Below are 144,179 nucleotides of genomic sequence, written 5' to 3'. Positions count from 1 at the left end.
CTTGTTTGTCTTCCTTCGTAAAACTCTTAGTAAATAGAGACAAACAGCTGTTCGTGTGCTGAGCAAATGAATCCTCCCACGCTCTCTGAAACTCTTTCTTCCCGTGTCATTACTTGGAATTTCAACACTTTGGAAATGACTTGAACCCCATGTGATTTCTGATGGATAGACTTTGTCCCCATTCTACTTTCCTCACACATGTAAACCAACACACACGGATGCAACCTTGTCTCCTTTCCAAAGTAATTTCCAATTGGGATGGTCGCCATCTCTGAAATAGCTTCTCCGTTTGTTTGGAAGAGAAGCTGCGTACGTTGCTGCAGCCAGAAGGCTACTTGTCCGTCAGCGGAGAACAAAAGCAAACAAATAACCTCCATTAATCATTTACAACATATTCTCATCAATTATTTTCTTGGTTGGTCAAAAAACATGTACTGACATAAAGGTGCAGTGTCAATAATGTATCTTTGCACAGCCCTGATGCGTTTGACAGGCCATCCCTCTTGCCGTGAGCTAATCCAGCTAGAGGGTATATTTATGTCCCTTTTCTAAAACACATTTCTCTCTGCCTACAATCGTGCTGAATTGAAGCAGCTCTCCATCTACCCATCTTCTTTCTTCCAAAGGAATCACAAGCACGAATCCTGTTCTATCCACAGGGGGGGATTAAAAGGGGGTTTCGTGCAGAGGAGGAATGTCTAATGCATACCTTACTCTGTGTGTGTTTGTGTGACAATGCAGAACATCTCTCCAAATAACCTTGCACAGCTGTACTGTGACAATTTGTCAGTTAATGTACCTCGTCTTTGTGGCAGGGATGCCTCTGTGTGGACTCTGCTGTTTAACATCCTTTCATCTTAGCGTCAGGGGTCTCCGCAGCCCTTGTAGTCCCCGTCACAATGACTGTACCCCACCTTTAGAGCTTCTTTGGTGACAGAATCAGGACAGCTCTGCCGTCAGCAGCATCAAAGCGGAAGCGAGACGGAGATGGATTAATAAGTAAAGAAAAGCGTGACGGAACATTAAAGGCTCCCAGATCACACAAAGGCAGTGAAGTCACCTGGGGCCTGGAAAGGAGAAGAAGTTTTCAAACCTGTTTGTTTCCCGGCAGTCACTCAAAGAGTTTCTACGTGCATGAGCGTCTACCATTCCCAAACAGCAGGAGCAGGGGAGGGAGGAAGATGGACTGCCACTGCTGAGGCTGGCATACAGAAGTTTGAAGAGCAAGCGAAGGCAAACACGCATTCGCCCAGCATGCCGCTGCTCATTATTCCACCAATCTGTCAACTCCCTCTGCTGAATCATCACGGTGACACGGAAGGAGGCGCCCAGCGTCCCGATGCTGTAACAGTTTTGATGTTTGACGACATGAATGGCTCATCGACTGTAAAAGGGAATGTTACTTCAAGTGAGTAAGGATGAGGAGTTGTGCCTTGGAAGGATCAGGACCTCACAACCTTGCATTTGCATTTTTCTTATGTTTTGCCCTCTCTCTTTCTCCCTTCTTCTACTGTATGCACTTTCTATATTTTTCTCCTATCCAGTGCCTCTTTACAGCTTGTTCCCTTTAAAGCTGTCACCACATCTGTCATAACTGCATTGGGAATTCTTATCACAGAATTGAAAGCAACATTTTGTTGCTGCGGCACTGCTACTAGTTTCAGAGTAGTATACAGTACAGCCGCCGGCTCCAATACTCTCCACTGCGGAAAGTTCAACTCTATTATTTAAAAGAAGCACACCCTGATGATAAGGGATACGGTTTTAGCTCTTTTTTTCATATCAAAAATGATTTGCTCGCAGCAAGGTGGTTTTTATCAGATGCTTAGGAGGTTTATGAGGCATCACTGTTTATCAGTTGCTATCTGGTGTTTAAATATAATCTTTACGACACCTGAAAAACAGCTGTGAAATCCCACAGTTCCGGTAAGGTCACCCTGCTGATGGTCTGCTCCCGCAGTCAATCGCCTTGTCAACGTCTCGCTGGGTCCGACCAATCGTAGCCTCTCGTTTTACAACATCCTGACACCTTCAGCTTCACTGTTTATCACGAAATGACATAGTAAAAAAAGCACATACATGTACAATTGAAGGCCTTGAAGTGTAGGCATTCTTGTGTCGCTAAAGTTATGGGATTGTGTTGTAGCACTTTATGAAGTCGGTGCCCGAACACAACCACACTAAACTTTCCGTGATCTTGCTTGACCCAGTAACGGGGAGAGGCGTAATGAAGCTAGCTCTGCTCCCTTTCCTAATCTGGTCTGACAGGTCCCGACTCTGAGAGTAAGATTAATGGGAGCTGCAGCTGGAGCCGGACGCATTTAATGTCATCCGCAATATCACCCCGCTCCAACAAATGAGGGCCCAAATGTCATAAATTCATATGGCACGTTGTCCACATCCATTAGAAAACAATTTATTGCAGAGGTGAGAATTTTTGTTGTTATTTTGTCATGCGGTGCCACCATATCCATCAGTCAGTCAGCGCCTGGGCCCTGAAGTGCCACAGAGAGTCCAAGAGTGATCGTCTGTATCCTGCTGCCATGAATCACTGCTGTAGTATTCACTCATTAAGCAGGTGGTGCTTTGAATTAGGCTTTTCATGATGGGACCCTTGTGCTTTTCCCCTGAGGCCACCTGAGCATATGCTACGTCAAAAGTTTTGAGTGCAAGTTAACTTGTTAGCTTATGAGTAAAGCACCTGTGTATGATGGTGATTGGTCAGAAGTAACTTATAACGAGAGATGAAATGTCATTAGTCAGAGCAGATATTAACTCCAGGATGCAGAGATCAGAACAGCTGTACTAGTCCCAGGATTCATAAAAAATCATCTGGCATCATTTATACAAGTAAAAGGAGCAATTTGCACCGTGAGGAAGGAGATGAATATTCATTTTTGAAAGAAATACCCTCCTTTCTTTCTCGTAATCTTCCATTGTTTGCTTGTTCTTTGTGAAATCCCACCTTTTGGTCCCATTTGGATACATCTACACTCACTCGCCAGAAAGCCCACCTTGATGTGTTTTGCAGACCGTGAAACGCTGCTTTTCAATTCTACTTCTTGACATTTTGCGGTTGACTCAACAGAGCTCTGAAACTCAGTGTAAACAAAAGGCTTCAGATGGATAAAGTAGCACAAATTTCAACCGAATCACTGTTGATGTTTCACAGCGGTGCCCTCACAGAGATTTCCACCCCCCCCCCCCCACCCCCCCCCTGGCCGACTCAGCCTTAAAATATTTTCTATTCATTGCACGTTCAGCGACAGCACGCACCCTAATCTGAAGAGACGGTTCCATTTCAGCTCGCTCCCGATAACCTTCCCATTCATCGCTCCCCACGTACACCTTCAGTGAAAAGAGGGAAGCACCCAGAAATAGATATGAAAGAAGATGATTTCAGTGTCTGAATCATAGATTTAGTGGAAACAACTCGAGAGAAGTAGAAAAATGGGGGGGGGGGGGGAGAAATAAAGAGAAGGGATCAAGTTGAGATGAGAAAGAAAGGAAATGAGGAGACGCGCTGAGAGAAAATAGCTGCCGTGTTTTCGCTCTCTGGTGTATTAACTTCCCCCGGTTGTGAGTATTGGAGCTGAATCTTATTGGCGTCGCTGTCTGGCTGGTTAGAAACACTAGGAAGCAGTCTTTCAATATCTGCGGTGAGGTGAAAACAGTGTTGCGTCATGACAAATGGACTGGTTAAATACCCCGCTCCCTTTATATCATCTTGTTTAAAAAGCAATCAGACCAGTCAAAACCCCAGGAGAGCATCCGGATTGTGAGAGACAAATGAGGTTCAAATCGGAAATGAAACAGTCGAGAGGAAAGTAATGAGTGGACCCCAGTTTTTCTGTGATGAGCTTAATGCTGCTGACAAATTACAGGTAGACTTAATATAGAGTGCTGATCGACTGTATGCAGAACGAAGGCCTGCACACTCTTCAATTTCTCCATTGTCTCCTGGAATTAAAACATAAGTGAAACTAATAAACAGTGGCCTTGATTTAAATGTCATTGCACCATATCTTTTGTTGCCATGGAAACATTTCGATCACATTTTGTCGATATCCTGGCTGGCTGATTATGTTAAGCACACATAAATAGGCCTGAAAGAGAAGTGTTGCTGTTTCATTTGTCCTCTTGAAAGCCTCAGCATGGCTTTTAGTCAAACAAAACGGCAATGTGTTGGTGAAAGAGTTAAAAAGGGTGAAAAAGAATAACGACAACAGCAGTAAGGCTACTCACCTTTCTCCCAGCTAGTGGGGGGACAGAACAGCGAGATGTGTGGTTTTTGTCCTCGGGCTGCCAGAAGTGTCAGCAACACACACCGGTGGACACCAGCAGAGGCAGCGGGAGGGAGGAGGACAGAATGCTGATGAGGAAGCTGCAAACACTTACTGCACGTACACGCCTCCCAGAGCCACATGCGTAAAGAGCCGCCGACAGCTGAACACACACACATGGCCGAGAGCATGCAGTCACGGAGATAAAATACACATATATGTCCATGCACAAATTCATAGCTTCAGTGTGGCCTCTGGGGGTCCAGTAGCTGCGAACAGGCTGTCACTGAGCTGTTGCAGAGAGCAGCGTGAGTAGGAAGACCCTCTGAGGGGGACTGACCTTTGTGGCTGCACCTCCGACCTTCAGCAGATCACCTGTTCAGCTCAGCTTCCTCTCCAGGGAGTGGTTTCTCTCTTAAACCGCTCACGATCCCTTCGTAGCCCACACGCGCTGTATTGCAGGATGTATTGTAGACTGAATGGCGTTATGAAGAATACATAAACCTAAGCATAAACTCCAAGAACCACCAACTGCATCTCAAAGTCCCATCACACCAGCAGACTGAATAAGTGCTTCAGGATATTCACATATTCAACCATTTTTACTTTTAACACCCACTGACATGGCAATCATTACAAAATCATGCTGTGGGGCAAAACATTGTTCAGGCACAAAACACGACTTTTCCTGAACAATGCACCAAGTTTCCAAAGATGCCAAGGACAGTGTATAAGAAATAAACAATATAAGAAACTGAGTTCTCCAGCAACACTGCTGTTAATGGATTTTTACGTGGGGTAGGTCTCATGCTGTATTTGCAAGAATTTGTTTAGAAATAAAGTAAGAAGTGAGATAACCCTTCTTTGATTTCAGTCCAATTTGGTTCAGTCTAGCTTCAATACAGAGTTGAACAAGCAGATACCGAATACAGACACTGACAGTATGTATAAAGTGTTTTTTTTCCAACTTTTACTCAAGAAAAAATAAAAACAAAGGATCAGGAGGTTCAAAAGTTTTATGATGTATTGTCCCAAATGTTTCGTAAAAACGATTGGTGGTAAGTCAAGTACATTAATGTTGTCTAATTAGTCATAAAGGGTTGTAATTTTGGGGCTTAACCTCATTTTATCTTTATGTTTACAACCCTCATTAGTGAACTTACAAGGCGGGTAGACAAGAGCCAGTTTCCAGTTGAAAAATCCCATAACAATTAGAGCTTATTGTTTTTTTCAACTTTCTTTAAGCCCCATTTTCGTTTTGGCTACACCTCCAGGGAAATCTCAAACAGTCATCAAATTCACGCTAACAAATCCGTTAATTGCAAATATGCTAGACTTCTGTTTCCAAGTGTCATAAAACACATTGACACTCGTTACGTGAAAATGATTCTCATCACGATCTCACCTCAGAGTTGTTACTAGCGTACTTTGTGCAAAGGTAAGAGGGTTTGTGAAATCAATGTTCTCCCTGATGAGCTTCACCTCTGCTCAAGGCCTCTCTAATACAACTATACTTTAAACTTGCAGGGTGAATAGATGGAAGCCCATTCTCCAGTGACTTCACACTACATCCCTGTGCATCACACAGTACATGTGTTCATTATGAGCCTAACCCCCCCCCCCTGCCTCCATCCTGCATTCTGGCCAGTCTCATTGCCTGGGCTGTATCCCCATCACCTGTCCCCTCGCCTCACTCCATCTCCTTTCCTGTAATAGATGCTGAGACCTATCGATTTTTATCCTTCCTGCTTTTCACTGAGCATCTGGCTGTCTCTTTTGCTTATGCTGTGAGCAGCGCAAAAAAAAAAAAGATCCAGGTCAGTGAAGGAAGATCAATTACAGTGCCTATTGGATTTTAATTTTGCACATGTTAATTCAGGAGGTGACATTGAAGCTGTTGTGCAGGGTTTTTTGTAAGGTTGTTTTGTGAGGTGTAATATTAGCACCCCTGCTGAGGTACTTCAAGGACTAGCTACCCACTCAGCGATAGGACTGTTAGAACATAACAGACCATGTTGTCCCTAAAGCACCTCATAAAACGCCCCTAATGTTGTTTTTCCCCCATTAGTCCAAAAGTAGTTTTAAATCACCACAAATTGACACCCTTGAGCAGAAAGGTCCTAGTTGCTCTTTAGTAGACGACGCCTTGCCTGCTTTACTCGCTGCATGTGGTAATGAGTGGAAATTGGGTGAAATGTGTTTTTAATTAGAAACAATAAAGCAGCCATATTGTATAGCTAAAATGCACTCTGAGATCAGACAAAGACGTAATGGAGAGTGGGCAAGTCAACAAAGTCATAGATAAAGCAGGAAACAAAGAAAGTGGTGTGCCCAGACATTAATCAGGCTGTCGAACGGCCGTCCAGATAACAATCGGAGACGACACGCATCACGCCAGCGGGGAAGTATCTAATTACTCGACAATCTTTCAAGTCTTGGACCCTGAGAGGCAAAGTGGATGAGCACCATGCTACAGCCTCCCCGCTGTCTCACGCCTCTGGGCTCTACGTTTGAACAGTATAATCTTTGTGATGCGCTGCAGCTCAGTGATCATTACTCAGAATGGGAACAGATAGCCTGGCCAGGGACTATTGACAAGAGTTATTTTTACCGTGCAGTCCGGATGGAGGGAAATGATAATGATTCAAATGCATGTATAATTCTAAAAGGCCTTTCTTGCTGTCCTCTGCCCTGCACACACAGTGGATCAGAGGCGGTTTTATGGCCTGCTAATTGACCATGTTACTCAGAGAAACATTTGCACTGCAAAAGCCAATTAGTTTAACTGCTAACAACAGCTTACTGATTGAGTATCCACAACTTGAACATTGGATTTATATTGTGATAAAGATTACAAAACAATTAAAACAATTTGTTTCTGTTTATATTTTTCATGCAGAAAAACATATTAACTAAAATGATTTGGTCATTATACAATTATAGATATACATGTAAGAGCGTGCATGTCCCTCTAAGTCATGTCACTTTAATGTAAAATTGACAATCTGTGCACTTTCTAAAAACAGGAAGTGATGTTCTTAAAGCAAAGCATACCCATTCATTTTGTAAAAAAACATGTCTACTGTTGTTCTTCTCTCTCAGACATCCCCATAACCTGAGTCAAAGTGTGTTGTCAAACAGAGTGGAATTCAATTTCAGGATATGAAGGAAGAGCACTAATATACTCCCTGCTTTCCTCATTTCTTCTTCCTTCCAGCTATACTATAAACTGGATGATTACAGTATGGAATCCGTCCAATGATTTACTGCTATCCGAAGTTGCGGAAATTGGGAGCTGTGTCCTCTGGCAAAACACTTTGCATATAAGTGATGATCCTCACATTTATAATTCCAAAATATAAGTGAAGGTCAGTAACTCGTTGGAGAAGGGCCAACTTTACAATTTGAATTTCTTGGGCATTTAAAAGGAGGAAAGTATCAAAGAAATACAAATATGGAAGAGTTATATCCACCCTATGGAGCTTTATAAACAATAGTTATGTTTACCACCAGTTTTTCTCAACAAAAGGCAGTGTGATTCCTTTAGGGCTAACAGATGTGTTGAATGGATACCGTTATTGTTTTGATAAACTAACATTGCTTACTTTTAAAGGTGACCTATCATGCAAAATGCACTTTTGTACGTCTTGTATACATGAATATGTGTCCCCGGTGTTCCAGGGAACTCACCAAGTGTCAGAAAACACAACCCTCTCTATTTTCCTCCATACCCAAATCTCTTAAAAAGGGTCTGCAACGGATCTGATACACACTGATCCAGATTTGAACACTTCTATGACGTCACAGAAGTGGCGCTACGGCTATTGGGCCAATCAGGAGGAGACAGCCACGGACATTGCCGTTCCAAAGCGCTGGAGACGCTGTAGTACATATGCCAGGCCTGTAGATGGTGCTGTTCTCACAGAATCAGCCCATGCAAAGACAGTGTTACATTGAGCGAAATGAGGAATGGCTAAAATGCATGATCTGTTTGGTATTTTGAAAAATAAAAAGTATAAATATGCCTTATATAGGTATGGTCCTACACTATATTATTCAAATATAGCATGATAGGTCCACTTCAAGTTTACATGAATTGGCTAGTGATATTTGTCTTCCTCATCTATTGTTGTTAAATGACTGTTTCTTGGCATCTAATCACCATTCAAAGTCTTCAACCTGTAAACCGCCAAGTGTTTATAGCCAGTCCGAATGGCCAAATAGTGAAAAGCTGGCAGTTATAGAGGGAGTAGAGACACAATAATCACGTAAATATGGGCATAAAGGCACACATTCTCAGAATAAAATCTCACAAAGTAATCATAACAGCTTGAAAGGCAACCACGACTCTTTTCTTGCAACTACAGCTAAACACTTGTTGTTATAACAACAGCAGAAACTTCAATAACCCACATCTTTAAGCAACCAGTGTTTAGGGTTGAGAGGGTTTTATTGGCAATTATAAAATATAATGGTGTTTATTGTATTTTCAGGAGTGTATGGTCACCTAAAACTATATTACACCGCAATGTTTCTAGTGACAAAGGGAGGGCTTTTCTTTTTGTTGATACCTGTTGGCCAGTGTAATTCTCCGATATCTTTGGAAAGGGAGGGGTATCCAGCTGGATGCAATCTGCAACCTCAACAGTAGATGGCCATAAATCCCACACGCTGCTCATCTGAACTACGCGTATCATCAATCTTTTCCAGTCAAACTTTTTTACACCAGTGGACGCGCTCAAGACCAAAGTCATAAAGCATATCCCTGTCGGCTCTCTGTTGATATTTTGTGAGGATACACAAGGACACAAGCACACACACATACCCTTGTTGTTATCAAGATATACTACAGCTGTAGAATGAGTGATGTGTGTGTGTGTTTGTGTGTGTGTATGTGTGCTTTTTAGCTCGGTGTCTCTTGCTCAGGCAGTTGGCCAGAGCAATTTTGCAGGAGTGAACAGTGACCTTTGACTCCATTACAGCTGATTGGATTGGTTCCCCCCCACCCACCGCTGGCTGGCTGCCCGGCTCTACACCCTGCAGCCAGGGCCACACAGCGCTTTCAGTCCCTTCTACTTACCACCTCCCTCCCCCCCTCCTCCATCACTGTATCCATCTACCTTACCTGTCCTACTGTAGCTCCTTCCTGCTCCAATTCATCCATCTCTACCTGTGTCCTTTTTCTCCCCAGCTACTCCCTCATACCCTCTTACAAATCATACTTGACGGCTCTAACATTTACTCTTTGTCTCTCCATCCATCTATCTCTATCTTAACCCACCGTCATTACGCTCTGTTCCTGCCTTTCACTGCCTAAACTATGCAGACACCCAAATACAACATCCATATGTGTTTGTTAAACATCTCATTCCAAAGCAGCCCGCTGTGAAGTTTTTCCACAATACATTTGTCACTTGGATGCAGAGCCTTGTCCACAATACCATTAGGGAGGTTGAACACTGATGTTGGGTGATAACACCTGGCTGTCCTTTTTCCAATTCATTCCAGAGGGCTGTGATGGGGTTGAGATCAGGGCTCTGTGCAGGGTATACATCAGTCATTGGAGACAGTGGGCATTTAATCAGAAGGATTTGTAGTTTGATCTCTGGCTCCACTTGTTGGATGTCTTCAAGAAAGTGAGTTAATGTTAATGCACTATTCCACTTCTTTTTTTTACTCACTTTTTGTAGAACTGTTTTTCTTTTGCATTACTTTTAATATAATATACTTTAATATTGTCTGCTTATCTGTATTATTGTGTTGCATTGTTGGAGAAGCCTGTGACCTAAGATTTTCAACGACATAATTACTCTGTAGTTAGTTTGACCATAAAGAACCTTGAACCTTGAACCTTAAATTGCTACAAGTGTGTATTTGTAATATAAAAAAACATAATCAGACGGATGTGGATATACACACGTGAAACTCTTGTCGTATTTTTTTATTTTTTTGTATTCTTTATTTATTTGGGGTCACATTATGGTACAAGTACAGTTTTTCAAATCATATATTTTTAGAGACCCGAAAGTGACAAATGAAATAGCAAACAAAATTAGTCAAAGTAAAATACAAACGAAAAAGTACACAGGGGTTGTTTGAAATAGCAAATGTCTACACATGTACATATGCATACATAGCAACATACATATATATATATATATATATATTCAATACACATACACACATACATGTGACCATACATATACATTTATACATATACATTCAATCGGTGTATAGAAACAGTCAAACAAGGGATGGTCGTCTTTGGGATATGTAAAATCTCCACTTTTTCCATATTTCTTAAATCTTGTCGTATTTTCACACATCTTCGCTCCTTCAGATTACTTTTGCTTAAGTTGAACAGCCAATCAGAGTGATTTCTCACACTGATGCGGAGTGACATCACAGAAACATGCTCACTGACGGTCCGACGTTGGCCCAAAGCCGACCGTTGGCTGTGTGTCAGGGCGTTTAATGGGAACTGTTGAAACCCAATCGTGAAAAAACAGATGTGTCCAAACGTTCAGCCGATTACCCTCTTGCCTTTCTTGTTTCATAGTCCTGTTACTATCATCCCATCCTTTTCCTCTTTCCTGCCACTCTTTCTCTTTATCTTTCCCCACTTCCTGTCCTTCGCCTTCCATCTCTCTTTATCTCTCTGTTCCTGCTTGTAGCCCAGAGCTTTGCTTCATGGTTAAGGTCACTGTCAGCTTACATTAGCCGCGGTTCAGTAAATCAATCACTCGAGCCATCTCCACGTATTTCATGTCCATGTGCTCTCATCAGGTGTGTTGTGTAACAAGTCTGTGTCCAAAATGCCAAGATTTCAGGTTATCAGATACAAATCATCTTGGAGGCCAATTTCCTCTTTTTCTCTCTCTTCAATACATCTCTCCTCTTCACCCATCCATCTTTATCTGTTTCTAATCTTGTCAAACAGAAATAGGACAACATGAATGTCATGTCAGAATGAATGAATGAATGGAGTGAAGTATACAAACTGGCACGGTGAAAGACAAGACCACATGGGCCAAACAACCACAACAATATGATGTTAATGCTGCAATAGAGACATACAGGTTATTCAATTTAGTTTTAACCTGTGACAAAACGTTTTAAAGAAACTCAGAAAGCTTATCCTAGCAAAAGGTTAATTACCCCTCTTCTTAATTTACAAACACAGGAAATATAACAATTTAAATCAGACTTAGATCATGTATTACCAACATTTGTTTATTAACTTGCCTCTCTGGGCTACCGTAGCAACACCCTCCAAAGGAAGGAAAGTTAAAAAGTTATTATTCGCCAGATGCTTCTCAGAAAATGTGGAGTTAACCTGTTTGTCAAAGCACTTATTTTACTTCAAATTCCACACCCACATTTCCTTCATTTAATTACTGAAGCCTATAAAAACATTTATTAGTTTAGCTTGTGTGGACCCATGCATAAATGTAAGGGTTGAGTTCACTTCACATTTAATAACGTCAGTTTGAGTATTTTCTCCAATGTAAGCATAAAAAGAAATGGAAATCTTTCTTAAGAAATTGTGTTTTAACAGTCTCTAAATAAATTACAGAGAAGGCTCTGTGATTATTGTGTGGAATGCATTTTAGATTTGATTGACCCTGACGATATTAAAAAATAAAAACAAACACACACAGAGACATAAACACACTCAAATCAAATGTGCCGATGAATTCAACCCTGCACACACCGCCCGGTTTGCGTTGTTTGTGGTGGTTTAAGAAATGTGATTGAAAGCTTACAGCATAATAAACTGTAGTCCTTTCTTCTAGGCTTTGCTTTGTGTTCAGTGTGTGCAGTGTGCAGTGTACAGTAAACACAAGGCTGTATAGAATGTAATATATGTTTATTTTAACAGAGCGACAGGCATTGAGGCTTTGTGCTTCGTTATGACCTTAAACCATGTTTTCGATGTTTTATTCTACTGGGAATTCAAGGAAAGCATTTTAAAACTGTGTGGGCGCCTCTACATGTGTGTGTGTGTGAATTCTGATGAAGCTTTCAGAATATGTATACGCATGCTTGTGTGTCCTTGCATGAATATGTGCGTGAGTGTTGTTATTTCATCAATCGTCGGCCCCTGTTCTTGAAAAAAGAACTTTGCAGCTATTACTGAAATTAAAAACTTGGTGCGATTTACGTTAGAATGAAACTGTTAGCTGGTCTTTGAAATAGCTACACTTGTACAGAAAGCAAATATCATCAAGGCACTTTTAATCTTCTGATTTATTTTATATTCTGTGTAGGGAGGGAAGAGGCTTTTTTCCACCTCGACCTTACAAACATTTTTGTGGGAGTAAATTGCAATTATTACAAAGCACTAATACACAGGAGTGCATTTTGCAGATAGCTGTCTAATAAATGTGTTTTTTTTACTGAGGGCATGCACTGGTGGTCAGGGTTCAAAAAACATAAGAAGCCCTCCAAGTGAAGAAAATGTAAAGAAGTATTCTCTAGGGTCCTCTTAAATGAAGAAAACATGGCACTCCGTCCTTCTTATGGAGAAAGCAGAATGAAGTGCCCTCTAGGGTTGTCTGTATACATTTGAAATAAGCACGATGCAGTGCCATATAGGCTACCCTATAGCCAATGAGACTGGTTATTATATATAATTATTTTCCGCCCTGCCTAAGTCTTCCACTGACACTGAGTGGGTTTTCAAGCACTTATAAGAAGCACCATACCAATTTCGCATTGCACTGCTACCACATTGAACTCAACCGGAGATATAACCTTTTTTACTCAAAGCTTTCTTCTTCCCTGACAAAACCTGTCACAGTCTGCCCCATCCTTCACCAGTAGTTTTCCGTTCACCTGTCTCACCTGTTAACCACACCCACGTTTTTGCTCACTCTCTTTCTCTTCTGCACTTATTAGCTTTACTGCCAGTATTTAAACCCTCACCAGACACACACCAGATCGTACTTTGCCTTCATGCTAGTCTTTCACGCGTTTGTTACATTGCCTACCCTGCCTGTCCCTGCTCTCCCTGATCCTGCCTGTCCTTGGACTATCCTGCCTTGCCTGCTGTCTGACCCTGCCTGTACCTACGTTGACCGCCTGACCTGCTGTCTGACCCTCTGCCCGGCCCTGACTCACCTTCTGCCCGCTGTCCTCTGGTTCGTTTGCCTGTACATCATCCGGCTGATACTGCTGTGCTGATATCCCTCTGCGCTGATATTATTACCAATAAAGTACATTATCAATACTCCGTGGTTTCTCGAACGCTGCATTTGGGTCCTTCAAAAGATTGTGACAAAAACCGCTTCCTCCTTCTAACTCAACGCCCTTAGATTTGTTCATTTTCAAAACTTACAGTCTTCAGCCCCAACAGATGTGAGCTTATCAGATGTTTGAGCAGCTCTCTCTGGGATCACAAAAGGCTTGATAAAACACGTTTTTTCAAATATGCAGTAACACTCCTCATGACCTATAAACAGACTTTGATTTGTAAAGTTGAGTTCACCTTTAATTAACCAGACTACTCAGAAACAAGGTTGCTGGAGACTGGGTTGACATGCACTGTATAACCTGGTTACTGTTCAATTAAATCAGGTTAACAAGCAGAGAATTTTCATTTCTCATTCTTATTGGTATGTGAGGCTCTGTGGTTCAATTATTGGCAGTCCCTTTTTCACAACAGAATGCACTTCAGACTATTCTCTCTGCATTATCTTCACAATCCTCTGCTCACTCAGTCTTCACCTGTGTAGATGTGTGATTACAAAAAGCAGGATTCTTCATTCCTTCATTGGCATTATGTTCAATAAATCGGATTTCTCAAGGAAGCTGCTGGTTCCTTAGGTGCTTCTAAGCACACTGTGAGACTAGATAGCAACTCAATCTGAATCATGACGGTAAAAGAAAGTGGTCTTCAGAGTATATAAGAGTTTAAAAGCAACATCTAATGGAAGTAGTCACGAGGCTTCGATTAGCCTTCAATGTGTGGGGGTTGTCCGATTGTTTTTAGTTTGCTAGAACAGACACAAACCCAGTGAACCTGTAAGCCCACTCTTTCCTTTAAAAGCCTTTGTTTGTGTTTTTACACAGTGTGGGCTCTCTGTCGAGTGCAGAGTGTTTGTGGAGTTTACCTCCAGCTTCCTTTGAGTTTGCCCTACAGTCTTTGACAATACCCTGACTGCGCTTTGATCACTTTCCTCTCTCTCTCTCCCCTCTGTACACCCTGCTCTCTGCCATCCGCTCTGTCTTTCTCCTTTTCCTGCCTCCATCTACACCCTGCCTCCCCCCTCTCCCTCCCCTTGCTTCATGTCTATCAACCCCTCCTGAACCTTTTCCATTCCTCGCTCTCCTTTGACTCTCTTTTTGAAACGTATTCTCCCCGGTGGATGAGCGAGACGGGGAGAGCAAGAGAGAGAGACATCTGTCTAGAAATCAAAAGGGCAGGGCGTTGCGTCTCCACATGAATTCCTCCACACCTTGTAATTGCAGTCAGCGAGTCCTCAGACATCTCACTTAATTGCCTGCCATCCAATTTATGGCGAGATTGGGAAGGCGATGGGAGTCTCTCAGCTAAAGAAAAGAAGAAAAAGGGAGATGAGAGAAGAAGAAAAAGAGGGCAGGGACGGTGGGAACCAAGTCCAAAAAGACATGGTTACTAAGCACTGGAAGAAAGAGGTGTGGGTCCGTTGTGTTCCTGTGTAGATGAATAGAAAGATTGCATCGTATTTAATAGAAATTTAGTTTTTTAGGTCATGGTGCTCAGTTATTGGATTCCCCGCAGCACTCAGAAAGTCTCAGTAAGGAACTGAAATTAGACCCATTAGTGACTTGAGGTAATGATTCGGTGTGGGAGGATTGCACAGAAGTTGTCATTGTTTCACACAGACGCTCTGCTTCACTGTACGCCTAATTGGTTTAAGTGCTGCCTTTAATGCTACATTATTGAGCTGAATACATATACCGTGGCTTTATGCAAGAGTGTTTCCTGGACCTTTTTTCCGCAACACTTACAGATGATACTATACCAGAATAACATAAGAATGTCTCTGTATTCGGCACTGACATTTGACTGCCTGGTCTTGTATTGCATCGCTGGTAACTCTAACTACATGGCTTGAAATACCACACGCCAGATTAAAGGGAGGAAGAGAGGGAGACCTTTGTACTGGTGTTGTGCCAGTTCGAATGGAAGATAAATAAACCCAAGCAGTGATCAAAAGCTGGAGCCGAACTCACGTATTAAAACACCTATTAGTATCAAGCCTCACAGATTCACAGTGCAAATAAGAGAAATGCTTAAAAAAATATATATATATTTTCACAGTTCAATGAATGCTCCGACTTAACCCTGCATTATTTCTGGACAAAAAATGTATTAATTTTCTTTGGTTATTTGGGCCTGTCGAAGCAGAGTTAACCTTGACATATTTTCGTCTCATGTCAATAGTCTAGAGAAGTGAAAACCTTGCAATGCTAAGAGGCATGAAGCCAGACTGCTGGCAGCAACAGTGAGAAGAAAACATCAAAAGTGATCCAGATGCAGCCATGAGGATAGAATCTGTGAAGAAACTGGTAGTGGGTCATTATTCTCTCAAAGCTCTTTTTCCGCCTGATCACTTAAATATTGCGCCTATACAAAGAGTGCAATTTAAATATTTTCCACCCACAGAAACTAAAACAATATATACAGTAACTGTATTACCCCGTAGGTACAAAGAGTGAAATAATATAATATTCTCTGTTATACTCCCATATTATCCCATGCTGTTTTTTGTTTGTGTTTACTACCATCCGTGGTGTGCTGGGGTGGAAACACAAACACAAGGGACACAGCCAGGCTGAACAAGCTGGTGAGGAAGGCTAGCTCTGTAGTTGGAGTACAACAGGACAATCTGGAGGAGGTGGCAGAGGGGAGGACGAGGAGGAAGCTCGACAGTATCCTAGAGAACCCCACCCCCTCCATGCAGAGCCAGTGATGATGAGGAGTACGTTCAGCCACAGACTCATCCCTCCTCGACACAGCACCAAGCGCCTCGGACAGTCCTTTGTGCGTGTAGCCATCAGGCTGCACAACAAGGGGTCAGCAATGTGACACAATTACTGGACCTAAATACACACTGTTTCCACACATTCATGTAAATATATCTAATATGTATCTATGACCCAATATGTATATATGCTCAATTTAACTAATTTCTTATTTCTTATTTTTTCATCATTTTTATTTTTTTATTTGATTTTATCTTTAATTGTATTAACCTGTGTGAATCTGTGCTGTCCTGTCTTTCATCCTTACCCTGTTGCTGTTTGAACTACTGAATTTCCCCACTGGGATTAGTAAAGGTCCATCTTATCTTATCTTATCTTATCACAAGAAAGTCAGAGCGTAAGACGGGATAGTGGATAGGAGAATTCAAAAGGACTTAGGAGAAGAGACTGCGGTACTTTAGAGAATCCGAATGCACTTTCACTATCTGACGTGTTTATGATGCGCCAGCGGACGTCATTGTGTGCGTCTGCTGCTGTGGGGAAACTATGGAAACTACAGTGTTCTATACAACGCACTACATGGATGTTTAATAAGAACGAGGGACTCATCTAGAGACTCTGCACCGTGCTCTGATGCTGTTGTTTTATGCTTTATGAACGTGGACAACAGAGAAACATATTCTTCATGACCAAAGTTGTTATTGAAATAAAAAAGGAAAGTGAAATTTATGCTCGTCACCCTCTCCCTCCGGTCCACATTAATACAAATGATCCCAATAAGTATGATTGTATGAAAAGATCTTAAAATAAATACAAATGTATTTATTATAAACGTTAGTCTTTAACACCTATCACTGTGTATATCACCATTCAAACATCTTTTAAAAGTTGAACAAACACCACACAGCTCAGTGAAATGTTGACTTTATTTGATCATTTCAGTAAAAAGTAACGTTCATATTTCTCTTTTTGTTTATAATACTGATGAACGTTCAAAACAAAGCACTTTGGCAAGTTACCACATACATTTTAAAAAGCTTAATGAGCACCGTAACTTTCATGATATAATTTCTCCGTCATAATCGTTTGTTTCCGTGAACGGCCGACTGTTGTGTGACGGCAAATGCTGCGGCTGCAAGGCATTGTGGGGCAGCATTTTCTCCTCTCCTTTCGGTAAGGGAGGTCCAGTGGTTCCTAAGCTAAAGAAGGTTATAAAGGAAGTTTGAAACCTCCTTTCCTATCATCTAGAGAATTCGAACGGCACTTATCATGGCTGCCACTGACGTACTTCCGGGTCATTTCACTTGGTTAGGAAGGTTCCTTAGCTAAATGGACTATTGGAACGCAACCACAGTTTCGTGAATATTGTTGTTTTTTGCCCCCACGAGCGGGGGCATGGGGTTTAACAGGTTTTAAAGTATCCCATGTGTTAGCGAATTTTTATATATTTTCTACGCTCTGTTCCCTCAAAGATATATTTTGTATATCGATAGACTTGAACATCTGGCAGCGTTCCTCCTCTGGTCGTTAGACTCCTTATTAAAACTGCTATGAAGTCATATTTTAGGAGGTTGGCAGCTAATCAGGGTGAAAAATAATACTGTTTATCAGTGCAATAAACTCTGCTCCTTGATTTAGTTGAATAGTCAACGGAGTAATGTGTTTATATGCACACCAACAAATAGCAGGGGTTTTTTTTGCCCTACAAAAATATGTGTGGAAATCTAACACACTGAAATATTAAACATCTACTGTAACATTTATAACTCTAAGATGTAATCATGTTATGTTGTTACCAATGGGCCTATGCAGAGCTGCCATGCTGTTACACCTCATGTTGCTCATACTTTGAGTTTTTTAAATAACATGATAGTGTCATCAGACTGCACTGTGTAATCTTTCTCTGTTGCTTTTGCAGCATTTTGCCTTTGTATGTGCTCGTACAGTTTGTTTAGCACTGCACTGCCGCATCTCTGAGAGAGTGACAGCTGCGTTTAACACATGGCTTTACTGTAAACAGATATGTAACCACAATGGACCTGCAGGCAACAACATTGGATCAGAAACTGCAGCGCCTGAATAAACATATGTACATTTACAGTTTATTCCTATGCACACATTCAGAACGTATAAACAAATACATCCTGACTGACAACAAACATGCACACCCACACACTGCAGTGAATCTTTCTTTTAATGCAAGTTTATCACCAGAGGGGGGAAAAACAAACCTAAACAAACCAAGTGTGGTTGCTGAAGACGAAGTGGCCAAGACGAAGTGTCCACAAAATGAGCCTCCCCTCTGGGCTGCATGTTTGATGAATATTCACGACTATATCCCCAGTTTGAGGGTCAGGGTGGGGGTTGGGGGGGGATGTTTACTTCGGCAAGGAGTGGGCTCTACTGTATCAGATGCTGCAGGTTGTAGAGGTGGTTGCTGTAATGTGTGTTTGCCTTTCTACCTGTGGACAGAGTGAAAGGAGAGACTGATGACGGGTTATGAGGGCAGGTGGCATATGGATCTAAAGCCCAGGAGTCAGAGATCCCAGATATAGCGTGTAAACATGTGGGCGGGTGTTTAGGTGTTTGTGTGTGATCTAGCCAATTTGGCATGATATAGCTTGTAATACTCCTCAGGCTAACATCAATACCCGTCCAGGGGGGAAAGCAGGAGAGGAAAACAGGCATCAATGTCACGCTGGTATATATTAAGGAGCAGATGTTGAAAGCTGCACAAGGTGAGATAATCTTTATGGTGTAGTTCGACGTGTAACTAGTGAGGGACAAGGAATACATCAAAAGGGTAAAGACACTATTGAGGCTCTTTGATGGACTTCAATACAGGACTGATGGTTTGTATCTGAAAGGCATCGCACTATGGGAGTGCTATGATGTGTGTAAACAACACCCCCACCTTTATTTTCTGTGTAGGACCGAAAAAAAGCATGGACAAGAACATCATTTTTCTTTACAAAATTGTGTACTTCTTAAATGGCCTCACATTACACAACACAAGACATATATCTGCAGAGACACCACAACACTAAAGGAAGGGAAGCTTCTGAAACAATACTAACATCAATCACCTTTAAAACTGACACATCCAAAGATTCATAGTACTTTGTGTTGGGCCTTATCAGCAGGGCGTGGTTGTGAGTTTGTGAGTGGAGTCCTTTCAAATGTGATGGTCAATCAGGTTTTCAAACTGAAGACATGTCTTGGCGAGTGAAAACTTCAGTAATGTAAATTCTAGACACGTGTGGAAGTGGCATTTCTAACCTTTCGTAGCCGACTGAAGAGCTTGAACTTGTGTTATGTCTACCAAGAATAACAAACCATGAGAATGAAAAGCCAAATGGTCCGTCTCAAATTGTGCACTTCCTTTCTTGCACTTGCTGCTTTGAGTGCACAAGTGCTTTCAAATACAAATAATGGAGCACTGGACCCTTCTCACTCTTAACGATCGCCATCTTGGCAAGGTAACGGTAAGTAAGTCGTAGCATTGCAGTTGCTCTAGCAAACAAAGCACTATACAAATAAAAGCTATACATGTGTTCTTTTCTATTATTTCATGAACAAACCACTATTATTTGTATTGAAGAAGCCCCCAATAATTATAGGTTTGAGAAGTATGTCATCGTTTGGTACCACGAACAATAACATTGCTAGCTAGCTATCAAAAGCAGCAGTTGTCACTCCCAATGAGGGCACATTTGTTCAAAGTATACACCATAGCAGTGTTCTAAGGAAAGCATCCAAATGGGGAAACAGCATGCCAAGATTGAAATGTATGCTATGTTAAAGATTTATCATTGACTGTTCCTGAATATTTTTAGTGGTTGCCTCAATATAATAACAAAGTTTAGTTTAATGTAAACCCAACTTTGCTTTTAAGTTATTCTATACTGGGAGGAAGGGAGAGCATGGAGGCAGCTATAGGGATATAAAGCAAGGAATGTGGGGTAGAGAGAAAGGTGGTGGAGGGATCAATGGAGGAGGTAGAGTTTGAACAGCAAAGATTACGGTGGATCAAAGAATACTGTTCTAGGCAAAAACAAAGAACCCCACCGGTGGGACAAAAACAGAGACTCAGAAAGACCTTCAAAACCTCAACACCGGGGAAACCAGTTTCAATGATTTATTCAGCAGAACATTTATTAAATCACAGCAGGTGAAAGGCATTGTAAAAATAAACTTTATTGCTAATAGTTAAAGTGTGTGTGGGTTTTTGCAGGGGAACAGGCGGGATGTTACTACAGAGGTGTGTATGCAGATGCTACCAGCTGCAGTGCAGGGATACAAGCCTCTATCCCCAGAAAGCACCAGAGAGAAAAGAAGCTTTAACGGATGGAGGGTAAAAATAGTAATGGCACTGTAACAGAGACCCGTCCACGCTGCCAATATCAGCATGTAGTCCTGCGGAGGGAAACTGAAAACCAAACTGATCTCTGCCAGCACTGCCTCGCACCCCGTGAGTCAACATTACCGTAGCTCCACAATCAAGAGGGAAAGGTTATTCAATTTGTTTAGTCAATGCTTTAATTAAGTGTGCTGTTCAGAAGTGTGCCAGTGTTTCCCGAGCTGTTTATCTATCGATCCACCACTTAAGTCCAAATTGAAGAATATCTATCTCTAAATATTCTTGGGTTTTACATTAAATTGTTGAATAGATTTATATGAAATTCTGTACAGACATTCACAAAGCCTGGGGACTTTGGTTATGCTCTGACTTTTCCTTGAGGGGTTATTTTTGTTTTTAACTCAAATATCTCAGCTGTCTCATTATCTCGAATGCCTGCCTCATTCTGCCTCACTGACTTTCCTTTAAGCCACATTGCCACTGCATTGTTTTCCTCTACCTGTCCACCAGATGCTCTCAGACATGTTGAACTCTACCCTGACTCTCTTTTCTACCTGCTCACCTGTTCCAACCACTCACACTCTCACATCAACCGGTACCCAATCTGTTGCTTTTATTCTTTGTTACCTGTTCATGACCTGCTCACCTGTTTGTTCTGTCCTGTGTGGCGAGAATTCTTTAGGATCTAATTGGACAAATATTGGAAGAGTTGTCGTGACATCTGTATTCATTATCCATCAGGTCAGAAATGTATCTCTCCTATACTTTGGTGATGTTCGAATACTTGTCAAATTAATGACATTGCCGTCTACAACGCTCCATGGATTTTGAGGATGCTCACTGTTTTTGCTTGGGTTGGTGGGGGTGCAACAGTGATGCATTTCTTTGAAAAGTTCACACTTAGCTGACAGCCAATTAGAGAGTGTCGAGCCTACGCCGATTTGAATCTGATCTGCCAGTGGAACATAGGGCTAAAGTTGTGTGTTATGAACTAGACATAAAACCATTTTCTTATCTCTGAACCACTTTTAGTTTTTCAAACTGCAATCTCAAGCTTTGATGATGATGATGAGAGCACTAGCATACATGCTGGACTCTTTGAAGTGAATAAGTAATTATCCTCTCTTGCATGACTCATACATCAGTTCAGTTATTCAGGTTTAATCCACGATAAGAAAGATACAGAAAAACAGAAATACATGGCAAAAAATGCCTTTTATTAATATTTTAGAGACCCCCCAAAATGTACCAGGCTCCCCTGTAGTTTGCACCCCGCCGTTAGCCTCAGCAGTAGTTTAATTATGCTTTACAACAATTTACTCTGTTTATCATGCTAGTACGCTAAACTAAGATGCTAACAGTGGGAAATATTCATTACAAAACTGAAATGTATTTAATTTTCACACTGAACCCTACTTATGTGATTAAAAGTCTCTTCACGTATTGACCGTTATGTCAACACCATATTCAGAAAAATACTGCAGTACTTTCACATTATAACACGGTGTTCAAAAACGAAATCACTTATGATTACGTGATACAATCATGTAAAATATAGTTAAACAGAGGCAATATGCTTCTTGAACTTGTGAAACATTATAATTCAGATATGACATTTCAGATGTTGCATTATTTAACATATTTTAACATTTTCACAGGGAAAACCGTGTTGCAACAGCTTACGGGTAATAAGGAAAACATTTTTAATGGATTCTGTATCTTTACATGCTGCTGGTGAAACGTCTCAAGACAGACCTCAGCTTGAATGGAAATGCTTGACCTCCAAAGGACCCACCTGAATAAATAAAGGTTACAGTGGTGGAATCAGAACTAACAGGATTAAAGACTCCCACTGGAAATCCCTCTTTTTTGTTGTAGTCTGATGTAAAACACAAAAGAGCCTGTCTTACATATTTCCTTCTTCTTTTTTCAGGAAGAGACAGCCAAGATTTCAAGGCTGTACACACGGAGGTGCATGCAAGTGTGAATGTTCTGCCTCTGGCTGAGAGAGCTGAGGTCAGGGGGGCGCTGTTGTCATAGCTCTGACTTCTTAGTTTGATTACCATTGGCCTGAATGACTGGAGAGTGTATTGACTGAGAATGTGAATGGGCTATCTTGGATATTTATGACCACTCTTCACTCATGCATCTCGGATGGTGTGAGAAAGGCCAGAGACTGTTCAGTGAATTGTCTGGACTGTATGTGAAAAATGATTCTGGATGTGAATTACATTTTGAATGTGAAGGCAAGAGTGTTACTGTATGTGTGGGCGGTTTATTTCTGTATGGATGGACGTAATTGCTGCCTAGATTTGACTGTTTACAGATAATCCTTTTACCAATCCAGGAGGTTCAATTTTGGTTAGTGGAAGTGAAAATGTTGGGGTTTTACACCAGAAACGTGGCCTTAAATTCTGCATTATTTATATATGTTCTGCTATAGATCAGCAGCACAGGCTTTTCCAAAATCGTACAAAACCCACAAGCTTTGCCTTTTACACCACGTACCTTGATTTGCCTAAATATGACCTTACAACCCTGAATCCTGCATGTTGCCATGAGCATCTAAAAGTAAATAATGGTGTGTGCGATAGTAAGAGTAATCCTAATATTTCTAATTATAATAATAATCTCAGGAAACCACACTTTATAAGATACTGGGCAGGGGAGTTAATTTGAATTGAGGAAGCATTGATGATCAGTGTGAGTTTTAGCAAAATAAATTGGTGTATAAGCATGTCGTCGCTATAAATATCATGAGAAAAAAAAAACAGAATTACTACTATAAAAATATTTGCTATTGCTTATATATGACAGTCATTTTCACGAGACAGTGTTTTTCAGGCGTTGTGCTTATAATCATTAGTCATGTGTATGTAGGGGTAAGTGGTTTGTCCTGGGGCATCATTCTTGTGTTAATGTGTGTGTGTGTGTTTGCCTGGTTTGTGAATAATGTGTGTGTGTTTGAACAAGGAACCCCAGTTCATGCTGCATTCACTTTACCAGCCACTGCCATTCATAACTCAAAGTCATGTAGCGTGCCTTTGAAAATAGCTTTAGAAAACAGAGGGTGGAAACGCGTACCCCTGTTATTTAGTCACTGTCAGTTGTTTGGTGCGGTGACAAGGGATAGGTTGGGTGAGTTGAGGGGGAGGAGGCGGCGGGGGGGGGGGGGGGTAGGTAGTTAGACCTTGAATTGGAGCAAGCAAGAGACCGGACCCAGCCGAGCATCGTGCTGGCGAGGAAGGCGAAAATAAACAGTGGGTCTGAAGAATCAATTCAGTGTGCCTGTCAGAGGACTGTCAAACTCCCCTCCATGATGGACAGTCTGGATGTTCACAGTCTATTTGCCGCCGGGCTGTGGAGCGGTGAGTAAGTGAACCGTGCCGGGCCGAGCACAGACAATATGAAGAGGGAGTGCAGAGCAATATCTGCTGTTGCCATGCTAGATCAGCATAAACGTCAAGGCCACTGTGGCGTGGCCTCAGGGGTCTTCTGGGGAGAACTACATGTGTGTTTGCCTGTAGGTGTATGTCTGTGTGTGTTTAGGGTGTCAATGTGTGTTTGTTCTTGTGAGTGTAAACTGTTAACATAAATCAAGCTTGAAATCGTAATTAACGCATTCCTTTTACCTGTGGTTGAAGTGTGCATTTACGTACGTGAGCATCTGCGATTCGCTCAGTGCACATGGTGACACTGAAGTAAGTAATTAACAGCCGGTTTCTGTTTCTGTCTCTACGCAGAACAACCCAAAAACAAACAGTATAATCTCTAATTATTCCTACTTATCACCCATGTGGTAGCCTCGCTGTGCCACACAACAACACCTTTTTAAAACTGTCTGCAGATTCATGATGGACTTCATCCAAGAGCTGGTGCCAGACGGATCATATCATACCTCAAGTTCTGCGTTACTGTTTATCCATCAAGCTTGCCATCACTGCTCAGTGGTGATTGGATTTCAATTTAAACTTATTATTAGAAAACTGGTCGAAGATGAAACCTACGTGTGTTTTTCTTGGCTTCGTTCACTTCGTTTCCAAAATAAAAGGCTTTACAACTGCAAATGTATGCCAGCAACCTGCCAATGTTTAATCTTCATCCATTATCAATAATTACTGCGGGATTTGTTAAACGATAATACCTGTTTCTATCTATAATTATGTAAATTGGTAGATAATGAAAGCAGTTGTTCTCAATGGAAAGAAATGTGCATGCAAGCAAAAACTTTGATTACAATTCCCTTGCTACCGGATCTGCATCACTAACAACAGCTTCTCTTCAAATATGCATACTGAAAAAAGACTCAATGCTGTATCACTAGAAATCTTTACATTATGAATCTGTAAATCACTTCTCCTATGGGACATACAGTAGAGACAACACATCCCTTCCCAAAGATTGATTCATCTTTAAACTTAAATCCTTACACAACCTTTTTCCTTGAGTGTAAATTTGTCATTTTAAGGGTAAACAAACAATACTGTGCACACAAAAAATATGCATATATGCATTAAATAGCGGTAAATAATTGCAGAAAGTTTGTATTTAATCATTTAAGCTCTGAACTACTTCTCACAGCGTTCGGTGTTGCCCTTTTTGCTTTAGCTATACTCAAGTTTTTGCCTTCAGGCAAGAGGTACCATACTGTGACAAACATTAAACTGAATGATGCTTCAACTGTTTGGCAGTCAGATCACTGATCTGATCACACATAACCCACACTGTAGCTCCCCAGCGCTGCTACAGTAATATATTCCACTTAGATTTACTTGGCTTGTACAAATACTTCTACGTCCATCAGTCAACATATGCCGTATTATAGTATAGTAGTATAGCATTTTACAGTATATATTTTGAGCAACATTTTCCATCAAAAGTAGTTTCAGGTTAAAGGTGTCCTGTAAAGATTCATTTAAAAAAAAAAATGTAAACAATGTTCTGTTTTCATTCAGCATGAGATCCTAATAATACTATTGAAGTCAATGCTGAGTAGCTACTAATAATCAAAAACAGCATATACCTTTAAGTTTTGATTAAATAATGAAGTTAAATAATATTAGCATGTGTGTAACTTGCCTTATGCATCATTTACAAATGCGGTCTAAAATGTTATTGTATAATAACACAAACATTGAATTTTGTTCAGAAGTAGGCTACTACCTCACTATATGAGTCGTGATGTTGATCGTATAGGTTGGCTCGGTGACAACAAGTAGTTTGCATTCAGGTCAGTTTCTATAAAATGAAGGACAGTGGTTGCCATTCTAAAAACATTTTTGCTGTATTCAGCATGACAATACTATCTGGGTGTAGCATTAGAATAAAAAAATAGGTTTATTGTCCTAGCTGTTCCCTGTAGACCCTGCTCCATATTTGCTCTACAGTGGCCTCTCTGTGCCGGAGCGTTCATGCTCCATTGCTCTGGTCTGAGCGCTGGCTTGCTTTGGGGGTGTCTGGGTCCTGCAGCACAAGGCAGTAAATCCTCCGAGTCATGATGGCTATTGATTAGGTATTCAGATCCTGCCTCCTGCCCAGGAGAAGAAGCCCAGGCCCCCCCCTCCCTCCCTCCCCCTCATAAACCCCCTCTCCATATTCACAGTTGCACTCCTACCAGCGGGCCCTCGCACAGATATGACAGCATATAACGAAGGGAACAGGCACAGCTTCTCACTTTTTACCCAGCATCCCCTCACCTCAACAAATACCTCGCCTCCGCCTTTGTTTATCCGGCAGTATGACTCCCCTCCCTCCTCTCTCTCTGACACCGCGTCTCTTTCACTTCTTCTCGTCTGTCATTTTCTCTTTGTGTCCCTGCCTCATTTCATCCCTCTCTCATTCTCTAAGCTGTCACTCCTGTCCGGTCTCTCGGGACGCAACAAGCGCGGTGGCCGTAATTACCCCCCGCTGAGGGAGTGTGGAAGCACGCTGTGGTTGTGTGTCATCCATGATCATGATAATGTATGCAGATGAGCCTGCAAATACAATTCATGTGTTTCCCCTCGGTGGAAAGCCTAAACTTAGCTGGCCAGGCGTTCACCTCAAACGCTCAGTGACACAAGTTGCAAAGTGCTGAGTGAGCAGCGCGGGCGTTAAACACAAACAAACAGGTTACCCTCTATGGAATCCGAGTAGGTGTGTAACACATAAACACACTGAATACTTCAAACACAGACAACAAAGGATCAGCTCGACATGATTAGTGCTTTCATGAAAAAACTGCTGCTCATTCTGCCCAGAATCTCACTTCCTCAAACACTTGAGCATTGTCAAAGGGTGGCAGTAAAGGTAATTTAGGGGGGAGACATCGCAGCTTAGCTATTTATAACTTTGATGTGGGTAAACAGTACACAAGTGCAAGTTACAATCCAAACTTGAATAAATCATTTTTATTTGCTCAGTCAATCTCCATGCTGCAGTTTATTGCGTATTTACAACCCCTCCCCCATGTCGTATTTCAGCACGCAGCTTTTACCTCAAAATGCGAGCGTGATATAATATAGTTTCCAGGCTAAAGTACTTTTTTTTTTTTTGCTGCAGTGACTCAATCTCAGCAGGGTGTGTGTTTGAAGCGGAATTGGAAAGGTGTGTGTGTGTGTGTGTGTGTGTGTGTGTGTGTGTGTGTGTGTGTGTGTGTGTGTGTGTGTGTGTGTGTGTGTGTGTGTGTGTGTGTGTGTGTGAGTGTGTGTGTGTGTGTGTGTGTGTGTGTGTGTGTGTGTGTGTGTGTGTGTGTGTGTGAGACAATAAAAAGTTGTGCATTCATGAGTGTGGTTGAGTATGCGACTTTCTGCCTGACTGTGAGTGAAAGTAAGCAGAACTGTGCATGTGATTGCTTGCGTCCTCTGTGTGTGTGTGTGTGTGTGTGTGTGTGTGTGTGTGTGTGTGTGTGTGTGTGTGTGTGTGTGTGTGTGTGTGTGTGTGTGTGTGTGTGTGTGTGTGTGTGTGTGTGTGTGTGTGTGTGTGTGTTTGTGTTTGTTTGTTTGTTTCACAGGGGATGCAGAGAGAGTTGTTTATTTGTGATTTTCCATGTTGAAGTTGGGTTGAGAGCGTCTTGGTGTCAACCTGTGACTCTGGGTGTGTTTTTGCATGTGTGTGTGTGTGTGTGTGTGTGTGTGTGTGTGTGTGTGTGTGTGTGTGTGTGTGTGTGTGTGTGTGTGTGTGTGTGTGTGTGTGTGTGTGTGTGTGTGTGTGTGTGTGTGTGTGTGTGTGTGTGTGTGTGTGTGTGATAGAGACGTGCTTTCAAGATTTTGTTCAGGGATTGTTGCCACTGCGGATGTCAGGGTGTGTGCATGTGTGACATAAAGGGGGATTACTGTATGTGTGTGGGTGTACGCTTCTCTCTATGTGTGTGGTTGTAAGTGAGGGAGAAGAATAGGTATGCATTTCTAGTTTTTTATGTGGGTGTGTGTTTACTTGAGAGACACGGGAAGGTATGTTTTCAAGATTGGTCCTTTTTGGTGTGTGTGTGCAATGGAGGATCCATAAACTGCTAGGCCCTGAGCTGGAGGGCTGCCCAGGAGTCTCTGCTTCACCCTCTCTTAGGTGATTTAGGAAGCTATCGATTTCATAGTCCTGTTTTGTTTTTCCGCTTTCTCATAAATAGCAGATCAAACTCGCCTATGTTTGTTTTGTTCTCTTTCTCCTGCGGGCTATTTACTCTGACATTTCCACCACTATCCTTGTTACATGGTGCAGGAAATCATTTCATTTTTCTGCGCCTCTGCAGAGGCAATCCCGATGATAATGGTGCTGATGATGGAGAGCCCCGAGGACACAATGAACAGCTTGTGATGAGCACAAAGTGATGATAATGATCAAGTTAATGGAAATAGGAACAATGTTGCTGACAACCTTAATGGAGGGTGATTTCATATTATGTTATTTTACTTGATAAAGGGTCAATTTTCCCTATGAATAATATGCTGTCACTTACCTCTCGCCGTGCAGATAATACTGGTTTTATTTCCCCCTATTCTGACATATTGACTTCTTAGATTCTTTACTCTCAATGGAAGTGAATAAAATGTGTTTTGGTACTCACTGTATTGAAATATGTCCACTTGTCATGTTTGAAAAACAGTGTCACTGTCACTCAAAAGCAACCTAAGAGTGAAACTTCTTAAAACCTGGACAAATAACAGCAAAACTATCTGCATGGCAACACCAACACAGTTACCACAAAACATAGGTGTAAACAATTTATTTTTCAGTATTCAGGAGAATAAATGTATTATAGATCTACTTTGATGATTAGGATTTTAACAAAGTACTGGTTAACTGTATGTAAGTAATTGTGACATGGGGCAAATTGGGCTCCTGCATTAGCTGATTGTTTCATTCATGCTTTACAATCCCTGCCTCATTCATCACCTGATTAGCTACCAGCTGACCATCCACGTCCAATCACATTCATGCATGTGTACAGCGCTGCCATTTTTTACATGACACTTCTCACGATTACTCATACGCTTATGCCAGCAAGCCTCAGCGTCCCTCCATCACCACCCAGTTATGATGATGAGGATAATGATAATGGTGATGATCATTATGAGATCGATGAAGATGATGATGACATGCTGTCTGTGGTAATGATGACAGAAAAGTTGAAGGAGACAGAGGAAGGAGGTAGGTAAGGTTTTTAAAAATAACAGTTCTTATAAAAGTTATTTTGAGAGGTCAAATATTTGTCTTGGTCATACAGATTAATTTTTCACCTGCACTCTTACGATATGTTGGGTTCTTGACTGCAGTGAAGTGAAAATGGGTGGCGTGTATTTTTATATTTCTAATGCTTTTAGTCAAAGCAATAATAATAATATAAGATTGCTCTATGAGGCAATGTATGGGCCCAATATCCTGACATAGCTTGTTGGTCTTTTTCCAGTCATATGACAAACAACGCAGCATGATACCGTTTTTTTGCCCTCCAGTATAAGATTTTTACATTGAGTGAATGAAAAGGCAAATATCTCCGCTTGTTTGGACATACTGTACTCCAATCTCCTGGCAGAGTTTTGTGAAAGAGCCTCTGGTGCCGCCGACATTACAGCACACTGAACATAATTTAACACGCACAGATGCTTGGCTTAATCACAGTTGGCAGTCCCCCTCGCTGTCAGATCCAGGAAACCAACTGTGTGTGGACGTGGACGTAGTTCACTCATAAATAATACATGAGTCCAAAGTCGTTTTTTGCTGTAGGGGAAAAAATATCTATCTGCCACTTTTGTCTAACTGTTACAGGAGGATTGTTCTAGTGCTGTCCAGTAACTAAGACCTAGCCAGCATTACACAGAAACACATTGTTTCATAAAAAACAACTTACATATTATTTAAAATGTTCTAGTTCTCCACCTCTCATCTGTGGTTAATGTAAGACGGGTTAGTTCTGTAGAACTGATTTTATAATATCTAGTAACAAAGAAACTGTGAAATAAATGGAATAGTTTTAATATTAAAAAACAAAAAGTTATTGATGTAAAATGTGTTAACTAACTCAAAAGTTTTTTTTGACAACTTTTGTGCCTTTGTAATATATATATATATATATATATATATATATATATGTATGCACATCAATAATTACACAGAGGAATTACAAAAATTCAAGTGCAGTATTTGAGGGATTAAGAGTGGGGCGAGGATGATCTGATATGGTTACATTTCTCATAATCATTCTGTGTGCCCTTAAGGGATAATTAAATGCATTCTTTCCAGGTTTCACTATTCAAGAGTAACCCTTGAAATGCAGCAGAGTCGGTTTACAAGTTACAGTAGTGGAGGAAATATTCAGATGTTTTACTTAGCAAAGCACTTCCTTGAGAATGGTACAATTATTAAAGTGTAAAAAGAATGTACTTAAGTTATTAGGAGTAAAATGTTCTCAACCCACTGATCGTTTGACGAAGACATACAGTAAATATAAGGTTGGATGGTCTGACCTATGAAAAAGAAATTCCTATTTTAAAACATTTTCAGTATTACAGTATGTGTGTTCCAATCTGAAAAACTAGTAACCAAAGCTGAAGTAAAAAGTACAATATTTTACAAAAGTAGTAGACTGTATAAGTATAAAGAGGCACAGAAAGAAAATACTTAATTAAAAAACTGCATACCACTGCAATAATGTTGGCGGTCTCTGTCAGCCTATGCTTAACCAAGGGGTTTGCTTTTAATATGGCCCCATTTTGGTTCTGTACTGTTTTAAAATCGTTACCCCTTAGTTTGGACAGAAGGGCGGGACAGTCTCATTTACAGATAAGTCCTCCATTTCAGCAGTCAGACAGCCCCATGGATTTATCACAGCCCAGCTGAGTTAAGTTACTGATTTTAGAGCCCTAGTTGGGCCATAGATTCTAACTTGCACACTTCAGTCAGATACAGGATTAATGAGCCAGAAAGACTAAAATATTCAATTGAACAAACCCCTCTGCTCCTGCACTACCCTGCTACTGGGGGAGTCTATAAAAAACACACTACTTAGGACTGTTTCTCAACATTTTCTATAAATACATCTTCTGAAATAACCCCATTACCTAATGAATTGGGATATTTGGCCCAAAATATTGTGATGCTTGTTTGTGACATCGTTACCCATACATACTTTTCTGTATGATAATGAGGATGAATGCGTTTCTGCTTACTGGCTGATGTAAAGGATAATAAGATGATGATTAATTTGAAAACGACATAATGAATGAAACAATGAAGAGTACAAATACTGACACTAATTGTGTGTAAATCAAAGGGAACAGAGAATACATGCTAAGACTAATGGAGGCCATTTTGTGTCTAAGTAATCCTCGCAAGACAGCAGCTCATTTCCATGTCAGAGCAACATAAAGCCTCACGAGGAAACAAACAATATGGAAAGCTGAAAAGCAACCATAGCAACCATTTATCTCAGTATATTATAACTGATGGTCCAAATTAGTTGCAAAGCTTCAATTCACGCTTGTGTTTAGCTAATTTCCCAGTTAATTACCATTCCAATTCACTCTACAAACGCATTCCAATTTGTCTCTCCTTTTAGGGGATTCATTTGGGATTTTTTTGAAGCCCTACTCGTTGCGGATATGCATCTCGAAGAACACAGATGCCGCGTTGTTTGCCGAGAGCCTCAGACCCCCCCCCCCCCAGATGAGCTCTTCTCCCTAAGCAAGAGGAAATGCCATGCCTCTGTGCAGAATATGGACATTTCCCCCACTAATGATATAGAAACACACCACTAAGCAATTCTGCTGGGGACGGATTAGGTCTCATTTGGCAAGAATTTGTTTATACTGTATGTATGCAGCTCTATGAATCCAACAGTGTTCGTATGTGACTTTAAAGTTCCAGTGATAATGAGGCTGGAATCAGAGAAAAGCCCCCAATGCTGTGTGATGTCTCAGGGGGGGGGGGGGGGGGGGTTAATGAATGTGCAAATGTCTACACATGGCCTCATAAAAAGCATAAGTGAGTCAAATTTAAAGAATAACTGAGTCTAATGCACCTCATCTGCCTTTGATTGTGGTTTCTCCGTTTGTCCAATGTAATTATTTTTTGTTGAAGCACCGTAGAGAGCCGGCTGACCACAACCTTGCCTTGGGGACACGCCGGCAGAATAATAATAAAGAACAGGAGGACATTTTAGGCCAGCCTCCCCTGTCTCAGGGCTTTCATTCAACAAGAGGCAGACGGCAGAATGCATGTGTATCCTTCAGTGAAACCTAAATTAAATGTAAGTAGATGAGAGCAGACCCGCGATACTCTAAGGACTTTGTTTCAGTGCGAACGCAGGAAGGAGGAGAATTTAATATGGCTGAAAGTAGCGTTTGTGTTGGCACTGTTGCATGTCTCTATGAGGGAAGCTAGGCCAATCTGAAGCAGTGGAGTGAGCTCTGGGGATAAAATGAAGGATTAAGGGGAATGGGAGAGAAGTTTCAAAAAAGGGAGAGAGAGTCTTCACCGCATAGAGAAGGAGGTGAGCGGGAAATGAAGATGAAGTGAGGCAGAGAGGAAAAGGGAAACTGTCTCGTTTGTGTTGAGATGGAGGATGAATGTTTGAGGCTATAGCTTTTAAAAACTCACGTAAAGCCAGCTGGCTCGTGGCTGCAATGGAAAATGGAAAAGGGGGCTTTGAGTGGCGAGTCCAGTGGCCAGTGGAGCGAGGCGGGGCCCGGCGAGGCCAGGCAGCGGGGCAGCCTGCCTTTGTGAGCGAGAACTCATTTACAATGGTTAAGGCAGGGTGAGCTGCACTTAGCCAGGCCAATACTGAACTGCAGCTTTTATCTGCAGCCTTAAAGTGGACTCCAATCCATCATATGCCTGTATTGAAACGCTGGGTATACACAATGCGCAATTATTCATCATTTTCCTATAGTCACGATTTTTAGCAACCTTTACTTTTCACCAGCTCAATGCATGCCTTATATATACAGAATAACACTTTGCCTTAGCAGCAGGGGGTGAAGATGCAGAGGAGATGAGCCTGCTGGGCGATGAGATGAGTAAGCAGATGCTGCGCTCACAGTAAACAACAATCCTGTGTGCAATAATGTCTGAAGAGTCCTGCTGTGGCCTTCATGCCCACTCCTCTCCACCTTTAATGTTAACATCTTTTATCAAAGTCAGGCAGAGGCAGGAGATGCATCTGCTTGTGAGTCAAATATTAATCTGTTGACTCTAAGCCAGTGCTCAACAACTTTTTTGGCATGTGATCCCTTGAATAATTAGATCAGCTTTTTTAAAAACACTTATTGTTTTTTCTGAGAGTGACGTTAGCATAGCTTAGCATAAAGACTGGAGGTAGGGGGAAAACAACTAAAGTGGTTCTGTCTAAAGTCTTGTCATTACAGTGACATTCCCGTCTTTGGTGCCACTGTTCCTGTGCGCAGACAAAAATCTAATCATATCTGGAAACTTAGCCTTAGATGACGGACAGAATCATTGGGAAGATCAATGAAAAGTTTCCTCTTAGAAAATAGAGGACGTTTCGAACTGAATTGATTGTAAAGTGACCATGAAAAAAAGTTTGGACTTCCGTGTCTGATATCTCCACCGCACTAGACAGATGATTCATAAGTGACCAAGCCGTATCATAAAACTTCGATTATATTCCGTACACTAAATGTGTTCGCTTATTTTTATTAACTTGAAATAAAGAGTGATGTGAACAACATGCTCATGTGCCGTCATTCAGAAGTTCTTTCACTCACTGTGAGCCGAAAGCTTGCACTGGAAAAGGCATTACTATATATAGCTACCTGAAAAGGAAAAGACATATGAACCTATACTTCACCTTTCTTACCGTTGTCTTCACTCTGAACAATCCCTCCCAGCATCAGAAACTTGTAAGGGAGAACCCAAGCAGCATTTCACAGCTCTTAAAGCCTCCACATGGTACAATACAGTTTTTCAGGAGGTGAGAGTCGCTGTAGCCTACAGCTGTAACCACTTAGCGACAATCCATCACTTTAAGAACTCTAAAACTAAAAAAACTGAGCACATTCTCGAAATCCTGGAACTATTCCCTTAAAATATAGCAATTTCTACTTGTGACCCAATGACAGACTGTGTGTTATCCAAAAGATTTTCCACTTAGTTTTTTTATCTTTTAGAGACATGTGAAGGTAAAGTTATCAAGTGCTATAGAGAAGAAAATAATCAAAAGATGCACATTTAATAGTTTTTGTGTAGCTTAAGCATTCTTCAAGATTCCTGTGCTATTAATCATGTCACTATACCTCTCAGTTTTATACCGCGGTTCCTTGGGGCATCCCGACCACCTGGCAGGGAAACACTGCTTCACAGCATAAACCTGTCAGGTATCTGCTCTTAAAAAATTGTTTTGCCATAATGAGAAATCACTCCCTTAGGAGGGAAAACGGTTTATTCTTGGGGCACGAACACAGCATAATCCACGCCAAAAACACCTCCTCGGGGTACAATCAATGTTTGAATATATTTGGCAAGTGTGTATTCTAACTATCCCACTTCCCTGATAGCTGAGAAGAAAAGTTGGCAAGTTGAAACAGAAGCGAGGCATTGCTCTGTCATAGCCGTCCAAATGTTTCTTACACGTTTTTTTGTTGTCTTCTTGGCAACTCTTCTCACTGTGGCAGTGGCGGTTCTAGACCAATTTGACTGGGGGGGCCACAGGGGGGCCAGTTATTTTCTGAGGGGGGCACAATAAATGCAGAACGAAAAAGAGAACTAGACAGTATGAAGTAATTGTGCATAAGAAAACAATGCAATACAGTTATTGGTATTTCTTTCAGTACACTTATTTATTGCAGATATATCTTACAGTTATTACTGTTAGCTTCAGCTTAAGTTATAGTACCATTTTTGCACTAACACCATTTCCTATTTATATAAAAATAAAGGCAATGAACAGTTACATCTCTACTTTACATCTACAATTACACGGATACAATAGTTTAATTCACCTTCAACTATCGTGGTAGTCTCTCGAAACGTAGGTTTCAATCAGTCTTTCTTGGATGCAACAGCCTCTGATGATCCGAGATGAAAAGTGTTTGTTTTTCGCGCACTTCAGCCGGACAGTGAAATTGAGTGCACCGCTCTAATGGGTCCTGAGTACACCGCTTTAATGGGTCCGACTAGAATGACGAATAGCATTAGTTCCGCCTATTCCGTCATTCAATAAATCGTGTAATAAATCATACATTTGTCATTTTTTTCACTTTTTTCACTTTTCATTTTTAGGGGGGCCACAGGGGGTCAGAGGTCAGTGTTAGGGGGGCACTGGTCCCCCCCTGCCCCCCCTAGAACCGCCCCTGCACTGTGGTCTGCAAATATAGAGCAGGGCAGGCTTCATGGGATGAACGGGTGCTGAGCAGAGTCACAGGAGCTGTATATGAACGTGAACATCCACAGAGAGGGCGGGAATCAGTGGGTTTGGCTGGAATTAAGAGCCTGTTCAGGCTCACCTCACCGTTACCCATAAATCCCAAAAGCTCTCATTATTAAGTGAATTCATCTTGTCAGAGACCGGGACGTGACTCAATTTACGCTCCAGATTTCCATCCAGTTTTATTGAGTGTTCTCCCTCCTCAGTCTGAGCGAGGAGACGCCCTTGCCAAAAAAGAGGCTGGCGCGATGACGGCCGCCATTGACATCTTTACAGCTTCATCCTCCACTGACTTTGCATACGCTTACACCACACAAACTCTCACTTTGTGCTGAGTCACGGTGATCACCACTAGGGATTCCTTTTGTTATGGGGGAGAGGATGTGTCAAATATGTGAGTTTATCATCTTAAGTCATGGTTCCTTTACGTTTGGTATTAAAAAAAAACACAACGAGATGACAGACAGCAAGTTGCTTTGATCATTTAAATGTCACGCTGGTGTTAGCTTTCCTTGCTTACACACTGAAAGGAAAGTCCAGACACACAATCGCCTGTGTATCTCCGTGTTGCTGTGGGGGGGGGGCTTGTCATTATTCTGCTTCGAGGCCGCTTTAACATAACAGTGGGAGAGGAGTCCTGTCTTCAATCTCGCTAGTTAGGAGACTGCACGGCCACCGTTGCATCCATGCCTGTCACTCTGGGTGTGTTGTCATTAACGGAAGGCAGATAGCAGGGAGGAACTAAACAGGAAGTCACTCAGCCGCCCATTTGGCATCTTGCTCTCTCTTTCTCCCCTCCCTCTCCTCTGAAACCATTAGGCGTGTTTGTCTTTGATGGTGTGGACTTTGTGTGTGTTAAGGTTGCTGAATGGTCCGTGTGATAAGCTGGGGGAGGGTTTATTCATGAGTTGGTTTATTCTTGGGCGTGTGTACTGCGCTAGAAGAAAATCGAATGCAGTTTAGTTGATTTTCTATTCAGACCCAGCTGGCCATTGGGCTAACTCATTTGGTGTGATGAATTATGTGGCCAGGTTAAAGGAATGTTTTTTTCTTCTAGCGATAATGTGAGTAAACGTAATGGAGTTTTAACATCTCTTTATTCAACCTCACCAACTACTGATTACTAGAAAAGTGTGAGAGCGAGGATATTGATTTCTATTGTTTATTAATTGGCCATACACCAGTGGTGGAAGAAGTATCAGGTGTGAAAAAAAGTGGACCTATCATGCTATATTTGAATAATATAGTGTAGGACCATACCTATATAAGGCATATTTATACTTTTTATTTTTCAAAATACCAAACAGATCATGCATTTTAGCCGTTCCTCATTTCGCTCAATTTAACACTGTCTTTGCATGGGCTGATTCTGTTCGAACAGCACCATCTACAGGCCTGGCATATGTACTACAGCGTCTCCAGCGCTTTCCAATGGCAATGTCCGTGGCTGTCTCCTCCTGATCGGTGGAGTTGGCCCAATAGCCGTAGCCTCACTTCTGTGACGTCATAGAAGTGTTCAAATCTGGATCAGTCTGTATCAGATCCGTTGCAGCCCCTTTTTAAGAGATTTGGGTGTGGAGGAAAATAGAGAGGGTTGTGTTTTCTGACACTTGGTGAGTTCCCTGGAACACCGGGGACACATATTCATGTATAAAAGACGTACAAAAGTGCATTTTGCATGATAGGTCCCCTTTAACTTAAAGTAACAATATCACAGTATGAAAATATTCTGTTACAAGCAAACATCCTGTATTCAAAATTGTACTTAGTAACAAAAGTATTAACATCACAAAGTACTTAAGTACCAAATCTGGCTGTTTTTGGAATCATGCATATTATATCACTGGTTTATAATTATTGTTGCATTAACGTATCCATCTTTTTAATGTTGCTGCTGGTGAAGGATGAGATAACATCAATAGCGTTTTATTCTGCCAAGTATATCCACCCATAATAGACAATCATCATTTATAAGTTGATACAATGTTTGTATTATATATAAACCTGCAAAAGTAACTATTTACTAAGGTCAGATAAATGTAGGCAGTAAAAAGTACACACTATTTGCTGCCAAAACATACTGGAGTTAAAGTATAAAGAAGCATGACACGGGAATACTGGTAAGTAAGTACATGTACCTCAAAAATGTACTAAAGTAGAATCCACGAGTACATTTATTTAGTTACTTTCCACCACTGCCATACACCAATCACTATCTTTTTTACAAAGAGAAAAATATATATATTGTTGCCTTTTAATCCTGGTCCAGGTCATGTTCACTCTGATGTTTTACAACCCTAACACATAAGTATGAAGTAATGCAACCTGACAGGAAACTCAGTTGTGATGACGTCACCCTGCGTCATGAGCTCATCAAAAGGACTAAAGTGGGAAATCAGTTTCTGGTGACTAACAGCAGGTCAGGTGATGTTAGGAGTATTGACTCACAGATAGAGACAGGACCATGCGTCTTGTATGTAGGTTTCTTTCTGAGTGCTTTGTCAGACACTTTGTGTTGGACTTTTTGAACACAGAGAAGGAAAACACTCACAACAGATTACTGCCTTGACCGTGTGACTGATCAGGGGAAATCCCAAATGATTTACACAAATACACGACGTAGCTTATACAGAACAATTATTATTAGATTGCCTCTTTAACAGTTCGTGGTCAACGGATGAATTTATTGCAATTCTGGCTTTTGAAATCATGCAAAACAATTACACAGACTAGCGTTTGATCTATTTTCTTTCACAGCACAAACAAACACACCAAAGTCTTGGAAACGATCCAAAACCTTTCTTTTCAAGTGGTACTAGTCCAGTTGTTTGGTTGATATCAGGTTTACATCAACAGCTTTCGCACCATCCCAAACTAACCTCACTAACCTAGAGCTAGTTCCGTTTTGAAGTGTCTTATTTTAATTCCTCTGGCTCTTCAGTTCCTCAAAGTAGTTGCTTGAAACATGTTACGGGCTTGTCTTTCTGCACTACAAACAGCTTTTGTGTTGTCATAGTGATGAAGATATGTCCTTCGGTTGCTAGTGGTTTTTGTTTATTTTTGTATCGTACATATGGGTTTGGAAATACTCTTATTTTTGGGGGGATGTTTGCTTCTCTTTATGTTTCCACTGAATTTTTAAATACTTTGCAGGACATTAAAAGTCCTATCCTTCCTCCACACCTTCTTTATTGAACACAGGGCATTTTAAAGTTATTGAAAACATAATCATACTTTGCTTTGTAATTTGCTCACACAGTGTACATCCTGCACAGTCATGCAGTAAAAGCTGATACCTGCCACACACACAGTGCACACAATATAAACGATATCTCTCCAAACATTCACTGCCGCTGCACCTCCCATTTACAGCAAGAGATTTCCCAGATAACCCACTATCTCACAAATTAGAATAGTCACTCAGCCGGCTCCTCTTCAGCACATTTTTTAACAGCCGCAGATTTGTGACAGTCGCAACCACCAGGATTTAATTTAAATCTCTGCTTGACATGCTGAGAGTGAGATGGTGCTTTAGTACAATCTTTTTGTACAGAGGTGACAAGGATTTTTACACTACGGCAAGTGTTTAGTACAGTAGCTGAGTGCCCCTATATACACAGCTTGACCTTGTGTGCTTGTTTTATAAGGCAGTAAAATAGGTGGCATTTTAAAACTGAGTGTAGCTACTGATGAGTTTCGTAGTTTCACATCTTTAAATTCTTACTTAGTCTAAATGTCAGACACTGCCACAGATGGAAGAGTTTCTGACAGTAAACACAGGTACTGCCATCAACCATGAAGTGGTACAGGTATATCGATTGTGAAGCAGTTGCCTGTTTTACTGCCGGTGGAGAGCTCTTGGAATCATTGGTATCATAAACCTTGAAATCTCCCGACTTAGTTCAAAATAATGAACATTGTTTACCTTGAGGTGTGATGCAGTGTGCAACACAATCATACACTGTATTTACTCTGCAGTACAGAAACAGCCATGTGACTCAGTGGCTTTTATGAGAAATAGAGGTGCGAATGACACACCAAATGAAATTGGAAAAGCTGGAAGTGTGGATTGAAAATGAACAAATGGGAACTGGGCACCCGCCACAAGTCAGTAAATTAAATGAACCCTCATAAATGTTTGACAGACTTTTCACTTACTAAACCATTGAAGGGGGGAGGCATTTGTGTGATTGAGACATTTTTAAAGGGGCCCTATTATGATTTTTAAGGTGTTCCCTTTCCTGTAGTGTGTTATATAGGTTGGATAAGCTTGAAACGCCTCCACTGGACTCCTTTGTTTACTTCCGTTACATATTGACATCACTATAGCACTAGCACTTCAATTGGCTAGTACGTCATAAACTAAAGGTCATAAAGGGGTGGGACATCTTCTAAGCGGTGCACCAATCACAACAGAGCCAGCTAGCAAACCAATCAGAGCAGACTGGATTCTGTTTTCAGACAGAGGGTGAAAACAGATGCAGCAGAACAGGCAGTATGCGAGAAAAATAAAGTAGAGACACAAAATACAGTTATGAAGCATATTAGGGCCCCTTTAACTGACACATGGTATATTGTTAATTATCCTTAATCAAACTGTCTGAAATCCTTTTAAAAATAATCATCCAAATCTAGGACAAAATTGTCTCTCATAATTGCTTGATTTTTCTCAACCAAACTGCCAAAAGCTTTTGCTCAAATGAATGTGTTATCTTCTCAATGTGAAAATGTGCTGCTTTTCTTTAATAAATATGAGAATAAACCAAATGTGTTTTGCTTTGGAATGTGTTATCCGAACAAATCCAGAAATGTGAAGGTGTCATCTTGGCCTTTGGAAACAATAATGGGTATTTTTCAATATAAACCTTACATTGAATGTCAAAATAGTCGTTGGTTGAATAGTTTAGTCAGGTGTATTCATGGTGACATTTGTGACAAATTCCTAGATGATTTGAAGGATGATGGTAAAAAGGACAATAATGAGAGTGGACTCAGATAAAGGCATGGACACAGAGAGACTGCAGTGAGATCTATGTTGATGCTTTAGTGACACCTCCTGGAGGAACAGGGCCTCCTGTCACTGGAACATCAATCTAATTTTGACCAAAAGTAGGATGTCACTCAATTTAAACACAAGGCCATTTTCATATGCCAGCAGCAGTGATGGGAACATTACATAAAAACAACAAGGTTAACAGGGGTCACAGAGTGCACATAATAAAACAACAAAGTGTATTCCACGCACAAAGTATGGCAACACACGCAATATTAATATAAAGACCTACACATTTAGATTGTGCTGTGGCCTGCTGGATTTTAGCGATACAGAGCTGTGAGAAGCCTGACTGCAGACATGGCGTAACACTGCCATCTACTGTTGGAGTAATAAAGGTAAATGTAACGGAGTACTTACTTTTATAGAGTTTGCTTACACATATAAAAGTATTTGGTTGTACTTAAGGTGAACATGATTCTTATATATTTTGATTGTGATTTAACAGCTGTAATATGAATGGATGGATAATGTGTGATGTAATGTAATTTCGTTGATATCCTTTGAGGAGGCTGTGGGCACATTACGTGATTTAAAAAGACTGGTTCAGACGGCCCTGCAACCCTTATGTTAGAAGTTCACATTGTTGTTTTATAACGTCAAGATTAATTAGATTGGCTTGCAGATGTTAAAGGTAACCAAAGACCTGCCTTCACATGTCGCATCAACATTGTAACAAAATCTGATTTATTGTACAAATAAACAATTTTATTACCAAGAAGTGTTTGCGAATACAAGTTTGTGATATAAAATGCAGAGTAAAAGCCAAGATACGCACTTTTAAAAAAAAAAGGAAAAAGCGTAAAGAGTGACAGTGAAGATTATAAGTAATACATAAGAAATTGGATTTTAGGTTGGGACTTAGAAAATGTCATAGTCAAACCATACTCATTGCAACAAGGAATATCTGATCGAGAAAGGCTCCAGACCCAGATCAGAAGACAGATGACGGATAAATAGATCATGACCTCCTCAGGTTAGGATTCAGCAGCGTAAAGGCAGGAGATTCTCCTTTGAGACAAAAGGTTTCTGATTCAATCTCAACCAACCATCCCTGAACAGAATGACAAACTGTGACACCAATTACCAGCTACTTACAGGGCTATCCTAACATAATCTTCACGGGCAATTCACAGTTTAATGCATTGGACCCCAATGACTCTCAAATTACTTCCGAATGACTATCATGTGACGCTAATGAGATGCGCACCGACCCCAGAGGGGGAAATCCCCGGGACTCCCATTGTGAAAAAAAGTATAAAGGAAAAAATTCTCACCTGCAGAAGCATTGAATTGAAATGTATTTAATACATATAATATTTTCACATGTGTCCTTCAACTCTACTTTATCTTATATATAATAATATAATAATACACTAATACACTCATGTGCTTCGTCCATTTATTAGTATTTTTATCTTAGTCTCAAGCACTTTGTCCTTTATTTATAATCAAACACAGAATTTGGTGATATAAAAGCAGCAAAACCAAGAATTAGACAATATTTTTCTTAATTAAAACCAATGACATGGCATCATAAAATTAGCTGCTAAACAAGTGCCAAATTGGTGGGTGATGATTACATATTTTCTTTCTATCATATTTAATCAGGGTTAGGATTTATCACATTTTATTTAGCAGATAATCATGTTGTGTTTTTTTTTTTAAATAGTGCTTTAAAGAAATGATTTAAGACGCTCTAACAAGCAAGTTGTCCTACTAAACTGTTTCCTCCCCAAGGATCACATGCTACATTTAAATGACCATGAAATGTGGCATGAAATTCTTAACTTACACAAAACGTTACTGAACCCAAATACCATGGAAGAATTTAACAAGATAATTGCCATATCAATAATAGAGTAATCGTAATGCCTGGGGAAATGCCCTTTTTAGATACTAAAGGGAATATTTTGTGTATTATTGCAATCCCCAATTAATGGCACGACATCCGTGATCACAGTGTATGTAATTTACAGTTGTGATACTGCTAGATCAATAGAAATAAATGCACGTCAAAAACAAACACAGTTGGGTACATGATGTGCAATGAACTGTGCTCCACTATTGTAAGCTTTGCATCAAACAATCATATTAGACAAATAAAAAAACAAATGTTTCATATACTTACATTTAAACCAACTCATCAATGATTGGGCTGCAGGGTTGTGTATGAAAAGCAATGTAATCATATCATCCTAATCCAAAGTTAATGTAAAGTAACAGTGAGTTATTTGCCATGCCCTAGATGGCTGATTTTACGCAGGCAAAGCTTTAATAAGCCTCTGAATGTCAATACAGGATTTAATCAGCTGCAATGAAACATCAAAGTGGAAACAGCCTCATGCAATGCACACCAGTGAATCAATCACCATACATCTGCCTCTGATCAATCATAACAAATGCTCAATTTTCCATCCAAATCAGCTTCACACTTTAATAAAAGCTGAATTATACAACATGGCAGCTGCAATTATTCACACACTGAAACTAAATAAAAACCACTGCTTACAAACTGATCGGCAAAGCGTTGATGACACACAATCACCAACTGTTGCACTGGTCATTAAACCAGCAATGAACTTTAAATATGTAATTACAAAACAAGCAAGCTGTGTTACCTTGAAGCAGCTGTTCAGATGAATTGAGTACATTTATTATAGTATTAGTTCACTCTCGAGGCAAAATGTCCCAACTTTCCCCTAAGCCTCCTTACAAATGTGTTTTCCTCATCTTCCTCAGTATTTGTGTTCATTTGTTTTTTCAAGTCAGTCAACATCGCTTTGGGTTATTCTGTAATTCAATTGCGCTGCTTGCCTTCCATCTAAAATGTGTCAGACAAATGAAACAACCTCCATGCTCATTATCTGTCTCTGTGTGTGCAGCAGTGCTACCCTGTGGCACTAATAGGAAACGCACAGTTGTGTTCAAAAAGCATTCATCCCCTTCTAAATGCTGCTACTTTATAACATACAGAGATTTAGCCACTCTTGCTCACACTTCACATTCCTTATCGAGAACTCATGTCCTCAAACCCAGAGTTAAACCATTAACAGCAGGCATTACTTTTTTATGCACATAATTAATCAAATCATATTATAAATCCTATATAGCCTAAACATATAATAGGTACTCCCCGATCCGTCAATATTGCATGTTAAATTGGTTGTATTTGTTCTAAGCTCATGCCAAAGTTCATTAAAAACTTTTAATAACAAACTTCCGTGAACAGATCCTTATATTATATTTTCAATTCAAGACTTTTGGATTGTGTATTCCAGTTGCTTTTCTTATTACATTTTTCACCAGTATTTTTATTCAAATAAACTCAGTTTGGCTGTTATCATTTATTTACGGTGTTGCTACTGAGGCCAGACCAGTCAGACTTCCACTGCTGAGATTGTTCTCTAAATAATGCAGGCAAGGCTGAATCAACTATCATTACAACAGCAATATGGTGTATAGTATCCATCATGTCATCCTGTAATTCTCTATTAAATAATGCAATGAGATAAGTCAATGACACCATCAATCTTTACTGTGTAATACTATTTACAGAAAACAATATACTGAAAAACAACAGATGATTGTCTGAAAATGTAAAAATAGATTGTGTCATATCTCAATAAAAATCTATTGAAGCCAGGAAGTTGTCCTAATTTTGATAAGCTTCAAAAGTAATGTAGACATTAAAAGTACATCCTTACTGATGTTATAGTTCACCTCAGTGCAGGTGAGCCACTAACAGTCAATCTTACAATATTAACATTCATCCTTAATATTCTAATCTTCACGGTATTCAACCTTGGAGTAATTCCCCAACTCCATGAGCAGTTGTTTTTTCAAGAATTGAAGCTAACAACAGCCTGGGTCGCTAACCATGTTACTTGAATTAATACGATTTTCCTATCCCCAAAATGCTCCACCACAAAGCTCCCATTCCAGAATTGAAATAGGGATGTTGCAGTCATGAATGTAAGATCTTACACTGCATTAAAAAGTCTATTTCTTCATTAAAACGTTTTAAATGTCTCACATTTCATGATATTTTGGAGCACAGAATACATTGTAACAAGTGCCATGATGATACATTTCTTCTCAAGTGTTACAAATTAATATGGTAATGATATTCTAATGATACTCTAATGAGATTTTAATCATCATGTTCCATTTTGTTTCTGTCATCATAGCATGAGATGCATTTCATGAAGCATGAAAAGTGACTCTTGCCCCTGAAATGCATTTGTGCGAGCCTGCTTACAGTCTCTGATTTTTTTAATTCTAAAACAGATTTACAATTTAATCAGATTAGTAGGCCACATTTGCATACATAAAGCAGCATCAGTGACTCGGTGCTGCATATCCTCCATGCTGCTTCTGTTTCGTTCCTCTCCAGCTCTCCTTCAGGTGAATACAGTTCACAGGTTCTTCTTTTGGAAACTCTTCCTCAGTGTCTCAATCTAAAAAGGTCAGCAAAGAGAAGAAGGTCAGCAGACATCGACCTACCTCCCTCCACACAGCGCTGATGAGACTATCACAGCTGAGTGATAAAATTATTTCGTGTGTGCTTGTGAGGGTTGTGAACTTGTAACGTGTTTCTCTGTAGCAGTGCACGTACAGTTGGTGTTCTGCATACATGTGTTCCAGCGACAAATATAAATGAAGTCTTGAACCATGAGTCATTTATGTAAGGGGTTAAGCCTGCTTGATTAAACCAAACTGAAAGGTCTTCCGACTCACATTTCCTCTTTTAACTGACTCTTACCAAGAAAATGATTCACGCTGATTCATCCCATCCGCTCCCCTCTCAGAGACACTGCACTGTGGCCCCTGCACCACATGAAGGCGCTACTGCATCAGCCGTAAGAGACTAGACTGCTACGTGAGACGTAAAATATGTGTGTACCAAATGTGGGTTGTTATTGTGATTCAGCTCCTCGCCACCGGAGTGAGACCTCTCAGAGGCATGCTGGATATTTTTTTTCAAATATGGATGGGGAAACAACAACAAATGAAAAGCCTTTGGGTATTATGAATTTAATTTAGTGGTTTCATTCTCAAGTGAGTCTGAAAAAGGAGATGGAAAAACATCCACATGCAGTAGTTCACAGAGAGTGATAGTAGATTGCATGTTCAAGGGCAACAAATTACTACCTGAAAGCCTGTTTACGGTTTCACAGCACACATCCACACACTCAAACACACCGTCCTTGGCTTCTCTTTTTGTTGTGCTTGAAAACATACTTGGCCCTAACTGGTGTTGATGTATGATGTTTAAAAAGGTGTTTAGTCAAATTAAAAGAAAGCTACTTCAACAAAATGTCTTAAACTAGAGTGAAAAGAAACCAAAAAGCAATTGGTGAACATCTTTGTTGAGTCGTTTTCAAGTTAATGAACATTTCTGCTGTATCAAGTTGAGTACATAACATGAATGCCATGCAGTCTGAACCATAACTGTGTATTACTGAATAAGCAGTTCTCCAGGAAGACTGCTGAGCTTGATTACGTCCGGCGTTTACCGCAGTGATTTATCGCTGTGTATCTGATGACTCCTCCAGAAGCCCTGTCCACTCAGGTATGTTATTTACAAACATAAATAGGATGAGCTTTGCAACAAAATCTTTTACAGAAAATTAATAAATAATACAAAAAGCTGACATTTGCAGAGCAGTAAATTGCCTTTTGTAAACATAAAAGAAAATCTGGTATTCATCCCATAAGTTATATTTTAATTCTGCTGGAAACAGCAATTCACTGCTGTAATTACAAACACAGTGTAGTTGACATCCGATATTTTTCTGCCATATGTTTTTCAAGTCTTGTAACGCTGTAATTCATCTTACAGCAAGTATCTAATGTGGCAAGAAAGTTTTATTTTTACTTTTCAATGTTCTGTGAATAGTGGTTCTGAGTTTTCTTTTATCTTTGGCGCCCACAGTTCAATAAATGACAGGCTTTCTTTGAAATGAGACACACTCATTATGAAAGCACTTTCAGTTTCAGTCCGATTTTACCTCTCACATAATTTCCACTTGAGAAAACGTTGCAATGATCTGCGTTCCCTGGTCACTTGCTCTGACTGTTGTATCCCCAAGTCCACATAATGTGAATGTATGAGAACATTTTCGCCAAACAATTGGATTACACCAAGATAGATGTTGAAACCTTTCTGGCTGACAGCTCAATGTAAAATGTTGACATAATAATTTGGAAAATCTGTCTAATCTGAGCATCTGAGCGATGACACAGCCTATTGTAAATCCCCAGTCTCATCGACAGGGTAAAAAAAAAACTGCTTCATCCGTATCACTATATTCCCGACTGCCCGAGTTTACAAAAAAACGATTAAAAAACATTGGATATCAAAGATATTTGGTTTCCCTTATCACTCAAGTGAGAAATAATCAATGTATGATTAATATGTTGGGAAAAAGTGGATTAACAGCCAGAAAACTTGAGTGTTGGAGCTGAGTGCTGCTCTTGGGAAATGAAAAGTAACATATTCAGTCTCGATATGAGTGAGTACTCAAGGCACTTTGGTACATAAGATCCAAGAGATTCAGCCATGCGATGCTGTGCCAGTGAAGGTCAAGCAGGGTGTCACCCTTCAGGGGGGGTGGGTGAGGGGGGGGCTATACCCACCATCACCCTGGTGGCACAGGGTTCGTCTGTCTTTCAGCCCGACTGCAGTACAGCAACCTGACACTGGTGTGCGCACTGCAGCTTCCACTCCATCCCACTCCCACCAGGAGTCAAGGCAGCCAGTAACAGACAGGAAATCAGACCACCGTGCCTTCAAAATAAATTACCCAATGGTTACATTTATTTGAAATATGGATGGAAGTTTATTTGTATATCCATATAACACAAAATGTTTCATATTTTAGATGTTTAATGGGAATTCATTTGAATGTATGTAGAAATTTCACCAAATAATTGTCTAAAAAGTTGCATAAATGACCTATTATTTATTATTTTGTAGCTATTAAATAACTCAAACACAAAGGTTGAAGTCGTCAAATATACCTCACAACCATTCATAAAAAAGCTCACTACTTAAATTAAGCTCAACCAAACCAAACAAAAACATTTAATATTAAGTTTAAATTCAGAGGATTTGATAAAAAGACAATATGAAATCAAAAATATAATTATACCACAATCAACTGTGGCAAAAACACAAACCAAATTAGTTGTTGACAACAGAAACATTGTTGCGAGTTGCACACATCGTATTAATTTGAAAAGGTGTGACCGGATATGAAGTTTCCCCCCTCTCTGGTTTGCGTTGACACCGGCCGTCCAGCAGATCCCCACAGAGCAGCCTGCCGTATTCAAAGATCCCAGCTCTCCCAGTTCCTGTTTCCGCCGCAGCCTTTTACCCAATTTTCTGGAGCAACACATCTGTGCTGCCGCTGCGTCAGACCCGGTGTCCGCAGCCCCGGTCGGATGCCGCTGGAAGCCGGTGTATCATGTCAAGGTAGGTGATGATAACCCTGCTGCATGGTGGAAATGTAGGAGCTACGGAGGCTCAGATTCCCCCACTACATCCCGGCCTGTTGACTGCGTCGCTGCTGAGATGACGGTGACCAAATAGCGGTCACGGTAGGAAGGAATTTCTGGTCCCGTTATGTTAGCGCCGTTACTCGGATGTTATTGCTGTGCATCAGTTGCTTCTTCGATACAATATATCCACTTAAACCACCCCGCAATTATCCTTTGTTGCTTTATTCGCGGTGTGAACAAGCAAGTGTGTATGTTCAAAACAATTTACAATGTATCCGCGGAAAGACAACGGTAGTCAGCCGGAAACGTCTTCTAAGAACCGCAGCATTACCTGAACCTTGCAGTGTGAATGCATTTAATGTTGGTTTAACTTGGCGGCCGTTATTTAAAGGCTAAATGCATCAACAGTGCTAGAGGCGTGTAGCCTATAAGCTAACTGTCTGACTGTGCGTTTGTTTGTCGTGGGCACATATATTAGTTACTCACCGTTAAATGAAAAGCTAATGCATTTGTCCTCCACTACTGCACACCACGTATAAATAAAGACACTTGACATAGGGAGGTGTCCATGACAAGTGTATGTATCCTTTAATGTGTTTTTAGGTATGGCGAGTAGACAAAGCAGTTGCCTGTGTTTTCAGCCTCGGTGCTCTGCTAGGATCAGAAATGCTTTGTAATAATCACCACAACCAGGCGTGTGTTTGTATTTAGTATCTGGAGGTGTGGTTAATGTGTAATAATAATAAAGGCCCTTGATGTGTGATTATGTTGGTAAAACGGTGGTCCAAGCTTCACCTTCATCTCATGAGGGCAGTCAGAGGGAGCAGGGAGTTGGGTCTCTGCTTTCCATCCCCTTGTAGCACACACACTTTACAAAGCTTATGAGAAAATACATGGCAGCATAACAGGGTGTGTGTGCTCCTGTGTTCAGTGTAGCTCAACTGATGAAGTCTGGCGTCAGTGCTGGTAAGGCTAGAGGTTCAACTCCCAGCAGGAGTCCCATTAGATTAAAGATGTATGCCTTCGTGATGTACAAGTGTATAAACTCACATTGTGAACTCTCAGTATATGGGGGGGTGCAAGCAATGTTGTCATGAGCTCAGACTTGCAGCATGTGTGTTGCTTATATGATGGATTAAAGGGAAATTAAATTGCTTTCACATGCAATCGATTTGTGATGACGAATGGCTTTTTCAGTCTTTTAGCTGTAGTATTTAATATCACTTAATGTCTGCAGGTGATATTACAGGTCATATTTCAACTTTTATTTTCTTGACAGCATATTGTCCGACGATAAATTATTAGCTCATAGGGTTGCAATTATCTTTTGAGTTTCGATTCCATTTACAGCCAATATGCATTGTGTTCTCATTTGAATTGTAGTCGCTGACAAGGGAGAAACCCAACACCCATGGACAACCAATGCATCATTAATGTTATCTAATAAAGCCAGCCTGGGTAACTGGAAGCAGATTGATTGACTTACTAGCCCTTATGTAACCGGCTGTGTCTGACTCTGCGTTGTGTTGTGTAGAAAGACGACGACCCAGACGTGTAGCTTCATTCAGGATGTACATTTATTTTCACTCCTGACGAAACAGCGACAGAAAGAAAACATTTCTCCAGTCAGTACTCTCTTTAACGTGCCCCTCTCCCACAGAGATCAGTATCAAAAGGGCATAACGTAAAAAGTAACACAACATACCTGACGAAACAGCGACAGAAAGAAAACATTTCTCCAGTCAGTACTCTCTTTAACGTGCCCCTATACAAATTAAACAACACAGAAATACATTGTGAACACCCGTGAGACACTACAACAAAAATAAGTAATAAAAAGTAACTTAAAGTGCATAAAGTCGACACTAAAACACGGAAATTGCTTCTGGCTGAAGAGCCGCCTACCTCTCCCACAGAGATCAGTATCAAAAGGGGAGAACGATGCATGAACCCCGCGAAAAAAAGGGGAACAGTGTCACATACATAAGGAACGTAGGGGTACACGCTAAAATTATAGTTCCACATACTGATGTGAGTCCTACTGCGTCAGGTATTAACACTAGATGAAACAAGAATAAACACAGATTTTGTGTAATTATATAGACATATTTACATAATATATTATATACAAATGAGACATAACTGTCCCTGTTACACTCACCCCGCTAGAATTATGCAAAATTCTGGGTCGCAAAACAATCCACATATAAACACACTGGCCATTACAACAAGCAACAAAACCATATGAAACAGCAATAAGAGCTTCCTACCTAAAGGATAAGAGAATGAGGGACTCGCTTGGGCCCAGCAAGAACCCACAGTACTCTACAGACAAGGTGAGGTGCAGTTTACACCCCACACCCTGGCCAAACGATGTGGATGAGCGAAAAATAAAATAAAAAAAAGGCTCAATACAGCAGTATATCACCAGAGCACAAATAATGGCTAACACGCCACATTTCACACATTAATAACAGCACGCGGCCTTATCTCAACCCTCAAGAAGGGACTCAAGTTGTGCCATGGACTCAATGAAGCGGCGCACAGGTCTAATGACTCTGCCGAATCGTGAGGTAACCTGGCCATCTACATGTGATGCTTTACGCTTATTGGCAGGGGGCCGTTGTGGCAGAGGAGCTGGGAAAGCCATTGGGGTCTCTACAGCAGTTGCAGGGTCACTAGAAACGGGGGTGACCAACACAGAAGGAGGTGGTGGGTGGTCTGGATGAACAGAGTCATCAAAAGGGGACTGCTCAAGGACCCATGAGGCGGTGCGGCCATCCTCCCCGTCAACATCCGAGAGGGAACCAGCTAGGGATGGCCCAGCTGTTGCAGCTGCTGTGTCTAACTCGGACACCTCTGTCCCATGCCAATCAGATGCCGGAGCGGTATCGGTCATGCTAGGGGTAGGTGCGGGCACAGGAGCATCATCTTCACCATCCGAGGCCTCCTCCAGCGGAAGGAAGTTGACTTGAAGCAGCAGGTTTCGGTGAACAACACGCTCATGTCCCTCTGGATCCCTGATCCGGTAGATATGGAGGGCTGGTTTTGAGGCCACCACAGTGTGCACAACAGGCATCCACTTGTCAGAAAGCTTGCATTTTCCCTTGGCGCCTTTGTTCGCCAGCAGCACCTGGTCACCGACAGACAGAGGTTGGCCCCTGACCCGTTTGTTATACTGGTCACTCTGATGTCTCTGCTCCGCTGTGCAGTTTTTCTGGGCCAGTGCCATGGCACAGTGCAGGTCTTCCAAGAGGGATTTCACGTAGGCATTGTAGTCACACACAGTCACATCATGAAGTACATTCCTGAACAGAAGGTCCACTGGCAGCCTTGGGATTCTCCCGAACATCAAATAGAAGGGCGCGAACCCAGTGGTCTCATGGACAGTGCAATTGTACACGAAAGTCATTGTCTGTATTATCTGCGGCCACTTCTGTTTGGAGCGAAGTGGTAGAGACCTCAACATGTTGCCCAGGGTGCGGTTGAACCTCTCTGTGCCGCCGTTCCCCATAGGGTGGTAAGGTGTGGTGTGGGACTTGTCAACCCCTGACAACTGCAAGAGCTCAGCAATCAGCTCACTTTCAAAGTTTGCTCCCTGGTCAGAATGAAGGCGCTGAGGGAAGCCATAAACACAGAAAAAGTTGTCCCACAGCTTCTTGGCTACTCTCTTAGCTGTCTGATCCTGGCAGGGGAAAGCATGTGCCAACTTTGTATAGTGATCGGTGATCACAAGAACATCCACAGACTTGTTGTGACGGTCTTCAGCTGACCAGAAGTCGATGCACACAAGCTCCAGAGGGGCAGAGGTCTTAATGCTCTCCAGTGGGGCTCTTGCGGAAGGTTCAGGAGTCTTGCTGAGAACACATCTGTGGCAGTGCTTCACATGATTGCGGACATCCTTCTCCATGTCGTACCAGAAGAAACGCTGGCGGGCCAGAGACAGTGTGCGGGGCTGACCTTGATGGCCAGCATGGTCGTGAACACCAGATAATGCATCTGCCTTTAGCGACTCCGGCACCACGAACTGGGACCTCTTCTGTCTAGTCAAGGGATCTTTCGTGACCCTGTAGAGGACGCCATTCAGAAGAGTCAGTTTATCCCACTGCTTCAAGACTCTCAGAGTCGGCTGACTCTCATTGTAGCGTTCCCGTCTGGAAGGCCTGCGCTTCCTGTCGACATAGAGAGCGACCCTGGAAATTACTGGGTCCTGTTGCTGGTGTGACTGCAGCTCAGAAAGAGATAGGGAATGCAACGTGTCCTGGCCAGGTGGTTCAAAGGTGGTGAGGTGATCAACCAGGGAGGCTGCACGCTCCCTAGGAGCAGAGTCCCACTCGTCCAAGGAGGAAAGAAGAGAAGAGACCTCATCCTCAGACATTGAACCTTCAATGGCGTCAGAGTGAGATGGACCCTCCAGTGACTGTGGTTGGCAGGTGAGGCGGAAGGCATCTTGCACAGACCCATCACTGACGTCACAGACCTGGTCCAGTAGCTCCAAGTAGGGTTCACGCAGCAACCGTTCCCTCAAAGGTTTCACGAAAGGGTCTCTGCTGAGGACATCCGCCACCACGTTCAACCTGCCGGGAATATGTTTGATTTCGAAGGAATACGGAGCCAACTTAGCAACCCACCGCTGCTCACAGGCGTCAAGTTTCGGCTTGGTCATGATATATGTGAGAGGATTGTTATCTGACCAGACGGTGAATCTGTGACCCTTGAGCCAGTGGCTAAACTTCTCACAAACCGCCCACTTTAGAGCCAAGAACTCCAGTCTGTGTGCAGGATAATTGAGCTGGCTGCGACTGAGAGTTTTGCTTGCAAAGGCGATGGGTCTTGCCTTCTCCTCACCAGCAGAAATTTGGGACAGTACAGCACCCAGACCATCAAGGGAAGCATCGGTGGAGAGGATGAAAGGCCTATCAAAGTCTGGGTGTGCCAGCACCACGCTGTTGAGGAGTGCGTGTCTCAGATCATCAAATGCCTTCTCACAGGCAGGGGTCCAATCCTGAGGAGTCAGTTCTCGAAAGGTGCCAGCTCTTCTCCGACCGAAAGAGCCCTTGGCTTTCCTCTTCTGCCCTGCAGTTAAGGCGTAGAGTGGCTTTGCGATGGAAGAACAGCCAGGAATGAAGTGTTGATAATACAGCACCATCCCGAGGAAAGACCTGACCTTCCGCTGAGATGGGGTGCAACCGTCGTCGTTCATGAGATCCTCCTTCCCGAAAGCTGAGATGACCCTCACCTTCTCTTGGTCGACTGAGACGCCACTGCTGTCTATCACGTGACCCAGAAACCCCACAGTCCTGCGAAGGAAGTAGCACTTCTTCTGAGACAGCTTCAGATTGTTGGCTCTGAGCCGCGAGAAGACAGTCTCCAGCCGTTTCAGGGCTTCCTCCTCGGATGGAGCAAAGACAAGCAGGTCGTCCAAATAACAGAGGAGGCTGGAGAAGTTCAAATCACCAAACACACTCATCATCATCCGCATAAAGGACGCGGGACTGTTGCAAAGACCTTGGGGAAGTCTGTTGTACTCATACAGGCCTAAGGGTGTTGTGAATGCCGAGTACTTCCTGTCAGACTCATGGAGGGGGATGTTGTAGAACCCCGATGTGAGATCCATGGTGCTGAAAAAGGCGTTTCCACCAAGGGCAGCAAGACAGTCGGCCTGGTGAGGCAGCGGGTGGGCGTCCTTGACGGTCTTGGCATTAAGCCAGCGAAAGTCAGTGCAGATCCTTAACTCTCCTGACTTCTTCCAGACAAGGACCAGCGGCGATGCATACTCACTGACTGATTTACTGATGATGCCTTTCAACTCCATCTCAGACAGCACCTCTCTCAGTTTGTGATAGTGTGCTGGAGGGACACGGCGATAGGGTAGCCTGAAGGGGTGATCATCAGTGAGATGAATCCGGTGGACGAACTCTTTCGCTTCCCCACAGTCCAGCTTGTCTTTGGAGAAGACATCCTGGTAAGTGAGCAACAGTTCAGAGAGTCTCTTTTTCCATTCATCTGACACCGCACAGCCTTCGAGGTCGATGTCTGCCAATCCACAGTCTTTAAGCTGCTGAGTGTGGGTAGAGCTGGTATCTGAGTTGGGAGGAGGGTCAGCTGCCTGACTGGTCTGTGGCCTATTCACACCCTGAGAGAGGGGAAGGTCTTCCATCGCGACACAAGTAAACACATCGGCCACTTTAGCATTGCGGCGTAGTGTCACGGGACTCTTGGTTGGGTTAAGGACCTTCATAGGGACCCAACGATCTCCCCACATGGGTGCCACAACCCGTCCCACAATAATGTCTTTGGGGGCTGAACGGGAGGAGGTGGGCTCCACAATGACAGTGCTCCCAGGGGACACAGGAACACTGCCAGGTAGCTTTCCCCACACCAGATACTCCTTCTGTGGTGCTAGAGTGATAGCTTGCCGTAGCTTGACCGTGCCAACCTTGTCAGGCAGTTCAGGACCAGACCAACGAGTGATGCAGCTGAGCAACTGAAGAAACTGCTCACAGTCGGGGTCCGAGGTGTTGGACTGGATGAGCTCCCAGTACTTCTCATCAGACTTCATCCTCTGTAATATGGGCCTGATGACGTTGCTACCAATAATGAGTTCGTCTCTCTGCCCTGGGACAAGGAAAGTTGGCACAATGAATTTAGAACCGTAAACCTCAATCTCCAGGTCATAGATACATCTGGGTTGTGTCATAAGGCCACCACAGCCAACTAGGACCACCTTCTCTGGCACAGGCTGAGGACAAGGGAGGACACCAGCAGCTCTAAGATTGGACTCTGCCTCTTCGCTGAGTGTGCATGACATGCTCCCTGAATCAAGCATCCCCCTTAAAGTTGACTGACCCCCTATTAACACTGGGGTATAAAACAAGTCATTGGCTCCTTCAACTCTATGTGAACCCACAGCAATCACAGTTTTGTCATCAGGAAGATTACTACAGCAGTTCACATATGTTGATCTTAAGTCATTTTCCTCACTGAGGGTGTCACTAGTGCCGCCCATGCTATCCCTCTCACTGCACGGGCGGGCTAGTTTAAACCAGCATTGGAGGGAGAAGGTGGCATGGCTGAGGAAGGAGAGGCCTGTGGGCACTGATTTCTTATGTGACCAGGACTGAAGCAGTTAAGGCATAATCTGTAAAGCCTGCAGTGTGCATGGGTTGAATGGTCCCTGGAGCCACAAACCTTGCATGGAAAGGACTCAGATGCCTGCTGGTAACGGGGTCGACCATTCTGACGGTGGACTTGTTGGTGGTTGCCTGGCTGACCATTCTGACGGTGGGCTTGTTGGTGGTTACCTGGCTGATGGTAGTCTGGCCTTTGACTGGTTGTAAGGGAAGCGTTGCACATAGCCAGAACTCTGTCAAACATTGCAACTACCTGTTGAACACCAGCGTCGGTAGTAGGTGGGTTGACGGTGGTAGGGGCTGGGTCAGAGACAGCAGAGAGAGGCAGGGATAAGGGGGACACTTGGGGACTCACCCTAGCATGGTCTGGCTGAGGCTGACTGTAAGCAAGGGCAGTGGCCGGTAGAGAGTTGGGAGGGGGGTCTGGTTGGTGCGCTAATGAGGCCTGAGACATCCCCAGATTGACAGGGCGAAAAGAATCAGTCACAGGGCTCTGACTATAAACTGACAGACCCACCACATTATGAGACTGCGCTGCTGTTTTTCTCACATTTCTCATATGGGCGTCCAGACGCTCCTGAACCTCAGCCGTGGTCCACCGCTCAGGTGCCTTCAGTTGGAATGATATGGCGAGACTGGGGTCAGGACAGTGATTAATGAACATCAAGACCACTTCTGCACTGGGGTCATCTACACATTTACCTCGCCTCCGGAGGCACTCGTCCGCAGCATCTATTGACTTGTTAAGGCGTATCCAATAGTCCATAGCACTTTCACCAGCACGTGGAACAGTGCCGTAAAAATCTTTCATGGGCAAGTTAGAGTATGACAGCTCACTAAAGTTACCCTTTAATATGTCAAACACAGCTGTGGGCAGGTCGGTCGCACTCAAGTCAGGTCGGCTGCGGATTGACACTTTCACCACATCCCTGGCTTTACCTGTTAGTCTTGACATAATCAGATCAAACTTTTCTACGTGAGTGTCACATTTCACTCTATTCAGGTAACATCTCATCATGTCCTCCCATTCATGAATAGAAAATACATCAGCACGATCACCCCTGAAGTAAGGCGGAGCCTTGGTGTCTGACTGCACCACAACCTTCAATTGAGACAAATCAGCCTGGTGGGACGGGTGTGGATTGGTGGGAGACTGAGGCTGGGCAGCACTGGGCTGGTGCATGGTGCTTGATATGTTCTCACCTATCTGTTTAGCCAAACTTGTTATCATTTCCCCAAAAGCTTCAACAGATACTACTTGTGTAAGTTTACGGTCTGGCTGCATAATAGGTGTGGAGCTTGCAGCAGGTGTTAATGTCGGGTTGAAATCACTAGTGAACCCAAATCTTTCACTACCTTTAAGTCGCTGGCCCCTCCCCAACCCAAATGTGACATCATGCCCACTAACATCCATATTGTTAATGACAACAACAAAAAAATCCCACAAAGCAATCAAAACACAGTTTAAAGCCACCCACAAGAGATAAAACACTAAAATAAAATAAAATGATAAAACACAGATAGACAGATATACTCAGTGATAAGTGTCCTCTCAGACTCAGTGCATCTCTCAATTTGAATATGTACACTGTCCCTTTAACGCACCTGCCGTCGCAGCAAGAGAGGGGGGGAAAAAAAAAAGAGGAAAAAAAACACACACTCCAGTCTTTCCTTCTTCCCGCCGGTGGGCAGCAGCTTTACCCCGGGGACCAGACGGCGCTGGTCGCGGATACAACGGGTCGTCACGGCACCAAGTGTAACCGGCTGTGTCTGACTCTGCGTTGTGTTGTGTAGAAAGACGACGACCCAGACGTGTAGCTTCATTCAGGATGTACATTTATTTTCACTCCTGACGAAACAGCGACAGAAAGAAAACATTTCTCCAGTCAGTACTCTCTTTAACGTGCCCCTCTCCCACAGAGATCAGTATCAAAAGGGCATAACGTAAAAAGTAACACAACATACCTGACGAAACAGCGACAGAAAGAAAACATTTCTCCAGTCAGTACTCTCTTTAACGTGCCCCTATACAAATTAAACAACACAGAAATACATTGTGAACACCCGTGAGACACTACAACAAAAATAAGTAATAAAAAGTAACTTAAAGTGCATAAAGTCGACACTAAAACACGGAAATTGCTTCTGGCTGAAGAGCCGCCTACCTCTCCCACAGAGATCAGTATCAAAAGGGGAGAACGATGCATGAACCCCGCGAAAAAAAGGGGAACAGTGTCACATACATAAGGAACGTAGGGGTACACGCTAAAATTATAGTTCCACATACTGATGTGAGTCCTACTGCGTCAGGTATTAACACTAGATGAAACAAGAATAAACACAGATTTTGTGTAATTATATAGACATATTTACATAATATATTATATACAAATGAGACATAACTGTCCCTGTTACACTTACCCATTCATGAATAAGTAAACAGCCATATATATTACGGTGATATCGGTCCATGCCATGGCGGGGGAATCTTGGATTTGAGAGGAATGTACTGCTTTAGATACACTTATGTTTGAATACGTACTGCTTCAAACTGTCAGAGCCTAATCATTCTACATAAAGCAGAGTGACTCAAGCTTTGGCAACAATTTGCTTTCATCTGGGCTCTGCCATTTTGGGAATGAATAGGCAAAGCCATGGGTGGACCCATTTATATCAGCCAAGTGCAAAAAATGACATTAGAGCAGTTCTTTTCAGGCTGTGCAATTTTGATGAAGCACTTAAATGAAATAGTAGTGATAACACCCAAACTCACCCTAGAAATGTACTTGGCAGGTTTGAAGCTTTTCTTGCAGAAGGACCAGATTGTGTTGTTTCTGCTTGGTGAGTTGATTACATTGGACACATGTTGTATTTGCTACCATGTGGCTAGTGAAACACATGATACTGCATCTATAATAAAGGAGATGTGCTTTCTACTCGGTAGACCCCCACTTTCTCACTTGAGCTGCTTTCTCATTTACCTCCCTCTCTCTGCCCTTTGTGCTCCCACCTTCCATGCCTCATGCCACTGTCTGTCTTCATTTTTGACTAATGAGTTCATTAAACATATTAGTGTTGCTCTGCCAAAGAGGTTATACGCGGTGCAGTGAGCAAAAATGGGCGGTGACTCATTTCATAGTTTTATCTGTATTTAACACCGTGCACATTTGTCACATGGCAAGCTCCATTCCTCTGTTTGGTTTAGCGCAGCAAGCCACTGCCAAGAGGAGTTTTATTTGAAATAGCTTGGATTTGTTTTTCATTTCAATTCCGTCTGCAATACCAGCCTGTCACCTGCACAGCAAGTGCCTCTGTTTGCATGAAAAGCCATTCTAATTTCAAGCATCACAGTGTTTTGGCTCACTGTAAAGTGTGTGTATAATGCTTGATATTGGCTTCACTGTGCTGTTCATACAGCCCCTTTTTGCACCCTGTTGTCCCAGATATATCAATTTTTTTCAGAAAACGTCAAAGGAATAAGAAAAGAAGGCTGAATAGAGCTATGAAGGAAACAAACAACATATTTTGAAGACATGTTCTCAGACTGGGGGCCCCAAACACAAAGAGCATTGAAGTGAAGAGGCTATGCAAGACATGGCAATGCTTGTAGCAAGTTGCAGTAACAATGCTAAGAAAAAGAGGGGCTCATCTGGCAGCATTGTTTTGTTAGTATTGTTAATCTCTGTGCAGCGTGTTTCTGCATCCCTATTCAGGACATTGTGGTGTAAATAGAGCAGAATCTGTTGAATAGAAGCCTTAGCAATCTGCTTTGAGGAAGATTGAAATGATTATATATGGATAGACGCACCCCCAACCAAGACAAGAAATATAAACAGTGGCATTTGGATTGCATTTTTCATGTGAGAATGACATAACCTCTAGGCTTTGAAGCCACTATTAAAGAGAAGATAACATAATCATTAACCTCTTAAGATGATAATGCCCTTTGGGAGAATCTTAGTGACTTTGTGCATCAGAGTAGGTACTTTAGAGCTAACCTGCTGCGTGCAATGAGCGTGAACATACCTGTAGTGTGGTCTCTCATAGGCTTGCAGAATGCTGTCTCTAAAGGGCACAATGTGTAGGAAAAAGGCCTTTCTGCCATCACTCTTCTCCTGCTCTCATCCTTCCGCAGGGCCATTATTATCTGTATTGTAAGACAGAGTGTCTGTCTAGTCATCGTAGGAGCCAATCACAGGGCGAGTGTGGGGCAGGTTTCCATGGAGCTGGGCTGTGAGGCTGCTGAAGCTCAGCTTGAGCTGCATAGCCTGATCCAGGTTGATAGCGTTCTCCGGCAGCAGAAAAAGAAAAGGCCCCAGCAGGCCTTCCCTGCCGTATGTCAGTCCAAATGTCTCGCTGCTTGTCTACCTGTCTCTGGATGTAGATACTCTGCTGAATGTTTAAAGGCAGTTTGGAAGAAGGGGAGTTCTGAGAAGGAATTCAGTCAGGCAGCCACAATAGGAGCTTGGCCCGATAGCCATGTGACATCAGATTGGATTTGTGTAGAGACAGGATCTAGATCACATAATGCCTTAGTCTCAGCTTTCTGGGTGGTTGGAGGATTTGTGAGAATAAATTGGGTTTGGGTTGCGGGGTAGACCAGTCAAAGATCCTGACCTGGACTCCCACTCAAAGAGCTCTGTCTGGCCTTGCAGGGAGGCTGCCCAGCCGGCAATGCACTCACAGAGAGGATGTGTAGCTGTGCGTGTGTGCGCACGTTTGTGTGCTTGCTTTTGCTGTATCTCGGGGAGTTATTGCTGCTGCAGCCTGAGTTGGGAAGTGGGTCTTACGACATTTCTTTTCGGCTCATTGGAGCCGTCCAGAAATAGGCATGTACCCATCCACATGTAGCGCTTACATTTTCCTTCCCCTTTTTTCCTCATTTCAACTCAACTTAACTGTCCCTTGTTGCAAAACCGCCTGTGTTTCTTTGCATTAATTTGTGTCTTTATATGTATGTATATCTTTGTGTCTTTATACTATGCTATTTTTTGTCTGTATCTCTGGGAATGCTCAGCCCAAGAACAAGGAGAATGAAGTACAGTTTGTGGTGCCTCCTCTGTGTGAGGAACTTTATTCACATGGGTATGACACACACTGAGAATCAGAAGCTGTTGAGGAACTCACTGTGGGACACAAACAAACCCCCTCTTCCTTTTACCACCCTCCCACAATCCCCTGGTGCTGAGTGCCCATGGCCCATCAAACAGCCTTGTCAGCCCCTCTGAGTCTCCGGGCTCAGGCCAGGATCAGAGCGGGCATGGAGGGATTCAGGGATGCTGCTAAGAATGCTCAGCCACATGACAAGATCCCACACTGTCGAGGTCTTACACACCCCACAGCATCAAACTTAAAACAGGATCTTAACCTACTTCAGTCTCTTAAGGGCTCTTTCTAGCATTGGAGCCTGGTGGAAGTACAAACTGTCATAGTTGCGACTACGGATAGAAGGGACAGAGAGTTGGAGGGTAGAAGAGGCAGATGGGTATGGAAGGGGAAATTAGGAGAGAAGAGAGAGGTAGTAATTGGGACAGCTGCGCAGCTTGAGGCGTAAGCAGTCAGATCACCCACCTCACTCCGAGCCCCTCCAGCCCCCCACACACACTCTAGACATTCCAAAAAATTAGAAAAAGTGAGCCAAAGAACCAGATGCTGGCCATTAAGTTCACAGTGACAATAGCCCAAATTCATTCTGCATCCAGAAAACAGAATACACACGCACGCACGCACACACACACACACACACACACACACACACACACACACACACACACACACACACACACACACACACACACACACACACACACACACACACACACACACACACACACACACACACACACACACCCCCACACCCCCACACACAAACAGAGAGAGGAATAGAAAAAGGAAAAGACTATGAGCTCATCTGACAGAATGGGTGCATTTCCCACACTCTGGCAGAAAGGTTGTGTGACAGGTTTGACTCTGCATTGTGGATATTATTCCATTTTCACTGGAAGCCCAAATTCCCACTCCACCTCTTCCCACACACAAGGCCTATTGAAAGGCCTCCATTTAGCCTTTGATTTTCCAATCCATCAGTACCAGCCAGTATTGGGTGGCCTGTGTGTGACCTCCCCACAGGTCCAGAGAGGGTTCAGGCCCTTGGAAAGTGGGACCTGGACCACGATGAAAGGCGTGCATTATCTTTCTCACAGGCAGGGGGCTATTCAGTGCCAGTCCTGCTTCCTGGAGGGTTTGTTTATATAATGGCGGGGGGTTGATGACTTTGGCGTTACACCTTTGATCCCTAAGGGACACATTTATCTCTTTGAACTCCATTGCGAGGTCAGCATGTGAGGTCAGCTCCGGATTTATTTAGCTTAGCACTAAGTTCCCCTATATCTCTGCCAAGTTCAGAGGAGGTGAGATGGTTAATGTGCATGTGTCCATCTCCGTAGCTATCAAAGAGTTCATTGTATGTGTATGTGTGGAATGTGCAGTGTGTGTTACCGATTGTCGGCGGTGTACTGAGAGGATTGTGAGAGATCGCGGAGGATTGGCCTGATTGGATTTCCGTTGCAGGAGTCCTGTCACCTGGCTCAGCATGGCCCTCTGCAATCCAGCAGGGGAGCAATCAGACACTGTGAATTTACAGAACAATCTGCATGTAAGCACTGCCGGCACAAACACGTCAAGTCAATTTTGTTCTTATAAGCCTAGCCCAACATCACCAATATATATTCCCAAGTTTTCTAAGAGTTGTTGAAAAGCATTCTGGGAAATATAGGAAATCACTAACCAAAGTCAAATTAGAGGAGGAAGGTTGAAAGAAAGTGGGTACAACAAAACCGTAATTATAACAATCGCAAAAATATCTCCTGGAGTGCATTGTTCATCCCATATTGATGCTTTTCAAAATGTATCTGAGGGTGGATTATTCTTTTGAGTGTGTTTCTCACAACTCATTTTCAGGCCGAGGTGGATTTAATTGAGCACATCAGCAAAGGATCAGGGGCGTATTATAACCAGATAACTGTGAATGGTGTGTTCATTAGTAATCATGTAACATGTGAGCTTAATATATCCGGTCATTATTACATGTAGACATTTATCCATATCGCTGCAATTTGCTTACTCTACGACAGAAGAGGGGACCACAGAAAGCTAGATCTGCAAAATGTGGACAAAGCATCACATCAGCATTATTTTGGCAGTGCATTTGAAATATAGATTTAAGGATGGATTAACTTAATAGATGTGACTTGAAACAATTCCAGGAGCCTCCCATTAAGACAATTGTGGGAATATCTCCCATTGGACCACTTAGTGATGTTCAATCTCGTGTTGCTTAATGCCATGTCTCAGTATTGAGCAGTCCCCTGTGACAGAGAAGTCTCAATCCCGATGTTTCAGTTATTGATTGAGTTATAAAACAAATGTATGATTCTAACGCTGCAGGCTTTGCATTATAGATATTGCGTACTGCAGTGTCAATACACATTTTCTTGTACAATGCAGACGGAAGGTGTTTGTAGATACAACGAACGCACATACATTATATGCTTCTCTTGTGAAATGTGATATATCTTTTGCTTTCAAAACAACACACACCTCATTGGCTGCCGGGGGCTTCCATCACAAATGGGCTGATGGATTTTTCAGTTCCATATCACAAAATGAGTAATAGCAGAAGTGGAAATGTCTGGTGCACTCTTTTGTAAACAGTTACTATTGGGTAAATTGAACTGTACATTTTCTAGAGATCTGTGTGTAACAGTGTGTTGTTGCAGAACAATTGTTTGCCAAATAATGTCTGAGAAACTGACGTCTTCCTGTGTTTTATCTGCTTTTGGGGCACTGAACAACAACCTCAACCATCTGTCGACAGGATTACAATCTCTCTGAGCACAGAGCTAGTGACTGATACAGGAGAGGGTTAAGAGTTCTCTAGTGTCTCTGAAGTATCAGTCAGAAAAAGCCTATCTATAGTTTAGCTGGTTGCATGTGGGGAGGTGTGTGATTGTACCAGCATGAGCCTGAGCCTCAAGATTTTTGAAGAATCAGTCTGAGGGGAAGGAGGATAGTGTTGTCTTTTATCAGTTTGGGATTTGGGAGTTTGTTTTTGGAGACAGTTGCGGCTTCTCTTTGATGCTTCTTGAGGCTTCGTGGTCCACAGAATGGGGATATAAACAAAATGCTCTTTAATACCTATACAAGGCAAGACGGGCCTTTTGTCCAAGACCAAAACCTGCGCTTAGCTCTCAGAAGGGATGTAAACGAAAATGAGACTGTTCAATAACAAATTGTTAGTTTTTGACTCTTGGGATTTAAAACATGCATAAAACGTTCCAAAGATTTTTGAATTTTTTTAATTAATTTCCATCAAACAAACACTAGAATAATGGAAACCATACAAATGAACAACTTGTAACTAACAGGAGGACACATATTGCAGCACTATGCTGTTCATCTCAGCCAAGAACAGAGACATTTCTGGCTGAGTCCTCCTCACAACTTGTCATGGAGACAAGCCAGAGCCCAGCCAGAGCCCAGCCATAGCTCCCAGTAAGAGTAATAAACAAGCTTCATCAGCACAAAGGTTTGAATTCATTAGCATTTTATCGAATCAAGATTTAGTATCCAATCCACTTATCAAATCTGAACTCTTCCAAATCCCCCATCATGTAACAATAAAGGGTTCATTTGAGATCTTTTAGCATCGGAGTGCCAGAACAAACTTTCAAGATTGTAACTTCCTGGTCGAATGCACTTATTGTAAGTCGCTTTGGATAAAAGCGTCAGCTAAATGTAATGTAATGGAGTGAACTGGCAACCGGATCCAAAATGCAACCAGCTATAGGAGCACAAACCTAATCAACATGTTTTCTATGTTGCATCCTGCTGCCTCTACAAGCACTCTGAAGCCTCTCAATCCCCCTATAGTACGTATCAGAGTGACAGCACTGGCATTCACCAATGGCAAAGCCTTTGGCAAACCAGCATGAGACCATTTGCATCTGACATGCCTGTCATGTAGCCCCTGGGGTGTTCCATCACACGATGTCACCACCCCTCATTCCTCTCTTTTCACGTTGTCTTTGTACCAGCCTCCACCACAAGCCCCATGCTCCTCATTGCCAGTGCCATCAATGCAGAGGGGACTTTAATGGGCCTGCTTGGCAGATCCATTCCTCAGTTTTAGCTGTGGTCTGGGAAAGCAATAACAACATGCCAGTCAGATATAAGAGCCCCTAATAGGACTCATTGAGATGACACAGCAGTCCAAGGCCTATTATGCTGTTGGAGATGCGCACAGAAGGGAAGAGGAAGAGAGCAAGTGGCTGACCACATGCCAAAAAAAAATCATGAAACATTCCTGAAGGAAACAGCAGGGAAGTGTGCCCGAAAAACTGGATTGACAGGATGTTGGTAGTCTGAACCATGAAGGCATGTATACTTTCTGTCTGTCTGTGACCCCGAGCTAGTTTTGAAGAAGATGAAGGAGACACTCGTGTGATGCCAGCCGCACTACCAGCTTTTCAAAGCTGCTTCTGTAAAATAGCTGTGTGACAAGCCGCTCCAGAAACAGAAAGCAGCCTCCCATAGCCTGGTTTGTTCTTTTCTTTGATCTTCTGACAACAGCAAGGAATTGAAGTTGGCACATCAACTCATCGAAGAGCTTTAAACACTCGTCGAGGGCTCTGGCTTCCTACTTTGATTTATGAAGTAAATGAAGGATTATTATGGATGAATGTAATGTTACGGTTGTCCTTCAACTCTTGATGCTTGAACAAAACTAAAAGTGCAACCACCTGAACTGCCGTGCTGTCACATTAGAGGATGAATGAGGCAAACACCAACTCGGCATACTTACTCATCATTGTATTCACAGCATGTTGATAGAGTCATAATTGTACCCTATATGTTCTGTAGGAAACATAACAAAACTAGCTCGCATTTGACAGTTTATTACATTTTCTAGTACTTGTACTTTTGCCATAACGTGGGGAAGTCTTTAGTGCGTGGAGTTGGACAAGCTAAGGTCAAGTTGTGAGGGTCACGCTTCATCTGTAAGCTTACCCTTCTTTTTGAAATTGACCCATCCACTTTGTTGAAATAACAAAAAGCCTTCTGCACAGTTTTTCTCCTTTTCCTTCACAGCAGCCTCATCGCCCTCTTTGCTCCCCTCTGGCAATTGGCGCCCTAATTGACACTCTTTAGCCATGTTTATCACCGTGGCAACGTTGCCCTGCAGATAATCATTGTCTTGTGGATTAGCATAACAACAGAGGCTTTGCTTTAATTCCACTAACACTGGACCAAGCTCCTTTGTGGCGGCTGGCCTGCCGGGCTTGTCTTAACTGGGATTAGAAGCCCTGGCTGCTAGCGATGTGCATCTCCGCCACTGAGGCCGATACGATGCGCATCTCGATATAGGGTTGATCGATTATGGCAAAAATCATAATCTCGATTATTTGGGTCAATAATTGATATCACGATTATGAGAAACGATTATGCATTTACTTTGAAAACATCAATTTCTTGAAAAAATGAATTTGAACAGTATGTTTTTAACAGTTGATTAGCCTGAGCTTTAAGTATAATTCAACTGAAAAACCCCTAAAATAAATAATAATAATAATCGTTTTATTTCGATTACGCTGTTTTTGTAATCGTTGCAAGCCAAAATTGTAATTGCGATTAAAATACAATTAATTGAGCAGCCCTATCTCGATACGCTGCCAACACGATACATTAAAGATACCTTTGAAACACCAGGCGAAGCGATACGATAAGATTCACCCCTGTTGCGATACAGTTCGATACGATTTGATTCAATATGATGCGATTCTACACGATGCAAAAATAATGATACAATTCAATATGGTACGATAGAGCAGGGGTTCCCAAAGTTTGAGGCGCGCCTCCCCTGGGGGGCGCCAGAGAGCTTCAAGGGAGGCGCAGCCGCCAAAATAATAATAAAGAGAAACAGTGAAATCTAGCTAGTTCACTTCAGCTAACTTTATGCGAGCGGCAAAATATGGATCGATTTTGAGTGAAGTTACCTAAAGTGAGAGAGGAGACAGCGTCTGTCAGAAAACGGAGGAAGTATGACAAGGATTATTTGAAGCTAGGATTTTCATGGACCGGTCCTGATGACACTCCACTGCCACAGTGTGTTATCTGCAACGTGGTGCTAGCTAAGGACAGTATGAGACCATGTAAACTCCAGCGTCATATTGAGACGAAACACCCATGTTTGGAGACCAAGCCACAGGAGTTTTTTGACCGGAAGCTCAAGGAATTGCAGTCACAGAAAAATGTCATTGACACATTTAGCACTGTGAATACAAAGACAACCAAAGCATCATACCGAGAGGCGTTACGGATAGCTAAGGCAGGTAAACCTCACAACATTGGTGAAATGTTACTCCTTCCTGCTGCTAAAGACATCTCCGTCTCAACTATTTCTCTCAGAGTGCATTGTATGAGGAAGCTGCCATCCTTAACCTAAACATGTTTAAAACATAAAGATAAAGAGGTTTAAAAAGCTATTGTTTAATGTTTTAAGGAGGTGACGCTCAGCCAATCAAAAAATAGAAAGGTAGGGAAAACAGAGCATTTTATGACATGTTCTCTTACTGGACCTCTCTGAAATGCAATTGAATACCCCTGCATTATAGCAACAACAACAACAATAATAATAATAGCAATAAGAATTGGGAGGGGGGGCGCGGCTGTGATTATGTTCTCTGAGGGGAGGCTCACCTTCCCACACTTTGGGAACCCCTGCGATAGAGGATTTTTGTGTTATTCCTGATATGCAGCAAATCATACATTTAACAAAAAAGTGCTTTACATATTTGGTTCTCTCTACTAGTACTGCACATCCCATCATGCTGTTTCTTTTTTAACTTAAACAAACACTTCTTGGACCTTTCACAAACTGGACTTTTCACAAGTGCAGTAGTGTGCTCTGTCTCCAGAGTACAGTTCAATGTTCAAACACCTCACAGTTAAACAATTTAAGGATGCATTGCCCAGGATTAACAATGTGCAAATAACAGCTACCATAGTGCAATGCCCATACAGCTGCCAGCCTGATGTGCTTAACACTCATCCATAGGCTAACTCACCAGTGAGCAGACAGCAGCAGTGGTTTCTATATATAAAGAATACACATAACCTTTCACAAACAGGTTTAACTGCTTACAATTATAAGGAAGACATTTAAACTGTTATTGGCAGTCGCAATTTGTTGTATACTAAACACCTCTCTCTGACAGAACACCTCACGGAGTGATTTAACTCATATGTCTAACTTTCAGGTTTTTCTTTTCAGCCGCAGACCCCATGTCGCCTCTTTATGTGCGGCGCTAAGTTCCTCGTACTACTCGTGTACTTGATAGCGGCACGGCATCGTTAAAAATTTGCAATCGATTTTTTAACTTGTCCGTCTTTCTTGAAAAATCCGAAGTGTTGCCAAACGTTTGATTTGTAGGTATTTTTCGGTGCGCTGTGTTTTTCTTTGTCCTCGACTTCCATGTGTGTTGATAGCTGAGACTCTCGGCCTCCGTAGTGCGAAGCAAAGATCAAAGATCGTCTCTGCTGAGTGCTGACAGGATGAGAGGATATTATATGAATGAATCCTTTTTTTACCGATGCGAAGACACTACAATCGATGCATTGCGAGTTCAACCCAAACTGTAGGCCCCCACCAGGCCCCCACATCGCGCTCCCAGTGCCCCCGCTCTGTGTACTTGACTGAACCCTCTTCGTGTCATTGGATGTTCCTTACAAGCAAAGCAAGAAAATCACTGTTTCACCTCACCATTTCATTTTGAACCCCTTCCTTAATGTTAACCTTCAGCACTTAACTTTAAACCGTAGTTTATGAACTGCTTATGTCAGCCAGCACAAAAGGATTCACCCTCTAGGTGCCATCTTGGCCTGCTGTCAAGGAAAGACAATAACAAGGCCTTTTAATAGCTAAAACATCTGCCAACTTTGTCCAAGCAGCATGTATATCATTCTTGCACCAAATCGTTTTCCTATTCTACATTTTCAAGTTCATTATCCACCTGATTGCTTTCTTTACCAGAAAGTGACATTCTCCTTGAATGTGTGCAGAAATCCTGGATACTTTCCCAGCTTCCCACACCTGACCAATCACAGCTTGAAGAGGGCATGTTATTTGGATTGTCAGATTCAGTTCCATCTCATTCAGACTTTGGGAAGTTATAGGGGAGGGGATTTTGGAAGCTGTTTAATGATCCTGCAAGCTATTTATTCAAGCATTTTGACACCGTCGTCCTTATTAGAAATCATAAAGTATTAGACCCACAACTGTTACCCTAGGAAGGGAACTTGGTTAAGGGCAAGGGCACGAAAAGCCTTTAGCAGGAGCCTGCCATGCTGTGCTGTGCTGTCCTGATCTGTGGGTGCAGGAGGGGCTCCACAGGAGGCCGGATGCCACCACTTGTCTCTTTCTGCTGGAGAGAGGCAGAGTGGTGAAGGGGGGGGGGGGGGAAGTGATGGTGGAATGGGGACGGCCGCTGACCCTGTAAACATATGAGATGAAGAGGAATAATAAAAAGGGGTCACGGCAGTGCCACCATAATATGCGTGGTAATTTTGTGTGTGTGTGTGTGTGTGTGTGTGTGTGTGAACAAGTGGTGAGGCATGCAAAAGGAATTTCAGACCCTCTCCAAAAGATGACCACACAAATGAAAGGGGGCTCCTTTGAAAGATTAGCAGACGCTATGCTCCGACACAGACACCAACAAGACACACACACACACAAGCAACTCTTTGTGTTTTTTATTTTATTTTGTGGGATGGTGGTTTCACACTTTTACTGTGGCTGACATTATCTATAAGTATGTTTTTTTTTTGCCGGGCTTCTTTCCAGGCTAATGTGCCGTGTTTAAGGCCACCAACCCCAGCAGCCAGCAGTGTTTAATTCAGTTTAACTTTGCAGTGTCAGTTCTTGGCAAAGGTCATTTCAGCGTAACATAGCCAGTAGCTGTGGATAACATTTCTCCTGTTTCATTGAGGACGCTTGTGATTATTCTTCGACCCACAGTTCAACCAGAAAACAATGTGATACAATCCAAACGGCTAACAACACGGTGGGCTGCTTGTATCCCCCTCCAGTGTAGTGTTGTTTACAAGTGGTGCGGGAGGACGAGGGGTGCAGGGCAGGCTGCTGGAGCAGGTGACATCTGTGACCCAACACAACAGCGGTGGATGCCGGACACATGCTCCTTTACTCAAAGGCTACTGGCACCCTTTCTGCCTCATTGGGCTCATGCCCGCACACACACGCCCTCAAACACACACACTTTTTAAGTACTGCATCTAAATGAATACACTGTACATAAGGTTATCTTGAAACTGCCATGACTCACCATACCTGGAGGTTATACAGGCTGTACAATGGTTTCCTTACTGTATCCCTCAGTCTATCACAGTGAATGGGGAGATTCATTTTATACACTTGACCTACACTCTGCTTTCTAGCTGCTACCTTGTGAACATGTCAGACTCCCACACATCATAATCCTTGTCTTACAGAAAACAAAGCTCCAGATATTTACAGCTAAGAGCTGATAATAGGTCAGTTTTATGCTTTACATAATGTCTAATAAATAACTCATTTTGGTCAGGGCCTCTTCTCTGTATTTTTGCACACACACATAATGTACTGTATATACACATGCTTTTGTTTCCAGTTCAGCCAAATGTCATTCAGATGATTGATCTTGCTTGCTTAGTTGTTATTTACCAATGCAGTAGCTGCCTTCATTGAACTGTTCACTCAAACAGAGGCCTCACCATCCCCCATTCAATTCAGAATTCATTCAGATCATTAGATATAGTGAAAAGCAGAATTATACACTGTGAATTTTACCTCATCCATTTTTACACCTTTTCCAATAACTGCATTTTTTGATATTCAACATTTCTTCACAAGTATTCAAATATTGCAATAAGTAAAATGTGTTTATTGTTTAATTTTCTTTTTAGTGGATCTCTACATAATTCATACCACAGTTTCACATCAGCTCTCCCTCTCCATATTGCCCATCCTGTCTCCCCCGTCTCCCTGGAGGGAGTGCGTTTCTGATCCTGGTTTCTCGTTGCATTCTGTTAAAGCAGACTCTCCATCTGATGTCTTTCACCTCTGCTCGTCTCCTGCAGTAAAAAGGGCCTATGTCTTCCTTGTGCTTCCTGCCAGTTTTTTCCACTTTCCATTCTTTCTTAGGTGACGCCCAGTGCCTTGTCCCAGTACTGGGTGCAATGGATCAAAAATGTCAAAATGACTTAATGGTGTGCTGACCTACCTACTGACCCTCGCTGTTTATCAAATTCGATCATATATTGTAGCTAGATACCACCTTGCACACTCTCCCATTGTGTGAAAGCTATAGATTTGTTGCTCCATATCTCTGGCAGTGCAGTAGTCGTGCTCGGTTACTGCCGTTGACAGAGTGTGTGTCCAGGCAGGCTACGCTTGGCTGCATCAGGGTAATGCTGTTGGTCTGCTCAGATCCAGCAAACAAACAACATATATTATATTGGAGGCAAAGAGAGTGGTTATATAGCCATGGGGCCTCATTGTGTATTTGTTTGTGTGTATGCTTGTGTGTTTTTGTGTGATCGTGTTAGTGTGCGCATTGACCTATAGACAACACGGGAAGAAGCTATAGACCCAGTCTTGGAAGGACCTGCTCTAAACGGGCTTAAGGCAATGTAATCACACAGCAAAGAGGAACTCGCCAGAAGTAGAAACTGTCAAACACAGCACAAGGCATACATGTGGGTACACCCACCACAGCTTGGCATTGTGGGTTGTTGTGTACTCCATGGCAGTACTGGTGCAGGAATAAAGCGGTAACCACAATACATTGAAACCAGGGAATAAGCTGAATTCTTTTTTGATTGGTTGATGAACCAAAATCAATTGTTTAATCTCTGTGAAGTTGCTTTTCTATGTGTGTATGTGACAGCACATGAACTGACTCAATAAGCATCTGTTTTGAGTAATGAAAATAATTGCTAGTTGAAGCCCTGTCTTTAATTTCTTTGTGTTTTTAGAATGTGGCTGAGATGAGGATAAGCCATTTGAATATGTCACCTTGGGCTCTGAGATATGGTAGTTCATTATACTTTCTTGTGGCGTTTCATAGACTAAACAATCAATTCATAAATTGAAAGAACAGCTGATAAGTGTACTAATCTTCAGCTCCATTGGAAAGAGCTCAAACCTCTTTACAGCCAAACAATTACACAAATACCTTATTAAAAACACCGGCTTTGGTGAAATTGCACACGGGCAGTTTAGGGAATAAAGGTGAGGGTATCATTTTAATAAGCCAAGCAAATAATGCTTCAAAATGACTATTATAAAAAAGCTGACTTCAGCATGTTGGCAAAGAAAAAGGGAAACGTAGTGAACCTGGCAAAGGAAAAACAAAGTGTCTCTGCAAAGCAAACACATTTTTTAAAAGAGGTGCATACAAACTACAAACAACTGAATTATTCCTGTAAATGGATAAACAAATTGAATCAAATAAATGAATACACTAGTAAGTTAAGTCAGCATTAACTCTTATATTTAGATGATTATTGCACACCATAATAATATAATACAACTGTGTAGGTTTTGGAGACATATCAAAGGACAAAAAATTAGGATTATCAGTCATGATAGCTGAAACCCAATGATTCATTCTCTGATGTAGACAGTCAGTTTAAGGTGCCTTATCAGCAGCAGTACTGATGTTACTGATACTCTCTGTGATGTTTCACTCCAGTTCCACTCTGGTACGCGGGGAGAAGCTGGCCTCTCTGCGTATCTACACTGTAGAGTCTAACGCCAACACAACGCTTAGTTTTCCTTCTCTAGTCCTAAACCAAATGCCTCCTTCTGGCCAATGAAATTACAGCAAGTTTACCATTGGCTTTGGTAGGACTCAACTCCGTCAGAAGGACCCATGCTCTAAAATAAAGATGCTAAAGGATTATAACTAGCTTTTCTCCTCAATTATTCCCTTTCCTTATAGGCTTTCTGTGCCATATGCACACAAATGGCTCTTGACCCTGTGATTAATATCAAAGGAATAGCACTATTGTTTGGAGACACCCCTGTCAATATGATCTGACACACGTCTGATGTCTCATTTTCTCTCCATCTGTCACCGTTCCTCATGCGTTCTTTATTTCAACCCATTTTCCAGACGGCTGTCAGATATGTGTTTTTTAAATGGCCACACACACACCCATAATCCGTATCCGTAATATGACTAGTACTCAATCCCTATTTGTCTCTCAGTGTACACACACTTTCGCGCAGACAGACCTTGGCCTGAGTGTGTGTGTGTGTGTGTGTGTGTGTGTGTGTGTGTGTGTGTGTGTGTGTGTGTGTGTGTGTGTGTGTGTGTGTGTGTGTGTGTGTGTGTGTGTGTGTGTGTGTGTGTGTGTGTGTGTGTGTGTGTGTGTGTGTGTGTGTGTGTGTGTGTGTGTGTGTGTGTGTGTGTGTGTGTGTGTGTGTGTGTGTGTGTGTGTGTCGGCAGCAGCAGTCTGCTCTCACTGCTAGGTCCTCGGCTCCCTACAGGTCTTCCAGATGGCCATGGTGTCAGCGCCACACCTTACCCACATGACGTTCCCTTCAGTACATCCTCCCGACCCCCGCCCACACTGCTCCACGTTAGAAAGAAATATAGATGGCCATTTGGAGGATTTCCTTATTTTAGTATTCTTATTGAATTATTAAAGAGTCTTAGCAAAAATAAATACATGTAAGAACAGTAACACTAACTTTCTCTGACAGCGTTTTCAGATCCCTGTTCTGAATGAAATCGTGTGTGACTTTGGTCGGACAGTGGTCTTCAAAAAGGGGAAGTATCCTGTGAAACACCTGCAGACACTGAATTGTATCACAAGAGAAGATGAAGGAGCTTTCACACACTGCTTAAGGCTTGAAATGCCATGGCACAGAAAAACGAAAAAACAACTTTGATTTCTTAAAACACAGATCATTAAATTATTCAGAGAAAGTTTGCAGAGGATATGCGCTCTTGTTCAGCAATGCCCTGTTTCGCATTCATGCAGCAACTCACGATTGCTTGGGGAGTTCTGCAGGAGAACCTCACATTTGTTTTCTTCCTGGGCTACCGAGCAGCTAGCGCTACACCGGAGCAGCCGGACAGCGTGTGCTTTGCTTGTGGCGACATGTGGGTGTTATAGGAGGCATTTATATCCTCTTCTGGTCACAAAATGATCTCCTTGACTTGTTGTTGATTTCCCTTTCACAACTTTGATTCAGTCAACCTGTTCCTCTTTTCATTCTGCTCCCGTCGTCATGCCTTTTAGTCATTATTTGCTGCAAGTTTCAGCTCTTCAAAAGCTGTACTTCCCATTCGCTCAGCAGCACCCCTTTTCATTAACGTGCTCCATTCACTCCATGCTGTTCTCTATTAATACACTCACCCCATCTTTAGTGTATTTTAGAGTACCCATTTGTTGTCCCTATCATGATCCTCCCTCCCGCTGCCCTATCTCTTTCTATATCCTCTCCTTTTAGTCTTCTCTTCGCCATGTGCTCTCTGTATCCTCCCCCCCTCTTGTCTCTCTCTCTCTCCCTCCCTCCCTCCTCGGGTGGTTGAATCATCCCCGTTTCTGCTTGCCTTGTCACGTTTGCCCCCTCTGCGCGTCTGTCCAGGCCTCATCACACGGCAATGGCGCGAGCCGGGCTGACATTTCACCACAGGCTTCTGATGTCGCTAGCGCTGACCTGTCCCTCACTCCTCAAAGCACTGACATCATCAATGTGGGACACATTCCCGCCCCAAGGCTATTAATCGCCATGTATGGCTTGAGCCGCATTTCCATGCAAGCCATTTCCAGATTAGAAGTGGAAAGAGAAGAAGGAGATATTCATCTTTTATCTTTTCTTTTGTCTGTCATCTAAGATAGATTCTCGCTGGCTGCAGGTTTTCTTTTTAGGCCTTTTCATTTAGTTGGTATCCTGCTGTGGTATCCCTTGGTGCTATCCGGCTGCTTTCACAGAGAGGGACCGCATCAGCACTATTCTCCTCACAGCTTTCCCTCACAGGGGAGCCACTTCTTCCCCACGCACCCAGCTTCAAACGACACACCTCAGATCACACGGGTGCATATGCTCACATGCGCGCATATGCTCACATGCGCGCATACACTTCCAAAAAGCAGAACCGCCGTCCTCGATGAAAAAAAGTGCACACAAATGGAAAGCTCCAGCATCCTCCTCGGTGGAAAATTGAGTCATGGTCCTTCTGCCCGCGTAAACTGACGGACAAGCCAAGCGAAAAATTGAATCAAAGTGTCCCTATATTGGGGGGTGTGTGGGTAATGTGTGGTTCTATAACAAGCACATGCAAATCAAGTTAAACCAACCCCAGGCTCATTAAATAAAACATGGGCGTGAAGACAAAAGGCTGCTCCTACTGCAACCTTGCATATTCATAATGAGCGCGCTTTCTGAATGTGGGGTGGAAGGATGTCACGCAGGCTGACACTATATGGCTTGGTGTGTGTGTGTGTGTGTGTGTGTGTGTGTGTGTGTGTGTGTGTGTGTGTGTGTGTGTGTGTGTGTGTGTGTGTGTGTGTGTGTGTGTGTGTGTGTGTGTGTGTGTGTGTGTGTGTGTGTGTGTGTGTGTGTGTGTGTGTGTGTGTGTGTGTGTGTGTGTGTGTGTGTGTGTGTGTGTGTGTGTGTGTGTGTGTGTGTGTGTGTGTGTGTGTGTGTGTGTGTGTGTGTGTGTGTGTGTGTGTGTGGAGCAGACTCAGAGCAGGGCTGTATACAAAGGTGTGATTTCTCTCCATTTCTGAGAAGGAAGGAAGACTTGTCTCACTAATTGTTATCGTGAGTCGAGTTTGCAGAGTGTTGATCGTTTGATCTGAAACGACAAGGACCTTGACAATGCAGGAATGACGCTTCCTTTAACTTCTTGTGTTTATAACATCTGGTTGGACCGAAAAACGTTCTCCGTTGTGAAACAAATTTTTTTTTACAGTTACTGGTCAGTCAGAACAGATGAATTTAAATGGAATGAGGAAGTTGAGTTACACTTTTTAAATGCACTTATAGTAGAAGTCAGTTTGTGTTTGGGCATTCAAGATTGTACTCAAACAAAACTGACAACTTAATTGTATTTGCATGCAACAGGCATCTCCATAGTACTTTTTAGAGAGGAAAGATTTCATAAAGAAAAAATGTATTTATATAATTTTGTGTTTTTATAATATTCCTTTGAAAATGTTAAGAAATAGATCAAGTACATACATAGCCTCTCCGAATGTGAGATCTGTATATTGTTGCTAACAGGATTTAACACAGGACCATTACTATCTTAACTTAACAGATTTTCCCCCATCTATATTCGTTGGCTTGTGCATATCTCAAAAACAATGTGGGACCTTTAAATCTTGAATAGGATGCCCACTGTAGCACAATGAAGGTAACCAATAGCCGACATATTACATGTTGTACTGGAACTTACAAAGAAAGTGTACATGGATAAGTTACAACTAATGCGCTAAATCAGGTCAGTATCCGTGCTGATAGCAATCTGGTTTATTGTACTCCTTGTTTCCTTTTATTAATAATATTGCCTAGAGAAATGTGTTATAATGAAATGTTCTTAGTCCCTTCACTGGCCTTCTAAAGAATGCAAATGATATCAGTAGAGGATTAAGATCAAGTATATGTCTTCAGATTTCAAGAGCCACTGTCATTTTCAGAACTTGTACAACTTAAAAACTGTGGTATATCTTTCCCAGAAGTTTTGTCAAAATCTCCCAGAATGATCCAAGTTACCGCCTCAGTTGTTTTTTGGTCCTGATTTTGGCTTTAACACTACTATTTGAACACACACACTTGAGGGACGTTTGCAGAAAGCGGCCCGGATTAGAGGCCTCCACTGATCTCTGCGATCTCCAGCCAGCAGAGCAGGCAGCGGGGAGGAGAGCAAAAGCAAAAAGAGAGCCCATTTAGATCCGGCTACGCTGATCCATCGCCCAGAATGATGGGTGAGAGATCAGCAGAGAGGACTGTGACTGTGACAGGCAGTGTTCATTAATGTCCCAGCCTCTGCTGTAGAGTCCAATCAAGGGGCTCCACACACAAGCACCCTCAAACGCAAAAGCTCTCACACAGACACACACACACACACATCCAGGCTATCCAAGCAATGAGACAGGCGGGCTAAGCGTGGGCGCTGATGGCTTCACTGCCTCAATTGATGGGTGCTTAGAGGGGAGTGAGAAAAGAGAGCTGGAGATATGGGGCCAGAGACGGAGCCGGAGAGAGATGGAGTGGCGGGTCTGCTCCGTCGATGACTCTCTGATAGCTGAGCGCCACTTCTGCTCAACATGCAAAGCCATTACATTAACCCACATGCTGCCCAGCTGTTTCCATTAAACGCCGCTGTGCTGAAAATCTCTTCAGCTGTCACCAGACACACTACAACCCCAATAAAGCTTCCCCACTTCCAGGTGCTGAGTAAAAAACATATTTTACAGATATTAGGCTTTCATCCAATGCTTTTATTCCAGTAAGTCACAGGGAGGGCAACAATGGAATTAGTGTATAATCGTAAATTGCCCACATTAAAGGGAAGCAATACTGCATAAATAGGAGTCTTTACAAGGAACTGGCATAGCTGCGCGGCGGTTGTGAATGTGTGAATCTACAGATGCTGTTGTGTGACACTTGGCAAGGTACAGAGTGGTGTCTGTCACAGTACTCTGTCTGTTTGTACTGTCATTCAAATGTTTACCTCCCAAATACCCATCTGAAATGTAATCAGCAATGTGTGCATTGATTGTGAGCCTGTTTGGGGGTGTGATTGACTCAAACGCAGGACAAACAGGCCGAGTGCCTGCGAGCGTTTTCCTTAGATAAAAGGGACGAATGCTGACTGGTAGTGTGTCGCACCCTGATCTGTCCTTGACCCAGCCGGTAGAGAAGACAAATGAGGAAAAACAAGACTAAAAAGCAGAATACAAATTGGTTGGGTGCTTTGAGAGCAGTTTACTTGATTCAAGAGTCAGGGCTTTAGAGTCATGTGCACATTAGCTACAGTGTATATGGCAATGCTTCAGGTAATAACAAGACACTATACACTTTTTGTGTGGTTCAGTAGATGTGTTCAAAAGTGAAATGTGTAAGATATGGCTCTGAGGTTCACAATCAGAATACCTTTATTAGTCCCACAGAGGGAACATTTGCAGCGTTACAGCAGGAAAGAGCCACAGACAGCTTAGTGTTGCATATCTTACATGAGTTATAATATAATAAACAATATACTAAAAAAGTACTAAGTTATAATATAATAAACAATATGTAAAAAAAAAAAGATAAAAAGTTACAGAATTTTCAAAAATACAGATCAAAAACAAATCAAATCTACAAATTAAATCCTGTAGCAGTTCTTAGGATTTAGCAGCCCGGTATATATTACAGTTATTAAAGAAGGCATATGTATATAAAGTATATATTGCACATAAAGCACATATTGCACATAGTTTGACGGTATTTAACAGCAGCAAGTTACACAATTTACAAAATACAAGATACATACCTTGTAACAGTAAAAAGGGTTTAGCAGCCAGGTATAAATGACACAGTTATTAATGGCATATATATATTGCACATAAAGCACAAAGTTGGTTTGTATTCAGCAGCAAGGGGTGTTATAGTCTGTGTTGTGGTGTGTGTGTAGGAGGGTCTACTAGGGGCAGTGCTGGTTGTAAAGTCTGACCGCTGCAGGAAGGAAGGACCTGCGGTATCTCTCCGTGAGACAGTGGGGGGTGCAGCATCCTGTCGCTGAAGGTGCTGCACAGTGAGGACAGGGTGTCCTGGAGGGGGTGGGACACATTGTCCAGCAGGGAGGACAGCTTGGCTGCCATTCTCCTGTCTCCCACCACCTCCACAGTGTCCAGAGGACTCCCCAGGACAGAGCTGGCCTTCCTTACCAATCTGTTCAGTCTCTTCCTGTCAGCGGACGAGATGCTCAAGTTTATATAATTAGAATAATGAACATTAACAACAGAATGTGAATAGGTTAGAGTGTAAACATGATCTATTGATTATATTGCAAACATATCTACTGAAATTAGCATGCTAACTGACTAGCCTCAGCCCGTCATGTCTCCTAATAGAACTTGATCCCTGAGATGCAAAAGTGAGTCACCATAGCACCCATGTTAGCTTACTCTTGCCTTGATGTTATAACAATATTATTTCTTGAATAATTAATGACTTACTTTAGATTTGATGGAGCCAGTAGGTGAGCTCGAATGCTGCCTCCTATTTCATTGGAGCAGGTTGCCTGGTATTACCAAGCCCCCAGGAAGTGCGCCCGACTCTGATGAAAATATTAGTTGTGTCTGTCACTACCCGATCTGCAGCTCTAGACAGCCATATGCCATACATTTTTGCATACATTCACAGTAAATATTTATTCAGTATGATAGCTGTCTAACAGAAGTTAAATCCATTTCTCACTTATTCTGACAATGTACTTAACCCCAAATAAAAGAACCCAATAAAAAGAGTTGTTAAATAATAGTGAAGGCACGTTGTAATAACAATAACTCATCTCTCGAGTTTTATTTTTGAGCTTTGCCAAAAGCCACTGTGCCAAGTTACCTACTTGGGTTGCAGTCCAGAGTTGTCCAATATGGCGGACCATCTCGCACATGCTCAGTACATATCGGGCAGGGGGACAGATCGGGTAGTGACAGTGTCCAAACGGCGGTACTACAATTTCCGTATCAGTCCATGGCGTCACTGGGCCCAGAAATACTTTTCCCCATTGACTAACATTGGGAAAGAGACGTCTGTAAATCGGTGGATATTTTTTTTTAAACTAAATAAACTACCCAGTATGAACTATTTATAGCCCTTATTAGAATCATTCGGTCCTTAAAGTTGTAAAATGCACAAAAAGCCGAATCTAGATTTATTTTCTGTCTCCGAAAGTGGGAGCTTGGGGGGCGGGGCTTAAGGGGCGCGCGCATGCTCTGTGAGCGCACATACGGGTTCTTCTGCTCTGACAGCTAGGCATGATGGGTAATCTGTGACGCTTCGCTCTCTCAAAAGTTGGGCCATTTTGTCCTCATGCACCAATGAGCAGCTCCCATAGGAAATAACGAGACCCCGCCTCCGACTCTGTATCCAGTTCTTATTATACATCCATGGGAATTACACATCGCTCCATTTCTTGCATATTTTGTCATATGGATTTGTTAAAGATGTTTTTTTGTCTGTCAATAGGTATCATCAAATGCTGTATAAATATCCCCCCCCTCCCCCCCCCCCCCCATTGTAGAGCCACTGTGGCTGGCTATTTTTAAGTCTGAATTATGTAAATTCAGTTTAAAAACTAGTGTGAAAGCACAACTCTTCTGTTTGTCTGTTGGCCTTAACAGGAGGTGGATTCATAACCACAAGAACATCTGTTTATAAAAAGAGCAGAAAGAGGAAGAAAGACACTTCTTCCCGTCTCATATCAACTCCGTATTCTCAAATGTGAGACAGATCTTAAACTTGAGACAGGTCTTAAAATCTTTATAGCCTTATGTGATTTTACAATATGGATTACTGAAATTCAAAGTCTTCAGTGTCTTCAGTCTTTATTTTTTTTTTATGAGATTTGGTTATGTTGATTTGAAAATCCATCCATAAGCTGGAAGTTTCCTTTGGAGAGCTTTTAACTGTTTGAAAATAGTTCCCCTACTAGTGACATTGCTATCTTCCCTCCATTTAAGAAAAAGAAAGGATTTGATGTCGTCTAGTGACATAACATGATATGTACAGTTGGTTTGAAACTGCCACACACTCACATTCTTTCAAAGGGCTGAGTAAAAAGCACCAGTTATGATTTTCCTGCACCGCCTTCCTCCGATTTGCACGGATCATGCTTTTCTACATGTGCGATCACATCAGACAGTAGGAAGCGGAGACAGGACCGATCAGCGTCATTAGATGAGCTTTTACATGTGTGACTCTACTGTACATCTGAGTACTTGCTGGACATGTCACAACCAATATGGCTGTTTGATTCAGAGTGTGTCCCAGTTGAGCAGTTGGGAAGACAGATCAGGGTTTGCTCCATCATGAGAGCGGGGTAATGAATTCCAGGAGGCTGAGCATGCTAACGAGTTCATTATTCCAGCACGGTTTAGGAATAATTACCATTTTGCATCCAAAGCCATTCAAGACTGACTTGCTCTTGTCAAATTTAAGCCAAGTGTGAATTCAGATAAATATTTGCATTAGTGCAAATGCACAAGGTGTGACACTGTGTCAGCCCGAGATTGGTGTGGCCATTTTGGATAGCTTTCACGCCCTCAGCGGTTGTGCTTTGCTGATATTCACATCTAGTTGGGAGCTGAGGAGCGTTGAGATAATGTCTCCGATGGGACAATGACTTTAGGATCTGATGAGAAAATGTTTCACTAAGAGGCGCTACATGAACTTTTGACTCCATTAGTTTGCTCTCTAGCTCCAAACCTGCTCTATAGTAAGTCATTTTCATATTTTTGCATGAGATTGATACGCCATGATTCTAGTAAGCGGCCTTGCAAAGAACCTTCATATGATAAGCAGACTCATTTAGTTCCAAAAGAACATCATTCATTATAAAAAACAACAGAACCTCTAGTTCTCTGTGTAATGGCAATTTCCATGTTCCAATGTCCTATATATTTGCCATTATTTTCACTGGTGGTTTTCAGGGTGATCCTGACGCAGACACGAACAGATTGATTTCCGGTCTTTTGCTGCAGTTTAGAATGATGATTTATTTTGCGTTTACATACCAAGGTTTTATTACACTGTGTCAATGATTGTGGTATGAGCATCTGCTGGGCTGGTTCCGTTCTGCCGTTCTGTTCTTGCTGATGGAATCGGTGAGCTCTTCCTCTTGTGTCCACGTCATTTCCTGTCACCTGTGACTGCTTTTATACACCCGGTGCAGCTAAACCCCGCCAACAAGTGTTCAAAATAGTATTGTAGTATAAATATAAATAAAGTAAACTGACATAACAACAACACCTAAGATGGCCACTACACTCTGTGTTGGTACTCGTATTCCCTGACTTCTTTTAGAAATTAAAATGTTTTATGGCATAATTTAGTTTAAACATACCGTCAGCTTAAATGCTGTTTTATTCTGGAAAACCAGAAGTTCTCGCACAATCTTAATGCCAAGCTTTTATTGTGAAAATCCTTCATCTCCGGTTAGCATTTATCATGTGGCTAATATTTCTTATCCCACAGAGGTGAATATAGAAGCGAAATGATTCAGAGTGTTGCACACCGAAACCTACTGATTGTAACACTACATCTATAGACGTCGAGATATTATTATTATTGCTGAATTTTAAATGAAGGTACAGTTTATTTTAATATTTTTTGTTTTCAGACGTGGGTAGCATACAACATCCGGGACTCGCGTAAATGATAACTGCCATGAAGTATTTCCAGTATTATTAAAGTAAGGAATTACAGCCGTTAAAATGCAATAAATGAAAAGTCATTTTAATTAAAGTACCCATTTGAACCTTAAGACAGAGACTCCTGGTCTCATTTATCCTAAGCTTCTCTCCTGGACGCGAGAATAATGAACAAAGCTAATACTTCCCGGAGTACAAAGTCTAAATATGTAAATGTAGCCGAGCTTCAGAATTCTATATGCATCATTAACCTTTTTACATAAGTTGCTAAATTAGTTTTACTGAAAAGAACATCAAATTCACACATATCTCTTTACCAGCATATCCATCTTCATTTTAGAAAGCCCGACAGCTATTGCCAAACATAGAAATAGTTCTTCCTCAAAATGTGCAATTCCTAACTTCAAGAAAAATGTGTATGTATTAACTATGTTTCCTGAATGTCAAATCTTTGTGTTTTTTGTCTCTTGTGTTACCTTGAACATGTGCATTATGTAAATGATACACTTTCTTCACTTGCACTGGTGACTGTATGAAACTAAACATGGAAATATTATTCTTAATTATTCCATATGTACAATAGTTTTTGCCTCACGTTTACAGTATCAAGCCACACTACTGTTGAAACCACCATTAAAGTAAATGCCCCAGCAGAACAGATAAACACATAAAAACAGCGAAGAAACACGTTGTTCAGTAGAGTGAACAAATATCAAAGATAAGCCTTTTAAGCAAAACTGTTTTTTCCTCGAAAAGCTCAGTTACCAATTAGCAGGATTCTTTCATTACATGTCACTTGTTAGAAGCTTTTTCACAAATAAACCGATCACACTGCTGTCTTTGGCAGCAGATGCGTTCTGCGGTGCCAGATACACATTCTGACAGGAAATTAAAAATTACTACAATGTTGACTGTGTGCATTGTGAGTCTCCAACTCAATGCTATTTATCACAGAGGGCCTTTATTGTCTTGAATAAATAGACATATTACTGGAAGTCCAGAGTTCAGTCCACACTGCTACAGACACACGTTCAGTCTTCAAGGGGAAAATAAGTTTAGTCCTGGAGCATTTGGACGGGAACACATGAAGTTGAAATATGACAGCAACAGAAACACAACAGAAATGCAGAGATCACTAAATGGGACTTTATTTATTTAAATACTGACACTTGGTTCACCAAAAGTACAATATCAGACCAAATCAAGTGAGTCTACTTTAGATGTATTGCTTGTAAAGAGACATATCACGACAAATGTTGGAAATAATTGCCTCTGTACATTCTAGGGATGGGTATCGTCTGAAATGTATCAATTCCGATTCTGCTTATCGATTCCGGTTCTTATCGATTCCCCGTTTCAATTCCAAATTTATAAAAGAAAGAGGTCAAACATTTAGATAACAAAAATATCTTTATTCTTTTAAGCTTTAACTGACATTTTTACAAATTAAAAAAAATACATGCAATACAAATGTATTACACAATAGCTGTGCTTTATTTTAACTGAGCTATGCCTGTGGCAAGCTATTAACTTGCCACAGGCATAGCACTGTGCCTTGTCTTTTTCTTTTTTGGTGTAGTGGAGCCACACTTTAGAGCGTTCACCGCGATCCATCTTTGGTGTTTGGAGCTTGTGAACTGTCTACAGGAGGACGGGGGGAGCCTTGCTGCGGGGAAACTGTGGACCTCTGTCGCCTGTCAGCGCAACCTACATGATGCCGCTTAAAAAAATTAAAGGCGGTGCCGGCCGTCAGCGAACCGAACCGGCCGCCAACGGCACGCTGACAACCGGCCGTTCTGTGATTCTCCAGAACACACAGATGGGCAGACGCAGACGGACCCGGTGGAATGCAGGGTCTACCGTGGTTAGGAACCGTTAAGCAGAACCAAAATTATGTATTTTGTATGGGTACCCAGCATTTTCTTATCGGTTCTCATCTGGAACCGAGTTTCGGTTCCCAACCCTAGTACATTCTGGCTTGTTCATATCAACGGTCAATAAAACATTTGTATTCACATTCTCAACAGATTATGAGCTATGGTTTTAACAAACTGATATATTAGGTTGGTTTCAGGGTGGTTATGAACACTGTCTAATTAGTACATCCACCCTGAAATACTTCTCTCCGTTCCCCCTGTAGATGTGACGCAGGGTTGTGCATTTCATTCGAAGAGCATACCACTGCTTGTGCACCTCTGGGATTTGTAAACTTGAAATCACAAAAAATTCTCTTTTTCTTTCTCTCTCTCTCAGAAATGTGAAACTTGGACAGAAATAATAATCTAGCAGATTTCTGCAGGGTGAATATTTAGTTGCTAGGCAACAGTTGTTGGCATTCTACAGAAACCCTGAAGTAAAGGAAATGGTGCATGAGGCGGTGGGGTTGGGGTGCTTTTGTGGCAAAACAGAAACATGAGTGGATCCAAATAGGTTGTATGGACAAAATGGCAATTTCCCCAGGCCTGAAGACACAATGTTGTTTTGACAAATTGGCCCACATGCAGGACAGTTGTGTACTAAACCAATGCTATTTGAACAATGTAGCCCAGTATTATCGTTGCCATTTTGGAAGCACTTAGTCGCTGCTTCAAACTTTGAAATTAGGTTTATAACAATGAGTTTTAAAGTTATGTAAAGCTGGGATGCATATAACATGCTTTGATTGCTTACATGTAGCGGGGTCTCTGCTAAACACAAAGTTGAATTAGTTTTTTTGTCTTTAAAATGATCGCCTTACATGTAAACCCTCTCCCACCAAGGTTGTTTTTCTTTGTTTCTTCATATTCAGCTGGTTGTAGCCATTACCGCCTCGCTCTGCCTTCTGGCTACCAGTGAAGAAGTCCATGACATTGATGCACGCTTTTCTAAACACGGTTTCCCATTTTAGCCCATTTTCTTCGTCAGATTGAGAGTTCGGATATTTATAATCTTGGGGCACCAGCTAATGGTATTTGCAGAGCAAAATCAGTTTAGCGCGTGTTTCCCGTAATGGCTTTGACTGCGTGGCATCGCCAGCGGCCCTGTCTTGAATGGTGGAAGGATGGCTCTAATTTGGGCTAATGGGTGACTCAGCTCTCATCATCATGTGTCCTTCAGTGTGCTGCAGATGGCTGGTGAGCCATGGGAGCAGCGGAGCCACTGTTAATACACACAGCACAACACAATGCATCAAGTCAGTGACACATGCAGGCAACACTGACATTTGGAGAGCCACATAGGGAGGGGAGGGGGGGGGGGGGGGGGGGCCACGCGGGGATGGAAATTAGACTTGCTCAGCTATAGGCGCAGAACAAAGAGAAGGAGGTTAATCAGTGGCCAAGCTAATCGAATCATTTGTCATCAGATTAGATTAAAGCTCTGAACCTTCCCTCGGGCAATCATCTATGGAGATAGCTGCGGCTTTGCAAGGTGCAGGTATCAAAGATAATGCGCGGTAAGAGACGGCTCGATTTAGTTAAACTCTCCGCACATGCTGGAAAATAGAGACAAGGAGAGCGGATCACCGTGGCAACTGGAATGCAAGGTGGGTGCTATGCGTGCAGTTTTAACAGCGACGGCGGCCCTATGTGCTGGATGCCTGTCAGGGAGGAGGAAGGGTGGAGGGGCACGGAAACACGCTGGATCCCCGGTGGGGGGGGGCGTCTGACTGAGGCCAGGCAGGACTGCTGCAGTGGCTGGTTTACATTCCACAGTCTGCTAAGCCTCCCTAACCTCTGCTCTGCTTCGACACACACATACACACACACACACACACATACACACACACACACATACATACACAAACGCATATATGCTGATATATTTGCAATTTCTCAGAAACATACATATTTACTCCCACCATAACTACATTCCTATACCTCCATCCGCCCATCACTTCCCATACCACCAAGCCACAATCATATTTCGTTTCACATCAACCATGCAGGCAGATAACAAACCACCTCATCTGTACAACCAAACGACCCCCACCCTTTTTAGCCCCATGTAACCTTGGCAACAGCGTCACTTTGCTTCAATGCGGTGGAGGGAAGGAGGGAGGGAAGGTGAATGGAGATTGCAGCATGTAGGAGTCAGTCCCAGGGGGAGGGTCCAGACTGTTTACAACTGTACACAGCAGAATAGGTTCCCTCACCCCAGAGACCCATTACCAGGGGTCAGAGCTCTGGTCTTAGGGCGGCTCTTTGCAGGTCTCAGTTTGCAACCTGGCAAAGATCAACTGCGTGACTTGAGTACATATATGGGTGGGGTGGGTGGGTGGGTGGGGGGTGGGGGGGCGCACTCCTGGATCGTGGCGAGGTTACTGGTGTCTGCTGTGTTTTACTGGTGTATGAGTTACTGAGGGAACGAGGAGAGCAGCTGTTCGCAGATTCTATTTTCTACCACGAACTGATATGAACTGCGCAGCTGGTCGGAGTAAATTAATGGCCCCTCAAGTACATTTGGGTTTTATATATTTAATTTGGCTGCTGTTATGCAGTAAACAGGTATTTATCCTTGGTACCTTCAATTACATTTTCAAGCTTTGTTTGGCAACGTTGCACATGGAAGTCTATGTGGCTGAATATCGGGTAGTTAAAATGAACACAATGTGAAGTTAAATGCTTGCAAGCACATGTCCTTGTCTATGATAATTTCTTATTGATTTTATTAACATAGAGAAGGTCAATATTGTAGTCAATGAGACAGACAAAATATACAAAAATGAAATAAAAACAGTTCAAAAAAAAAAAAAGCATATCATACAAAACAATAGATAAGAAATTAATAATATCAAGAAAGACTAAAAAGCATTGTACTGCAGCCTCATTTAAACCAGTGGCTAGTGATAAAGCACAGTGTTTTCACAGTAACCCGACATGTGCTGATTTTGAGAGTAAGCATCAGCTGTCTGTGGATATCTTTATCATCTGATAAATTGAATTTTTATTTTATTATGTGTAGAAGTTTTGAAATGTTTCTGTCATTTTTGAGAGTTCTGAAATAGTTTTAGCTTGCTGCTGTGTAGCACCAGTGGAGTGCTACATTTGTATGTTTTTAAGTTGTCAATCATCACTTCTTTTTTAACACAACCCCCGACATTTTATTCTAGCAAAAATAGCTAAATCAAAATACATCCCTTGTGGGGAATCGGATGTTTCTTTTTAAACCTTTACTTTCTCTTTGACATGAACATGTGTGCAGAACCAAAGCTTAGAAGCAGGGGGTGGACACCATAACAATAAACCAACAATCATTTTCTGTTAATCTTCTTTTAATATTTTCTGCTTTATCTAATAGTGATGGCTTGGAGAGAGAGTGGGGATGAAATGCTGCAAAGGCCCTTGGTTGGAATCGAACCCCAATGCAGTCAGTTTTGAGGGTGCAGTTGGTTAGAATAAATGGCGCTTCATTTATGTTGTCAAATGAAAAAAACAAACATAATTTAGCAAAACAATACCGAGGTCCGTTGTATCAGAAAGTAATGAAAACCCTGACAACATATTGTAATCCAGTACAGCCCCAGCACGAAATACAGCCTCCAAAATAACTACTGAGTTGAGGCGACAACACTCTGACACAGTGTCAAATGAAAATATATTATATACAAAAATAGTATAAATCGCAGGGCTCTTGCTTTGGGTTGCTTTAGGACTTACAGATGTTGTGATGTTTTCTCCTGAATGTAGACAGACTATTATTTGCCGTTCATTCAGTACAGTTACAACATTAGATTCATAGATGGTATTGAGATAATTGATATTAAAAAAAACTGGTGATGATCCGTTGGACCTACTGTATAATATGGCGGTACATTTGCATGATAAAGTTGGGTAACTCTATTGTCATTAGCTTATAATAGAGTGAGCGTTTTGTGACTGAGCAAAGATGTGATATTGAGCCGACTAGATTAAATGTCAACAGATATGCTGCCAAAAATACAGCCCACTTCAATATGGATACACAACATAACATGTATTTAAAAAGCTGTCAAACAAGTAGTAGACAAAGGATTTAGGAGTATTTTACAAGTCATTAATAAACATACAATATCATCGCCTCCCTCCCGCCGCCTTTATTGAAATTGACTGCCAACTGTTGGGAAACGCTGCATGCACCACACACTTGTGGGTCTTGAAGTAAGCAGAATGTGTGTTTCTGCATTTGGCCTGATGTATATTTTTTTGTGATCATGTACGCCTGTGCTTTGGTTTGAGCCATGCACGCTTGAGAACACATAGGCTGGGTAAGTCTTGCCTCCCTCCCATGTCGCCCCCAGCTCCAATGGAGCCACCGGAATCAAATCAAGTCAAACCTCATTTCATGTCCCCCTCCTCCCTCTGAGGAATCCCTCTGACGTCCCCGGCACCGACAAAAATATAACATGACATTAAGGAAGCTTGTAAACATCCAGCTGAACACGGAACATATGCACACGTACACACACACACACAGGCATCATTACATTCAAATAATTCAAAGCAGTGGCATGTGTCACGTCGTGCACATAGTGTTCCTTCCTCTCTACCCCTGTAGTCTCACAATGTCTAGTTGAAAGAACCTGTAGCCCAGTGTGGACATCTCCCCCCCCCCCCCAGGAGACAGCATATAATGAGAAAGCACCATTATGGGTCCAGCAGGAGCCTGTGCCTCTGTGTTTCTGCTGCTGCTACCACAGTTACTCGTGCGGTGTTTTCCTTTGTTAGTTAAAGGGAAGAGCAGCCGCAGACGTCCCTTGCTCTCTGCTTGTTAGCCAGCAGTAATGACTAGGCTGTGGGGAGCCAGGCTACCAGGCCAAGACGATGGGAGCCAGTTCCCCTCTGCTGACCCTCAGCTCACCGACAGGAAGGGGAACAGAAGCAGACACACAGGGAGGATCAGATCTGACAGACTGAGGAGGCAGGAAGGGAGCGTAGGGGGGGAAAGATTTCCACCCCAGGGCAAGCAAAATCCAAACTAGATCATTACCGACTCACTGGGCTGCTCGATTATGGCAAAATCCTAATCTCGATTATTTGGGTCAATAATTGTAGTTGCGATTATTCATTGACTTTGAAAACATCCATTTATTGGAGATAAAAAAAATGTGAACAGTATGTTTTTAACAGTTGATTACCGTGAACTTATAGTATAATTCAACTGAAAAAGCCAAACAATTATTTGAAAAAAAAGTAATAATAATAATTAAAAAATAATCGTTTTATTACGTTGTGTTTTTGCAAGCCATAATCACGATTTAAAATACGATTAATTGAGCAGCCCTACGGCTCACACACGAGGACCCAGCTAGCAGCCCGCCTGTTCACAGACCTGGCATTAGATCAATGTTAGCCGAGCAGCACTAAGATCAATGCGTACTTTGTACAAAAAGTGCCTCGTAGGTTTCTCCAGGATCATGTATTCTCAGGGATGTGAGAAGAATTTCTAAAACAAGCAGCTCTTTGAATTGGATAACTATAGGTGGCAATCGTTTGGCTGAGGAATCTCCCAACACTATCAAAAAAGACTTGAAAAAAACATTGTTTGTGATTTAGTACATTGTGGTGATTTAGTTTAAATGTACTTAATCACCACAATGTACTAAATCACAAACAACTTAACCATCAAAATAAATTCACGGTTTATTTTGTGGTTGAGTTTTTAATTTGGGAATGTATTTTATGGTTACGCTTTTTTCTATGATCTTGCATGTCTAGTAGTTTCCATATGGTCTGTGTTTACATAAGGTTAGTGCTCTGTACGCATATCCTGTGTGCTTTGAGATGTCATTTTATTGTGTTTACATGAGCAGATCAATAATTCATTGGAAGTCAAGCACAAGCCATTTGCATTACAAGGCAATATAGCAGCAATAACACAGAATGGCCTATCTGTCACCGAGCCCATTGAATGGTCACAAAACGAAGCATTGGAAATAACTCAATTGTATATGAAGTAGTTATAAATCTGTGGATATGGCTGCTGTATGGATAGTACATTTTAATGCTCTTCCAGGCCGATAAACAATGATCCGCATGAGAGATAGAATCCCGAAGACACAAATGCAGACTACAGCAATTTTGTCTGCCAGTGTTTTGGTTTGCAGAGTTGAAGATGAGACCATTGATGTTGCCTGAGGGGTGGATTAGCCCTTAGGAAGTATTTCGTTGCTCGGATTGGCTTGTATTGATAAGATGCGGCAGGAGAGCAGGAGAGCTGGGAAAAGAGTGCAAAAAGGGCCACACGTAAGACTTATTTAAATACATCAAATGTAAGATATCAAATGAAGTATTTACCATGCTGAGTGTACTAGGAAAGATGGTGTTTTTATCTTTATTATTATCATCACTATTTTACTATCCACTGCCTCTGCCCAGGGCCATAGCCTTATCCTCTTTTGGTGGATTGCGGATCGAGTGCAACATTGTGTGAAGACTCACAAACAACATCTGCAGCAGTGGCAACCAGGCACTCCCTCTGTGCCTCGTTCTCCTGCCAAGTCCGCCCACGTTCCCTCTCATCTGCTCGGGCCATCTTCCCATCTCCCCCTTCCTTGCTGTTTCCACTGTCGTCGCATTGGAGGAGACCCATCTTTCATCATGACTGTTGACTTAGCACAGGCCGCTCCTGCCCTGTGGAATGGAACGGAGCCGGGCCGACTGCAGTGCTGAAACACAATAGGCAGTGCATTATTGATTATGTTTGTCATTAGGCCTTTCACGATAATTCATTTTGCTGGACCAAACATTTTTCCTGGAAATTATTGCCATAAACGATAATATTGTCGGCACTATTGTAAGACCATTTCAGACCACTGACATCATGATAATATATATTCATAATTAGTACATCCTTTCAAACAGAACTTTTTATTGAACATTTAACATTGCAAATTAAATGTGAAATAATATTCAAATATATAAATTATATATAATAAATAAAACAAATTAATTAAATTATAATAAATTTATTAAATCACACACAACCAAAACAATAAATTAAAATACTCAGGCTGGAAAACAGAGATCGATATATCTATCTATCTATCTATCTATCTATCTATCTATCTATCTATCTATCTATCTATCTATCTATCTATCTATCTATAAATATGAGCACACATTTTATCACAAGCAAAAAAAACCCTCCTTAAAATAACAGTCAAGTGTACAGTCCACTGTCCATACAAAGACCCAGACGCCTCAACAGGCCATATCTAAATCTGTATTTCAAAGATTTTGAGCAAGGAACAACAACATGTTTGCATTGTTGGGCAAGTGCATCTTTGATTGCAAACTGTCGGGAAGCTGGCTTTCCATCTCCAGCTGCCGTGTTTGCTCCCAGCTGGGAAAACGGAATGGGGTGATTATCAAATCAAATCAAGTTTTATCTATATAGCACATTTATAAACGATTTTTGGCCGAGCCAAAGTGCTGTACATATAATAAAAATAGCCTACAGTAGAGAAACTTTACAGCTAATACAACAGCACAGATTGTTCAGAATATCAGTATGAGAAAAACGACACCCTCTGTCCTTAGACCCTCACATACAAGGAACAACTTCCAGAGAAAACCCACAGTTTAAAGGGAAAACATGGGAGAAACCTCAGGGAGAGCAACAGAGGAGGGATCCCTCTCCCAGGACGGACAGACGTGCAATAGATGCCGTGTGTAAATCGAAGAGATAATACATTTTACAGCGTAGGTAGACCAAATGTTAGGAATGTGTCTTTAATAAGAAGATGAATCTACGAAGAATCCACCTTATGTTTTAGATGTAGTTTAAAAAGTGTGGTATTGCCTGCTTTTGTCGCTACCTTTTTTAAACAAATGCGACACACCGGCTCATTCAAATCCGTAGGTTGGCCTCGTTCATTTGGCTTGAATCCAAAATACTGCCACACCGGAGATGTGGAGTTAGATTTTGTAACCAATTCCATTTCACTTTAAATTCCCCTCGAGTAAGTCACACGTTGTCTCCCGCTTGTCGCTATATTATTAATTTGGATGCTACACTGCTGCACGTGCATGCGGAGTGTCTGACTCCTAACCTGGCTGTGTGTCAGCCCCGCCCCTCACAACCTGGCTAAAATGCTGGTCACATCCTTATGTAAACGGCAATTTATCGAGCTCATAAAAGTTATCCACTCCATTTTTATTTATCGTAAGATAAGTCAATTTATCGATTATCGCGACAGGCCTATTTGTCATCTCGCCTTTGAGCTCTGGTCCTGTCAAAGGTCAGCATGGCAGAATAAGACAAATGGACTCTGTACAAGAGCAAAGGAAGACAGAGAGAGATCTATTATAAATAGTTGGCATCAATCAGGGGAATGTCCTTCATTTGGCATGTGTCAGTCCTGGAGGGAGAAATGCATATTCAATCTTGAACAATGAATGTCAGTCACACCACTTCCACCAGACACATGACAGCCGTGCGCAGTGACTGGTTACACACATTTGGAGAATAGGAGCTGCAAGCAAGTGAGGGGGCAAAAGCCCAATCGTTGCACAGGGGAACTAAATAAGGAACAAACTGATGCCCTCCTGGGGGGTAAGATTGATGGACTGCCATGGGCGGTATAGTCTTGTGTCAGGACCGATGTGTAAAGCAACTGAAGATGCACATCAAAAATAACACACATTGATATCATCGATGATGTGCAACATGGCTAAGTGTCCGGGATCAGGGTTTCCTAGCTAATCATCGCAGCCTGAAGGAGCCAGCATGTTGTCGATGGGTTATTGAAACGAGGATACAGCTGCTCACAGTTGGATCACTATGTCCTGCCAATAGTCGAAGAGTTTAGTGTCTTCCTTCACTTTCAGCTTTTACAAAGTACATTTGTGTAAACTCTTGCTCTGGCTTTCCCAAGTCTTAATAAGGTCTCAGGTGTGTGTAAGTGTATTCTAGAACCCTGAAGGAAGGAGAGACTGAAAAGAGTCAAGGGAAGCTTATAAAAGAAAAAACAAAATTTAATTACACAAAAGATGCAGTGGTGTACAAATGAAATGTGTGAGTGGCAGCTCTCCCCCCATGCGTCCGGTCAGTCCAGGTCAGGAGGTAGAAGAGATCAATTCTTGGCTTGCTCTTCCTGTTGTCATCGGAGGTCTTCTCCTATTGGCTGGCTTCGTCGGGGGGCGGGTCCGATGCAATTCCTGCCTTTTCCTGTTGCTAAATTACATAATTCTGGTGTCTGTGGTTATTTAAACATTCCCTAATTAACGTTATTCAGCGTCAATAAATGAGTGCTAATCCTAGTGTGTTTAGGGTGCAACATCACATGTCATTTCACCTTCAATTCACGGTTTGAAAACGTAGCATTTCGCCACATGCTAATGTTAACCGGAAGTGAAGAATTTTCAGAATAAAAGTATTAAGTTAATAGTTAGTGTGAATTTCCGTTTTTTCAGAATAAAATTGATTTAAATTAAATAGTATATTTAATTCAAATTACGCCATATCAACATTGATTTTAATTTCTAACATGTGCCAACACTGGATAGAAGGAAGAACTCGGGACACTTTTGCGGCAACTAGTGTTTTTTTATTTTCCTCTGTGAGAGACGTAATAAAAGGAGGGATAGTGTTTGTGGGTGTGATTGCATCAGCTCAGCGTTACTACAGCCTGGCATGCAGTGTATTGAGTTTGTACATCTGCTGTTAGTTAATGTGATTTGAGCAACAGGTCCTGCTTAGAGGCAGGGTGTGTGTAGAGGAGAGATCCCGTGGCGGTTTTTCAGGGACCGTTAATAGGGGTCAGGGAAGACAGTGTGCTAGTATTTTTCTTTAATCGCATTTAGGAGACTCCATCCCATTGAGGTGAGACAGTTATGTCTTTTTTATGGTCCTCTGGAGGAATGCAGAGTCGAACCATTTAGGGCCAAGCCAGAGTGACTAAAGCCTCTGGTTATGAAAAAGCCTCAGAGGGAATTTTTGCAGTGTAGCCCTGTAATTGTCAGTTTTGTTACACTAACAACCAATGGTGTGTCCAAGTCAAGCAAGTCAAGGCCGAATGTAGTGGATGTTATTACTGTCACCGGCAAAGCAGAAACCCCTTAAATTGATGGCAGGATTGTTTTCCTACAACACTAGAATAACTCTTGTCAAATGAAATCACGCTATAGCTGCAAATGTACATCTCAGACATAAGAAAATATTATTCCACACAAGGGTAAACGCATGGGACTGTAACAAAATCTATACATTAACTACAAAGGAATTGCAAACCGGTCCCATCAAGTGGAAGGAGCAACCAAGCAGAACCTGAAGGGCTGAGCAGACACAGAGGGCCAGACGTAGAGCCAGAGTGGAAGAGACAGAGGAGACACACGAAGGAGTGCAGACCCCAAGCAGAAAACACAACCTGACGGGGACGAGGACTTCTGTCAATATGACTTGTTTTGTGTCGCATGCTGGCTCCTGCGGTGGAGGGACAGGGCAGAGACGAGGCTCTTTGAAGAAAGATGGAAGAAAGAGAGGCGTGTTAAGCCTATTTTAGGAAGTGCAAACATATTTTTCTAGACTCGTAAACTCTGCCTTATCCACAACTAAATGTCAAGCCCTTGAATCCCAATTTTGCCGAGTAATTTCCCATCATTAAGTGATGGTTACAGTATTTTAACAGTGTCAAACCATCCTGAACCAGAGCAAAGCAATTAAATAGGAACTTTAGAGCAAACTTGCCCATGTCTGATCGGGGTGGGTCACAGTGGGCTTGGGCTTTTATGTTAAGAATCAGCAAAGATGAGGAAGAGGATGTGGAGTCAAGAGATAGTCAGCATCCAGAATAAAGCAATCGGGAGGCAGAGGGTTGAGAGGAGGACGGCAGTCGGGGGGGCGCGGCACAAAACGGCCATCTCGACTTGTCAATTATTAATTTCGTAGCCGCTTTAACATTTATTCATGCCAGTCGTCAGTCCATCACAGGGCCAATACAGGCAGTCCAATGCATGCAGCTGTGGGCAATTTCGAGTTTTCATTTCATCTCGCATGCACGTCTTTGGAGTGTGGGAGGAAGCTGGAGCACCTGGAGGAAACTCAAAGGGAAGAGCAAACGTGGAGGGTGAAGTCGGCACATAAAAGCCTGGAAGGTGTGATTTGGAGGTGATCCAAACTACCACTGAACAACCAGGCAATGTTTAATATCTGCAGAGCTGTCCAAAAATGAATTCATCCATTTAAAACATTTGAATGTGTCCCGAGCAATAATGTATTTAAATCAGGTTTTATTTCAAGAGGAAGGCATTTGTTTAGACACAACTGCTTCCTGCAGTTTTTAAGGCAGAGCGGAGTATAAATAGATATGTCATTTTGTCACCGCTGACGTGTTTTCACAGTGCAGGGATTTAAGGTCACGGAGCAAAGGAGCTAAGGGTTGAAGATAAGAGGAGCGAGGTAATGTAGCAGAGAGCAATGAATTGGTGGGAGCTGTGTGTTACTGCTGTTTATAGAACTCCTTCTCTGTATTAGTCAGGACTCTGGACCCTCAGGGAACACTTGTCATCTCCCTTTCTGTCATTGTGTCTACAGCCGCCATCTTTCTTCCCATTACCACCTCGCTGGCTCCCACTGTTCCTACCGCACTGCTGTTTTTATTTGTCCCTTCCGTCTTCCTGTATTTTATTTTCTTGGTGTTTTTGCTGCCTGTGCTGTTTAATTGTTGCTCTTCTTGTTCATAGTCTTCCTCCTTTACTGCTACTGTCTGAATGTCCTTTGCCACTTCACCCCTTCCCTTTTTTACTTTTTTATTTAAGTTGTAGCTTTATCTTTAATGCCACGGCCTTAGAGAGTGCACTGACTTGTGGTGAGGGGGAGGGTGGGGGGGACTTTTTGCCCTGAGCCAGGATATAATATGAGTTAACCACTGACGGTAAATTGTGTTGCAGAAGATGCGTGAGGAAGTTCAGGGCTGTGGTGCACTGCTTATAGTGTTGCAATTGTAACTTATTGCTTTAGAGACCACCAAGCCCCCTACACTAGTCAATCTTGGCTTTTATAGGCAGATAGAGATATGAGTTTAGGACCCTTTTTTTGCTGACTTTCTCTGCGACTGTCAACTAATTGCAGACACATTGCTTCTCTGTAAACCCAAAAAATACAATATATTAAATATGATTTCATTTGTTGGTGTGGTAGATAGTCTGTTTACATGCATACAACATGCCACACTTTTTAGAAAATCTTTTTTTCAATAAAACTGTAGCATTACGTTATCACTAATAAAACCAAAGGACACGCATTGCAGCATTATACCGTCAATCACAGCTGAGAAAGAGTCTTTTCAAAGTCTTGTCATGAAGCAAAAAGCCAGGGCCTTGCTGTCGTTATTTGTGACAGACCACCCCACCCCCGCTGTCTGTTCTCAATGCTGTGACATTTCTGATTTCCGCCCTTTACTTTCCTGCCATCTCTGGTTACACTGAAGGCCGTTTTAAGTGTGATTTTTTTTTATAGTTGACCACTTAAAAGTATTTAATTGGTTCTCATAGCTGCTAAGCCACACCTGGAAATATATATGTTTCAGAGGTGTTAACTGAAAGAACCCCCTTTATCTTCATCTTTGCATCGTGTTGCTCTCATTGTGGATTGCAGCCAAATTACAAAGAATTGTAATCACTGTGAGACTGGCCACTTCCAAGTCCTGTTTCAAAGGTCTGATTGTAATCTGAGCGGAATTCATATTCAGTGGATCCTGGCGTATCACATTATGCGTCAACACATATTCAAATGATAAAATCACAGAATTTGGCACAGTGTAACAGAAGCCGTGTTCTCTACCACTCCTATTTATTCCTCCTGCTACCCCTCCCTCTCCGGCCCCTGGTTTACTTCTATTATCCCTTCTTTTTGCTCTCTATTCTCCTGTGTATTTCGTCTCTCATTAGGCCACTTTAAAGTAACTGGATAAAGGTTGGCAACCTCTGTATGGGATCATCAAATGCCCATCCGCTTTCCCTCCCTGCCCCCACCTCTCTAGCTCATCCCTTGGACCCAGTCTATGCTTAGACCCCAGGCCGTAAAAGGTCAGCCGTCATTGGGACTCATTACAAGGAACAGAAACCGGAACAGACAGGAAGTGTGTGTCTGTGTGTCTGTGTATGGATTCAAGCAGAAATACATGCGTAAGGTAAATGAACACATTGGACTTCCCCCTTTCTGTTTCTCGCAAATAATAGTGGTCAGGGTTCTTCGTAGTCCTTCCTGGTTTTCACAGAGCATTGTGTTTCTCAACACTGCTGTACTGTTAGAAGATTACTACTGCAACCATTTCAAATAAACAGTCGTGCACACACTTTTCAATGTCTTCTTTGCTCCAGGCATGATACATGACGCTGCTTGAGCGGCATTGACTTTAGCCTTTTTTCCTACTATCTCAAACACACACACACACACGCACGCACGCACGCACACACGCACACACGCACACACACACCATTACAGAGCCAGTTCATCACCCTCACTGACACTGAATTTACAATGATGTCCTTGACCACGTCTGAGCTCCCAGATCCACCTTCACTGTCAGGAGACAGATTGGGTTGGCAGGTGTGTCCCCCGCCCATGTCCACGTTTTTATTTGAGCATAAAAACTAATAAAACAGAGGAATGACTCCCCACTTGTTTTACTGCTAATCACATGTCTCTCCATCCCAATTAAAAACTTGTTTGCATAAACCGTCAGCACAAACACACCTCCCCCCCAGCGGTGCAATGAGGTGTGTGTGTGTCACTGTGTGTGAATGGCTACCTACCTTTGTGTCACCATGTGAGCGCACGTGCATGTGTAAATGTGTGTGCACGTGTATCCTGCTGTCAGCGAATTCTCCACAGAGATAACCTTGAAGGAGTGGCTGTGTGCTCAGCTCTGATACCGAATGCCAAGCTGCAGTGGGCTCAGCGGTGGCGTGGTGAGAACTTCTCCGCGACCTTTAATCCCAAAGTTGTGATGAGGCGTTCAAAGCCCAACAGTGGAGGTCCTGCTCAGATAGTCAGCGCAAGAGCAGGCCTTTTAGAAATAACTTGGAGTACAAATAGTGAATCATTACAGCAAGTTCCAACAGTAAAACCACCTCAAATGGTCGTTCGGACACTAAAATCTTACCAAGAAGATATCTCCCTTTGGATTTATCACTTTTTCTTGCTTCTTTCTATGTCCGTTTACAACATAATTGTCTAAGGTCGCATTCACACCTAATAGTCCGTTTTCAGATGCGCACCAGACGACAGTTTGTTACATTGTTACATTTTACAGAAGGTTCGGTTTAAGTTCACACGGGCAAAACTCAAACGGACTATAAACTTTAAACACAAGTCATGTGCAAGGAAATGCTGTTCAACCATTGGTCAGACATTAAGGGGGTAAAAACGCAAATCCCGACCATTTCTACCGGAGCCTCCGCCATGGAGCATCGGCACTTTTGGCAGGTTATTCTCATGTTGCTGTTAATCTGGAGATCAACAGACATAGCGGCCCGCTGATGATATAATCAGACAACGTCCGTTAAAAAAATGATAACACATAATGAGAGACGTTCTGCAGTAAGGAGGGGCGTTTCACCGACGACAGGTGGCTCTGACTTTTATGTATAGTTGACGGAGCATTTTTACTGTTACGACACTGTTCAACACTTCATTCTGCTTCACTCTTTAACTAAACAAAATCTATGTTTTGGTGCGGACTGCGTTCACACCAGCGATGAACCGCTCCAGAGTTCACTAGCAAGCGCTCCGAGACCACCTCTTTTAGGCGGCCCAGAGTCCGGTTGTTTAGTTCACTTCAGAGGTCTCGGACTGCGTTCACACCGACCCAAACGAACCGCACCAAGCGTCTAAACCTATGGTCTAAAACGCACCAGGGTTCGACTCAACCGGACTATACAAGGCTGGTTTTTCGCCCTCAATGATGAATGAAGGATCCTGCACTGAACACAAACAGTAACTTTAACTTAATTGATTGCCAAAAAACAGTCACATTTAAAGATATCTTTTAACTCATTATATGTCATTTGTCTTAATTGTTAGAGCTATCTTCCTTAGCAAGTTGTTAAAAGCCTCATACTCCCACGAACAATTCTGAGTGCATGGCTTCCGTGTTAGCTTTGGGCCTCTCCTTGTGCATTAAAACCCAGTGCATTTACTCTGGGCGTCTTTACTCTATCTGTGTTTGTCCTTTTCCCCACGCCATTTGGTCTAAGTTAATGGACTCCTCCACATTCGGCTTAGAAATGCTGTGAAGTAAACAGCAGCTCATGAAATATTCACCACTCTCCTGTAGTTGTGTGCGAGTCTATATATATGTGTGTGCAGTCAGGCATACCTGACCTGGCTGGGTGACTCCAGCACACACACTCATGGGCACACAGCATATGAAATGCCCCAAAAAAGCTAAAGGGTGTCTCCGCAGCTCGGCTCCAAGCCAGCCGAGAAGAGAAAAGGAGCGCCGGGAGAGAGAGAGAGCACTCTGCTGCTGAATGAGTCACACAGTTGCTGATATTCATATTGATGAAGAAAAAAAAAATCGCACTCAAAAGTGAATAGGAGTGTTTTTGTTGCAAATCGCAGAAAACAAGAGAGCAAACATTTCAGGTTATAACCCTCAAAGGAAACATTTGTTTGTTTGTTCCTGTTGTTGCAGCATTTTTGGAATAAATAGATTATGATCCATTTTGATGTGCCATAGCCTGATTCAGTTATCTGCAGTCTGTGGTTGTGGTACTTCTATTTGAAATGTGTCAGCCCCTGCTTTCCTGACACTAATGTTATCCCTTACTTTGTAACTGGGTAAAAGGTCGCCGGATTGACCCTCCGGACCAGCTGAGAAAATAGCAGGAGAAGCTGCTCAGTGGCCACTTAAAGGAAACTGTGTCCGCACCAAGCGGCTATCCGAGTGAAGCTTTATGGCTATAAAGAAGGTTGTTGGTAGTACAGCCTGCTCAGCAAACCATCCCTGGATAAATAATGGTTAGGAATTTGCTGCCAGAATCTAGGTTGATGGTGTCCTCGGTTGTCCAAAACACCTGCAAGCTGCGTCCTCGGTTGTGCTCATTAGCTAATGTTAGCAGTCAGGCATTTCAACTCAAACTGGTCATATGCTGGGATAGAAAATGTATTTCAACACATGTTTCTATAGCTAAGGCCAAAAAAAAATAGCTGCTGTCCAATCGTTAAGATATGGATGTATAACTCGCTTTTGAAGCTACTTTGCATTTATGCCTGATCTTCTCCTACCTGTCTGTTTTCCCGACAAACACATCCTATTTTGTCCAGTGCACTACATGCCTTTACATGTCATACATTTTGCTGCATATTCCCCTTAGGGTTGCCCTAAGCAACACACGCAAACACACTCACCTGCACCAATATGGATGAGTAGCGAACATGAGCACACAAGCTTGAGAAGTGTTGGTGTAATAGAAGCCGTCCTCAACCAAGCTACATGTATTATTCAACGGTGGACCTCATGCCGGTGCTCATTGCCCCGGGGAGAGCGGAGTCTTGATGGATGACCTCTGCTGCGGCCTGAGTCACGTTGAAGATTAACCGGCAGGACTGGAAACAGGTCATTTCTGCCGACCCCTCGGGCTCCTGCATGTTTGCTGCAGCACGGGGCCGAGTGGTGACAGGGTGGCGTGGCAGTCGTCCCCCCCCCCCCCCCCCCCCCCCCCGCTGAGCCACATGCACCACCCCAGCCTTTACCCTGAGCAGCCCCCTCTGTTGCCGTGGCAGCAAGGTGAAGGGCATTGTGGGGAAAGAATAATTTGGGGATTGAGAGTGTAAGTGGAGCAGGCCATTTATGATCAAAGTAGGACAATTTATAAAGTTGGACTTGAGCTCATTCGAAAGAAAGTGGTAACATTGAATATTGTCCAGAGTAGCTTAGAACTCAAAATCATGTACTCGGAAGAGGAGGTTGGAGGGACTTGGAGGAAGAAAGGACATTTCTCTAAAATCCCTCTGTCAGCATATCTGTCACACAGTCCAACTTCCCCAGTAGGGAACTTTTACTTATTTATTTAACTGACATTATTCTAATTTTCATTATTGATGCCCCCTGTTCGTGGCGACTCGAGGGCAAATGTGAGAGGTTTGATAAAATGCAAAAATCTGCAGCGCAAGATCTTCATCAGTAGAATAAAGTGCAGAATAGTATAACTTTCTCTTTAACAAGGCATTCTATCAAAAGAGAGATCACCAATGTGCTTCTTTCATCGTTTGCCATTTAGTCACAGCCAAGACTGAGCTGAAGGGCTCGTTGAAAAGCAACTGTAAAACCTTCTCTCGTTTTCTCCAGCTATTCACTGGATTTGATAATTGTCATAATATGCAGTTGGTTAATTTCTGTTTGAATGTAATGCTTAATTAACCTATACTCTTGCAAGTCCTGTGAGGTAAAGCACATATATTTAATTATGATTATTGGTGCCTCAAGTATTTAATAGCAAGCAGTTGATCTCAGGATCTGTTAGCTAACCTCTACACACTGAGCTAATCTCACATTACTCAGAGCTCACATCCTGCTCGACAATCTACATTTATCATTAGGGAGAATGTGTCTTGGTTGTGTGTGACGGAAGCAGACTCAACTCATTTTCAACTATCAAAAAACTATATCTATGACCTTTAAGTGTGACGCATGTGTTTTTGAAAATGCTCTCTTAACCTTTGTCTTTTAACCTAGTAAAATGATGCTCATTTCTGGGGATATTAAAGGGGCGCTCAAGCACTGTAACCTTACACTTACATAATGTTAGGGGTTTTGCATAGAACACATTAAAACAGAATAGTTCAAAGTTAAAGCATCAGAGGGTGAGATATCCTGAGTGTGAATGCAACTCTATAGAAAGTCCCATTAGACCACTATTGCTTGTTTAATTCCTTCTTATTCCATGCCTTTGTTTGGTTCTCAAAAATGCACTCAAATAATGTATCCACAGGCTCCATTGACACTATCAAAAATAACACTGACTGAATTTGTTATATTTGTTATAGTCATGTGTGTACAGAACATTTAAGCTTTTACTTCTCTGTTATCTGCTTTGATATCATGTCCTTAGTATCCCATGAATACCATTAACTGCAAGAAGATAACTTTCAGTTCCCCAACGCTCCGTTAGTAGGCCAGAAAGACATTACTAGCTAAGCTTGACTTTCCAGTATAAGCCGAACAACTAGCTTGAAGTGTTATCTCAACAAATGTCACATATCTCATTTGGCAGCAGTTGCCTGCCACATCCAACAGTTTTATATTTATCAGTTTTAGTCTACTGAGCACAAACCTCATTATGGCTCCTCAAACACAGTGACATGGGTTTTTGCAGGCTGCCTTTTAGTAAAGTCCCAGTCGCGCATTAGCTGGTGGAGTGCTACCCTCTCGCAGCTCTTATTTTCCATAATAAAACACAGCTCAGCACATCTTTTACTGCATACATAGAGGGGCCACCCTTGTGTCAGCCTAGGTTAGTCACAACAGGAGCACCAGCCAGGAAGGAACGTCTGCCTACGTTTCAATAATCCACATCAATCAAAAAAGAAATGAAGAATAGATTGCACCTCATTGTTTCACTGATCTCAGCTGCTCAATTCTGGGCAGTTTCCGAACAGTCTCTTAACCTACCGGTACTTCTGTGCTGCCAGGCGAACCCCAGCAGGAACGCTTTCCTCTGTCTCGAGCGTCACTAGCGAAGGCACCAGAGATACTGCGACATGTCAATCATCTGCACCCCGCCGCCAATCACATGAAGTCTTAAGATGCTTGGCGTTATTCCAGCGTTTCGGTGGTACACACTCAGAGATGATAGCACACATACACACAGACTTAGATTTTGTGCACAAAGACACACCTGCCAGTCTTCATCCCATCACACGACTAGTCTCAGTTGCGTGGCGGGGCTTTGTTGGGGAGTTGACAGCGAAGGTTGCTTCATAAACCTGCCACGCGTCCATCTCATCTCCCCCGCTGCTTTGGGATGAAGGGAAGTGATGATCCAGGGAATTTTCCGTTCCCTCTGCTCCATTAAGCTCACTGTATCACCTTGACAATGTTGCAGTCTGTCACGGAGGCTACGGGCATGGCAGCGGGCTTTTGGGAAGGAGGAAAATGCTCGGGGAGAACTTTGTGGGATCTATCCGTCTCCAAACAAATCCATTAACCGCTGGGCTTAGTCGTGATTTAACTCGCAGTGAGGGACAAAGTATTGGATGTGGGTTGTGGTAGGCTGTGGTTGACGATGCAGTATATAGGGTGTTAAGAAAAGAAAGAGATGTAATCTTGCATGTGTGATAGCTTGTCTCGGCGTGCATGTAAGTGAGACTTTTGAAAGACTACATGAATTTGTTTGTAATGTGCAGGGCGTGGAACATCCCTGTCCTGCCTCCTCAGCAATGCAGCACAGCTCAGGGACTGCACATCACTGTGGAGATGCAAATTGCAGTGTCATGCTGATCAATCCTGTAGGCTGCTGAGAGAGGGTTATGCCGGGTCTGCAGCATCTTGGCTCCAACTGTCTCTCTGTCTGCCCTGTGCGCTGCTCTGTGTCTGAATGGCGTTATATGAGGCATGTCTAATACTTTGCTCTCCAGGAGGATATCTGTCAAGCTGGATTGCTGCCCTGGCTTTTTCGATGACTTTCATTTGCTTCTGTTAGAATAACAAGCACATAAAGTATTTGCAAAACAAAACTCTTTGCTGTGGAGCGAAAGACAACTCAACTAACTAACCCTCATGTCTTTATGTATTCTTTACAGGACACAACCCCAATAGGAGAAACCTGTGGGACTGGAGAGAAACAGCAAAGCGGCGTGGGACTAGCTGGTCAACACGGAGCTGGGTGGAGGGGAGGAGACATCACCGTCAAAACAGAGACTTCGGAGCATGCTAGCCATGCTTTAGCACATGCCAGAAAAGCTGGTTGATTACTGGACAAACACCTGCTGCCTTTTCTAACACACTCCTGAGGCACAAAACAACTATCTCCCTCACATCTGTCATTTACTGTACACCACCCCTGCGACCATGCAGATGCCAAGTTTGGCGCTGTGGCACTTGTGGTGACGGGGCGCAGAGTGTGTTTGCACATCCGGCAGGCAGGCCAGTGGGTCGTGGGTGTACAGGCACACCAAGACGCACTTTTGGTTGGGCGAGGTTGCACCATGCGGCCCTGGGCGGGTTCATGGCGTTGGATTACCCTGGTGCTGTTGGCCTGGGGCACGCTCCTATTCTACATTGGTGGTCACTTGGTGAGGGACAGCGAGCACCCGGAGCGCTCCAGCAGGGAACTCTCCAAGATCCTGGCCAAGCTGGAGCGGCTCAAGCAGCAGAATGAAGACCTGCGACGCATGGCCGAATCGCTCAGGTAACAACCATCTCCATGTTTTTAGAACTAAGCTGATTGACTGTAACGGCACTAAACTTTTTTTCTTAAGTGTGCTTACATGCAAACTAGTATCCTCCCTATTTGGTTGTACCAATCATGTGATGTTTAAGATACCTGAATACACCCATAGCTGGCTGAGAGAAACCTGAATATGCTGTCTGACTCAGTGTGTTTGAAACCAGTAGTTTGACATTAATCAATTTTCACTCCTGTTAGCAGTTTCCAAAAAAACATGGACTAAAGTTAATAGTCATGTTTTATCTTTAGTGAAGTTGTTGAATATTGCGTTTCACCCACATCCTCTAAAGCAGGGGTGTCAAACTCAATTTCATCGCGGGCCACATTAACATTATGGTTGCATTCAAAGGGCCGGTTGTAACTTTAAGACTATATAAAAATACATATACATATTTAATATATATAAAATAACGTATTATATGACATTATTGCTTCTGCATTGGATTATTTTCGGATAGGGTAATAATAACTTCATAATTAGCTACGTCTGAAAGAAGAAGTCTAGGGCAAATAATTGCAAGTCTTTTCAGTGAGAATGTCACAAAATCATTTAAAAAGAAAAGACATATTCTGGAAAAAAAGGAAGTGACATTTAAAAAAAAAAGAAGTAACATTTTGAAAAAAGGCAAATTCTGAGAAAAGGCAAATAATAATAAAAAAGGCATATTTTGAAGGAAAAAAGTAACATTTGAGATGCATTGTGGGACATGTAGTTTATGGGCAACGTGCTTCTGTAAATCGGCATGTAACCGTATAATAAACATATTTTATTCTTTGCAAGCTCTTGTGGGGCCTCAGCAAATGAAGTCACGGGCCGGATTTGGCCCCCGGGCCTTGAGTTTGACACCCTTGCTCTAAAGCAGTGGTTCTCAAACTTTTTCTGTCAGGCCCCCCCTTTGGAGAAAAAAAAAAGTCGGGCCCCCCCAAAACGAATAATCAGGCTCAGTGGCGGCGCCAGAGATTTATTTTGGGGGTGCTGTGGGGTAGCTTGACGTTTCATAGAGGGTGCTCAAACATTTAGGGTTTCCCATTAATGTACCGGTCGCTACAGTGGAATTTTCTACTGCAACAATCCCCACGCAAATACACAACGTACCCGCGACTGTTACAATGAAGGCTCGATATTCAGCTCACGGCATATAGGTGTAAGCAGGGATAAAGTGCTATTTTTATAGGTGGTGTGTGGACGTCACATAGGGGGGTCCGGGGGCAAGCTTCCCCGGGAAGATTTATTTTTAAATATTGAAGTTAAAAGCATCAATCTGGTGCACTTTGAGAGCGAAAGGAAGAGATCTATGGATACATCTCTCAACACCCATATGAAACAGAAATGTAAACAGATTTACTTTTTCTTGATGGATATTTTACAAATCACCCTTTTAAACTTTATTCTTGTTTTACTGTCATATAGTATTTCATACCTGTTTTTCATTTATTCTCTTATTTTTTTATAACTATAATGATCATATAAACGTGTGCCTCGGAAATAATTATTTACATTAATGGTGACCAAAACATTTGAGACCCACTGAGATAACACTGAGAGAGTCCTTTAGCTCTCAGTCTGACAGGAGAGGACTCTCCTCCACTTTGTTGTTGAAAAAACTCCTTATATCCGTTAGCGTAGCTCGCTAGCACCAGAAGCTAACAACAACGATCTCCAGTACCGGTGCGCTCTCTCTCTCTCACGCGCACACAAAATGGCTCGTTCCACACACACACACAGAGCCGAGCTTTAATGAAACAGAGACCCAGACGTAATAGTACTGTACTGCATCATATTATTTTCGAATCAATAATTTTTCAAATTATGATTTTTTTTTTTTTTTTTTTTTAAATCTTTTTTTTTTTTTTTTTTATAACCATTTTTCCTCCTCGTCTCTCGCGCCCCCCCTGGCATGCCTCTGCGCCCACCAGGGGGGGCGCGCCCCCCACTTTGAGAACCACTGCTCTAAAGCCACCCAACTGAACTCCTATTTTCAGGATAATTACATGCCCGAAAATAATTTTTTGGATTACTTTTTATGATCCGGCGAATGAGTTAATAGATTTACTTGACTGACATAAAATTGTACTGGGCAAGTAGTGTAGGTAGTATAACAATATAATATTAAACACTGATAATGCAGAGGATAAATTGTTGAAAAGAAAAAGCTCGGAGTCAAGGCTGGCCTAGTTGTTAGTGAGTGAAAATATATATTACACAAGCATATAAGGATATTAATTGCCATGAGTTTACTATAAACATCATATTCTATATTAAGACTCAGATAAGACAAAAAACCAAGTATACTGAACATCGATATGAGTGGCAGAGTAGAATAGTGTTGATCTGTATTTACAGTTCCAGCTTTGGCTAGTCAGTGCAACATCACTTTTTGAGAGCTTTGGTAAAAAAAAAATGTTAGGTTCTGCAGAAAAGCACAGTTGAGCAAACAAATGTTGTGCAGCCCTTTTTGCTTGCCTGGTCAATGTACTTTTGTTTGTGAAGTAACAAAACAACAACTATGGTGCAATGCATCATCCTCCTCCTAAGTTTCTGCAAAGTCCAGCAATTAAGTTCATCCTCGAGCTCACTAGTAATCCAATCAGACTCATTTCACAAATCCCACCAAGTGGAAATGGGATGATGTTTCTGTTTTTGCTAACGTCTAATCAGCATATCATTAAATCAACATCTTGTGGCGCATACAGACCAAATGTCGCTGCAAAGTTTCATCAAAAGCTGATCAGTGGTGGCGGAGATGCTGTGTTTGACAGACAGATGGATGGACTGTCACACACCTCACCAGATTTCTCATTGTGTTATTTTGGCAGACAATAGCACATTGTACGAGCCCATTAACCACACAGCATCCGTCACACATTCGGGCTATGTGTTAGAAAGAGACAGATGGTTCTGCTCTTATCTCTTCTGACAATGTTCCTCTTAGCACATAAATACTGTCTGTACATCTGTGTTTGCTACTGAGCACATGCATGTGCAGGGAATGCAGCAGTGCTATATTAACATGGAACTCTAGCTTCAGATGTTGCCTCTTCTGTGATATTCTGATTCACTTTGATGCTGGGCCCTCATCTGTGCACACAAACAGAAAAACACACGCGCTCTCGTTGCTTCAAACAGCTGGTCCCTGATTAAATCCCTTGCTTTTGTAATTATTTAAAATTGGCTCAAAAACAAAGGTAGAATTCATGGCACAAAAACAAGTGCAGCTTTCAGTCGACCAGTGTCCAGATGGGTCCCCGACACACTGCGCGCTTGTTGCTTGTTATTGAGTTGGGTTGTTGATCTGGGACCGAGGCCTCCACAGTTGTTTACTGGGGCAGCGCTACACTGCCTTCTCAAGTCCCTCTGAGCTTCAGCCTCAGCTAAGTATCTGGCACAGCAAGCTAAAAGAAGGCAACTGGCTGGCTGAGGTTAAGCTTCATGAGATATCGACTGCTTGGCTTATGCTCCGTTTAATTTTGTCTCTTTCTTCAGCATGTGTGTGTCCAGTGGATAGATACAGGCCTAGAGGAGAACTGCAGTGTCTCTTATCCTTATATTAGAGCCCTAATAGACGCAAAGAGGCTGTTAGCGAGCTGCCCATCAGAGCTGCCCATCATCCCTGTCACAGCCCCTCCCTTCTCATCTCATTGCCCCGTCCTGTTTCTCGTCTTCTTCACCTTCCTCCTTCTCCTCATTCCACTACCAAACTGCTGACAGAGGCATGGCGCCAAGCCAGACTCCAGCTCGCAGGTTGTCACAGACTGACTGACTATGTAACGACTCACTAGCTCGCTGATAGACTAACGGAACACATGCCTAACCCAATTCACTGACTCGTACATTCAGCAGATTTGTACTGCGAACATGAATCTCTGAATGTTGCACAAGTACGCAAGTTCCCTGCAAGCACTAGCTGACATCAGACAATAAAGAAGGTTTCACCCAAAGCACCTAACCTTCACATTACCGCATTCGTTCTTTATGAGAGGCCTCGGAGAGATTCAAACCCATCAAACTGACATTATATCACCTTTGTGTTGAGTTGTAGCACAGGAGAAGCCCACTGCATTGAGATTGATTTATAGCTATGAGTAGGATTAAACTTGGTTAGTGTCATCGCAGCGCAGAAGTACTAGATGGATGTGTAATACATTATTGGGCATTCATCATACACCTGAAGGCATCTTGTTTACATTGTCTCATTTGCTTTACGATAGAGAGGGATAGTTTGCTGAAGCAGTTAGCATGGGATATTGATTTTGTTTTTATCGTAAACTGCATATTTGTGAAGCATCCAAAAGAGGATACTTATTCAACCTGCTAAATGGATTCTTCGCACACCACTGTCATGGTTCACCTGCTTTTTGCTGAACCATCTATATTTTTTAGAATGGGATTGTCATGTGAAATGAATCAATCTCTCAATCACAGCTCAGATTATAATTAGCATCACCTGGCTGGGCTTCAGATCCAATCCAGTGATTCGGTAATTCGGGTTATTCCTGAGCGACAGGCAGCTTGCCAACCTACCAATCACCCGGCAGCATTAATGAGAGGTGAGCACGGGGTCGAGTTGCTCAGTCTGTCTGGCTCCGCCCTCTCCGCAGCTGTCAGTCACCTCGGGCAGGAAGCCACGGCTCCTGCAGAGACAATGACACGCGCCGGCCTGATGGTGGGACATCGGAGGGAACCAGGGGTGAGAGTGACAGCTGGGCTGAGCGATGAGGACCTGATCGATCTTCCAGGCATGCCAACAGAGGGATGAAGGGAGGGCGGGGGCGATGCAGAGGAGGGAAGCATGATGGATGGCATGAGGACCGCACTAAGTAAAGAGCAGCAGGGAGGAAATGAGGACTAAGGGGATGAGAGCCCGCACTGAACTGAAATCTTGTGGTAAGGTTTGCATATGTCTGCTTAATTTGGGTCATTATTTTTCAAATAAAATGCAAATTCAAACTGTATAAACAGACACGCGTTAGTTTAGGGAGGTAAGGCCACTGTCCGTCCATATACAACGAGACTGTAAGAGAACTTATTAAAGGTCCCCTATTATACTGTTTTTCATCAATATATTATAGGTCTCAGATATATACAAAACATGTCTCTGAAGTGTTTGGCTCCAAATACCAAGCACATCATCGCAGCATCCCATAATCCCCTCTGTTTCAGCCCTGTTTCCAAAGTGCTGATTCTTAGTATGTTACAGATGAACATAAGGAGCCCCTCCCCACGCCCCTCTGAGAGATATTTGGTTAAAAAGAACACAATGGTGCTCTAGGAGGAGATTCAGGTGATAAGGTGGGGGTGGGAGGGGGCGGGTGTTACCTTGGTTGGGGATTGGCTAATGGTTACACAAGCCAAAAAAACGTTATGACATCATAAAGTGGCCAAAATCTGATCAGCTCATTTTTTATATAAATGGACCCGGACGAAAAGAGAGCGAATCTTTTTTCCTAAAATGTTCAGAATCTCTTTACACAGAGGGAACACGTGTTTATGTAGAAAATACATGAAGAAGTGGATTTTGCTTAATAGGTGACCTTTAATTCTGCACTGGTTTTGAACCAAGTGGCCACACCAAACAGACGCTGCTGCCGCTTCCAGGCCTGAACTCCCATCGACCCGTCCGGCGCTCGGGCCCGGTGAGGGAAGGGCTCCTTCCACACACACTGGCCCCATTGTGGGAGCTGTCTGTGGTCAGGACATCTCTGTCGAGTAGGGCTCGGAGCGGAGCCGGCTCGCTCCGGGTGTACTGAGGCGATGAAGCATGCAAAGCAAGAATGCACCGTTCAGAATCAGTTTACTTGGGAGCAGTACTGTTTGAGTCAGTTGAAAATAACATGGGAACAGCAGAGGAAGGAGATGTCGAGGCAAGATGAACTGATTCGACACAATGCAGAAATATTCACACAAAGCCTCCCATGTACTATAGTGAATACACAATGAGGCTTTTATGCAGTCATACAATATATATGTCGAATGCACTATTGCGATCATTATCTCTACAAGCAGGTCTTTCAAACCGATTCTGAGCAGTAGTAGTGTGTTTCTCACGGTAATGACAAGACTTTCCCGCCTATTTATAGTGTTTACTTGCCTTTTCCCACTGGAACATTCCTGTGGTTTATTAGCTTGACTTATTGAAGTCAAGCGGTTTGTTTTAACACAAAGTGCGTTTGCAGGAAAGGCTAGAACAAGGTAGTCCAGTCTTTGAAGCATCACAGTGTGGTGATTCCCACATAAGGGTATACAAATGCAGAGTTCTGGGAATATCAAATGTTCTTTATAATGTTAGGGCAAATTGCCTGCTTTCATCTACACCTTCCAGAACACTTTACATCTCCATTCCTATGTATGGCTTCCCAGGTCAGCGCATAGGTTTCCTTTTGAAGTCAAGCAGATTATATTAAATCTAGCCACAGAAATATGTATGCGCAGCAGTGCCACCCGGGCCTCCACCGTTCAAACTGCTCCGCTCCGCCCTGCTCGCCCCGTGAACTCCACGGTTACCGGGTGGGGGGGGGGGGGGGGGGGGGGGCAGGAGCCAATGGAGCGACAGCTGGGGCGCATTTCAGAGGAAACTGGGCTGCATGCTGAACCTCACCTGCTTTCCGCCTCGGTGCTTAGTGCCAGTGGGTCTCATCACCCCCTGCTTTCATTGCTTGTCTTTCGCTCCAATGTATTCCCCCCCCCCACCTTGCACCCCCTCGCCTCCCCCTAGTTCTCATCTGTTACCTCTCCTGTAACATTTGATTAAGACACTGTTGAATCCGGCTGCCTCTTCTAGTCTCCGCTTCAGGTCCTTAGAGATACCGTCAGGAATCATTTGCGTATTTGTGCACGGTATTTGCCTCCTTTCCTGTCTGTGTGTGGGTTTTGATACCACTGGGTGTTTGGATATATCTTCATATCTTAGTTGGGTGTGCTTGTGGTTTCCCTGCACCAGCCCTGTTGTCTCAGCAGTTTATGTCACTTTGGAGCATGCTGGATAACCTCTGTGTCACGTCTCTACTCATTAGCTTCTGCTGCTGTGACCCATTTCTTCTGCCTTGTTCAAGGAGATACGTTGCTTTATGTTACAGTTGTATCATAGTGTAAAGCCTCTGAGACATGATGTCACTTAGGAAATGGTCCTACTTCCTGTACAAGGGTGTTATCAGCAGGTTAGGGTGTGGCCGTTGGGAGATGCTGTTGAATAGTGTTTGAACAGAGTTAGCTATTAGAAAAAACAGTAGGGTCAGGGTTATTGGAAGGAAATGCACCTGGGTCTTACAGTATTTCAAGAGATCTGTTTCAGGCAGCTGGCATGGGCTTTCACAGATTGTACAGAGAAAAGAAAGCTTAACGTTAAGTTATAAATACCCATGATGCGAAGGTATTGAAAGGTTGATCCTCGCATAACGTAGGAGTTAACATATCCTCTCTTTTTTGCTCCGTTATTTCCATGGCTTTGAAGCACAATGCTCAGTTAGTGCTCAGTGAAGTGGGAGGCCAGGGACCGAGGCTCGAACAGTGAGGGGGGGGGGGGGGGGGTATAGCAGCGAGAAAGGCTGTGCAACTTTAAAAGTCTCATCTTTATGCCTGCCAGCGATTGATGTTCCTCACTCAGGGAGCAAATTGACTTTGCATGGCTTGATGACTCATTAACATGGTCGCTGCAGCACTTCGCCAATGCCCCTGTGCATTCGAACATATTCAATTTTTAATAGTTTTATGTAGGGGAAGTGATTTGGTATAATGTCAGCGGCAACTCCTTTTTTCTCCTTGACTGATTTGATCTTTTTGTTCCGAGCATGTCGAGGTGCTCATTTGTGTTTTCATTACATGCAGTAGTTATTCATAGTTCATCGGTGCGGAGCTGCAAAGATATTTATTTATATCTTTGTGTTTATTGGTGAGCCATAATTTACACTGAGAACATACAGCTTTAACACAGACCAGTAAACATATATGCACTTAAAGATGACATATTGCATTAATTCTAAAGGCGTTAAATGAACTGAAAGGGTACCCAAACATCATTTAAACGATAATGAGCCACTTGGGCGGTTCATTTGCTGAATCCGTTAATTATGATGCTCTTTAGCATATCTCAGCTCCAGCCTTACAACGCTACAGAGGCCATAAAGCTGAGTTGTGCCAAGGGAATAATTGTTTTGTTTTGCGACATATGTACATCATATTTTTAAGTTTATTTAGTACAGGCATCATTTACCCACATTATAAATTAAATAACATAAAAACAGGCTAACTAAAATATTCTTAGTCCCACTTACACATATAGGAAACACAAGGCCATCATAGCCGGTGCAACGCTAATCAGAAAACTGTTTGAAAAGTAATGAAAGGGGGTTTCCTGTTTGGCTGCCAATCATTTTCCCAAGTAAAACAACACATTATGTTTCATCTTTTTACTGCCCCTGAATAGCTTTGATTAGTTGTGTTTTTTATTTGCTAAAATGTTTTTTGGATCTCCTTCTCTTTTGACTAATGTTATTACCCAACTAAATTTAAATAGCCATTACAGAGCAACAATGTTGCCGCAATACATTACAACAGTCGTTTTTAGAGCCATCAACCAAAGTCAAGAGAAAACTAGTAATCTCCATCTCTTTGTATAGTTGTTCAATCAAAGTCACAAAGAAACGGCGTTTAACAGCCACTTGTCTCCCTAATGTGACATTTGCTAAATAGACTAGTCATTGCATAATGATCAGGATATAATGATTGGATGTATTGTTCATGAAGTGCAGAGGCTGGATCTAACACAGAGGGGAAATGATTCAGTACTTTGTACATAATGTTTTTGAGCTTAAAATAAATAAAGTGGGACAGGGCTCCAGGAGGCTCAGCGTGGTGTCTAAGAAAATCAAGAAGATTTTTCACTATTGCACATTAAAGACGTCAGCTCTCCCAGCTCAACTAAAACTGCGCTTTTTATACACAGAAACATCTAAATGGGAATATTCAGTACACTAAGTAGTTTAGGTCGGGATTATGAACGTGTTCAGTGCTTCTTGGAATTTTGCACCTGACAATTAAAACTAGGTGTTGAATAACATTTAAAAAGGGGGTGTTTCTCAATCTCGAGTAAAGCTGCTCCCGAGCCACTATTTCAAGCATACTACGCCATCGAGTGCCGCCTAAGTACTGTTCCAATGTCCAGCATACTTGGAATTCTACCGAGCCCGGCGTACTTCGTTTGGAGAATTTCGAGGCTGCACATGTGTAGACTCTGCGGTCTTAACATCCCCACAATGCTTTGAGCACGGACCAATTTCCCCACATCTGTGGCGGAAAATGTAAGGCGGGGCCCCTCATATGACGCACACCTGCACACTTGCTCGCCTGTTCCATTCTTCGTTTTCCGAGGCTATAAGTATTCTTGCCTCGCTTCTGAAGCAAGATGCTCGGAAGACATGTGCTACCAAGCAAGCGTACTCGACATTGAGAAACACCCCCGGTTATGTTTTAACACTGGGGAACGAAAAACATAATTGGTCAGCGGTCTTGGCTCCCTCCCCGGGAAAACAAAATCCTACATTTCTACACCTCTACACTAATTTAGATTTGTTAGATAAGGGGCCTTTATAAACCAAGAAGCATCCAAGGTAGTACATCCGCAGCAGGACTAAGGCAAAAATATTGATTGCCAACTTACAGTTAAAAGAGCTGGGATTTGGTTCCTTCGTGAGTTAACGTTAGCCGGGCTGTTTGGAAGATTGGTTAATGTTGACTCAAAAATGTACAATACTTCTACTTGTAGCTAACTTAGAGTTTGACTGTAGTCCATGAGACAAACAGGTTTATTCAACTTGCACAAGCCTATGTTTTCCTGCTTTTTATATCACATTGCTTTTTGCTTTTAACACTTTTCTGTAAACTGTGCAACACTATGCTTTTAGTACAATTTGTATGAATTATTTAGTTTCCATTGGAATTTGTATTTACCGGGATGTAGTTTTACATTTTCAGCAGATTATTTCTGAAATGTAAAGCTTTTTTCCAGTTTTTTCCTTCTCTAAAATGACAACAATGAAAAAAAATGACGAACAATAATTAAAAAATACAAAATAATAATAATAGAAATAAATGAATAAAAAAGGGTTTTCTTTCTCTAAAATTCTTTATTTGGAAAAAATATCAAACTATTGGTCTAACGATAAGTAAAAAATACAAAATAATAATAATAGAAATAAATGAATAAAAAAGGGTTTTCTTTCTCTAAAATTCTTTATTTGGAAAAAATATCAAACTATTGGTCTAACGATAAGTAAAAAATACAAAATAATAATAGTAGAAATATATAGAAATAAATGAATAAAAAAATGTGTTTCCATCTATCAGTGTACACATGCTCACCCGTCCCCTCCCCCCTTGTGTCCCCCTCCTCCAGGATACCAGAGGGTCAGGCAGACACGGGGTCCCTGGCTGCTGTAGGGAGGCTGCGCTCCCTGGAGGACCAGCTGACCAGAGCCAAACAGAAGATCAACAGCTTTCAGAAACTCACTGGAGATGGTAAGCATGGCAGGGCTATGTGTAAAGGTTGCAGGGAAGGATTTGGCACAGAGCTTGGAAATATGAAAGGATAGATTTTGAAGGTCCGGGGGTTGATGGTGTAAACCAGTCCACGGCTCTTGTGAGCTTCCGCCTGCAGCTGGAGTCTCAGTCTAGTCCGGCTTTAAACCTGCTGCAGCAGAGCACCGATGATGGCAGAGATATGGGTGGTGTGTATTTACCTCTCTAAGCAGCGGTCAGGGGGGTGGGAAGACTGTCTGGTGAGCGGGGAGATGTGTGAATGAAGTAGAAGCTGTGTGAATGCCCCAATGACGGCTCAGAGGAGAGAAAAGAGACGGACAGAGAGAAAAGAAAGGACATGAATGCGTGGAGGGCAGCACAGGGTCATCCTTTCCATCTCGCCGCAGGGGGAGAAAAAGCTAAAAATACCCTCCAGCTTTTTTCCACTCGGAGAGGAGAGAAGAAAGAGTGTAAGATAGGGACGTTTCCCTCTCCACCACCTCCTTCTCCTGCTCGAGGCTGTCCTTCCTTTTCCCTCCATTTTTTGTTGTTTCTTGCCGCAGAAACCAGAGCAGTCAGCTGTGTCGTCCTTGTGGGTATCTCCACATTGTTTGTCGGGTGGGGTGTAGAGTTCCTTCCTGTTGTTAGAGGTGTGTGAGAAAAAGACATGAGAGCCACGAGGCAGGGGAAACAGTGAACCGTATTGAGGTCAAAGCAACACCCAGGGACAACGAATAAAAGACCAAATGTTCATGGTTCTAATCAAAAACGTTGCTTTGTTACGTTAACTTTAATGCTCAAAGAAGTCATGGCATCATCTCTACATTGTTCCTCCAGCTGTATTACCATTGAGCTGCTTTTGAAGTTAACGTCATCGATTCATTGTTTTAGATCATACCTGTGCCAGCGGAGTATCTTTGTTACGTTTTGATGTGAGCACTTCTCACGCATCTCTTCTCTCCCACCCCCAACAGGCCCTGGGCCCACTCAGGAGGAGCTGCGGAGGACGGTGGAGAACGGCGTTAAAGAGTTCTGGTACTTTGTTCGCAGCGAGGTGAAGAAATTGGCCAACGCCGAGCTCAGCGAGAGGCAGAAGTATACCGACACTCTCCTGCAGGACCTGGGACACCAGGAGAGGTGAGCGTGGGGATTATTGAAAGTGGAAATGTCCAAATGTTCCACAGGGATTTTTGACGAAACCTATTACCGGTACATCCATGGAATTCTTTTTATTGCATGTTCTTCTTATGCCTGCCAAGGTTACCTCCCACATTCCAAAGTCAGGGACAGTTGCCTTTTGCAACTCCAAATTGCCTATACAAATGAGCTTGTTTGTTTTCTCTGTGGGTTGTTTCTTCAACTTGAAACACTCCCAGCAGGGACTCAAATTCCTTAAGGATGTATTATATTACTATTTATAAACCCTTATGCTTGTAAATTGCCCTAATGACTGGTGTTGATAGTGATGTTCTCAAATATCACCTATTTCCAGGTCTTTGACTCCTCTAGCCTGACTGATATTACAGAGCTTCTTACCTGCCCACTTGCTATGCTGTACTCAGGCCTGCTTATTTAACCTCAATACCGACTGTTGACCACCTAAAATGGAGTATCAAACTGGCAAGTAACTCAAATTGGCGTTGAATGCTACAAATGTAACATTTATAAGCAGTGTTTGTAGTCCTGAGAACGGTATAAGAATGGAAATTAAAGTGTTTCATCTGCAGAAGTAATGAAACATTTAGAACATTTAAATATCCATGGCTTTTTATATGTTAGTTTTTCTCATCTCTGTGTGATAATGAAATGTATTGAAATAATCAATCATTTTGACAAATCGTTAATTATCAAAAGTGACTTTCAAACATTCTCTGTTTCTACCGTCTCAAATTCATAAATGTTTTCTCATCTTTAAGTCTAAACAACTAATCAGTCAGCCGAAGCCCTTAGATAGATGTTGGCAGTGATAATGGTCTTCTCTATTAGAAATAACTTTTGTATCTGTCCTCATTTGGTATTGTGCAAGCACTCATTGTCAAAACCCTCACAGTCTACTGTTTACCAGCTCTGCCTACTGATGGTAAAAGATGACACATTTGACAGGGGGACTTGAAAGCAGCACTGGTGTGGGTTGCTAAGAAACAAAGGGCAAAGGTCATGGATGCACTCTCTTTGTCTGTTGGCCAGCTTCCACACGGCTGAATGAAGAGAGGCCTAATGTCACAGAGCCAAGTGGTTCATTGTAATCCTGCTGAAGTGGCTTACAGGCCCCATTGTCTTACTCATTGCTGCCTAAGCAGCTTTCCAATGACTGATTCCTCAACCCGTACACTCACGTACAGTCACAGACCTTCACTCGCATTCACTCTCCATCTAAGCCCCCCAGCCTCTGTCTATGTGCTGGGGGTACAGCAAAGGAAGGGTCAGAGGTGGAAAGAGCAGTAAAATGTTTGACTGGAATAAATGCCCCTTGTCACGAACATTCCCCAAGTAATATAACAAATGAAGCACATTACTTACCCTCTCCCTTATTAACATGATCACTGCGCTATAAAGAGCTCTTAGTTTCACATACAGCTGATATGAAACCATGTGGTTCACTGGGGAGGAAAAGCACACACGGCTCAAAGCTCAAATGTCTGCAACAGGAAGTGAACATCTACATCTGCAAGAGAGTTTACCTCAATACAGGTCAAAGTGTGCCTGTAATACAGTATTGTAAAACACCACATCACAAGGTATGTTGATACCAAGTCCAAGCAAAAAGTTTTACATTTAGAAGGTACTTAAAGCACTCAGGAAACCATGTACCGTAATTTTCGGACTACAAGGCGCACCTGAATATAAGCCGCAGCAGCGCATTACCACTCTCGGTTCCACTTTTACTTTTGCGCGCTACCTGTCTCACTCTTTTCCGGCCTCCAGCTTTTCCTGCTGGAACCCGCCGCTTAAAGTTGGGGGTCCGCGGACCGGCCATAGAGCCCATAGAGTTAAAGGTGGTGGCCGTTAGCTGTAAAAATCCATAGATTAGCCGCACCGTTATATAAGCCGCAGCGTCGGAAGAATGGGGAAAAAGGCACGGCTTATAGTCCGAAAATTACGGTACTTGTTAACATCTATATTTCCATGACTACTGGGCAGACTGCTGGTGGACATTTTATGATATGATTATCAAAGCTCCAGAAAATCTCATTAATGGATTTTTTTTTAGCTTGAACTTATATTCATATATCTTTACAATATTAGAGTCTCACTAAAAACCCACAAGTGAAACTGAGATCCTTAAAACTGACAAGTAGAACTACTTGTCAAACATATGTGTAGTAGCTCAGGAAGTTATTGCACTGATCTGACAATCAGGGGGATCCCCGGTTTAATCCCACCCTCTGCAGTCAACATGTGGAAGTGTTCTTGCGCAAGGTACCTTACCCCATTGCTCCTGTAGGCATATCTATGGTTTTGTAGTGCATGTATCCTTTGGATTCAAGTGTCAGCTAAATAACATTTCAAACAAATAAAGAAAGATGGAGAAAACGGGTATTAAAGACCCACATTTAGAGTAAATCCATACATTAAGAATACTGTATAATCTTTGACATAATGTATAAAACAGGGGTTCAGTTTCAAAGTGGGCAAACTTTTATTTTTCAACCAATTGGCTCACAACATGTCATCAATCAGTCAGTTATATACCTCCTTTCTAGCCATCCTCTGCTTTACATTGCCTGGTAAAATTCTCACTGTAAACAAAAATAGTACTTATCTATCTATCTATCTTAACCTGAAACCCTGTAATCTATCAATCAATAAATCATAATGTTTATTGTTTATTTATATAGCCCAATATCACAAATGTTACATTTGTCTCAGTGGACTTCAGAGTTTGTACAGAATATCAGTATGACAATACGACACCCTCTGTCCTTGGACCCTCACATCGTACAAGGAAACACTTCCAGAGAAAACCCACAGTTTAAAGGGAACATGGGAGAAACCTCAGGGAGAGCAACAGAGGAGGGATCCCTCTCCCAGGACGGACAGACGTGCAATAGATGCCGTGTGTAAATCGAAGAGATAATACATTTTACAGCATAGGTAGACCAAATGTTTGGAAATGCATGTGTCTGTAATAAGAAGATGAATCCACGAGGATGTCAACAATCCTGTGGGAGCCATCAGGGAAGTAGTATGATGAGTCAGGTAGGACTGTAAAAGCGTTCCCATCAGAAACACCAGGTAAGCCCACTATCTTTACATATGCCCATACAAATTCTAAATACCCAAAATATTCGACACACCCCCAAAACATGAAGGCTGTGAGGTGTTGCCCTTTCTTGATGCCAAATGCCCCAGGGCTTGTCTGTTGATTCCTTCTTTTTGGATTTAGTCAGGTTAACTTTTACTTCCCACAGAAGGGGGGGGGGGGGGGGTGATCGCTCCCCCATGTGCTTCTGGTAGAGAGTTTAACACCCATGCACACAATGCGGTTCCAGCTTTGAAATTGAACAATGAGTAATGAGTCTGTCTTATTTGTAGAGCAAGGCGCTGTTCACACTGCCTCTCTGTTGAAATGGGCCGTTTATCTGCTTTGTGTGTGTTTGTTATCTTTGCATGCACTACTGAATATATGCATAAGAACTCTGTCACACAGGATGTGACTGATTTGGGTCAAAGAAGTGAGTAATAAATTAAGCTTGCACAAGTGTGTGTGTGTGTGAGATGTGTTTGCATCTGCCCTTAGCTGCAAGTATCAGAGCTCTTGGAGTGGATGGTCATGATATCTGGCAGCGTGTGACTAGACACAAATCCGCTGTCAGAGTGGCAGACTTAATCCAAAACGGAGCTAAACAACCAGAAAGACGCAGTCGTCAGTCAGCTTGACAAAAACAACTTTTTCAATAAACATCGTGAAAGCAGAATGAGGCCTGGTAATTTTAACTCACAGTATGCCGCTAACATTATGCTGGAGGATGTTTTCTATCTAAAGCCCTACAGTATGTAATGTCCTGGGAACTTTTTTTGGCAGTGTGTTGCTTTCACAATCTACCTGCTGGAGTGTTGTTAAATCACAGAAGCTAAAGTTAATTCATTCTATGGGAGGGTAATACATGTCTTTATGTGTACTCTGATTCAAAATAAAGAACAGAAGCTCATCTGAACAAAAAATAAGGTCATAGACCGGATAGATATGCAAGTATTTTATGCAAGATTCATAAAATATGTAAGTTTGCTTAGTCAAGATCATACCGATTATGCATATTAAAGTAGGGGGAGTGATATGGTGGTATATCCTTTCATATTTTGATATTGTTATACCATGATAGAACCAAGTGGGTTGTCTGATTTTGGTGGATCTAATGAAATAGATGATGCAACATCATGTTGATTTAAATATCCTGTTAGTTCTAAATTACCTGTCCTGCTGATGGATTTGCGGAAATATAAGACTTGGGTAGACAATCTGACATGGACCTCTGAAATCCGAAAGAAACAACATGAACCCGACATGTACAATTTACAAAAAGAGAATGGAGGAGCATGTTATCGAGGCGATCCAAAATGCAGCAACTCCAAACTGACTTAAATAAAGGAAGCATCTGCCTGGCAGCAGGCAGATGCTTCATATATTAATAATTAGTAGAAAGGGAAGTCACTCACGTCCTTTATCTGTACTTATCACAATTTGACACTTACATTAAAAAAACAATGTTTCCACTTTTATGGTTATGACACATCACGTGATCAGAGCTGATAGTGTGTGCTCTCTGCTCTACACAACATATTGACGCACAGGCCTAATTAGTATTGTTGTTTTTTATTGAGTCCAAACGCAGCCTTCGGAATGTGTTTGTATACATTGCTGCGTGTGTAAGCTGAAAACGTGTCGATCGATCGGTGCGGTGCGTTGAATACAAATAGTGTTGAGAAGTTTTCTCTCTGGTTTTCCTTCTAACTGCCTCGTGACCGTGAAGTTGTTTCTGAATTCTTGACACAAAACTTAAGTGGCTGCCGTGCAAATGAAGCACTTTACAAAGCAAGGCTGATAGAGTTATTGATGTGTTACCAAAGACAGAAGGTTGTATGTTTCACCATCTTTGAGAACGTAAACATAAAAAATGTGTTTTTACTTTGTGCAAGGCAATTTTTCTGGGAAGTGTCCACATACTGTCAATGTTGAAGAGAGAAAATATGTATGTTTATCCTGAAAATGGGCTCTTGTGTTTACCTTAGAGCAGGGCTGTCAAACTCAAGGCCCGGGGGCCAAATCCGGCCCGTGACTTCATTTTATGTGGCCCACAACAGCTCTGAAAGAATATAATATGTTTATTATACGGTTACATACCGATTTACAGAAGCACGTTGCCCATAAACTACATGTCCCACAATGCATCTCAAATTTGACTTTTATCTCAGAATTTGACTTTTTTTTTAAATGTCAAGTGTTTTCTCCAAAATGTCACATTTTTTTAAAAACTTTTTTTCTTCAGAATCTGGCTTTTCTTTTAAAATCATTTTGTGACATTCTCACTGAAGAGACTTGCAATTATTTGCCCCAGACTTCTGCTTTCAGACGTAGTTAATTATGAAGTTATGAACCTATCCAATAATAATACAATGCAGAGGCAATAATGTAATATAATACATTATTTTATATATATGAAATATTGATATATGTATTTTTTTAAAATATATTCTTAAAGTTATAACCGGCCCTTTGAGTGATGAAATTGAGTTTGACACCCCTGCCTTAGAGTCTGTAAGGATTCTTTTCAAATGGTGTTGATTACCAACTTCTCAAAGATGCTGTTTTAATATGAAACAGAGGCTGCTGGTACTTCTGTTTGTTAGTCAGGGCAATGATCATAGTTTTAATGAGGATTGGATTGCAGATAACACTGACTTATTACAGTTATTACAAAAAAAAACTCCCAATAGATGTAGCAATCAGTGTCTCCTTTCAGCTTATTATAATAAATAAATAAATAATAAGTTTTGAAATGTTTCTGTGTCTGCAGGTCCATCATGACAGACTTGTACTACCTCAGCCAGGCGGACGGAGTGGGCGAGTGGAGAGTAAAGGAGGCTAAAGACCTGTCGGATCTGGTCCAGAACAGAATCACCTACCTACAGGTATGTACCAACACACCTCTCTCTCTCACACACACACACACACACACACCCACCCCCCCCCCCCCACACACACACACACACACACACACACACACACACCCCCACATGTCGACGTGCGAACAATTACGCCAATGTTTCCCTCACAGGTACAACCGTGCATATTCATTTCAACTTTCACACTCCCTAGTCTCATTTGCACCATCCATAACTGTCAGCCTGGGTTTCTAGCGGAGCAGGTGAGGGGTGTGATAGCCGACTGTCTGTCTCAGCAGTTGGATTTGACAAGTAGGATTCTTGTTTGCCTGTCAGCGGTTCAGTGACACACACACACACACACACACACACACACACACACACACACACACACACACACACACACACACACACACACACACACACGCGCGCAGACTCGTGAAATGAAAGATTGGCAGACGTGCATATGCAGAAATGCAAAAACACGTCTACGCTGCACATAGACTTTATTTACTCTGATGCACATATGCTTAAAGCTCCAGACACACACCCAGAGAGAGATGACACCCCGCTCCGGTCTCCGGTGCGGCCGGGGTCTCGGGTGGGTCCCCGCAGCATTAATGAGCCGGTATGTTTGATGAAGAGGACCCAGTCAGTCTGGCTGGGCGGAGACAGCACCACTAACAGCTGCTGTCACCACCGCTGAGGGATCACACCACTCCACCAGCTGCCGCCACTAATTCATCACACACACACCGAGTCGCGCGCAGATGGATTCACACACACCTACGCAAGCAATGAGCACACACACATATGCGCAGCCACAAGATTGATGCACATGCCGGTACACAATGAGATGCCCTGTGTGTGTGTGTGTGTGTGTGTGTGTGTCTGCTATCTCTGTCACACACACTCACACATCTATATGTACACACACTGACAGGCTCCACCATGCTCCCCTGCTTTTTCTCTCTCTCTCTCTCTCTCTCTGCCTTACGCACGCACCAGCCTCTCCCTTCATTCCTGGTTTACCCGACTCCATCTCTGCGTATTCTCCATCTGCCTCTCACAACATTCACCGAACGTAGCATGCTTCCTCGGATTTCTGTTTCTGCACAGTGAGCCTTTTACAGTACTTTGTGGAATTAATTGGTCGTGAGAAAGATCATCTCTTTGATCTTTGGCATTTTGTCACCGCATATCCCAAAGATCACTTGTCACTCAACAAACGTGCCCAGTTATAATCCTTGAAGCAGCAGGTGAATTGGCTCAGGAATCCAAAGAGAATTAACACCTGACTCTGCAGTTCCTCTCAGCTCTACAGAGCGTCTTCCAGATCATTGTCGAGGGTTTTCTGGTTGCTGCAGGCAGCTCTCATAAATAATATGGTTAAAACCCAGCTGTTAACTAGCTGCAAGGATCCAAAAAGAAACAGGCAATGTTCAGACACCCAAAAAGAGGATGCAGATGGATGGACACAAACACAACTTGAATTTTATAGCAATGTTCCTTCACTTTTTAAGTTGACTCTTAACGCTTTAACAAAAATGCATGTATTGCAGCTTTACCACTGAGGTATTCTGTGTGCAAACGCATCCTTGTTTTTAAATCCCCTGTGTGTAGATTAATGATTTGTATCCAGTAACGGAAAAGGAAAACTCAGCAAGCATTAATAACATGAAATCTGTTACACAAAGAGACCTTACAGAATAACGTTTTATGGCTATTGCTGAGAATCATTGCTGGTACTAAAAAATACCAAAAACTGGGTTACATATGTTGACGAAATAATACAAATAATGACGTGTTTTTCATTGGATTATCTGAAAAAATATGTGTCTTTTCTCTTGCTGGAGCTCTTTCACAGTCCAGCTATTGTGCCTGATAATGCTCACGCTAACCACTCAGCCCCCCCTTGAAAACACCTTGTTGCTTTTCAGTGCAACAAATGTGTCACAAATTGTACTCTCCAGGTGTCGTTCCTCTCAAGGGGTCCAAGATTTTAATGAGCTTGATAGGGCTGGGAACAGAGAGCAGCCAAACAGACATTCTCTATACAAAATGTAATGTAGTTCTCATCAGACAATGAATGTGGGCATCACAGTAGATAATTGCCTGAGCTTGACTCTCTATTCCTCTTATCTATTCCTATTCTTCTTCGCCATATTTCCTACATAAACAATATCACTGTGGTCTCTCTGAACGGAATCACTCCGCCACTGCCTATAGGTTTCACACTCAAAAAGCACAGCATTTAAACAGGCACTTAACCTACAGCACCGAGCACTCAGAGGCTGCCTTTGAGCACGCATCGCCATCATTACCCTTGAACCGAGTCTCTCAGCGCGTCAGTCATTCCAGCCTCATCAGTACCAGCCAGGGATCCTATGATTGCCTCTACGCCACAGGGCTCATACCCAGAGATGGCAAAAGTGCACACATACTTTACTCAAGTAGAAGTACAGATACTCGTGTTTAAAAAATACTCTGGTAAAAGTAGAAGTACTGACTAAACTTCTTTACTCAAGTAAAAGTAAAGAAGGCTTTGAAATGCACTTAAATAAAAAGTACCCATGACTAGCAGCTGTTTTAAAGATTACCTGACCTCCCTTTATATTAATAGAACAATAATGTCATTGTTAGCTAATGAATGTTTCCATGCTGGACAACGGCAACATGACAACGTTTTCATTGGTCCCTCTTCTTTAGAGAAGACCAGGAAGTGATGGATACACGGATCGTGTTCAAATCAATAGGCACGCAATGACTCTAAATAATAATGATCGCGCCACCAAACACACATTCAAACTAAAGGAACCAGTCTGTTTGGAAAATGAGAGAAGTAGAAACTACAGGTATTTGTGTTCCACATGTAAGAAGTAGAAAGTACAGGTATTTGTGTTCAACATGTAAGAAGTAGAAAGTAAAGGTATTTGTGTTAAAAATCTAAGAAGTAAAAGTAAAAAGTTGAACAAATTTACTTAAGAACAGTAACGAAGTATTTGTACTCCACTACTTCCCACCTCTGCTCACACCACACATTGATATCATGCAGACATTGCAGCTCAGGAGCCGAGTTCTGTCAAAACAAAAAAACTGAACACGAGTACTCCTGTCGGGACGCGGCTTTAAATTATTAGGGCAGTGAGTTAGCTTCCACCTTTGGGGCTAGTCGTGAACCGGCAGCCTGTAACTCGGGGGAACTACCTGTGTGGCTTGTTCTGTCAGCTCCATGGCTGCTGTACTCTGCTCAGGATATTGAACAGCAAGTTGAGGTAATCAGTTTTCAGCTCTCGGGTTCAGTGCCCCTCTTTTCCTTTATTATTTTTCTCATTTCATATCCAGCTTTCTTTCTATCCTCTCATCTCTTTTCCTCATCCCTGTCCTCCTCCTCCCTCTCTTCCTCTCCCTCTCCCGCGAGTGTGTGATAGGCAGCGTTAGCCCGTGGGTGCTGCACGGTCTGATTACTGTGAACCATCCACAGCTGCAGACGCCTAATGAGGAAAACACTCCCATCAGCCCGTAATTGCTGTATAAGAAGCTGGGTGGCACGAGTGTTGCAGAGTCGCTCAGACCGGCTGCAGAGCAAATCACAAACCGCCCGGCAACACATTGACAACACAGCATGTGTCACTCTGTTGGCTTCCATTTTTTTATTTATAAGAAATCCTTGTTTTTTTCCCCCCCCAGTGCCTCTCATTTGGTATTCTTCCCGTCAAGACTTTGTATGATATCGAAGCTAATTTACAAGATGAGGAATGAGAGTGGGATGGGGATTTGGAGACGGAACAAAAAGGGGAAGCAGGGAGAATATGAGAGAGAAAAGATCGGAGAACATTGAAGGGGAGAAAGAAAACAATTAAATAATAAGAGTAATGAAAAGACAGAGACAGGAGAAGGCAGAGGAAGAAAAGGGACTCAAATGAGATTAAGAAGGAAGACATATTAAAGGATAAAGCTGGGGATTTCTTTAGTCTTCTAATTGTCAACAAATCCCAGGAAACCTCAAGTTGTCCATCCATTAATAATCTTTAACTTCCCCCAGCAATGGCACTCAAGCCGATTAGTTTACACTAACAACGGATAACATCCTAAAAACGGTTGTCGCAAATACATATTTGTATATATTTTATGATGTTGCTGTGTTTCAGTTTTGCAAATGTTACTCAAACAGCAGTAAATATTGCATTTTCCGTGGCCACCTATTTACATGCGCTTGTGAATATTTACAGCACCAGCACAATTAAATAAACCACGGTGCCCATATTCATCGCATTGAAGATTAATGCAATGGTGTGGCTCAATAATGTGTTTTTAATAGTGGACATAAATATCTATATCAGACTTTGACTACATAAACAGGGCTTTCTACCATGATAAATAGAAAATCACCAGCTTTTAACTTTACAATATGAAAAAAAAAAACAAGAAGAGAGAAGTTTCAATACCGACAGACTGAGAGAGAAGCGAAATGAAAAATTGGCAGGTAAGGGACAAACGGAAAAAGATTGAACGGGTATGAAATTAGAAGCAAGTGGAGACAGAAAGGCAAAGGGAACAAAGAAAACAATATCAGCCATGTGTTGTTACAAGTCAGAGAGCAGGGCTTTGAGAGATACAAGATGAAGGTCAAGCAATAAAAAAATGTTGAAACATTCCTCGCTCTTTTCCTCCCAGAACCCTCCAGACTGCAGTAAGGCGAGAAAGCTGGTGTGTAACATCAATAAGGGCTGTGGTTATGGCTGCCAGCTGCACCACGTGGTGTACTGCTTCATGATCGCGTACGGCACGCAGCGCACGCTCATCCTGGAGTCCCACAACTGGCGCTACGCCCCCGGGGGCTGGGAGACCGTGTTCCTGCCCGTCAGCAACACCTGCACCGACCGCGCCGGGGCCTCCACCGGACACTGGTCAGGTACGTGTACACACACACACACACACACACACACACACACAAACACACACACACACACACACACACACACACACACACACAACCAGCCATAGCTATGGATCTAATTTCCTGCCATAACTCCACAAACAAACTAAACGTGTTTTACAAATGCCTTTTATAATTCACGTTTTGTCCCCTGATTTTTATTTTTGCACTCTTAGAAAAAAACGTTTTGTACTTGTCAAACCTAAGCTGAATTTGTCCCTGAAAAATGATTTATTAGAAAAATGTAATGTGTTTGTTTTGATAGATAGTTTTATATTTGCAAACACTAAACGCATTAGTTTGTAGATGCTGTTTTGTATTTGCAAACCACACTGTGTTTGTTAGTGAATCATTTCGGCATTTGTAAAACTTTAGTTTGTGGAGTTATGGCAGGAAATTAGCTCCATACATAGCCTCAGTGCCCTCATTGGTTGCTTATCAATCAAATGACCCTTGTGTGTCTCGGTCCATCTCAGCTCAAAGACAGGGTCTGCCAGGTCCCTCTTTTGTGCAGCTACAGCGGAAAAACAAAGTGTGAATTCCCTGGCTAAGCACGACTGAGCAATTTCTGTTGAAGCACTTTGGCAGCCAATGTAGCAGCAGCTGGTTACTGTAGAAAGGTTTCATTGCCAAGAAAGCCTGTGACTTGAGTTCAGTGAACAACCTGCTCCTCTGACCTGCCGTACGTTTAATACAAACAAAGAATGGATTAACCAACGCTTGCAGAAATGTTGTTTATTTGCTAGAACGGAAGATCCTAGCAATGTTTTCATTTCTATCTGTATTCTGAGTATCTATCATCATGGCGTATTTAAGCAATAGCTCACGACAGGCCGTGGTATATGCTCATTATATCACAGCTAAGGGGCGTGGTTCGGCCCGACGCGAAGCGGAGGCTCCACCTTACCTCACCTCAAGCTCAACCTTGACAAGACTAAACTGCTTTTCCTTCCGGGAAAAGATTGTCCCACTCTTGACCTAACAATCAACATCGGCACCTCCGTTGTTTCCCCGACTCAGACTGCAAGGAATCTGGGTGTGACCCATAGATAACAAACTGTCCTTCACTGCAAACATCGCTGCTACAACCCGCTGTTGCAGATACACGCTTTACAACATCAGGACGATACGTCCCCTCCTGACCCAGAAAGCGACGCAGGTTCTGGTCCAGGCTCTCGTCATCTCACGCCTAGACTACTGCAACTCCCTCCTGGCTGGTCTACCTGCATGTGCCATCCGACCTCTGCAGCTCATCCAGAATGCAGCGGCTCGTCTGGTCTTCAACCTTCCTAAATTCTCCCACACCAATCCGCTCCTCCGCTCCCTTCACTGGCTTCCAGTAACTGCTAGAATCCACTTCAAAACGTTAGTACTTGCGTACCATTCTGCGAATGGATCTGGCCCTTCCTACATCCAGGACATGGTTAAACCGTACACCCCAGCACGTGCACTCCGCTCTGCATCGGCCAAACAGCTCGCTGCACCCGCACTGTGAGGGGGACCCAAGTTCCCATCAGCAAAAACACGTGGGTTTGCTATCCTGGCTCCAAAATGGTGGAATGAGCTCCCCATTGAAATCAGGACAGCAGATACTGTAGCTTGCACATCTTCCGGCGCAGACTGAAAACTCATCTCTTTCGACTCCACTTCGAGCGATAGCATTACTAACAAAGCACTTATATACTAATAAAGGGCTGGCTTATCTAAAGCCAGTTGAGTAGCACTTGAAATGTTTTGGCTCTATGAAACCTGATGCACTTATATGATTCTGTTTTTTTCAAGGTTGTATCTTCCTGGTCGAATGCACGTAATGTAAGTCGCTTTGGATAAAAGCGTCAGCTCAATGCAATGTAATATAATGTAATCTATTGCTTTTATAAAACGGTTACCAAGTGTGACAATATGAAAGAAAAATACACACTCTAATTTAAATAGTTTTTATTAGTAAATAATAATGTTCAAAATAAAATAGTATTCAACTAAACCATGTAATAACTATATTTATTACATGACTTAGTTGAATACTCGATTCTGATTGGTCAATTCAGAACACGTGACACGTTGTTAATACCGAACAGACAGACCGCTGTCAAGGACTTATTGACCGTTGTTAAGGACGCTCACATCTGCAGAAAGAAGTCCGTTCGATTTAACTGTATAAAGTTTGGCCGAAAAGCAAACTGCACGCAGTTCTAGATCTAGTGCAACTCTTGCTTCGCGTCGGGCTCCTGATCAGCCTCTCGGTGTTCTTTTCCCCATAACGACCGCGTCGCAGCACAAATGTATCCCTTACTTAATCACAGTGGTTATGGCAAATGTAAAAAGTGTATCTGCTGGTTTCTACATAAACTTACTTAGGAGTCTTATATTATCACATTTATACTTGCCTAGTGCAATGTAAACATTAGCATACCAAAGATTCACTTGGACATCAATATTTAATCTAGTGTTGAGTGGGAAAATTGTGTTTGTTCTAACACATGAAAGTAAAAAAGTACTTAGACCCCCGGAGCATAGGTCCACTGCTCTACTCTTTAATCGATTAAAAAACATCTCGTATTCAGCCATAAATATCGTACATTTTTTTTTTTTTTTTTCAGAAGAAAGTAAGCATTTCTGCCAGTGAAAGGCATAAAGGATCATAGGCATATATTCAAGGTCTTAGCATTCAATTTGCCTCCAAACTGGACTAGCTTGAGAGCTATTGTTGGTACATGCTATGTAACTTTTAATGATTTTTTTAAAGGTGAGCCCTGAGATGGGACCTGAAGTTGAGCGAGGCTACAAAGGGGATTTTGAATTGGTCTGGTTATAGTGACTCCCTAGCACCAGCACGTCAATGTTTTCAGCAATACTATGAAATATCTCAACATGTACTGAATTGATTGGTACAGACATTCATCGTTCCCAGACAATGTGTCCATTTAACTTTGATCGCAATGGTGGTTACAAATTTACCACCACGACGTTCAAATGGGTGCTTTTGGGTGACTTGTCTCAACAGCTATTAGGGGGATTGACTTTAAATGTGGTAAATCCCCCCTCAGGATGAATTGTTTTGTATGGGTGATCCCTTAAAATCTTAAAATGGTGAACATGGTAGACTTTCATAATGATAGCATTTAGCTCGTGGCACCGCTGTTCCCATGTACAGCCAAACAGAGCTGCTAGCCTCGCTGTAATCTTGTTATTAAGGCGAGTATTAGAATTGATCCATCACATATTGACTGTCCATAATAAACACCATGTTCAGCTTAATGTACTTTATATGTATAGTAGCTTACACCTTGGATCGATGTGCTTGTTTGGGGGAAAGCACCTCCTTTCCAACGCTCTGGTTGCAGAATATTTTACGAAAGAGATTACATACAGGTGTGTTTGCCTCTGTTAAGCTGACAAAACCTAAAAATGATGATGATTTGGAGGTTTTAATATAAGACCATGCCTTCGTCCTTCTCTCCCTCTCTATCACTTTTTTCTCATTGCTTTCTTGTTCTCATCACCGCATCCTTTCAGCTGTATATTTTTCTCCTATCGCTTCGTTTGACTTGAGCTCTCCTGGGTACTCCTTTCTTATCTCATGCTCTCATAGCGTCTTCCCTTTTCTTATTCTCCTGCCTTTCATGTGTCCTTTGCTGCTATCTAATGTCTTTCTCCAGTGCCTTTCTTACAAACAGCCTCCTATAGATCCATATATGCCATCTGGCTTCTCACAGCCAACAGCCAACTCACTTCAAACGCCACTCCCCAGGCCATTCAGCATTCTGAATTCATGTCATTATTAAGTCATGTAATTGGCAGAGGCAGTATTTTTCTGTTGACCAGGCCAGGTAACTACGTAGCTAGGCATAGCTAATGTAAACCTTTGGCACACAACACATGTGCTCATCTTTTATTTAGCCAACAAGGCTCCATTGAGATACAAGATCTCTTCTGTTTTGTTAACAGTGCAAGCCAGAACATTCCTCGTGGCAATGGACCACACAGGGATGGTAAAACCTTGGATTAATACATAGATATGCATTGAGTGTTTGTCCAGTGCTATTACAGCGTTTGAATGTCATGAATACTGATCTCTTTTTAAAAAAAAAGGGCAATATCCACATGCATTTGCAAGAGTGGTTCTACAGTACACTGGCCTTGTATTCTAAGGTTAACCAGTGTGTGTGTTAGCTACCATGCAAATGACTCGATGATAAAAGGCTTTGCACAGTCCCTGGATTGCAGGGAGCTTTGCACCTTGAGGACAGCGTCGTTTTTTTATTTTGTTTCTCATAAATCCTAATCATCTGTCGTATTATTTCGCGGTAAATGCCACCACTCCTTTGTAGTCACCTTCTATTAAAAATGTAATGAGCATACTGCTTTGGGTTTTCTACGCTTAGCAAGTCTTTCTGTTCTTTGACTTGTGTTTTTGTGGGAAATTGACATTGTTGGTATTTTATGTAGCAGCCCTATTTAATTCCTTCCCTCCTCATTTATCTTTACATGGTTTACCCACTTTCTTTTAAGTGTTTCCCCTAGGATGAGAGTCATTTATAGACAGAGAGTGGATGTGCTGTATATTCATGTGTGACACAAATCAAAGGTAATGATAGCGTCATTAGGGGACCTGCTGGTTTTGTTCCCTCAGATGGAACAAATAAAAACAAAAAGAAATCATCAGAACATGCAGTGAACCCCTGTATGAGCTGCTTGTTGAAAATAGAACAATTGCCAGGAGCTTTATATTGATGCTACATTATGTCCGACAGGCTTATGGCTGGTTAATGTTTTGTTTTACCCAAATTAAATGTTTCCTTTGACTCGCGACTTAAGCAAATTTACTTACCACTTGCATATTTTACCAGCTAATAGATGATGGTGGTTTGTATAACCATGATTATTTAATGGGAATATGAATACAAGTTAATCCACCTTGTTTATGTTGTGTGGCTATTTCAACAAATTACAGAAAATTGGCAAAAATTGGCTTTTAGTTTGGATCTGTGATAACAAATATGTGTCCAAATTCCAGTTTTTAGTACTTGACAACTTTAGTTTCTCATTGTTACATATCATGCATATTTCTGTCACTATTAAAAGAAGGAATTTAGTTTGAATCCCAGCCCTCCGGTCTATTAATCCACTGGTGCGTGTGGCTGTTTTACTTCAACTTTTTAAATTCAGTAGACAGCATGAGCGGTCTTAACACTATTTTACAGACCTGGTATATCAAACTAAATTCTGAGCACACAAAGGGGAAACCAGGCTTCTTGTGGAACAATGCTTTGTTGATCAAAGAGCTAATTTGCCAAAGAGAGTGTATTCCTTTGAGGTTCTCTGTAGAGATATTACTGCCTTATGAGCGAGTCTGCGAGCGGCAGCAGAAACATAATGTTCCCTGCCATGTTAGGACTGGAACAAGAGTTCTCCAAGTTCATAAACTTCATCTTAAATGTATTATGAATGGAGATATTTTGTGTCTGGATGACTGGCTCTCCAGTTTCATCGCTGTGTTAATCTCATGCAATATTTATTAGGCTCAGTATACACCATAGGCTTAAAATACAGTGTAGGGATTCTGTTTCAGTGCTGACTTTCATGCTTTGAGTCATGACGCATACGGGAAATGTATGCAGATGCTCTGGAGTTGAGATGAAATGTAAAAGAGCTATGTGATCTAATTAAGTATCTGTGGGAGGCAGACATACTGCATCTCTGTACATGTGTGCCAAGAAGTGCAGGCCTCAAAATATGCCCATTCCCCTGTATATGGATCATGCCAATGCTGTTATATAAGCAAAGACAGGCCTCGGAATATTTTTTTTCTGTTCAATATTTAATGCTTCTACCAATTTATATTCGGTTCATGCTCAGACATACAGACACATAAATCGAAGCCCCTGTGTCTGTCCTTGTTTTTCTTGTGTACCCTCTCTGTGAAAGGCCATTTTTAATGACTCATTATGCCGTTTACTTGGATGTGTTTTGTGACTGTGTTTGCATCTGTGTAAGGTTCTGTCGGTGGCAGTTAGAGAAGACACTCTAGCCTGACAGAACACAGGCCTCAAACTTGTTTTTGTTTAAAACTGGGGGTTTACACAAACACACACGCACACGGACACACACGGACACACACACACACACGGACACACACGGACACACACACACGGACACACACACATGGACAAAAAAAGCTCTCCTTGGGTTTTAAGACTGAAAGAGAGTGAAGGTTTTGTTTGCCAGGCATATCCCTTCTGGTGCGATGAGATTAGCTCAGGCTCTTTGTGTGTACGCGTGTGTTTGTGTGTGAATGCACATTTCTTTTTGTTGTTTCTTTTTTTTTTTTGGATCCCCTTTAGTTGTCTGTGTTGGATCACCTTTATTCCATCTGATCACAAAACCCCTAAGCCTGTTCGTGTGTGTGTCTTATCATGTACATGTGTGTGGGTGGGGTACATGAGCGTTGGCATGTTTCTCCGCCTTTACTCACACATGCAGGTGTACGAGTCTGTGTGTATGGACAGTTGGCCTGGTGGGCTTTCTTCTGCCCAGAAAGGTGACCTTTGTAATCAGCCCTGCTCAAGCCTCTGCCCAGGGCCTCTGCCAAGCAGGACTCAGCCTGAAGGGGCCGATGCCAGACCACCGGCCCCCCCTAACCCCACCATCCAGGTCCTTGCACCGGCCCCTGGCCCTACACAGCCCTGATGGAAGGGAGCTTACCTTGGGGGGGGGGGATTGCTGCTGGAAGTGGAATGGATAACTCTGAAATATATCACTGCGTCACAGCCCAATCATTTATTCGGACAGAAAAAAACTGCTATTAACTTGCTGATTTATTTGAACTTGATGAACTAAAGATTAAATGGTGCACGTTGTCTAATCTGAACAGGTACATTCATGGTTTTCGGCATCTGAAATGAAAAATGATTAGAGTTTGTGGTTTTCTAAATCCAACAGACAACCTGTTACTGATACAAGGTCTGAAGCAAAGTCAGTCAAGTCCATTTTATTTTTGTTGCCCAAAATGGCAAATTACTATTTTTGAGGAAGGCCACTAAATAGGTTTTAAACATGGGTAGTGCTGAAAGGTTCATCCATTCTGAAAATAAATCACTAACAATTTTGATAATCCATTAATTGATTACTTTGTTCATCTACCATAAACACCAAACATTTGCTGGTTTAGCTTCTCAAATAAACGCCTTTTTGCTTTGTTGTTTATTGTGTATTATTTGGTCTGCTAGAAAGCAACCAGCAATTTGAGGACATTACCTTGGGCTCTGCGAAACTGCACGGATTGTTTTTCTCTGTAGTTACTGATATTTTATTGGTTAAACAATTGATGAATGAACATAATCATTGGTTACTGCCTTAAACGTAAGCCCTGTTCTCATAAAGGTTGAATCAGTATTGAATATTGAGTGTGTTATACTCAACAGGAGAGGCCCACGATAAAGACGTCCAGGTGGTGGAGTTGCCCATCGTGGACAGCCTCCACCCTCGGCCCTCCTACCTTCCCCTGGCCATCCCCGAGGACCTGGCCCCGCGCCTGCACCGTCTCCACGGCGACCCCTCCGTCTGGTGGGTGTCCCAGTTCGTCAAGTACCTGGTGCGACCTCAGACGTGGCTGGAGAAGGAGATCCAGCAGACCACCGCCAAGCTGGGCTTCAAACACCCCATCATCGGGTAAGGACACTCAGTTCTCACAGCTCAGTGTGTGTGGCTCTGTTTTTCCTCTCTCTCTGTGGTTATAATGACTTTAGAAATAAAAGCTTTGTCGCTATAGCATACCTCTTCACTTACGTTTACAAAGTGTTACACAATCAAAGCGAACAGAGACATGGCCTTGGGGCTGTGGTGGAACAAACACTGCTTTGGGTGTGGTTAATATGAGGTTAATGAAATAGTAGCAATACAAGTAGCTTAATTTTGCGTTTGTGTTTTAGCTAGTTAGTTTTACACCTCTGTCTTTGCTTTACAGTCTTTTGCTTTTCATAGTTGCAGCTCACAGTTACACGAATCAACTCGAAATGTCATCACTCTGTACTTAGTTTTTTTAATAGCGGTGTTATGATAAGTCTGATTCTGACTTGTTTCATGTATAAATGTCCTCACGAGGGTTCTTAATCCCTCGTCCAATCCAAATCCATTTCCATACAGAAGACCTTCTGATCTGATATTGTTGCTAAATCAATGAAATAGCCGTAGAGTAAAAGTATCTCAGACAGAATAAAAAAATCAGTAAAAACCGAACAAGAGAAGACACGAGGAGCTTGTGATGCAATTAATGGCCGCGTTTAAGATGTAAAGCCGGAAGCCTTTCTTTTATCTTCAATAGTCTTTGTTGATTAAAGCATAAGCCAGGCTATATTCAATTTTTTTATTATTGTCAACAAATCCCATAAACATACCATTAACAACTCTAAATAAATCCCACAAACAATTATTATCTTTGTTGCCAAAGTCTGAGTGTTATTCCTCTCTGCCATGCCATTATAGTTGTCTGAAAACACATAAATGAGCCTCACTGCATTAATCCTCTTCTGTCCCAAAGAATGCACAATTTACTCCTGTTGTATAATTGTTCTTAAAATTAAATACCATCAAAATATATATACATTATACATTATTATATACATATGCCATTAATAACTGTGTAATATATACCTGGCTGCTAAAACCTAAGAACTGTTGCAGGATTTGTATTTTAAAAATTTTGTTTTATTTTTTATTATATCATAACTTAGTATTTATTTTTAACATATGTAACATTAAGCTCTCTGTGGCTCTTTCTTGCTGTAACGGTGCAAATGTCCCCTCTGTGGGCCTAATAAAGGTATTCTCATTCTGAAGCGATTTAAGATTTAATAACAGTTTAGAGACCTGTTTTTAAAGATTCCAAATCATTCTGACCTACTTGGTGCAGCAGGTTGAAGGGATTAACCATTTTTGGGCATTGTAAATAATGTCTGGTTAGCAGTCAGTCGTGGGAAAGTATCTGACATGAGATACTTTGCTGATTCCCTAACGTTCCTGCACCGTCACATGAGACGGATTCCCCTCAGCTAGGAAAGGAAGTAGTTTAAAACAAATTCTTCTAGTTATATTCAGATTGTTAGTGAAGTAAGCCTGGTATACTTCTGTCACCCTCTTCGTAGGATTCTCACTTTTCGTAGCCTTTTTTCTTTTCATTTTGCTGCATATAGTTCTTCAATGTTTTTGTCGTGCTCTTCTCATATCTCCCATCCTCTTGTTACACGCTCTCTCGTTTTTCCCTGTCTCTTTTCTCAGATGATTTCCTCTTTGGGTTTTAGCCCTTCATCACCCTGGCATCTTCTGTCTCCCACCCCCCTTTTTGTGACTCATCCCAAACTTTTCCAATCTCCACATCCTCTCATTTGCTCTGTCTTCATTTGTTCACCCTGTTTCAAGACATTTCACACTCACCTCTCACTCACATTCCCCCGGTGCATATCCCTACCCACAAGTCTCTTGCTCTCATAGTTTTACACACATCTCTATCTCTGTTCTTTGTGTTCCCCCCACCACCAACCCCTGATATATCCCACCCTTTTTCTCCGTCATATCACTGGGGAGAGGCTTATTGAAATGATGTGCTGGGAAGAACAAAGTTTTATCCCTTTTTTTTTTTCCCCGGTCCCTTCTCAGCTCCACTCTTCTCTTCACTGATGTTGCAACAAAGTGCCTGTGCGCCTCAGTCAGCACTGTGGGGGAAGGCGATATGTGTGTGTTGGGAAAAGTGTGTGTGTGTGGGGGGGGGGGGGGGGTTAATGTGAGATGCAGCAGTGGGGCTGATAGAGAGCTATAGTTTCAGTGCAAGAAAAAGGCGAGAGGGTGGCAGCAGTGGGGGGTGTAAGGGTTGATGGAGAGGGTACCGAGAAAGATAGAAAGGCAGCTTGTCCCCAGAGTACCCAGCAACCTCGAGCCGACCCCCACCCGCTCATTCAGCACCACCACACAACCCCCCCCTCCCCCTCCCCCTGCTCCCTCAAGACGCTGCAGGAAGGCTGCGAGCCGCCGACTAAAAGCTGCTATCGGCTCCATGCTGCCACCATTTAATGCTTCCTAATGGTAGTCAGGCTGGTTGGAGAGAAGGATGGAAGATTGGGTGGCTGCTGCTATTGCACATTCTAGAATGGCCTTATCGCCATGGCAATAGGGTTACCAGGAGATGGAATTATGTATTTCATAATATCTTGTTTCAGCCGTATATGAATAAAGCGTTTATAAATTGTGTATATGTGGGGTTTTGTTTCGAACAGTATCTCTTAGATTAAAACACAGACAAACTTCCTTTTGAATGATCAATATTGCAAGAAAAAAACATATTATTATAATATTAAAAAAAAGAAATGTGTGTGGGGATTTTAAAGGGGCCCTTTTTGCAAATTTTCTGGTTTCATATTTGTATTTCGTGTTTACATGCTTTAATGTTAAAAAAAAAAATGCTTTAAACTGTATTTTTGCACCAACTTATTTACATTTGTTCTTATTGTATTTAATCACTTTCTATTGTTATTTTTATATTGATATCCCAGTTTGCATTAAACTGAGTGGTTCTTATTAATATGCTAGCATAATATGGTGCATGGAGAAAAACGTTTACGAACAAAAAAAATGTTTTAAACGGATGTGTTAAAAATACAATTATTAGTTTATTTAAATTAAATAAATTATGATTGTTAAAAAGTTCTTCCTAATTTAAAGTTAAAGTTGTATTATTATGAAAATTAAATAAATGCAGAAACAACAAGCTGTTAACACAACATTGAGTTTCTATATTGATACGATGCAGTAAAGGAAAATGGTTGGGCTTTGTTGGTGAAAACACCTGCCTGTTGCGTGTTGAGAGAAATACCAAACAAATATGAAATTTAAAAACGATAAGCTAACAGCTTGAACTGCAGGGTCAATGATCATTTCTTTCATTATTAGGAGGGATCTCTTTCACATACAATGTAAACAACCAGCCAGCTACCGCAACATTTAAACCACAGTTTAACAACATGTTCACAACTGCCCTACACGGCAAATTAAAGGAAAGGCTCCAGTAGAGTTACAGACAAGTTATACACCCAACACCTTAAAATTGACCTTTCCCTTTCAGGGTATAATTATGAACTTGCGGTACACCTCAAGAACACATTGATCTGATTTGATGTCAAAGTGAATGTGGCATTAGCCGTTATTCTATAGCAAGTACAGATGTAATATGGTAATAAATGTTCATCACATGCTGCTGATAGGCATCCAGAGGTCATTGTCAAACAAATCATTTATTCGGTCTACATGTTATTGTCAGTTTCCAGCAGAATCAGCACTGGCTGTGTGTGTGGGTGGGTTCGGTCTCTTATGTATGCTTTTACGCCCACCTTGAGGATTGCCCTGCCTCGCCAGTGCTGTATGAGTAGAGAGTAAATGGATTGAATTATTGTGGCAGTAGTGTGGGAGAGTCCCGGGGAGGGGAGGCGGAGGGGGAGGGAGGGATGGCTAAGAGCTGAGCATTGCTCTGACAGAGAGAGAAAGGACCACAACAAAAAGAGAGTTCACAGGAACAAAAGACATGAAAGAGGGAGCGGGAGAGAAAGACCCCGACAAAGGAGGGAAAAGCCTGGAGTCAAGACCTCTGTCCGAGATGAGACAGCGAATGAAAGGATCAGACACCCCCGCTGACACCTCACTCACCTTTTCCTACTCCGTTCTTCCACTTAAAAAAAAAAAGGGTCTATTCCTGTTGCGACCATTCCCCAGTCACTGTTTGATCACCGCCGGCCAGCGGTGGGAGCCTGTTTATTTCTCTGGACCTCTGACTCTTTTCTCTTTTTCTTCCCCTACCTCATTCTCACAAACACGCCAGAGGCAGCCTTGAGGTTAGAGAAGCTTTTTGAATCCCTAAAGCAACCGGGGAAAGAAAGTTAAAGACTGATCATCCACCAAATTCTCCTGACCCTCCTATGTTCCAGTAGAGCAGCTCCTGGGTCAGCAGTAGAGGGTTGAACCAGGTGGAACTGTGTATATGTTCGTGAAATATCTCCATGTTCACTCAGTTCTCCCTTAATAGGTGAAGGTTGAAAAATGTATTTTTTGTTTGTTGACATGTCACTTGCTCCTCAGGCCAGAAGTCACCATGCAGATGTGGCTGGGTAGTTTTGTAATTGAATTTTGGATGGAATGAAATGTTGTTTTTCGTCTATCAGTTTGAAGGATGCTTCTGCGTTTCCATTCTCGCCCGTCTTTTGTTCCGTTTACGAGTTGTGCTCTTCCTCTCAAGTTCAGCCGGTGACAGCGGTCTCTCTTTGTCCTTGCTTATTGCAAGCGGTGACAAAAACACTGAAAAAGTACAGTTGTGTTGGTTATTTCCCCTGTCTGCCCATGTTTCTGTTTCTTAAACGTCCTCCCTTTTTGTCTCTGCATGCCTTTTCTTTTTCCTTTCTTTCTTTGTGTTTTGCCCCATCCAAGATTTCAAAGGGACACGGTTGAAGTGATGTTTTTACTTATAATTTTACGACACATGAAAACAAATAAGAAACAGAGTGTTCAGTCAGAACTAGGACACACTTCCTTCACAACAAGGGCATTCAGAGAGTGAAAACCCCTGCCATGGCCAAATTCCATATATTCCAATGATAACAGAAATCTACAGTTCACACAAAGATCTGTTTGATGTCTAGCTATCTCTTCTGCTAAATGAAATTGGTTTCCATTGAAAGTGGGTTTACATTTTTAAGAGTAAGTGCACTGTTGCGTTCAGCATCTGTATTGGGACGACTCTATTCATACTCCCTACTTCTTTAGAGTGCAGTTGAACAAAACTCAACACAATATGAAAACCATATCATGTGTCTGTGTGTCTGTGTGTCTGCAGAGTCCATGTGAGGAGGACGGATAAAGTGGGGACGGAGGCGGCCTTCCACCCCATCGAGGAGTACATGCTGCATGTGGAGGAGCAGTTCCAACATCTGGCCAGACGTGTCCACATCGACAAGAAACGAGTTTACCTGGCAACCGATGACCCCTCCCTGCTGCAGGAAGCAAAGACCAAGTCAGTGTTGGGGAGTGTCTTTTTGTGTGTGTCTTTTTGTGTGTGTGTGTGTGTGTGTGTGTGTGTGTGTGTGTGTGTGTGTGTGTGTGTGTGTGTGTGTGTGTGTGTGTGTGTGTGTGTGTGTGTGTGTGTGTGTGTGTGTGTGTGTGTGTGTGTGTGTGTGTGTGTGTGTGTGTGTGTGTGTGTGTGTGTGTGTGTGTGTGTGTGTGTGTGTGTGTGTGTGTGTGTGTGTGTGTGTGTGTGTGTGTGTGTGTGTGTGTGTGTCCATGATATCTGTGTCCATCTAATGCAGGGGTGTCCAAGCTACGGCCCGGGGTCCAAATGCGGCCCGTGGACCATTTTGAATCGGTCCTCATCTAATTCTAAAAGTATAATGAAATATGGCCCACAAATTAAAAATCTGCTATTGTACTTATTGAATATATATGTTCAAATATATAACACAGTACCCATGTGTTAATAAGCCCAATTTTCAAATAAATTCAGTCAATTAAAGTTGAAAACATTTTCTAACAACTCTTAGTTGATAGGAAAAAAGCCCAATAACACATTTTCATAACAACCTTGAAACATACCCTTCATATTTCCTTTTATTATAAGCAATCTGAGCCATCCTGGAATGAGCTGCCAACACAATACATGAAACCCTAAGGGAAGCTGTGTGGTTTGTTCATCAATATCAACCATCACTTACCTACATTTGATTCATTTCTTTAACTTATAACTTATGAGGCAATATACCTCTAGTGAGCAGCCCAGCACTTCGTATATTTTTCTGTGTGTGGCCCTCGGTGAAAAAGGTTTGGACACCCCTGATCTAACGGGTGTGTGAGAGTATGACTTTCTGCCTAAGTGTTCCTCTGAGATTCTGACCACACCTATTTAATGTCATCGTTTCGTGAGACTTGACATTTCTCCGTCTTTTCGACCCTCCCAGGTATCCAGAGTATGAGTTCATCAGTGATAACTCCATCTCCTGGTCGGCAGGCCTTCACAACCGCTACACTGAGAACTCGCTGAGAGGAGTCATCCTGGACATCTATTTCCTGTCTCAGACCGACTTCCTGGTCTGCACCTTCTCCTCACAGGTCAGCCCACAGGCAGCATTTACAGCTTGATTATGGGGGCATTCTTGCTGTGTGTTTTGGTATTTTGACTAAATTGACATTTGTGATGGATTTGTTGGGATGAAAGCATTCCAAAAAAACTTTGATGTGCACTTGCTAGCAGACAAATAAGTATGGAGGTGGAATAAAACAATAATGGTGGCATATTTAGTTAAAAACATGCATTTTATGTTGTTGTTTTGAGTCATGTCATTGGAGAGTGTGTGGGAGAAAAACTCCCTCTAGATGGAACTTTAGGATTTTAGCCTTTGCAGACCATTTAAATGTACTGAAACCTAAATAACAAAGTACAAGAAAGGCAAAAACGATATTAGGGCCCCTTTAATCTCCGTGTGCATGTGACTGAACACATGTAAATTATAGTGAAAAGTGAACGATTGGTTTGGAAAAAAGAGGTTGACATTCTGGAAATTGTCTCAACCTTTCAGGCACATCTCATGACCTTCATCAGCGGAAAGAGCTGAGTTGTCATGGAGATGATTCAGTTGTTATCATGTGACCTCAGTTGTTACATAACTGAACTTCCTGGCTGAGCCTTCTGTAGATCACGTGATAACAATTTAACCGTTTCAATGAAATCAGAGGAAGGTCACCAGATGTGACTGAAAACTCATGAATATTTCAGAAAGAAGACTTCTTTTTTTTTTAAGCTGCTATTTTGGAAATAAATGATAGACTTTGAAGCTGATTTGATTGCTTTGTGTTGTAAATTCACAATAACAAGTAAAAGAACAGAATTGCAGATAAAAAAAAGGAACGAGAATAACCTTAAAACGGAGATGACCCTTTAGCACACTTGAGAACAAAAATACCGTGATTATATTTTTAATTACGAACACAGGAAAAAAGAATCAGGTGAGACAAAAGGTTTTCTGCTAAAATAGCGTGTTAGAGCTGTCGAAAAGACAATAGTCACTTAATGCTTCCAGTTTGCCTCAAGGCACACCAGAACCTTTTTCATAATCACAAGTATGTAATTGTCAACAAACTCATTGTCCCATTTTTACTCGCATGATTCACAGCCTATTTATTACGCATCTGACTTTACAAAGGCATTTGTCATCTATTATTCTGATCATCTCAGCTTCTAAAGTGCAGTTTTATAGAGAGTTATGACCCTCAGTGGACGGGCTTCCTGCCAAGCCTGAAAATAATATTTGAGCCGCATATTTTCCTATTCACACACTGGCTTTAATAGTCCACTTCAAGGATCTGAATGGAATGAGTTGCTTAGCACATGTTATCCCTCTTTTAGCAGGGCTGAAATACAAAGTATATGTCTTACAGAGAGAAATCCTTTTATACCTCGAGCAGCGTGTTCTCTTGCCTTCGAAGCCTTGTTGTCAAGACGAATACATGCATGTGAATTTACAGCTGTAAGAAAAATAATTCCTGTTTGTGTCTCAGGTCTGCCGTGTGGCCTATGAGATTATGCAGACGCTGCATCCAGACGCTTCCTCCTACTTCTATTCCCTGGACGACATCTACTACTTTGGAGGTCAAAACGCCCACAACCAGATCGCCATCTACCCCCACCAGCCGCGCAGCAGCGAGGACATTCCCTTGGAGCCCGGAGACGTGATCGGCGTGGCGGGAAACCACTGGGACGGATACTCCAAAGGCATCAACCGCAAAATGGGCCGCACTGGCCTCTACCCTTCCTACAAGGTCAAAGAGAAAATTGAGACCGTGAAGTACCCGACGTACCCCGAGGCTGACAAACTGCTCAACGCTCAAAATAACTAAAAGAAGAAATGAAAAAAATAAAAGAAGCGAAGGTGTGAGGAGAAACACGCAGACTCCGATTCCAGGGAAGGAGGCTGCTTTTGTACAGAATAGAGAGGCGTACTTAGTGCGCTAAGCCGCGAAGAAAAGAAGAAGCCTGTATCCAGGGGTGATGGGGATGAGAATGCACTCTTATGTGAGAGCGTGTGTTTGTGTGTATGCGTGCGCGAACATGTGTGTGCACTTGTGTAAATGCCTGTGCATATGTCAGGTCATGGAAGACTTGCACCCTACCACTGCTCCCCCTGCCCGATGCTCCGACGTCGGCTCTGTAGAGATGTAGACGTGAACATTGATTTTAAATAAAGCAAGAAAACAATTAAAATCTTCACAACTGACCGAGCCCGCTCACCTGAGACAGGACTGGGACTACTGTAAGACTCGCACGCTGGAGTGAGCTTCGAATCAATGACTGAAAAAAAAAAATGATGACAAACTGGACAAAAAGTGTTTTTGATTTTTATTTAATTGCTTTCAGTGGTTCTGATTCTAATCTTGCCTTTTTTTCTTTCCCTCCTGTTTTTATTTTGTTTACTGAATGTACTGTATCCTCTTCTTGCCATGCCCCCCCCCCCCCCCCCATTCCCCTTTTCCACTCACTGTGCTTCCTCCATCTCGTCTTTTCATGTGCAATTAATTTTAAAAAATACCATATTGTGCTTTTATCAAGTGTTTTTAAACGGTCTTAATTTTGTGCGTATTGGGGCTGGTGCATTGTATACTGTACAGTGTGTGTGTGTGTGTGTGTGCATGTGAGGATGGATGTGTGTGTGAGATCAAGTGTGCCTGTGTGTGATGTTTTAAGGGGCCATGTAACGAACTGGTGCCTGATTCATGGTGAGCAGTGTGTTTTTATCTATTCTGGCTTTCCTCCTGACTGAATAGTGTTTGTATGGCAGTGACAGTGGGGACTGTCCCCAACCCCACCCCACCCCACCCCCCAACCCAACCCAACCCCACCCCACCACAGCACTTGGAACAATGGTGAACTACAGTCACTCCGCTGGTGAATGCTCTTGTGAACAATGGTAAGATTATGTGGAGATTGGTGAACTCATGGTGCACGCACACACACAGACACAGGAGCCGTCCCGAGGCTCACCAAAAGAAGCACTCCACTGAGATAATGTCCTTTCTTCAGCATCTCTGCTCTCTTCTGTCCATTTGTTTGTTTGTTTGTTTTTTTACTTCTAACATTGCTGTTTTAAAATAAATGAGGACGAATATGCCTATGTTTCAAAATGATAATGCTATGTCATATCAAACTCAGTCCCCCATCATGAAGGCTTTTTTATCATAACTTATGTTCTTGGGCATTGTCTTTGATAACCACGGATCGAATAAACTTGAGAAACCAACACAGCAGTTTGATATATTTTTGTGATTCTGTCCGCCATCTGCTCCTCCATCTCCGCAGCGACACCTGCTCGTTCAATCAGCCTGAACATGCTGTATTACACACATTCCAAACTGGGAATCAAGGCTTCGTCTATTTTTTAAGAGTTCATTTCCTGAAGGGTACCCATCTATTTTCGACGAGTGACAGTCATTACCTGAAGTTCTTCTTTTGATATCCCCATAAAAAGGAGGACCCTGCTTTTCAAATGTATATCATTCTGGCATCCCAGGATTAGAGCTTACACTCCTACCTTCAAA

At 42.3% G+C, this 144,179-nt stretch overlaps 1 protein-coding gene and 1 long non-coding RNA gene across 2 annotated transcripts; one reads left to right on the top strand and one right to left on the bottom strand.

The window, feature by feature from the left end:
- The first annotated feature begins 47,850 nt into the window (after positions 1 to 47,850).
- fut8b (fucosyltransferase 8b (alpha (1,6) fucosyltransferase)) lies at positions 47,851 to 143,881 on the top strand. The gene is made up of 10 exons (XM_079641886.1): positions 47,851 to 48,006; positions 103,364 to 103,971; positions 114,399 to 114,520; positions 115,495 to 115,657; positions 121,537 to 121,651; positions 126,302 to 126,539; positions 133,988 to 134,234; positions 139,435 to 139,611; positions 140,549 to 140,699; positions 142,146 to 143,881. The coding sequence occupies exons 2-10, from the start codon at positions 103,769 to 103,771 to the stop codon at positions 142,482 to 142,484; spliced, it is 1,755 nt and encodes a 584-aa protein (XP_079498012.1). The 5' UTR covers positions 47,851 to 48,006; positions 103,364 to 103,768; the 3' UTR covers positions 142,485 to 143,881.
- On the bottom strand, positions 86,361 to 93,173 carry LOC307016040. The gene is made up of 3 exons (XR_013801729.1): positions 92,601 to 93,173; positions 90,055 to 90,281; positions 86,361 to 89,830 (listed from the first exon to the last, which is right to left on the bottom strand). It is a non-coding gene; the product is annotated as an uncharacterized lncRNA (long non-coding RNA).
- Positions 143,882 to 144,179: the final 298 nt, after the last annotated feature.

This window comes from Notothenia rossii (genome assembly GCF_949606895.1).
Source record: "Notothenia rossii genome assembly, chromosome: 8".
NCBI classification, from domain to species: Eukaryota; Metazoa; Chordata; class Actinopteri; order Perciformes; family Nototheniidae; genus Notothenia; species Notothenia rossii.
Note: the sequence above shows the minus strand (reverse complement) of the source record. Positions and strands in the feature narration are given on the sequence as shown.

Bases quoted from the DNA above. Each gene is read 5' to 3' on its own strand.
- fut8b (XM_079641886.1), top strand. From the start codon at position 103,769: ATGCGGCCCTGGGCGGGTTCATGGCGTTGGATTACCCTGGTGCTGTTG. The intron at 126,540-133,987 runs GTACGTGTACAC...TATACTCAACAG, and splicing joins CTCCACCGGACACTGGTCAG to GAGAGGCCCACGATAAAGAC. The intron at 140,700-142,145 runs GTCAGCCCACAG...TTTGTGTCTCAG, and splicing joins TCTGCACCTTCTCCTCACAG to GTCTGCCGTGTGGCCTATGA.